At 44.8% G+C, this 118,288-nt stretch overlaps 5 protein-coding genes and 1 pseudogene across 5 annotated transcripts; all 6 read right to left on the bottom strand.

Annotated features, from left to right (window-relative positions):
* Positions 1-4,530: 4,530 nt before the first annotated feature.
* Positions 4,531-5,601, bottom strand: LOC148542273 (lysophosphatidic acid receptor 6-like). The gene has a single exon (XM_088469407.1). The coding sequence runs from the start codon at positions 5,599-5,601 to the stop codon at positions 4,531-4,533; it is 1,071 nt and encodes a 356-aa protein (XP_088325533.1).
* Positions 5,602-22,413: 16,812 nt separating this feature from the next.
* Positions 22,414-55,214, bottom strand: LOC148542272 (lysophosphatidic acid receptor 6-like). The gene is made up of 2 exons (XM_088469049.1): positions 55,132-55,214; positions 22,414-23,882 (listed from the first exon to the last, which is right to left on the bottom strand). The coding sequence occupies exon 2, from the start codon at positions 23,863-23,865 to the stop codon at positions 22,753-22,755; it is 1,113 nt and encodes a 370-aa protein (XP_088325175.1). The 5' UTR covers positions 23,866-23,882; positions 55,132-55,214; the 3' UTR covers positions 22,414-22,752.
* Positions 55,215-58,521: 3,307 nt separating this feature from the next.
* Positions 58,522-59,562, bottom strand: LOC148542271 (P2Y purinoceptor 4-like). The gene has a single exon (XM_088469048.1). It carries the CDS (start codon positions 59,560-59,562, stop codon positions 58,522-58,524), a length of 1,041 nt encoding a protein of 346 aa, XP_088325174.1.
* Positions 59,563-72,467: 12,905 nt separating this feature from the next.
* On the bottom strand, positions 72,468-73,533 carry LOC148542270 (P2Y purinoceptor 4-like; annotated as a pseudogene).
* A 9,948-nt stretch (positions 73,534-83,481) lies between these two features.
* Positions 83,482-84,552, bottom strand: LOC148542269 (P2Y purinoceptor 4-like). Its single transcript, XM_088469047.1, has one exon. The coding sequence runs from the start codon at positions 84,550-84,552 to the stop codon at positions 83,482-83,484; it is 1,071 nt and encodes a 356-aa protein (XP_088325173.1).
* Positions 84,553-98,142: 13,590 nt separating this feature from the next.
* Positions 98,143-99,207, bottom strand: LOC148542268 (P2Y purinoceptor 4-like). The gene has a single exon (XM_088469392.1). The coding sequence runs from the start codon at positions 99,205-99,207 to the stop codon at positions 98,143-98,145; it is 1,065 nt and encodes a 354-aa protein (XP_088325518.1).
* Between the last annotated feature and the right edge of the window lie 19,081 nt (positions 99,208-118,288).

Below are 118,288 nucleotides of genomic sequence, written 5' to 3'. Positions count from 1 at the left end.
TTTCTCAGGACTTCTGGGACGCTCCCACATTTGGGTAGAGTCTCCCCGAAAAATGGGCAACTCTTTCACAACCAGTCGGCCACCACCACTTCTTAGGTGACGTGGCAGTACAAGAGGCACGATGATATTATTTGCTATGACGCAATGCCAGGAATCCCAGGGTCGAGCCACAACTGCACTATTTGCAGTGCCTGCACCCATCCCTCTCACCCAGGGGTGTATCTAGGGGTCCAAGCGCCCCTAGCAAAGTAATGGACTGGCGCCCCCCCACATTTTCTGAATAATTACTCTGTACTTATAATGTCTCTACAGCCAGCCCTCCTACTGTATCCCTAGCAACCCCCATGTTTTATCAGCCAGCACCCCTTTCTGTTTTTTCAGGCAGCCCCCTTTTTGTCTCCCTAGCCCCACCATCCCACTTCTGTCTTCCAAGCCATCATCCTTCTGTCTCCCCAACCATTAGCCTGCCTGTAATAAAGGGCTCCAGTCCCTGGCCCCCCTGGATCCAGGCCCCTGCTCCAGTCCCTGGCCCCGCAGATCCAGCCCCCTGCTCCAGTCCCTGACCCTCCGCAGATCCAGCCCCTGACCTCCCGCATCCAGCCCCCAGCTCCAGTCCCTAGTCCCCACCAGGGGGTTCAGAGCTTCTGTTGCGTTTTATAATGTACTTTACTGTTGTACTGTGTAATGGCCAATTCATGTTGAATTGCAAATAGATTTCATAATACAATGTATCACATGTTGTCTATATTAGTGGTGGTCAGACTTGAATGAGCCATTGAAATTAACAGAGGATATGCTGGTAACCCCAAAACATATGAGGACCCTTTAGTTTGTCTGATATGAAAGCATGGTCAAATTGCCCTGTGCCATCACACAATAATTAACCAAGCAAGATTATATTGTATATTATTGTGCAGTTATGGTACAAAAAGTGTGTAAATATATATTATTGTATCTCTACAGTTGAATGTCTACATTGTGATAAGTTTTAGGAGCAAACGCCACTAGGCTTTCTGTAATTTGAAAAAGATTTTAAAAAATAATACATATGATATATGTATTATATATATATATATATATATATATAATACATCTATGCAAAATAGAGCCATCGGTCCCCCACGTGCCCACAAATACTTACCGACTTCAGCCTGTGGCTCGGCGGCTCCTCAGTGCATCAGCAACAGAGATGAGGCGCACATGACGTCACGCGCGCCTTGTTAAAAAAAAAAGCTTTATTTATTCTATGTACCTACCAGGCAGCCGCTGGCAAGCGATGGCGGCTGCCGTAACCTTGACATTTAGGAAGTTCCTCGATGTGAAGGTCCGGGCAGCTGCCATCGCTTGCCAGCGGCTGCTTGGTAAATAGAGTAAATAAAGCTTTTTTATTTAAACAAGGCGCGCGTGACGTCATGTGCGCCTCATCTCTGTTGCTGATGCACTGAGGAGCCGCCGAGCCACAGGCGGCCCTGTCTTGATTCTACCCACTGGCCACAGGTGGCAGCCCCGGATGGCACCCCCCATTGGCCTGCGCCCCTGGCAAGTGCCATCCTGGCCAATGGGTAGATACGCCCCTGCTCTCACCTAAACCTCCCTCTCCATGATCCTCCCAATGAGAGACTTGCTGAAGTCTGTATGGTCTGTCTGTGTGTCTACTGCAGATAAGCTCATTCTGGCTACAAGATAAGTAAGATGGGCTGTGAGAGGGCATGCTGCCGCGGCCACTCCTCCCATGGTCTTTGCGAAGTTGAATTGTGAGACAACTCATAGCTCTGCCTCCACCTCCATTAGCCGCCACCACCCAGCGCCCATTCAGGCAAGAGAAGGCACTGGCACTGCAGCAGGGACAGTCCCGACTCCCACTCCTAGGCATAGAGATGTTGGCAATTCTCTGGATGCCATCTCATCCCTCATTTGCTCTGACAGACCTTGCATTAATGCAGCAAGCAAGGCTTCTTTGTTCCACCTTAACTCTGAGACAAGGGTTCGAAATTGCACAGCATATTGGGGGTCATTCAGAGTCGGTCGCAAGCGCTGAGCGCTCGCAACCGACTCGATGTTGCCCCACTGGGCATGCGCACGGTGGAGCCGGCTCCGTCGTGCGCATGCGCGAGACCTGGCTAGCGACGGACGCTCCTTCGCTAGGGGTCTCGCAGCAGACGGGGCGAGCGGTCGATGGTGAGTGACAGCTCGCCCCATTTGGGAGGCGGGCAGGGGGCGTGCCTGCCCAAACGGAGGTGTTCCCGCCGGAACGCTTGCCGTTTGGGGGCGGCCCCACTGACATCATTGCTGATGTCAGTGGGGAGCTTCCTGCTCGATCAGAGCAGGAAGCTCCCTGGGGCTTACGAGTGTCCAGACCCAACCTTAGGGTCTGGTCGTAAGCCCCAATGGTCGCGATGGTCTTGACCATCGCGACCATCACCCATGTCGGTCGCTAGAGCTGTGGGTGTTAACCCACAGCTTAGCGATCGACAAGGAGGCGGTCGTTCAGGATGCAAGCGGCCGCCCTGATTCAGTGTGACTGCTTGCAGCTAACGACCGCCTCTGAATGAGGTCCATTGTCCCACAGATTGGTTACCTTGCTTCAAACTGCAGAATGCAGAGAATACTTGCCCGGGCTCATCAAAAGGGAAATTTGCCGCCTGGTCCTCCAACTGAATCGAACACTTATTCAGGAATCCTGGACAGCCTCTCCATTATACTTCGCGGGATACGGAATCTGTAACGGTGAGGAAGCACCTGCAGCTTGAACGGCCACCACAGGAGGTGAAGCTGGTTGTACCAGAGGTGGCTGAGCGACACCAACTTGTTGCCTTAGCATTTGTAAGCGCTGCATGTGATAGGGAACATAGATTGTAAGCTCCACTGGGGCAGGGACTGATGTGAATGGCCAAATATTCTCTGAATTTCCTCAGCTTTGTATATTTGGCACCAGACTGGGGTCTGTTTTGTGTACTGCACCCCAGAATGGGCTCTGTGTTGTAGCCTCTGGAGTGAGAGGGGGAAGCAGGCTGAGGTACATGGTCAGGTGGGATAAAATTTGGATGGTGGCCCTTTGGGCAACTACATGTCTGTGGTTTTGTGGCCTGATGTAACGCAATAACATAAACCATCACCTAGTGCAATAAACAAGTATGTATTTATTTATTTGTCACACATATACAGTATATCAAACACATTATGGAGATTAGAACAAGGATAACAGATACCAGAAGCAGATATAACAGATTGCAGAAGTGGGACGATGCCTAGAGTAGAATACAATTATCACACGTCTTCATATTAAACAGCGCTGAACCCCTCTCAGAAATCTTCCATATCAGGGAAATAAATAATGACCATAGCGAAGGAATATGGGGTCTATTCACGTAAGATGGGATCACACTAGGTCGACAGTCATTCTTTTGGCCGACCTGCCGACCTATCTGACGATTGGTAAGTACATACACACTTACCAACCGTCTGCCTGATGTGCTGGGCTTGACAGCTCAACTCAGCTGGAATTTAAATTTGCAGCAAGTGTACGGGCAATTGGCGGGTCGACCGTACACATCAGCAGATCGGATATGTCTGTAAACAATGTCGTTCACAGACATATCCGCTGTATACACCCGGCAATGCACTATAGCTATATCGCCCGTTTAATGGAACAGGCGATATATCTATCGGGGGAGATGTACTAAGCCTTGAAAAGTGATAAAGTGGGGAGTGATAAAATACCAGCCAATCAGCTCCTAACTGTCACTTTACAGACTGTGTTTACGAAATAATAGTTAGGAGCTGATTGGTTGCTGCATTATCTCTCGCCAAGGCTTAGTGAATAGACCCATCTCTTGTACTTACTGTAATCTCACATGGGGTCTGATTGAGAGATGGACGCTATTGTAGAGTCGCACACAATCCTGGGATCACCATCAGAAACAATCGTGATTGTTGTCCCTGGCCAGGTCCTGGGTAGGCCAGGAAGACTGTGTCCATGGATGGAGATCCTGGCCTCAGCACTCCCAGAGAGCGAGGGCAACACTCCTCCGTTTGTGAGAGCGCAGGCCGTCCCCACCCTCTCACTGCCCTCCAAACGCTTCTGCCTGTGTAGCTCACCGTGTGGTATCACACAACCCATTCTGCACATGCGCTCACACACCACTTACCATCCGAGATGTGCGCTAACCATAGGATTAGCATACATCTTGGAATCAGGCTCTTAGCTCTCAAAGATCCCATATTCACTTTGCTTAGCTTCTCTTCCTGCAGGAAATTTTCACATTGCATTGACCATCATGAGAAGACAAGAGCTGGAGGTTCCAATTCTTTGTTATAATATAATGAGCCAGATCATTATCGTGAATGTAATCTACTTATTATAGTTATATAATTACTTGTGATTTGTGTACACAAAAAAAAGTAAAGCTACCTGACCACTTCTGAGTAGACCCTGGGATCTCACTGACTTTACTGAGCAGTAAGTATGACAGATAAACCTTTTGGGAATGTCGTTCTCTTCTGCTACATGTTACTTATTGCCACTGATAATCAGTTTTCACACCTATCTGACACTACTATCCCCATCTCTGTCGTGCTGTCAGTCGGTAGAGGACTACGGAAACGATTTTCCGAAGCTGACTCTATTTGGTCACCGAGAGCTTCATCTGTTGGACATCTCTGATCATTACCACGGCTGTACAGGAAGCCGCACCAGCCGGTGAATATGTGCCTAAATCTGTCTGAGGCAAAACAGTATAATATGGGATCTATTATGCAATTTGTTTGTGATAAAATCCATGTAATATAGATGGCAATCTCAACTCTGTCAATTAAAGAGCACAAGGCTGGAAAAAATAATTTGAGTGTGATGCCCACCGCTCTGGTGATATGTGGGGGAATATAACAGATGACAAATATGATTAAAGAGATAAATATGGTCTGTACGGATTTGGACACCATGACTTTGCTGAGAGCGTTCATAGGTTTCACCGTGAGAATATATCGACTCAGGAGAGTGTAGCAGACCAATGTTATGGAGAAAGGAATGAGGACACCAGAGAAGAGTATGACCATGTTCCACACAAAGTATAAAAGTGCTTGTTCACTTTGATGAAAACTGAGACATTTTCTAACTCCGTGAACTACAGAAGTTTTTAGAACAAAGAAAAAGGGAATTCCTTGCACAAAGAGACAACCCCAGACAGCGAGGCAAAGATTTGTGATGAACGGCTTCTTGGTCCAGACGGTTCTTTTAACTTTGCAGGCAACAGTAAAATATCTGTGGATGCTGATTAATGTGAGGAAATAGATACTTCCATACATGTGAGTGCTGAGCAGGAAGACCTTACACTGGCAGAGGAATGTCCCGAAAATCCAGTTGTCTGTCAAGAAGTCTCCAATGATCAGAGGAATTGCCGGAGTGATGATGGCATCGGAGATGGCCAAGTTGAACTGGAGAACCACAGTTGAGTTCCATTGTTTTACCCGAAACCAGAAAATCCATAGACTGATACAGTTCAACACAAAGCCAGCTAAGATGATGATGCTCATGAAGATGGGGTATAAGAGGTGAATACTTTGAGGCCGATAGCCACTGCAATTCCCCGACATGTTCTGCATAGCGATAGGCCACCGAGCTGAAAATCAAATAACAGGGTGTTATACCCCTACTGTAAGAAGTGAGGCTGTTGCCATGACAACCAGTGATGGAATTAAGAGAAAAGTCTTCAAAGTTCTGGAGAGATCAAAGGACACAAGAAGTGAGGGGACGGGGGGAAATGCTGAGAAGCTGAGGGCGGCTTGTGAGAATAATGAGCTGCAGACAGACTGGAGTGATGGAAAGAAACTATTGGTGGAAAGCAAAGTGTGCTCCATAGAGAGAGAGAGGGAGAGAGACAGGCTGAGGGTCTGACAGACTGGACTGTAAGAAATGGAAAAGTATAAAGGAAGAGATTTATCAAACCTTTAGTGGAGATCAGTGGAAGTTACCTTGTGAAAACGCGTTGGAGAAACACACCGACTTCAACCTACACAAATATATAAATCATTTCTGACTATAGCTAACTCAGGACTTTACAATGCACCTGGTCCCATACAGCCACCTGAGCACACATGAACCCTTCCAATAAATATCTCACATCCACAGCCCACACCCCTGCTTTGACCCAAAGGGGACCTCTGAATATTAAGGGGGCGTAGGGCACAAGCTGCAGACACAAAGATCCACATTACAACATCGACCACCCTAAGTACAGTGGCACCGTATATTTCCAGCCGGGGCACTGGAAGGCTTCCCAGGGTAATTACCACCACAAAACACGGAGTCCACGGCCAGACTTCTACAGCCAGACACATAAACACCAGAATGGCTCGCGGTAATCAGTAGCCATGACACAACCCTGGGGTAAGACTTCTAACATGAGATGCATGACACCGCACCCCCATAGTATACGCGGTATACTTGGATCTATTAGGAATGGATCTCCTTTGCCCCATAGGCACCAGTTTTTATTTTCCTTCACTTTACTTATGTTTATCGGACCATATTAGGTATTCTAATAAATGTATTACAGGCTTTAGTGAACTTAGTTTGACCCTGCTCTCCTCAGTCCCTTCTGGGCATTTGCAACCCAGGAGAAGACTTATTCCTTCAGCCAGCAACCCCTTAGTCTGGGAAAATCCCTGGGGACCCTTTGGTGGAGCTGGTTGTAGGGCAGAGAGCCCAGCGGGTGGGCTGTAGCTGGGGTCCCTGAGCCAGTTGGGGAGCTGGGAGCTGAGGTGGGCCAGCCAGGAAATGTTATAAAGGAGGGCAGTGTGAGGGAGAAGGGAAGACACTGATGGGAACATGCCAGCGAAACAACTCTAGCATGTAACAACAAGCAGTTCGTCACCTACAGTGGGAGATGGGGAAGGAGCTGCACAGCGGAACTGCCATGTAGCCAGAGGAGAGTTGAGTGTACCTGCAGAAAGGGAGCGGCTGAGGGCACAGGGAGCTGCCTCAGTGAAGTGAATCCCGGCTGCGGTAAGACGTCGCAAGACCCCACTGCAAGGACCCTGACCCGCGGAATGCTGCTGATACTACTGCTGTGCCTGCTGCTAGGAGAGCTTGCTCTTGGAGGAAGGCTGCTGCTGCTCCCAGCCCCAGAGGAAGACCAGCAGGGAAAACTGCCACTAACAGAAAGGCATCACAGGCTGCTACCTGGACTGCTGCCGGAGCGCTGGAGGAGGAGCCTGAACTGCCACTGCGGGGACCTGCCGGATGTGAGGTGTGAAATCGGAGGACCGCTGGAGTGCCTGCTCCGTGAGGGCTGCCGTGCTGCCTATCTGTAGGTACCCTGTACCACTGTAAGCTTCTTAGGTGAGATGGGGGCTTTGGTTGGTTCCCCCCCCTCTCAGCCTAATATTTGTAGAGGGGGGTCAGGGCCTTATTTCACTTTTGGACAGAGGGGTCCAGCTAGGCAAAAATCTAGAGGGATACGTGAGCTGCCCAATAATGATTCTTTAATAATGGTTGATGAAATCTGTGTGTGCAGGAAGCATTTGGTGTAAAGCTACTGTACCTATATGGGTTGTAATTCTGACTAGAGCCATTGCTATAGTTGCCTTCAGTAGTTGGCATATCGTAGTAAGCTAGAGGGGACACCCTAGGGTCAGATTAGGAGCAAGTGCTGAGCTTGATTCATATTTATCTGCAATTGTTTTTTTCATTAGACATTCGTAAATGCAGCTCAGGTCTATCTGTTAGCAATGTTGTCTTATGTGGGGTTTCCCACCTGCTAATTTAATTAAATGTGAAAGAAAAATGTTTAGAGACTGGTGTCATGCCGATGTATTTCATGCTCTTGTGATGGGAAATATGTAATCGCTGTTATCTATACATGTATCACATATCCATTTACAGTTCTCACTCAAATGCTTGTTAGTTAGCAATGAACCACTTTACTGTGCTAATGTGTGAAGACTCTCAGGGCCTGATTCAGAGCCGGACACTCTGAATCAGGGCGTTTTTGTTTTTTTTTAATGTTGAGGCGTCTTGGACGCTCGCATAGCTGAGGGTTACCACCCACAGCTTATGCGAGCGTCCATGATGATGGTCGCGATGGTCAAGACCATCGCGACCATCGGGCTTGCGACGAGACCCTTGCGGTAGGGTCTCGTTGCCACAAGCCCAAGAGTGCTTTTGGCTCTATCAGAACCAAAAGCACTCGTGATGTCAGTGGGGCCGGCCCCAGAAGGTAGGCGTTCCCATGGGAACGCCTCCGTCTGGGCAGACACGCCCCCGGCCCGCCCACCAAAGGGGGCGTGCTGTCACTCAACATCGACAGCACGCCCCCTTTGTAGCGAGACCCGGAGCGACGGCTTCCCCGTCGCTATCCGGGTCTCGCGCATGCGCACGACGGAGCCGGCTCCATCGTGCGCTTGCGCACTGGGCAACCATCTACCCGCTTGCGAGCGAATAGCGCTCGCAAGCGGGCCTGAATCAGGCCCTCAGTGAGCTACTTAATAAGGTTAAATGTTGTTTATAGTGAAATGTATAACATTTAGGTGCTGGGGGCTGTGTGGCAATTGAGCTATTATATACTGCCTGACGAATGTTAAAGAAAATGATACTATGTCAAATTGCTATTGTTCATCTGTAATCCGCATTTATGCATTATCCTGCTGGAGAAATGTTGGAATCTAATATTGCTACATGTGCAGAAGTTTATTGTTATACTGGTTCTACTGGCCAGTGTAAAAGTGAATAGTGAATAGGACCTGTTATGCTTAAAACCCGTCTAGTAGCTTATTAGAAGTCCGAACTTGATATTTCTTACATGCAAAGTTGTGGTTTCTAACAATCTGTGCTTGTGCAAAAAGGGTATTGTAAGGAAATGTACGTTATGACAAGTGCTGTTGGTTGCTTGCAAAGGACTGTACTTCCTTATGCTTACCACTGTAAAGGACTGTACTTATGCTTACCACTGTAAAGGACTGTACTTGCTTATGCTTACCACTGTAAAGGACTGTACTTATGCTTATCACTGCAAAGGACTGTACTTGCTTATGCTTACCACTGTAAAGGACTGTACTTATGCTTACCACTGGTAAAGGACTGTACTTGCTTATGCTTACCACTGTAAAGGACTGTACTTATGCTTACCACTGCAAAGGACTGTACTTATGCTTACCACTATAAAGGACAGTACTTACCACTGCAAAGGACTGTACTTGATTATGCTTACCACTGTAAAGGACTGTACTTATGCTTACCACTGCAAAGGACTGTACTTGCTTATGCTTACCACTGTAAAGGACTGTACTTGCTTATGCTTATCACTGTAAAGGACTGTAATTATGCTTACCACTGCAAAGGACTATACTTGCTTATGCTTACCACTGCAAAGGACTGTACTTATGCTTACCACTGCAAAGGACTGTACTTGCTTATGCTTACCACTGTAAAGGACTGTACTTATGCTTACCACTGCAAAGGACTGTACTTGCTTATGCTTACCACTGTAAAGGACTGTACTTATGCTTACCACTGTAAAGGACTGTACTTGCTTATGCTTATTACCACTGTAAAGGACTGTACTTATGCTTACCACTGCAAAGGACTGTACTTGCTTATGCTTACCACTGTAAAGGACTGTACTTATGCTTACCATTGCAAAGGACTGTACTTATGCTTACCACTGTAAAGGACTGTACTTGCTTATGCTTACCACTGCAAAGGACTGTACTTATGCTTACCACTGTAAAGGACTGTACTTGCTTATGCTTATCACTGTAAAGGACTGTACTTATGTTTACCACTGCAAAGGACAGTACTTGCTTATGCTTACCACTGTAAAGGACTGTGCTTATGCTTACCACTGTAAAGGACTGTGCTTATGCTTACCACTGTAAAGGACTGTACTTATGCTTACCACTGCAAAGGACTGTACTTGCTTATGCTTACCACTATAAAGGACTGTACTTATGCTTACACTGTAAAGGACTGTACTTGCTTGTAAATTTCCATTGCAAAGGACTGTACTTCCTTATGCTTACCACTGTAAATGACTGTACTTATGCTTACCACTGTAAAGGATTGTACTTGCTTATGCTTACCACTGTAAAGGACTGTACTTATGTTTACCACTGCAAAGGACTGTACTTGCTTATGCTTACCACTGTAAAGGACTGTACTTATGCTTACCATTGCAAAGGACTGTACTTATGCTTACCATTGTAAAGGATTGTACTTGCTTATGCTTACCACTGTAAAGGACTGTACCGCAAGGCCCGGAGTGATTTTGGCTCTATCAGAGCCAAAATCACTCCCACTGACATCACTAGTGATGTCAGTGGGCCGGCTTCTGATGGTAGGCGTTCCCTTGGGAACGCCCCCGTCAGGGAGGTACGCCCCCGGCACGCCCACCAAAGGGGACGTGCTGTCAATCAACATCGACAGCACGCCCCCTTTGATCAGACACAATGAGCGAAGGAAAGTCCTTCGCTCATCGCGTCTGGCGCATGCGCACGACGGAGCTCCCGCCGTCGTGCGCATGCGCAGTGCACAACATCGACCCACTTGCGAGCGGACAGCCGCTCGCGAGTGGGTCTGAATCAGGCCCATAGTTCAAACCGTTTGCAAAATCGTTCAAATCATTGGTCAAATCGTTCAATAGTTCAATCGTTAATCTGACACATCTGACCGTGTGTATGATCCATAATACCGTTGAACTGCAGGCAAATCCTTGTTTTCACTGTTAATGCTGTAATGTGTTTTTCTTTTTTAAATATATAACACGAAGTGTAATTGTGTTCTGAAACAAGTTGTTTTAGGAAATGTTTATTGTGGTGCAGGAGTTGTTGTAACACAGCTCTTTTAAGGGAAGCTGAGATAATGTACTAAATGTACCATTGTTATCTGTCAATTGTCTCTTGCATAATAAAATTGCGTTGTACCATTATAATGTTTGTCATGGTGTCTGTTGATAGATAAGGAAACACATATCACCCAGGTTGCCTGTCTGATGATATTCAAACCTGGGGCCTGATTCAGAGCCGTTCGTAAGCGGCCGCTCGTTCGCTCCGAGCGATGTTTGCCCAACTGCGCATGCGTACGGATCGTTATACACATGCGCGAACCAGTCAGTGCGGTCGAAATTCATGTGCTCGCAAAATAGCGAATGCCGGATAATTTGAGTGACAGAAAGAGGCGTATGTGGGTGGTAACAGGGGAAGGTGCTTGAAAATGGGGAGTGGAGATCCGATCGCAGGCGTGCTTAAAGGACAAAACGGGCGTTTTATGGGTGTGCATAATTAAAACAGCAGCGTCATTGAGCACGTCACTGGGTTATTTTATAGCCAGAACTGCTCGCAAAATTGTGGTAGCAAAAACCAACCACAAGAATAGCGAGCAGTTCATACCCTGTTCGATGTACTCGATTAATCTAATAAATAGCGGACATGACGTAGGATGCGAGCGGCCAGGGGACGTAGTTTCCCAAAAAACGACTGCAAGTTTTGTTCGCTCATTCAGACCTAGAGGTGTGAACAGACCGCAAAGAGCGAACGGTTCATTTGAATAGCCACCCCTTTTTTTTGAACGAACGACTGCAAATAGCGACCGGCTCTGAATCAGGCCCCTGGTCCCTAGTAAAAATGGGACACTATACAAGTGCCACTGTTACAGACTATATATCTATCCATAGGAAGAATCCCTTGTACCTTACACACCGTTTGCCTTTAGGATATTCCAATACTGACCACGCTGATATTTCCTAGACAGTCGGTCACCTTGGCAACCTTTGTATTATATATCACTATTGTTTATTCCTTAATTTTGAATATATTATGCGACTATCAGGTTATGTATGCGATATTAGTAAAGTGATTTATTTTATTAGACAACATGACCTGTTGGGAGAAGCTGAGCAACACCGGGAACTGGGAGACATTGCTATAGAACAATTACACTTTCCCCACACATATACGCAGAAAAGGTTTTTCATTAAACTAAATATTTTCTTTGATATAATTTCCCATTGACATCAAGATTTCTCACTGATGATGAGTCGATGGTCTACAGGAAAATGGCGGATGAAGGAGAAAGTATTATATAGAGGAGAGTGTAATTAGTAATAATTACAGAGCAGAGCACTCACCTCACTCACGTCGCAGATGCAGGATTCTGAATAGCCTCCAATAATTAATTGTGAAAAAAGCGACTTGAAGAAGTTGTAATTAAACTTCCTGTCAGTGCTTTTGTCACCTTATTTTTTTCTTTCGAGAAATGGAATATCAGATTCTAAATTATATTTAATCTCTGTAAGGGAAGTGAGAGCTGCCATCCTGTCACCATCTATATTAAACATATAAATAGAGCATGGTGGATACACTAATGCACTAAGTTGTAGTGGGGGGTAATGTGAGTATGGCCTAAAAACAGTGGGCCTGAGGCAGCAGTGCTCTGCTGAATGCAGATTCCCAATGTTCGGGAATCTGCGCAGGTGCATGTGCAGAGCAGGTATGTGATCCCGCTCGCAGACTGTCAGCTGACTGTCAGTGATTGTCAGTCTGCTCCCATTTGGGGACGGGGAGCGGGCGGCTGTGAGGTTCTGGTTTTGTTGTGGGCCCGGGGTGGTAATAGGAGCAGACACTGAAGCAGATTTAAAAATAAACGTTGAGTTTTTAATGAGTGGCTTAACAGACATGAATGTGGCAAAACAGAAAGTCCGGGTTTAGTACTAAAGTGCACTTGGGAACTGTAGTGATGCAATGGGAAAAAGTCCAGGTAGTGATAACAGAAGGCAGTCCAGTATTCCAGGCTTTGTGAGGCTGAAAGGAATTGCAGACTGAAGTGAATTATAATGTCCAGAGGATTTGCAAGTGGAGGCAGGGTGCAGGGTAGCAGCTGACACAGGTACTCAGGCAAGGGAGAGGCAATAGGAGGAGGCAGGGGATTCCAGCAGGGTATGGAGCAGGTCAGGTAAGCAGGCTAAGGCAAAGATCCAACAGGCAGGCAGACAAGCTCAGGAACTCTTTCTCAGCTTGGGCTGAGAAACACGTTGCACTGGCAATGAGAGGAAGCTCGGCACTCCCTTAAATACCCAGTGCCGCACTGTGAGAGGCTAGAGAGAGCATGTGACACACCAGGATAGGGCAACTGAGTCACATGTCCGGAGGCAAGATGGCGGCGCCCATGCCAGAACGGAACGGAAGCACCACCAGGCCTAACCAGACCAGAATGACAGTATGCCCACACAGGACTACGCGCAGCCAATGCACCCCGCCAGACACCAGCGCCACCGCCAGACGCCCCTCGCCATAGCATCCTCACAGGTATTACCCGTTGACCACCATGCCAAGAAAACCTGGTCGTGACAGCGGCGATGTCCTCCGTTTCCTGAAACTGAGGCCAGGATCTCCGTCTCGGCTCTCCACATTCCTATAATCACAACACTGAAGGATACAGCTCATTGTGCTGATAAAACTGTCAATCTTGAATTCCCAATTACCGATTAGTCAATTAAAACTCTGACAGGCACTGCTTATTGGCTAATACTAGTGTCAATCATGGCTATCGCAGGACCATCAGACTTTCTCCTGTTTAGGCTCTCCGTATTCCTATAATCCCAACACTGCAGGATGCTGTTCATTGGCTGATTAAATTGTCAATCACGAATCCGCAACGCTGATTGGTGAAGAGCCAGGTTACAGTCAGATGCAACCGGGAGGACAGGTTGCTCCTATGATTAAGTTGACATCGCGAAACGCGCGACAGGATAGCACGCAGCGTGCACCATTAGCATGCCTCGTGTGTTTTAATTATCTGTTTCCACTGAATCCACAATGTACTCTTGATGTTGCGATAACAGATGCATAACTGAATGTGACAAGCGCTACACCCTACTTGAGTGTATACTATATGTTGAGTGATTTATGGTGTAACTAATAAGAGTGTGACAGTGTCACAGACAACCTTATTGTATATGCCTGAGAGGAGATTACATCTGTGATAACATCGCAAATGCTCTATTGGTGAGGGGATATAATTACCTATACTTACCGCATCCCAGCAGAATAACCAGGGATTGAAATATGTTACAGATGTAACTAAATTAATTGATACAAGTAAAATGTATCAAATCTGAATGCTACTCTAAGATACACATGTACATGAGAATCATGCGGCCTACACACGGTATGACCTTGCAGGAGGATATGAACGACAATGATATTGTTCATATCGTTATCGTTCATATCGTCCTGTTTTGGGAGCCCTTCCAACCCTCCAACGATGGACGATGCGCAGGCACGGATGGTCGATATCGATATCAACCATCGCCCGTGCATGCAGTCCAACCTGGTTGATATCGACCAGGTTAGCCTAGTTACTATAGGGTCCCACGATCATTAATCACGGGTTGTTATAGTCGTTCGGGGGTTGATGCATGTGCTGGATGTTTGATAGCGAACATCTAGCACATGCAGGACGATCAGACACTGATCAGTTGTGATTCACTAGCATTTAAGGACACATAATATACTGGACCCAGGGCCTGATTCAGACCCGCTCGCTAAGGCGATTTCCCCCCATCTGTGCATGCGTGTAATTCGCAGTGCGCAAGTCATTCATTGCGATCTGATTTTGGTAGCTCGTAAGCCACTATCAGGTCGCTGCTTTGAGTGACAGATAGCGCCGTTTGTGGGTGGTAACAGGGGAAGGTGCATGTGAACGGGGGAGTGGTGTTGCGAACGCAGGTGTGTCTGCCCACCAAAATGGCGTTTAAAGGGCGTGCATAATTAGCAAAGTAGCGTCATTGTACAAGTCATCTGCATGTATTTCAGCCCGCACTGATCGCTGTGCTTGCGGAAGGTTAAGGCAACCCCAAGGGCTGCGAGCAGCTCCGAAGGCTCACGATGGTCCCGATTAATCCTTCATTTCCCGGAGATGACGTCTGTTGCGAGAGGTAAGGGGGCGTCTTTAGACACTTGCGATCACACTTTGCTGTAGCTTGCTAAAACGTAGTGGGCGTCCTTATGCAACGCAGTGCAAGCACTTCATTTAAATAACCGGCCCCTTTTTGCAAGCGAGCGACCGCAACTTGCAAGCGGGTCTGAATCAGGCCCCCAGTGTATAAGAATAACAGGATTATACAGTAATTATCAATCAATGAGTACACCACAATACACTAGAGTATGATATACAGTATATTGTTGAGATTATTGAAAGTGTGGAGAAATAATTGTGGATGACAGAGTTTTAAATCACGTATACAATTTTTAGTATATAAAAAAAACAAAATAAAAATATTTAGCAATTTTATTCTTTATGATTTAATAAAAGTTATGTTTTAAATTCACCTAGGGTCACTATATAATAAATGACGGAATATGTTTAGTCTTTTTGATTTAATTGTGATTCTTATTCCAGGGTGCACCTCCCCCTATAACAATTATGTACTGAACTAGCAACTAGACCTGTGCGTACATTGCTCTCTCTCTTGAATATTATGCATTACCATATCTGCAAGGATTGCATTTACAAAGCTGCCTGTGTACATACATCATATATCTATAGCTTGCGTGTATACATCATATATCTATAGCCTGCGTGCAGCTTTGCAATTGCGATCCTTGCTGAATCAGGCCCTCCGTTTCCTCTACCATGTAAATCTACAAACATGAAATTTCTCTTTTCCTCTTCATTAAGTGATATGTGGAGAAGCCTTGATGTCCTGTAGGGTGATGTGTGGAGATGCCTTGATGTCCTGTGGAGTGATGTGTGAAGTTGTCTTGATGTCATGTAGGGTGCTGTGTGGAGATGCCTTGATGTCCTGTATGGAGATGTGTGGAGATGCCATGATGTCCTGTAGGGTGATGTGTGAAGTTTCCTTGATGTCCTGTAGGGTGATGTGTGAAAATGCCATGATGTCCTGTAGGGAGATGTGTGGAGATGCCATGATGTCCTGTAGGGTGATGTGTGAAGTTGCCTTGATGTCCTGTAGGGTGATGTGTGAAGTTGCCTTGATGTCCTGTAGGGTGATGTGTGAAGTTGCCTTGATGTCCTGTAGGGTGCTGTGTGGAGATACCATGATGTCCTGTAGGGAGATGTGTGGAGATGCCATGATGTACTGTAGGGTGATGTGTGAAGTTGCCTTGATGTCCTGTAGGGTGATGTGTGAAGTTGCCTTGATGTCCTGTAGGGTGATGTGTGAAGTTGCCTTGATGTCCTGTAGGGTGATGTGTGGAGATGCCATGATGTCCTGTAGGGAGATGTGTGGAGATGCCATGATGTCCTGTAGGGTGATGTGTGAAGTTTCCTTGATGTCCTGTGGGTGATGTGTGAAGTTGCCTTGATGTCCTGTAGGGTGATGTGTGGAGATGCCTATGCTGTAAGGTGATGTGTGGAGATGCCTTGATGTCCTGTAGGTTGCTGTGTGGAGACACCTAGATGTTCTGTAGGGTGACGTGTCTTGATTTTTTGTTCTCTTGTAGGGTGCTGTGTGGAGATGCCTTGATGCTCTTTAGGGTGATGTGTAGAGAGGCTTTTATGTTATGTAGGGTGCTGTTTGGAGATGCCTATCCCGTAAGGTGATGTGTAGATATGCTTTTATGTTCGGTAGGATGCTGTGTGGCGATGCCTATGCTGTAGGGTGATGTGTAGAGACTCCTTTATGTTCTCTAAGGTGATGTGTGGAGATGCCTTGACGTCCTGTAGGGTGCTGTGTGAAGATGCTTTGATGTTCTGTAGGGTGATGTGTAGAGATACCTTTATGTTCTGTAGGGTGATGTGTGGAGATGCTTTGATGTTCTGTAGGGTAATGTGTGGAGGGATGATAGCCAAGGGTTGATGTCCAGTAAGAAGAGCAGGTGATGGCTGTTGGTAGGAGGCATAAGAAATAAACCTATAAAGCTGTAGAACCAGTTGTGTATCTTTATAGGAGGTTGGGTAAGGAAAGAAGAAACTAAGAGATAAAGAAGGGCCAAGATAATATAAATGAAAGGAAAGGGAGAAGTACTAATGAAAGGTGAGACAGAAGAGAAGAGTGCGAGGAGAGAGAAAAGTGTGGTGGAAAGAAGGAATATAACCCTGTCCCCTGTAGCCCACTAAGCCCTGCCTCCTTCTCTGATTGGCTAGCTGTGTAGTACAAGCGAGGATGGTTTCCTGTCAATGATTTCCATACCTCCCAACTTACTTGAAGTTTGCGACTGGAACCTTTGCGTGCTCCTGGAGAAACAGCCAGGCTTTGTCGGATATGCCATGCCTGTGAGCCACGCGAACCATGTTTAGCACTCTGGGGGCATGCCCAATGCTGCAGGAAATGCTGAGCAAGCCTCTAATTCCTTTCTGCAGTGAATAGACGCCACGTGTATGTGCATGCCATCTATTCACCGCTTGCTCTGTTAAGCAGGCAGCGTGTGAAAGGGGGACTCCCAACCAACCTCCGTGGGACACTGCAGCCCTAGAGTGAGATAGCTGGATGGTGCTCGATAAGCGGACTGTCCTGCCAATTTAGGACAGATGAGTGGTATGGATTTCATGCCATCCATGCTAAGCACAGATGTCACCACCAATGGAGGCAATCAATGGTTAACCCTCCCATGGCCATCCCTACCTCTCCTCCAGTAAGTCCAAGTGATAAATGGGGAGAGGAGGTCCAAGTGGCAGGTACTGGGGAGACGGTGATAATCTTTGTGGGTCCATGAGACAGATCCGGGAGGGTGATCTACCCATTGGTATCTGTGTGTACCATGTGTTGTGCGTGTCTGTCCCATGTGTGTCTGTGTGGTGTGTGTCCTATATATTGACTTTATGTGTCTGTCTTTCTGTCTCATACCCGCTGACTCTCTCAGGACTTCTGGGAGGCTCCCACATTTGGGTAGAATCTCCTTGAGAAATGGGCAACTCTCTCACAACCAGTTGGCCACCGCCACCTCTTAGGCGAAGTGGGAAGTACAAGGGGCATGTTGATATGATTTGCTATGATGCAAAGCCGGGAATCTATTTGCAGTGCCTGCACCCATCCCTCTCACCTAAACCTCCCTCTCCACGAACCTCCCGATGAGAGACTTGCTGACGTCAGTAAGTTTGGTCTGTCTGTGTGTCTTCTGCACATAAACTCATTTTGGCTACAAGACAAGTAAGATGGCCACGAGAGGGCATGCTGTCGTGGCCACTTCTCCTATGGGCCTTTGCGGAGCTGAGTTGTGAGACAACTCACGGCTCTATCTCCACCTCCATTAGCCACCACCAGCCAGCACCCATCGAGGCAAGAGAAGGCACTGGCACCGCAGCAGGGACGGTCCTGACTCCCACTCCTAGACATGGCTGAAGAGGCAGATGGTCAGATCACCACCAGACAAGAATGAGTCTGTTTTAGCTCAGGCTGGTAGAGGGGCAGGCACTGGGCATTAGGGTGCTGCTGCCTGCTGTTTCTGACTCGGGGCCTTTATTAACGAATTATTAACGAAGCATAACCCCTGTAGCGCTTGCTAAAGGGGTAATGTCATCCTTTCTGGATTTAACAAACAGCGGTAATCTGTAATCTAAGATTACTTCTGTTTATTACAGCATCGTTCTTGCCATTTTTAGATGGCGAGAGCGATGCAGTCTCCATTGATGGCAATGGGGACCTGGCACTTCAGCAAAGCCCGGACCACGTGTCATGCACATGCGCAGACGAACCGTCGCACATACGCATTACACAAGACCCCATCGCTGGCAGCGTTAGGCTGCCTGCAGCCTAGCAGAGGACCTCTCAGACGAGGAGGACTTTGCCGGAGGGGTAAGAATTGGTAAATACCAGTGGCGGTTTTTTGTTTGCATCACAGTGATACTAAACGAAAAATGCAGCTGGTGTTTACCTTCGTTAATAAATGGGGCCTTCAGGGCCTAATTTATGAAGGAGTTTTATCATTCACTACGAGTGATAAAACTCGTTGCGTATGATAAATGGTGCTCCAGCCAATCAGCTCCCAACTGTCATGTTTCAATCATATGACAATTAGGAGCTGATTGACTGGAGCACCATTATCATACGCAATGAGCTTTACCACTCACTGAAGCACCGAGACTGTTCCCTCTCACGTGCTTTCTCTCTATGTGGCGAAGATCTACCCAGATACTCAAGGAAATCAGGGCCTGATTCAGAGCCGGACGCTCTGAACGAGCGCCCACTCTGAATCAGGGCGTTTTTTGTTTTTTTTTGTAGCGGCCTCTTGGACGCTCGCATAGCTGTGGGTTACCGCCCACAGCTTATGCGAGCATCCATGATGATGGTCGCGATGGTCAAGACCATCGCAACCATCGGGCTTGCGACGAGACCTTTGCGGTAGGGTCTCATTGCCGCAAGCACTGGAGTGCTTTTGGCTCTATCAGAGCCAAAAGCACTCCCACTGACATCACTTGTGATGTCAGTGGGGCCGGCCCCAGATGGTAGGCGCTCCCATGAGAACGCCTCCGTCTGGGCAGCAACGCCCCCGGCACGCCCACCAAAGGGGGCGTGCTGTCACTCACCATCGACAGCACACCCCCTTTGGTGCGAGACCCATAACGACGGCTAGGCCGTCGTTATTCGGGTCTCGGGCATGCGCACGACGGAGCCGACTCCATCGTGCGCATGCCCACTTGGCCAACATCGACCCGCTTGCGAGCACTCAGCGCTCGCGAGCGGGTCTGTATTAGGCCCTCAGATCATCCAGAGATGTTGGCAATTCTCTGGACGCTAGTTCATCCCTCATTTGCTCTGACAGACCTTGCTTAAACCAAGGCTTAGTTGTTCCATCTTAATTCTGAGGCGAGGGTTCGGAAATTGCACAGCATGTTGTCCCGCAGATTGGTTGCCTTGCTTCAAACTGCAGTATAGCCGACCCTGCGGAGGATACTTGCCCAGGCTCATCGAAGACCTTCCGGAAGGCTGCTGGGAAATCAGCATTGTTATTAACCAGAGGGTAATTTCTTTCCTATAACGGAGAAACTCAAGTCAACGCCTACCGAGACAGCAGCGAGATAACATAAGCCACTTTTGTCCTCCCGGAAGGGAAGTTTGTTGCCTGGATCTCGAACTGAATCGAAAACGGATTCAGGAAACCTCAACAGCCTCCCCGTCATACTTAGAGGGATTCGGAATCCGTAACGGTGCGGAAGCACCTGCAGTTGAACGGCCATCACAGGAGGTGGAGCTGGTTGTACCAGAGGTGGCTGAGTGACACCAACTTGTTGCCTTAGCATTTGTAAGCACTGCATGTGATAGGGAACATAGGGCCTGATTCAGACCCACTCGCAAGCGGCTGTCCGCTCGCAAGTGGGCCGATGGTGTGCACTGCGCATGCGCATGACGGCGGGAGCTCCGTCGTGCGCATGCGCCAGACGCGACGAGCGAAGGACTTTCCTTCGCTCGTTGAGTCTGATCAAAGGGGGCGTGCTGTCAATGTTGATTGACAGCACGCCCCCTTTGGTGGGCGTGCCTCCCTGACGGGGGCGTTCCCAAGGGAACGCCTACCGTCAGAAGCCGGCCCACTGACATCACTAGTGATGTCAGTGGGAGTGATTTTGGCTCTGATAGAGCCAAAATCACTCCGGGCCTTGCGGTTGAAAAACTCAACCGCAGGCTCCGGCTCGCAGTGGCGATGGTCGCGATGGTCAAGACCATCGCGGCCATCAAACTGCACGCTCGTATAGGCTGTGGGTGGTGACCCACAGCTATACGCGCGTCCAGGAGTACGCTCCATAATTATGGAGGGCGGCCCTCATTCAGAGCGTGCGCTCTGCTCAGAGCGTACTGCTCTGAATGAGGGCCATAGATTGTAAGCTCCACTGGGGCAGGGACTGATGTGAATGGCCAAATATTTTCTGAATTTCCTCAGTTTTGTATATTTGGCACCAGACTGGGGTCTGTTTTGTGTACTGCACCCCAGAATGGGCTCTGCGTTGTAGCCTCTGGAGTGAGAGGGGGGAAGCAGGCTGAGGTACATGGTCAGGTGGAATAACATTTTTGATGGTGGCCCTTTGGGCAACTAGATGTCTGTGGTTTTGTGGCTTGATGTAACGCAATAACATAAACCATCACCTAGTGCAATAAACAAATATGTATTTATTTGTCACACATATACAGTACATCAAACACATTATGGAGATTAGAACAAGGATAACAGATACCAGAAGCAGATATAACAGATTGCAGAAGGGGGACGATGCCTGGAATAGAATGCAATTATCACACGTCTTCCTATTAAACAGCGCTGAGCCCCTCTCAGAAATCTTCCATATCAGGGAAATAAATAAATAATGACGGTAGCGAAGGAATATGGGGTCTATTCACTTAAGCTGGGAACACACTAGGTCGACGGTCATCCGACCCACGACCTGACGATTGGTGAGTACATACACACTTACCAACCATCTACCTGATGTGCCGGGCTTGACAGCTCAACTCGGCTGGCATTTAAATTTGAACTGTCTCAGCGACAGGTCCCTGCAGCAAGAGTACGGGCAATCGGCGGGTCGCCAGTACGCATCAGCAGATCGGATATTTCTGTGAAAAACGTCGCTCACAGACATATCCGCTGTACACACCCGGGAATGCACTATAGATATATCACCCTTGCAATGGAATCTATTCGGGGGAGATGTACTAAGCCTTGAATAGTGATAAGGTTAAGAGAGATAAAGTACCAACCAATCAGCTCCTAACTGTCATTTCACATACACAGCCTGTAAACTAACAGTTAGGAGCTGATTGGTTGCTGTTTATCTCTCTCCCCTTTCTCTCTCTCCAAGGCTTAGTGAATAGACCCATCTCTTGTACTTACTCTAATCTCACATGGGGTCTGACTGAGAAATGTACGTTATTGTTGAGCCGCACAAAAGCGGCTGCGCAGTTCCATCCATCGCAAATGGGAATGCAGCAGGAGGTGTCAGACATCTCCCTGTTGCATGGACTGAGGTCGCAGCCTGGGATCACCGTCAGAAACAATCGTGATTGCTGTCCCTGGCCAGGCTGCGGTGGCTGAAGCTTGCCGCAGCCTGACCGGGTCCTGGCGGCTTGCGAGGCCAGGAAATCTGCGCCCATGGATGGAGATCCTGGCCTCAGCACTCCCAGAGAGCGAGGGTGACACCCCTCCGTTTGTGGGAACGCAGGCCGTCCCTGTCCCCGCACTGCCCCCCAAACGCTTCTGCCTGTCAAGCTCACCGTGTGGTATCGCACGATGCTTTCTGCACATGCGCATAGCGAGCCCTGCGCATACCACTTACCATCGGAGATGTGCGCTTACTATCGGGTTAGCATGCTGTACATCTTGGAATCACGGGTCTATTTACAAAGCTGTGTTAGGAGACAAAGTGAATGGAGATGAGGTACCCGCCAATCAGCTCCCAACTGTCATGTCACAGGCTGTGTTTGAAAAATGACAGTTGGGAGCTGATTGCCCTATCTCCTTTCACTTTGTCTCCTAACACTACTTAGTAAATAGACCCCTCAGACTCTTAGCTCTCAAAGATCCCATATTCACTTTCCTTAGCTTCTCTTCCTGCAGGAAATATTCACATTTCATTGACCAGCATGAGAAGACAAGAGCTGGATGCTCCAATTATTTGTTATAATATAATGAGCCAGATCATCTTCATGCATGCAAACTAATTATTATAGTTATATAATTACTTGTGATTTTTGTACACAAAATAAGCAAAGCTACCTGACGCCTCCTGAGTACTCCTTGGCATCTCATTGACTTTCCTGAGCAGTAAGTATTACAGATAAACCTTATGGGAATGTTGTTCTCTTCTGCTGCATGTTACTTATTACAATTTTCTCCCCTATCTGACATACTATCCCCATATTGTGCTCTAACACCACTATCCCCATATTGTGATCTGACACTACTATCCCCATATTGAGGACCACGGCGACGACTTTCTGAAGTTGACTCTACTTGGTTATAGAGAGCTTCATCTGTTGCACAACTCTGATCATTACCACGGCTGTACAGGAAGCCGCACCAGCTCGTCAATATGTACCTAAATCTGTCTGAGGCAAAACAGTATAACATGGGATCTATTAAGCAATTTGTTTGTGATAACATCCATGTGATATAGTTGGCGACCTCAACTCTCTCAATTAAAGAGCACATGGGTGGAAAGAATAATTTGAGTGTGCTGCCCATGACTCTGGTGATATGTTGGGGAATATAACAGATGAGAAATATGATTAAGGAGATAAATATGGTCTGTATGGATTTGGACACCATGACTTTGCTGAGAGTGTTCATAGGATTCACCATGAGAAGATATCGCCTCAAGAGAGTGTAGCAGACCAACATTATGGAGAAAGGAATGAGGGCACCGGAGAAGAGTATGACCAGGTTCCAGACAAAGTATAATACCGCTTGTTCACTTTTATAAAAATTGAGACATTTAGTAACTCCGTGAACTTCAGAAGGTTTTAGGAAAATGAAAGCTGGCATTCCTTGTACACAGAGATAACCCCAGACAGCGAGGCAAAGTTTTGTGATGAACGGCTTCTTGGTCCAGGCGGTTCTTTTAACATTTCGAGCAATAGAAAAATATCTGTGGATGCTGATTAATGTGAGGAAATAGATACTTCCATATGTGTGAGTGCTGAGCAGGAAGACCTTACCCTGGCAGAGGAATGTCCCGAAAGTCCAGTTGTTTTTCAAGGAGTAGACAATGATCAGAGGAATTGCCGGAGTGAAGATGGCATCGGAGATGGCCAAGTTGAACTGGAGAACCACAGTTGAGTTCCAACGTTTTACCCGAAACCAAAATATCCATAGACTGATACAGTTCAGCACAAAGCCAGCAAACATGATGATGCTCAGAATGATGGGGCAGATGGGGATAATTATTTGAGGCCGACAGATGGTATCATTGACCGACGTGTTCTGCATAGCGATAGGCCACCAAGCTGAAAATCAAATAACAGGGTGTTATACCCCCACTTTAAGAAGTGAGGCTGTTGCCATGACAACCAGTGATGGAATTAAGAGAAAATTCAAAAAAGTTCTAGAGAGATCAGAGGACACAAGAGTGAGGGGACGGGGGTGAGCTGAGAAATGCTGAGGAGCTGAGGGCGGCTTGTGAGAATAATGAGCTGCAGACAGACTGGAGCGATGGAAAAATACTGTTGGTCGAAAACAAGTATGGTCCATAGAGAGAGGGGGAGGGAGACAGGCTGAGGGTCTGACAGACTGGACTGTACAAAGTATAAGTAACAGTGAAAAGTATAAAGGAAGAAATTATAAAACCTTTAGTGGAGATCAGTGGAAGTTACCTTGTGAAAATGCATTGGAGAAACACACCAACTTCAACCTACCTGTACACAAATATAGCAATCATTTTTTGGCTATAGCTAACACAGAACTTTACAATCCACCTGGTCCCGTACAGCCACCTGAGCACACGTGAGCCCTTCCAATAAACCTCAACCCACACACCTGCTGTAACCAGGGCCGGATTAAGGACCTCATTCAGAGCCGGACGCTATTTGCGGTCGTTCGTTCAGAATAAAGGGGGTGGCTATTCAAATGAACCGTTCGCTCTTTGCGGTCTGTTCATGCCTCTATGTCTGAACGAGCGAACAAAACTTGCGGTCGTTTTTTGAATAACTAAGCCCCCTGGCCGCTCGCATCCTACGTCATGTCCGCTATTTATTAGATTAATCGAGTACATAGACCAGCGTATGAACTGCTCGCTATTCTTGTGGTTGTTTTTTCCTACCACAATCTTGCGAGCAGTTCTGATTATAAAATAACCCAGTGACGTGGTCAATGACGCTGCTGTATTAATTATGCACACCCATAAAACGCCCATTTTGACCTTTAAGCACGCCTGCGTTCGGATCTCCACTCCCCGTTTTCAAGCACCTTCCCCTGTTACCACCCACACACGCCTCCTCCTGTCACTCAAAATAGCAGGCATTCGCTATTTAGCGAACAAACGATTTTCGGCCGCACTGACTGGTTCGCGCATGCGTATTACGATCCGTACGCATTGGCAGTTGGGCAAACATCGCTCGGAACGAACGAGCGGCCGCTTATGAGCGGCTCTGAATCAGGCCCTAAGTCTTGTGGGGGCCCCAGGGCAACTAAATTGTGGGGGCTCCCTTCAATCCACACGGAGCCTCCCCCTTCCCCCAAAGCCTACCGCCTTCCTACCCTCAAAGCCTATTGCTCCGCCGCTGACTTACCTGAGGGACAGCGTGCGGGTGTGACCTCCCGGCAGAGCTGCTCCCTGGTCTTTTCATCGATGTCGTGGACACAATGTGTTACATGGCGCCGGTGAGAGGACTCGGGAGCTGCTCTGCGCTGTATGAAGTGGCACTGACTGTGCCGCTGCATACAGTAACACTGGATCTCGGCAGTGAGCCTCAATCCGGGAACAGGTGTAACTGGACACCTGTTCTTGGCAGGATCACACCGACCCTGTGTGGGGGCCCCTCTGTGTGTGGGGGCCCAGGGACGACCGCCCCTGTTGCCCCCCCCCTTAATCCAGCCCTGGCTGTAACCTAAATGGGACCTCTGAATATTAAGGGGGCATAGAGAAAACAGCAAACAACATTCAAGATACCATTATTGAGAATCTAGACTCACAAAACTTCAACACCACCGAGAATACATGGAGAACCCATTTTTTAGAGCTGGACGCAGTTGTACAAGCCTGCGAACAGTCATGCAACATTCAAAACAAAAGGAAAAGAGGAACTAGGAGAGGCTGTAGAGGAGAGGCAAGCAAAACACCCAAAAAACATTGTATTTACAAATCCTCCGACAAAAGAGGAACAAGGATCTTTAATTTAAGTACAGTTCAACTTGACCAAGCACACATTTCTCTCCTTAACCAAGGTCTTAAGTTCGCACCAAAAAAAGGCCTTAATAAATTTGAAACCTATTTAGACATCCACTGGTTCACAAGGAAATTAGCTTTGGCCAAGTATTTTACTAAAAATCTGTGTTTACGACAGTCTTCAGATTATAACAACTCCCAATTCAAACATATGAACCTTAGACCACCTTCTATCCATCACATATGAAAGGTCCGCTGATTGAGACATTTGAGAAATTAGTTTCCAAGCACATAGAAGATATAAAAACCAAGATACCATTAAAAAAACTTGAAATTGACGTTAAAATAGAAACAAGCATTGACAGAACTCACTCAAAACACCAAACCTGTCATAAAACCAGCGGATAAGGGAGGTGGGGTAGTCCTTCTAGATGAGAAGGACTATATAGCTGAATGCACCAGAATCGTGAGTGACAAAAGTACATACACAGTACTCCCAAATGACCCCACCACACAGTATCAGACCCTTTTGAGGAAACTACTACAAGAGAGTCTAACAAAAGGGATACTAACAGAACATGAACATAAATTCATCGACAACCCCCATCCGGTAATTTATTATTTACCAAAGATTCATAAGAATACCACACAACCCCCAGGACATACCATAATATCTGGAATTAACTCACTCACATCCAACCTCTCACAGAATATCGACACTTTTCTCTAGTCGTACGTCCAAATTCAGAAATCATATATCCATGACACTACAGATATTCTCCAAATATTGCAACAACTAGACTGGTCCAAAGCTTACTGGCTTTGCACCAGTGATGTTACTTCATTGTACACAGTGATAAATCACCAACAAGGGACAGAATCAATAAAACACTTTTTTTTTTTTAACTCAAATAATTTTTATTAGTAGAACAAGAAAATCCAATATACATCAGATAAGACAATAGTAAACAGTAATTTACAATCATCATAATATAAACTTTATATTTTTGAAATTTTATACAAATAAAATAAAATAAAAAAAATAAAAAAATATAATACAGAAAAACATATAAACTAGACAAATTATATAATATAAAAAAAAGAAAATAAAAATATAGCAAGTATTACATAGAAAAACCAAGTAATACAAAACATTACTATAAATTATAATAGACAAAACAGAACAGTACAATACATACAACCATTAATTGTGGGAAAACATGTGTGGTCTGTCATATTAACCTTTTCCATATCGAGTTGGGGCAGTGTTAAAGCTAGCCAATTATGGATGTCGTGTGAGAAGATGATTCAATAAAGGCCGACCAGGGTCGCCATTTTAGTAGTGGGGACGAGGATGATGAAGAATATTTAAATCCAGAGGTTTCCATTTCAAAACTTCTCTGAATTTTGGATATTATTATCGAGAGAGATGGGGGGTCAGGTCTCTTCCAATATTGTGCTAGAGCTGCCCTTGTAGCTATCAAAATGTGTCCAACAACATACTTATTATGTGATTGTATTGTAGGAGGAAAATAATGTAGGAGTGCGATTTCTGGAGATTGGGGAAGAGACTCCATAGTGACCTGAGCTATTAATTGAAATACCTCTGACCATAAGGAAAATATATTAGGACAAGACCAAAAGATATGTATCAGAGTACCGTCTAACCCGTAATTCCTCCAACATAATTTAGAGGAGTCTGGCCAGATTCTATGCAACTTGACCGGGGTGTAATATAAGCCGTGAATTAGTTTATAAAGCATTTCAGAATGGTTCAAACATTTGGACATTTTGAAAATGTTCATAAATAGAATAGACCAATCTTCTTCAGTTAGAGATATATTAAGATCCGACTCCCAATTGAATTGTATAGAAAGTTTAGACTCCTCTATCGGAGTCATAAGCGTATTATACCACATAGAAATACCACTCTTATGGCCAGTAGTAGACAGTTTAGAAAGTATATAGGGAGGTGGGGTGGGAAGGAGATGATTTGGGCCAGAGTTAGAAAATACCCAGTGTCTCACCTGCAAAAATTTAAAAAAGTCAGTTTTGGGAATACCATATTGATCCTGTAATTGTTGAAAGGATTTAAATTGATGGTTAGTATAAAGATCTCTAACTGTTATAATACCTTTCTCATGCCAGGGTGTTAATACTAGATCCTGGATCAGTCGAGAAAGGGCTAATATAGAAATGTGAGACGAGGGAAGAGAAAATTCTCCATGTGTGGAAATCAATTTGTCCCAAGCTATAAGGGTATCAGAGACGCTCTTTGGAATAAGGGATTTATGGGGTCTATCAGCAGTTTTAGTCCACAAGATGTCCTGTAAGGGGAGAGTTTGAGATACAGAGATTTCAATAGATACCCATGGCTTAATCGGTAGAGGGGCTAACCAGTCTTTCATCTGATCCAAAAGACAAGCGTGTTGGTAGAATTCGAGATTAGGAGCCGCTAGTCCCCCTCTAGATTTGGACCGAAATAGTCGAGTCCTAGCTATACGAGGACGTTTACCCTTCCAAATATACGTAGATAGAACTGCATAGAATTTGTTTAGCAGGGTCAATGGAACTAAATATGGAATGGCTCTAAATAAGTACAGAATTTTTGGAAGAAGCATCATTTTTGCAGAAGAGAGACGGCCCATCCAGGAGATTTCATAATTAACCCATGCTTTGGTAAGTGCTGAGAATTGTTCTAACAAAGGCTGATAATTATATTTAATAATATTTTGAGGATTTAAAGGGATATTGATCCCCAGATATTTAAGAGATGATGTCTGCCAGGCATAAGGGTATTGATTCTGGAGACTATCTAGGGAAGCCTGGTCAATATTGAATGCTATTGCTTCTGATTTTAAGGTATTTAGTTTATAGTATGAAGATGCAGTATATTCTTGAAGTATATTGTGAAGAGCAGGTAAGGAAATGTCTGGTTTCGTGACGAATAGCAGGATGTCATCAGCAAAAAGACATATCCTATGCTGCTTATGGCCAATATTGAAGCCCACAAAGGAGGAGGAGGATCTAATTTTTTCTGCGAGGGGTTCCATAGCTAGTGCAAAAATTAAAGGTGAAAGGGGGCACCCCTGTCTAGTCCCGTTAGAGATATTAAAACCGTTGGACAAAAACCCATTACTGTATACTCTAGCCGAAGGGACAGTGTAGAGATTCAAGATAGCCTTCAAAAACAAGCCAGAAAAGCCAAACTTAACCAGGACCCGGGACATGAAAAGCCAGTGTAGCCTATCAAAGGCTTTTTCCGCGTCTAAGGACAATAAAACCATAGGCACGGAACAAGCTGCTTGGGCTTCCAGAAGGGAAAAAACTCTTCTGGTATTGTCTGGCGCTTGTCTCCCTAAGATAAAGCCCACCTGATCAAAAGAAACTAAATTAGGGAGAATAGGATTCAATCTATTAGTGATTATTTTTGCATATAATTTGATATCTGAATTTAATAGAGCTATTGGCCTATAGTTTGGGCAAAGTGTCGGGTCCTTGCCAGGCTTCAAAATAGTGATGATTTGGGCTTCTAACATTTCTTTAGGAAATGATTGAGTAGAGACATCGTTGAATAAATTTATTAAAATAGGGGTCAAAATGGTTTGAAAATGCGTATAGAAACTGTTAATGAATCCATCTGGGCCAGGTGCTTTATCTGTTTTAAGGGATTTAACCGCTCTTAATACATCGCTATCACTCCAAGGGACACATAGAGCTTCTGCTTCTAAAGGGGAAAGACATGGAAGATTAATAGAATCTAAGAATGAATTTATCACAGATTCAGAGGGCTGAGGTATATGGGTATCTTGAGAAAGGTTATAAAGCTTTTCATAGTATAAGGCGAATTGTTGAGCAATATCTTTAGGATTTGATATTGAGGATCCATTGGGGTTAGAGAGACTTTTAATTCTATTGATAGCATTTTTCCCTCTAAGCTTGCGGGCTAGCAGTTTATTGGCTCTATTTCCAAGAGAGTAAAACTTCTGATTTAATGTAGTGATAGCACGTTGAATTTGGGAGAGGTGTAGATTATTTAACTTCTTCCTGGCTTCTAATAGGGCAGAGAGGACAATAGAATCCTTTGGATTTTGTTTATGTTGTGTTTCTAATTTTAAAAGATCAGCTTGATATGCGAGATATATTTCTTGATTCGATTTCCGAATCTTAACTGCGGCTTGTATAGCAGCCCCCCTCATTACCGCCTTGAGTGCACACCAATGATTCGTGGCTGAAGTGTCTTTGGGAGAATTTAGTTCTACATATGCAGTCAATGTGTCAGTCATGACACGCGAGCCAACATCATCTAATAAAATATATTCTTGTAAACGCCAAGGTCTACAGGTGGGAGACGTGGGAAAGGGGGTCCAAGACCATAGTAAGGGAGCATGGTCGGACCAAGTAATTGGTAAAATATCAATCCGGGGAATGGACTGGAGAGACCATTTATCAGTCAAGAGAAGATCTATTCTAGAGTATGATTTGTGAACTGCTGAATAGAAGGTATAATCACGTGTTCTTGAGTGTTTGATTCTCCAAACATCATAGAGGTCATGTTCAGCCAACAAGTGCGAGAAGGAATGAGCTAGGGAGGAAGCCACATTCAATGATTGTTTATCGAGAGAAGAAGATTTGTCCAATTTAGGATCTGGTGCAAGATTAAAGTCGCCCATAATGAATAAAGCACCCTTTCTAGTCTCCTGTAATTTAAGTAAAAACTTTTTAAGAAAACTAGGTTGTCTTGTATTAGGGACATATATTGACACTAGAGTGATGTATTTAGTACCTATCTTCCCCACCAAGATAATATATCTACCACTGCAATCCACCCATTTACTTTCTATTTTAAATGGGCATGATCTGCTCAAAAGTATGGCTACTCCATTCCTCTTAAATGGGCCACAGGAGGTATAGCAAGTCGGATAGGCTTTATTAATAAACTGAGGAGTAGAATGTAATGGGAAATGCGATTCTTGGATTGCTACTATGTCAGCTCTTTGATCTAAGAAGTATTTTAATGCAAGACGTCGCTTGTGAGGTGAATTAAGGCCCTTAACATTTATGCTTAAAAAATTGACCATGGGGAGGAATCAGATAAATGTGGTGTGGATTTTTTACAAATAGACCTGCACAAAAATGACAAATACAGAGATTGTATGCATAAAAAATTAATAAATAAAATAACAAACATATAAAACAAAAAAACAAAACAAACCGAAATAGCATCCATAAAGGAGCTAGAGTTTCTGTCATTGAAACAGAACATGACAGAAAAATTGAAAGTATGGGGGGGGAGGCTCAAAGAGAAGACCACCTAATACCCCTCGTTTCAAATAATTCCTTCAATTGTAATATTAACAACATAGTTAGCATTCAAACACAGCCATATTTGATACAACCTATCAAATATCATTTATGTATATAAAGAAAGGAGAAAAAAGAAAAAAAAAAAAAAAAAGGAGAAATTAAATGCAATGTAACCACTACAAAAGACTGAAAAACTGTAGAAAGCAGTTCCCAAATTATATGGAAGACTCATATACTACCAGTTATCCATTAAGCTATCTATCGGTCCACCAATAACATTGAGTATATTCTTCATCAACCCAATCCACTAAATAACCACGCAAATATAATAAAAAACAGAAAGAGCATATTGAATAACAAAATACTAAATATAGCTTGGAATGGTAGAACTACAACCAGTAACTGTAAAGATACTTCACCCCAAGGGATCACCTCGGCACTGTGGACCATTCTTGGGGTATAGGTTTAGGAGGCATATTGGTAGGGTTAGTAAGAGCAACACCCCATTTTTGAAGAATAGCCGGCCCATCTTCTGGAGACTGTATGACTGTATACGAGCCATTTCTTGTTACAATCAGTTTCGTCGGGAATCCCCATCTGTACTGAATATTTTCTTTACGCAAGGCCAGTGTAATTGGGAGGAAAAGATGTCGTTTTGCCAGAGTCGCTGGGGAAATGTCAGGGAAAAGTTGGAGATTGTCCAGACATTCAACTGTGGAGGAGGAAGGGAGAGTAGCCTTAAGTATACGCTCCTTAATATGGAAGAAATGAACTCTAAGGAGGGTGTCTTTAGGTGCTTGGGCTGGAGCTTGTTTGGATTTTGGAAGTCTATGGATTCTGTCAATCAGAAGATCAGAGGGTAAGGCATCAGGAAGAAGTTTCTGGAATAATTCCGTGGCATGATCATATAACTCAGCATTTGTGACGGAGTCCGGAATACCTCTTATTTTAATGTTGTTGCGTCTGGAGCGGTCTTCCAGATCTGTTACCTTGTCTCGCACAGAGGTTAATTCCTCCTGCAGAGAGTCATGTGCTGAGATTAGGTCGTTATGTGATGCAACCAATTCTTCCATTTTAGATTCCAAATGGTCGGTACGATCTCCGATTTCACTAATATCAGCTCTCAGAGATTGAATGGTAGATTTTAATTCCGAGGTTATATCCACCTTAAATGACGTTAACATAGTATGAATGGAACGCAGGGTAACTGGACCATCTAAACTGTCCTCATTTTCCTGAGAAGGTATAGGAGGACCACTTGCTTGTCTAGGTGGGGATTTTGGAGACGTAGCAGACTCAGGTGGTGATTGTTGAAGACGACTTTTAGTAGAGGTAGAAGAGGATCCAAAAAAGTGAACAGGTGGGGCTGATTTGGCCGCTTTTATTCTTTTTGGAGCCATACCGATGTGATCCAATGAAGCGGCACCTCCAACTAGTGTCGAGCAGATACAGGTACTGGTGATGTTTAAATTTATGATCGGTGGTTACATTGAGAAGGAAAGATTAAATCTGCATGTTGATAAGTTTCAGAGAGGCATCAGGGTCAACGCGGAAAGCTGTTTCAGAGAGACATAGTGAGTCACAACTAGTAACAACACTTCAGTAATCCGCCCGGGCTCCTGGAGAACAAGTAGGCATAGAGAGCAATAACCATAGAGGTGACTGATTTTGGTATTATATGTTTGCACAGAAGATCCAAAATGGCGTCTGCTATAACTCGATTACTCTCTGAAGAGGGTACTGCAATATTAAGGAGACCAGAGTCAAAACTGCAACCCCGGGCCAGCCGACAGGTCACTCGTCACGGCCACCTATAGCTGCAGTATCTCAATGTGTACTCAGGGAGCAGATTTAAGGGAGCCAGGGATCAGGAGCCACAGTTCAACACAGGAATTAATTTGATATTATCATGTACCTGTGTATAGAGGTGGTTGGTCAAAGGGGCCCTGGTAAGGTGTCCTCTTTACTCCTGGTGTCAGGGTCTCCCAAGCGGCAGATGTTGAGGTAATGCAGGGGAAGTTATAAAGGAGCCAAAATGGCGCCCCCCCTGCGATTCGCGGCTCCGTTTACCGGACCTTCCTGGGTTCCCCCGACTCCACAGGCCACCTAGACCGCCACTCCAGTCAGGCAGAGTGGGGTCCAAGGTGACAGGACGGCCGCGGGAAAGTCCGGCCGCGATCGGCGGCAAGTGCGGCACCGGCGGGCCCGGCTTGAAAATCGAGGCCGGGGACTCTGGAGGCGGAGTAGGCCGCAAAGGCCCCGGAGGAGATAATCCTTCGCGACCTCCAGCCGGGGGATCAGCGGAGCCCAGAGGGGGTAAGTATGCAGGAGAGGTCTCCCCAAACAGCGAGGGGCAGGCGTAGCAGGGCACTCTATGAGGGTTTGTAGGGAGCTGAGGTGCAACACGTCTGCCCTGGTATCCAGTCAGGCCACGCCCCAATAAAACACTTTTTACAGCAAGACGAAAGCATGACAGACCTACAAACCAATTTTTTAGTTGACTGCATAATGTTCATTTTACAGCATAATTACTTCTGGTTCTAAGGTAATTACTATCGACAAGACAAGGACAGCGATGGGGACTAGGTTTGCCCCGAGCTATGCTAATCTCTTTATGAGCAGGTTGGAGGAGGTAACTATCTGGTCTGAGCATAGATTCGGGGCAAACCTAGTCCTCTGGAGATGCTTTATAGATTACATCATCTTTATCTGGCATGGAGACAAACAAGGGCTGTTACAATTCCTAGATTACATTAATCAAAATGACAATAATCTCATCTTCACAACAAACTACAGCAGAACACATGTAAACTTCTTGGACATAACCATTTACACTGAAGGAAATCAGATCTGCACCAAGACATACAATAAACCTAGGGCCAGTTTGGGGAGTCCTGCGCTCTGGATTTGAACCCTAGTATGTTAGAGACCTACCCTAAAGAGGTTACCTCGATATGGTGGGTAGGCCCATAACCTTGGCCATGATTATGCTAAAAACCTCAATTGATTGCAAAGTTTTATTGCATTCATATATTATCAATAATTTGGAGTTGTACCCGTCGATGTAAACAGTTATATCCTCTCAAATAGTGGACACCACCCCAACTGGTTAGGAAACATCCCGATTGGTCAATTCACGAGAATTAGAAGAAACTGTAGCAATTTGGCAGACTATGAATCACAAGGAAAAATACTAGAACAGCAGTTTGTTGAAAAAGAATACGATAAAGGAAAGTACATAATGCATTTGAAAAAACAGAAACAACAGACAGAGACACACTACTTACCTATATAAAAAAAAAAAAAACAAATAAAGCATCCTTTTCATAACACAGTATAATAACAACTATAAACAACTGAGTAAGATTCTTCGCAAGCATTGGCATATACTATTAAGGGATGAAACCCTTAACGATCTTCTCCCTGAAAAACCAAAAATTGTTTTTAGGAGAGCCACTTACCTCAAACAGAGATTAGTTCACAGCCACTTGCCAAAAAAAGAACAAATACAGACAACACTAACCAGTAACCCTACCACCCCGGGGTTCTTTTATTGTGTAAGGTGCCCCCCATGCAAACTCTCCAGGGGAACCACTACTAAAAAAAACAGGCAAATTCACCTCCAACCAAACTAGGACAGAATATAGGATACAAGACCATCTGACATGCGAACATGAGGGAGTGATCTATCTCATAACTTGCCCATGGGAGCAACAGTATGTTGGAAGAACCACTAGGAAACTCAAAGTGCGCATTTCAGAACACATAAGGAACATCAGAAAAGGTGTAGATACCATACACATAATTTATCCAACCATTTCAAACTTCTTCATAATCAGGATCCAACAGGCTTGGTTTTTCTGGGGTTTCAATAAGTCTAAAAAAATTGGAGGGGAGGTGACTTTATCAAAAAGATTAATAAAGAATAGCTTAAATGGATGATTAATTTAAAAAACATTAGCACAATATGGTTTAAATCTTGAAAATGAAGTAAAAGCAGTAATCACAGGGAGTAAAATGTGAAACTGCACCCGCAGAATTATCTACCAAACAATTATGTCACATTTTGACCTATAAAAACTGCCCACTTCAGGTTGACTCCCACCAGACTCCCTAAGGAAGGCCAGAAGGCTGACACACATTGGAGAACGAGGATTCCAGCAACTAACAGACCAAGACAGGACACCGTGACAGCTCCAAGTCTCTTTCCTACCCAGGGAAGTAGAGCGCGCAGACACCCACCAGCTCCGTTCGCGGCCGGACCTTGCTGTCTCCCGACTGCACTGTACTGGCCGACGGACGCTGGCTCCAGAGGACACTGCGGGGACCACGCCGCTGTGCAATTGAAGTGCACACACCGGGATACGGCACGTACGATCCCGGAGAAGCAAGAAGACATCGAACAGGTGAGGCCTCACCAGAGACGGTACATGCTGATCAGGCAACGGACTTGTTAATTGAGAACCATAGTGACGCTCTGCGGTGGGAGTGAGGGACCCCTTACCACCCACCGATCTCCATTCAGACACCTCATATTTTAGTTGGCCATTGTAAACTCTGCAGTAGCCATTTATTTTTAACATTATCACTTTAGTCTTATCCTTTTTCTTTAAACCCCCTCCCCCCCTATGTCCCCGCCCTATTTCATTAAACCACACAAGCAGATTAATTAGATTAAATCAAGCATGTGCATAATCTATATTCCCTGAGCAATGTGACTCAAATAAAAGGGATTTCGTTACTATTGTATTTGTTGGCATTATTTCACCTAGTTCTACACTCACTCACTCATATTTAACGTATCGTGTTTATTTATCAGGCGCAGACCTTCTGTACATGTTCACATGTACCAATACTAAACCTTTGTATTATATATCACTACGGTTTATTCCTTATTTTTTAATATCTTATGTGACTATCGGGTTATATATGCAATACTAGTAAAATTATTTATTTGGTTTGACAACATGACCTGTTGGGGAGCTGGGAGACATTGCTACAGAACAAAGTATTATATAGAGGAGAGTGTATTTAACAATAATTATAGAGCAGAGCACTCACCTCACTCACGTCGCAGATGAAGGATTCTGAATAGTGTCCAATAAGTATTGTGTAAAAAGTGACTTGAAGAAGTTGTCATTAGACTTCCTGTCAGTGCTTGTGTCACCTTATTTTTTTCTCGAGAATATCAGATTCTAAATTATTTTTAGTCTCTGTAAGGGAAGTGACAGCTGCCATCATGTTACCATCTATATTAAATATACAAATAGAGCATGGTGGATACACTAATGCACAGGTTCTCAAACTCGGTCATCAGGACCCCAAACAGTGCATGTTTTGCAGGTCTCCTCACATAACCACAAGTGAAATAATTAGCTTGACATGTGAATCTTTTAAAATGTCAGTGAGTAATGAATACACCTGTGCACCTGCTGGGCGACCTGGAAAACATGCACTGTGTGGGGTCCTGAGGACCGAGTTTGAGAACCACTGCACTAATGCACTAGGCTGTAGTGGGAGGTCATGTGAGTATGGCCTACAAACACTGTTTCCTCCACCAAGTAAATTTACAAATGTGAAATTTCTCTTTTTGTCTTTGTTAAGTTATATGTGGAGATGCCTTGATGTCCTGTAAGGTGATGTGTGGAGATGCCTTAATGTCCCGTAAGGTGATGTGTGGAGAAGCCTTGATGTCCTGTAGGGTGATGTGTAGAGATGCCCTGATGTCCTGTAGGGTGATGTGAGGAGATGCCCTGATGTCCTGTAGGGTGATGTGTGGAGATGCCCTGATGTCCTGTAGGGTGATGTGTGGAGATGTCTTGATGTCCCGTAAGGTGGTGTGTGGAGAAGCCTTGATGTCCTGTAGGGTGATGTGAGGAGATGCCCTGATGTCCTGTAGGGTGATGTGAGGAGATGCCCTGATGTCCTGTAGGGTGATGTGTGGAGTTGCCTTGATGTCCTGTAGGGTGATTGTGGAGATGCCTTGATGGGTGTTGTGTGGAGATGCCCTGATGTCCTGTAGGGTGATGTGTGGAGATGCCCTGATGTCCTGTAGGGTGATGTGTGGAGATGCCCAGATGTCCTGTAGGGTGATGTGTGGAGATACCCAGATGTCCTGTAGGGTGATGTGTGGAGATACCCTGATGTCCTGTAGGGTGATGTGTGGAGATGCCTTAATGTCCCGTAAGGTGATGTGTGGAGAAGCCTTGATGTCCTGTAGGGTGATGTGAGGAGATGCCCTGATGTCCTGTAGGGTGATGTGAGGAGATGCCCTGATGTCCTGTAGGGTGATGTGTGGAGTTGCCTTGATGTCCTGTAGGGTGATTGTGGAGATGCCTTGATGGGTGTTGTGTGGAGATGCCCTGATGTCCTGTAGGGTGATGTGTGGAGATGCCCTGATGTCCTGTAGGGTGATGTGTGGAGATGCCCAGATGTCCTGTAGGGTGATGTGTGGAGATGCCCTGATGTCCTGTAGGGTGATGTGTGGAGATGCCCTGATGTCCTGTAGGGTGATGTGTGGAGATGCCCTGATGTCCTGTAGGGTGATGTGTAGAGAAGCCTTGATGTCCTGTAGGGTGATGTGTAGAGATGCCCTGATGTCCTATAAGGTGATGTGTGGAGTTGACTTGATGTCCTGTAGGGTGATGTGTGGAGTTGCCTTGATGTCCTGCAGGGTGATTGTGGAGATGCCTTGATGGGTGTTGTGTGGAGATGCCTTGATGTCTTGTAGGATGGTGTGTGGAGATGCCTTGATGTACTGTAGGGTGATGTGTGGAGATGCCCTGATGTCCTGTAGGGTGATGTGTGGAGATGCCCTGATGTCCTGTAGGGTGATGTGTGGAGATGTCTTGATGTCCTGTAGGATGATGTGTGGAGATGCCTTGAAGTCCTGTAGGGTGTGTATGGAGATGCCTTAATGTCCTGTAGGGTGATGTGTGGAGATTCCCTGATGTCCTGTAGGGTGATGTGTGGAGATGCCCTGATGTCCTATAAGGTGATGTGTGGAGATGCCCTGATGTCCTATAAGGTGATGTGTGGAGATGCCCTGATGTCCTGTAGGGTGATTGTGGAGATGCCTTGATGGGTGTTGTGTGGAGATGCATTGATGTCTTGTAGGGTGATGTGTGGAGATGCCCTGATGTCCTGTAGGGTGATGTGTGGAGATACCCTGATGTCCTGTAGGGTGATGTGTGGAGATGTCTTGATGTCCTGTAGGATGATGTGTGGAGATGCCTTGAAGTCCTGTAGGGTGGTGTGTGGAGATGCCTTAATGTGGAGGTGCCTTGTTCTCTTGTAGGGTGATGCGTGGAGATGCCTTGATCTCCTATAGGGTGATGTGTGGAGTTGTCTCAATGTCCTATAGGGTGTTGTGTGGAGTTGCCTTGATGTCCTGTGGGGTGGTGTGTGGAGATGCCTTGATGTCTTATGGGTTAATGTGTGGAGATGCCTGGATGTTCTGTAGGGTAATACACATTAGCCAAAGGTTGATGGTCCAGTAAGAACAGCAGGTGATGGCGGTCAGTAGGAGACATAAGAAATATACTTAAAAATCTGTAGCAACAGGTGTGTAGCATTATGCGAGGTAGGGTAAGGATAAAGAAGGAACAAGATAATATAAATCAAATGAAAGGGAGAAAAAGAAAAGAAAGAAATAGTAGAGAACTTAGAAGAGGAGTAAAAGAGAAGAGTGCAAGGAGAGAGAAAAGAGTGGAGGAAAGAAAGAATACAGCCCTGTTCCCTTCTCTGATTGGCTCGCTGTGTAGCACAAGAGGGGAGGTTTCCTTTCAATGGTTCCCATACCTCCCAACATATTTAAAGTTGAGATTGGAAACTTTGCACGCATCTGGAAAAACAGGTGTGGCTTCATGGCTGTGAGCCATGCCAACCATTTTGAGATGCTGAGCAAGCGCCCAATCCCTCACTGCAGTGAATAGATGCCGTTCACACGTGCATGCAATATATTTACCACTTGTTTGGCTAAGCAGAAAAGGACTCCCAACCTTTCCCCCATGGGACACTGCGACCCATAATTGGGAAGGCAGGACAGTGCCCGAAGAGCGGGCCTGTCCAGCCAAATTCAGGACAGTTGTGAGCTATGGATTTCATGCCATCAATGCTAAGCACGGAAGGCAATAGGCCCCCTTAGCACAACATAGTCAGTTGAAAGTTAGAATATATTCCCTTTAATTGGGCACAGTTCCTCAATTGGTACACAGAATGTTCACGTTAATGTAAAAATGGTGAGTATATACTCACAGTGAGAAAGATGGAACTTAGATATTACCTACATCAGGCACAAACTTCAATAAGTATGTATATGGTCCCGTAGATAATGGAAAGGAAACAACTCACAGTTAGATGAATAAATCCTGGAGTGTAGGTATAGCTGTGTATCCCCGGTATACAGCACAGACTTGTAAATTCTGCGCTGTAGATGAAGCATGTGTAGTAGCAAACGACTGTAGAATGATGCACTAGATCTATCCGAGCGTCCTCGGAGATCAGTGAAGGTTGGATCAACCGTGCTGGAGTCCGGTGTAGGTCCAGAAGGGACAGATAGATGACGTGGTTCCAAGTGAACAGATGCGGTCTCCGCTCGCGGGACCAGAGGTCTCCCGCTAATCTCCACAGCACCGGTGTAGGACAGGAAAGCCGGCAATAGTAGCTGGAACAGCCGGACACTCCGGTCTCCCTGGATGTAGACAGGGTGGTCTCCGATAAGGGACCAAGGTTATCCGCTTGTCTCCACTGTACAGGTGCAATGAATAAAAGCTGGCAGAGGTAGCTGGAGCGGCCAGACACTCCGGTGTCTCTAAAGGTCAGAAGTCCAAGAAGCCCTTAACGCGTTTCGTCACGCTCACGTGACTTTCTCAAAAGGTGTGGCTTCAAACCTTAGATGCTTCCTATATATAGATCCCATTGAATAGTAGCAGGTGTGGGAATTAATCAAATCAAAGTAATCGTTCTTTTTAAAGGGACATGAGGTGATAATTGCATGTTAAGCACTCATAAACTATTATTATAATAAGAAAGTATATATATATATATATATATATATATATAGTTATTTAAATATATTGACCAGCAAAAAATCACTGAATTAAAAATAATTATTCTAAACACTAATCATATCAAAAATTATATACATATCTAGACAAATAAACATGTATAGATAATACAACAATATAATAATGTAAGGGGGTATCATAAATAAAGAATTAATAAAGATGCAGATGAGAAAAAAATATATAAAAAAAGGAGAAAATATATATATATATATATATATATATATATAAAAAAAGAAAATAGATAACAAGACCATAGTCTCAAATATCAAAAAAGAAGGAGATAAAGAATAAATAAGAAATCATAATGGATATCTATTGCATAGTATAGTGAGACCAGAAACTTATCTTAAAATCTAGCATCGTTAATTAAATTAGATCCTATTAATCCACAATAACTATGTAATAATTTCGTATCCCTGCAGTGATTACGATAGATAATAAACATAATGCAGTTATATTAAACCAGATATGTCGTATATGTCTCCAATAGAGAGAGCATCAAGTTCAATACAGATTAAAAAAATGTATTCAAATAACAACATATAAGAGAATAAATAAATAAGAAAGTCTGCATTCATATAAGAAAAAACCACAAGAAAGAACATTGCATAATTTCTCCTAGTGGAGTGATTGAAACAAATCCACAGATAACTTAAACAAATCTACATCGGCTTGACTCCATATTATGGGTCAAATTCTATACATTCATTTAGTCCCTCGGGAACGAGGGTCCTAAGTTTATGTATCCAGAAATTTTCCCTAGTACATAATAGTTTGAATCTATGACCTCCGCGGGAGGTGGGTTTGATCCATTCTATTCCTATCAAGGATAGTCCATGTGGATTATTGCCATGAAGGTCTACAAAATGTCTGGAGAGCCCATGAGTACAAAGACCCTTTATAATGTTCCTTCTATGCTCGAGGAATCTTGTTTTGAGGCAACGTGATGTTCTACCTACATACTTTAATTGGCATTTACAGATCAGCACATATATAACAATGTAGACTTGCAGTTAATATCTGACTGTATCTCAAATGATTCGTCGTCGTTTGAAGTTTTAAAAAAATGTGTTTTATTCTTAATAAAAGAACATGTTATACATTTTGTTGACCCACATTTATAGCAACCTTTTACATTGCTTGGTAACCAGGATAATTGTGAGGGCAAGGCAGTTATTGAAGGATTCCTTTGATCTATAAAGAAGCTTTGTGTTAATCGATCTTTAAGATTATCCGATTTTTTAAACACAACTGAGGGTTTATTTGAGAGACAAGAGTTGAGTATATTATCTGTTTGGAGTATACTATGATTCCTTGTTATTATATTCTTTATCTTGCTAGACGCAATATTGTACTTAGAAATAAATATAGGTTGGTCTACATTAAAAGTAGACTTTTTACTCTTATATTGTAATAAGTCGTCTCTATTAAGATCCCTGGTTTCCTTAAGTGCTGTATCCAAAAGGGATAGCGGATATCCTTTGGATCTAAGACCATCACAAAGCTCTCCTGTCTGTTCTTCAAAGATGTCATTATTAGTGCAATTTCTGCGGATGTGTCTTAATTGCCCCCGGGGTATGTTGTTAATCCAGGGTCTATGATGTGAGCTTTTAAAATGTAGAAAATTAAAGTTATCTACTTCTTTCCTGAAGGTTCTAGATATGATGGCATCACTTTCTATGGACAGTGAAATATCAAGAAACGAAATATTTTCTTTGTGTATACAGGTAGTAAATTTCAAATTAAAATCATTACTATTAAGTGTATCAGTGAACCGTGAACAAAAATCATGTGTATCACCAACAAAAATAAAAAATAAATCGTCTATATACCGGCCATAGAGGACGAGGTCCGCAACCAGGCTCCGCCGCCAAATGTGCGCGTCCTCGAACGCGCCCATATAAATGTTGGCGAAGCTGGGCGCGAACCTCGTCCCCATCACTGTGCCGAGTGTCTGCAAGTAATAAACGTGATTAAAAATGAAATAATTATGTGATAATATAAACTCAATAGAATCCAAAATAAATTCACGTAGTCTCTCCGTCACATCTAAAGAGCATTCCAAACGTTTTCTCACTGCCTCTATACCTTTATGGTGTGGAATATTAGAATAAAGTGCTTGTACATCACTAGTAACAAAAAAATATGATTTTTTTCCACTTAATTTTGGAAATAGGATTCAAAAAAGTAGTAGTGTCTCTAATATGTGACGGTTGGGAGATTGCGAGTGGTTGTAAAAAATAATCTATAAAATGTGATAAATTAGCAGTGAGGGACCCAACACCAGAGATGATAGGACGTCCAGGGGGTGCATTTGTTATATATGTGCTGATCTGTAAATGCCAATTAATGTATGTAGGTAGAACATCACGTTGCCTCAAAACAAGATTCCTCGAGCATAGAAGGAACATTATAAAGGGTCTTTGTACTCATGGGCTCTCCAGACATTTTGTAGACCTTCATGGCAATAATCCACATGGACTATCCTTGATAGGAATAGAATGGATCAAACCCACCTCCCGCGGAGGTCATAGATTCAAACTATTATGTACTAGGGAAAATTTCTGGATACATAAACTTAGGACCCTCGTTCCCGAGGGACTAAATGAATGTATAGAATTTGACCCATAATATGGAGTCAAGCCGATGTAGATTTGTTTAAGTTATCTGTGGATTTGTTTCAATCACTCCACTAGGAGAAATTATGCAATGTTCTTTCTTGTGGTTTTTTCTTATATGAATGCAGACTTTCTTATTTATTTATTCTCTTATATGTTGTTATTTGAATACATTTTTTTAATCTGTATTGAACTTGATGCTCTCTCTATTGGAGACATATACGACATATCTGGTTTAATATAACTGCATTATGTTTATTATCTATCGTAATCACTGCAGGGATACGAAATTATTACATAGTTATTGTGGATTAATAGGATCTAATTTAATTAACGATGCTAGATTTTAAGATAAGTTTCTGGTCTCACTATACTATGCAATAGATATCCATTATGATTTCTTATTTATTCTTTATCTCCTTCTTTTTTGATATTTGAGACTATGGTCTTGTTATCTATTTTCTTTTTTTTTATATATATATATATTTTCTCCTTTTTTTTATATATTTTTTTCTCATCTGCATCTTTATTAATTCTTTATTTATGATACCCCCTTACATTATTATATTGTTGTATTATCTATATATGTTTATTTGTCTAGATATATATATCATTTTTGATATGATTAGTGTTTAGAATAATTATTTTTACTTCAGTGATTTTTTGCTGGTCAATATATTTAAATAACTATATATATATATATACTTTCTTATTATAATAATAGTTTATGAGTGCTTAACATGCAATTATCACCTCATGTCCCTTTAAAAAGAACGATTACTTTGATTTGATTAATTCCCACACCTGCTACTATTCAATGGGATCTATATATAGGAAGCATCTAAGGTTTGAAGCCACACCTTTTGAGAAAGTCACGTGAGCATGACGAAACGCGTTAAGGGCTTCTTGGACTTCTGACCTTTAGAGACACCGGAGTGTCTGGCCGCTCCAGCTACCTCTGCCGGCTTTTATTCATTGCACCTGTACAGTGGAGACAAGCGGATAACCTTGGTCCCTTATCGGAGACCACCCTGTCTACATCCAGGGAGACCGGAGTGTCCGGCTGTTCCAGCTACTATTGCCGGCTTTCCTGTCCTACATCGGTGCTGTGGAGATTAGCGGGAGACCTCTGGTCCCGCGAGCGGAGACTGCATCTGTTCACTTGGAACCACGTCATCTATCTGTCCCTTCTGGACCTACACCGGACTCAAGCACGGTTGATCCAACCTTCACTGATCTCCGAGGACGCTCGGATAGATCTAGTGCATCATTCTACAGTCGTTTGCTACTACACGCGCTTCATCTACAGCGCAGAATTTACAAGTCCGTGCTGTATACCGGGGATACACAGCTATACCTACACTCCAGGACTTATTCATCTAACTGTGAGTTGTTTCCTGTCCATTATCTACGGGACCATATACATACTTATTGAAGTTTGTGCCTGATGTAGGTAATATCTAAGTTCCATCTTTCTCACTGTGAGTATATACTCACCATTTTTACATTAACGTGAACATTCTGTGTACCAATTGAGGAACTGTGCCCAATTAAAGGGAATATATTCTAACTTTCAACTGACTATGTTGTGCTAAGGGGGCCTATTACCTTCTAAAATATCCTCCATTATTTGCTTTTTTGTACTCATATACAGAGGTAAACTTACAGTGTGCATATTGAGGATTTGCACCCTTATTTAGGAATTATCTTCATATCCTAATAGACTCTGTTGTGCCAAGGAGGCCCATTTCTTAATTATAAGGAACTTCCATCATTTTTATTTTTATTTTTTAGTCACCAGCTGTTTTTTTCTTTTTTCTTTTTTAAAGAAACAATACATTGTTTCATGTCATGGTTTCATTTTGAATCTGTATATCTGTTTATTTTGATTCATTCTCAATACGTGTTCGTACTTATTTATTTTTATAGATCTTCTCTTACTTTATAACTAATTATTATCACATATAATTTATTGTGCATTTTATACTTTGATATTCCACTTTGGAATTTATTAATAAACAGTGATCTATTATACATCAGCAGCGCAAGTCTTCTTTGTATTCATTTTTTGCTTGTTACTTGGGAACCTTCACAGTAGGTTTCTCTGGACCTGCAGCGCTGAGGACATATATTTCACTGATTATTTATTGGACTCTCTTAAAGCGCCTTGTATTCTGTTGTTTGTTAAGCACGGAAGGCACCTAAAATGGAGGCCATCGATGGTTAACCCTCTGATGGCTATCCCTAGCTCTCTTCTAGGAAGTCCAAGGGAAAAATGAGGAGAGGAGGTCCAAGTGGCAAGTACAGGGCACATGGTGACATGATTTGTGGGTTCATGATGGGTCATCAAGACCCTTTCTGCTTGACTAGGGAAGCGGGCAGGATAGAGGAGGGTTATCTGCACTCCTGGAAGTCAGGGAGAACGGTGTGTGTGTGTATGTGCATTTGTCTGTCTGTCCCATTGGCACCTGTGTGTACCATGTGTCATGCATGTCTGTCCCATGTGTGTCTGTGTGGTGTGTGTCCCATGTATATGTTGTGTTTTTATGTGTGTCCCTTGTGTGTGACTTTATGTGTCTGTCTTTCTGTCTCATACCTGCTCATACTGTACTCTCTGAACTTCTGGGAGGTTCACGAAATTGGTGTGTCACGAACCATAGGGGAGAAGCCAGGAGGAAGAGTGGCTAGGGAATAAGCAGGTGAGTGACAGCTAGGTCTCCCTATTGCAGCCAAACCCAGGTTTGGCTAGACCTGCCCAGAGGCGCGGAGCCTAACCCACTTGGTGGCCTTCACCAGTGACCCCTCCAGTCAGGATTTGGGTTTCGCTGCACCAAGTGGGAAGTTCGCGGACCTCTGGACAGGTACCTGAGAGTGGCAGAAAGACCAGAGCTATATTAAATGAATAGTATGTAAGATAATACTTGAACACTGGAGATGAACTGAATACGGGAACACTGGATATGATCTGAATACTTGAATACTGGAGATGAACTGAATACTTAAATTCTGGAGATTAACTAAATACTAAAACACCGGAGATTTACTGAATACTTGAATACTGGAGATGTACAGAATACTTGAACACTGGTGATGAACTCAATCCTTGAATACTGGAAATGAACTTGAGAAAGTTAGAGATCCTAGTCGCATGCTTACTTAAGAACACAGGAAAATATACTGGGAATTGCTACAGATTCAGATGCTGATTTGCACAGAGAGACACAGAGAGAAGTGGACACAGGCATGTACTAGGAATTGCTAGAGGTTCAGCTGAGAGCTAATAAGTAATTAGCAAGAAATCTAACACCTCAGTAACACAGGGAACCTGCAATAGAGCTGAGCAGCACACTACAAGACACAGGAAAATAACATAAGACACTGGAGTTCTGAGAGAGAGCTAAAGTCTCAGACTGAGAATAGCATGGAAGCTAATACAGGAAACCTTGGAAAACTGTGAATATGCTGAAGCAACACTCTGAAGGGAATAACACAGAGCAGCACTGGTGAGTATCTTAGTCACTGGAACAGCAAAGTTGAACAGCAGTTTCCTGTTCCTGGAGTCAGACTTAAATACCCCTGGTTAGCTGGTCATTGGATCAGAGGATCAGCTGAGTGACCACATGAGTACCATTGGGAGAGACTAGTCAGGTGATATGGACCATGCCCGGCACCCCGGAAACCAGGACGCATGCACAGAAGCCCTAGCAGACCCCAGGGAGAATACTCAGTCACCACTCACCTCTACTCCCAGCAACTGAACACCTAAGCCCAAGGACGCTGGCGCGGAGATGAGTAGCGGCCGATCCCAGACCGCATCCTGACATGGGGAGAGTCTCCCCTCTCTCTGAAAAGGGGCAACTCTCACAACCAGTCGACCTCCACCACTTCTTAGGTGAAGTGGGCAGTACAAGGGGCATGATTTGCTATGACGCAAAGTCGGGACTCGCAGGGCGCGGACAAAATGGCATAATTTGCAGTGCCTGCACCCATGCCTCTCACCTTGACCTCCCTCTCCATGAACCTCCCAATTAGAGACTTGCTGAATTCAGTAAGTATGGTCTGTCTGTGTGTCTGTGACCTGGGAGAGGGCCTGATTCAGAAATAGATGCTATTTCGGCCGCAACTGTGTCTTTTTGCACAGCGCAATTCTTTCTTTATACTTATCCGCCACATAAAGACACACATCATTCGCACCATCAAACGTTGCATCATCTCTATGGAGGTGCTGAATGTCCATCAGAACTTGGTCGATGGTGCCAGTGCAACTGCAGCAAAAGCCACAGATGCTGGCGGCAACACGCCCGCGCCTGGCTAACCACCCCACCTTTTCCCTAAAAATGCCCATCAAAATTGTATAGATCTGCATGCAATTTTGATCTGCATTTTCTGCCATAAGCATAGGGATGTGTGCGCAGACTGAAAACATTGTCCGCTTTCGTCTGATGCCGCAACAGCGTCCACCTGAATCAGGCTCACAGAGAGGAGAATACTTATGGGCATATTTATTAACAAATATTTGCAGGATAACCTCTGAACACATCTATTTTTAGGGGGTAACCGCAAATACTAAGTATCCCCTAGATGTATCTAAGGGGGGACCGCAGCAAGTATCTGAGCAATAAGGGAGCAGATTGGAAGTCTCCTACCACAGCCACTAGATTAGTGATCTCCTATACACTAGCCACCAAATCTCACAAGGTAGCTCTAGTTTTGTACAGTACCCGAGGATGATGGACACCAGTGATTAGTGGCCACGTTCTGGAGATACCTGTATTAATAGTAGTAGGTGGAAACCACTGTACAATGGCTCTAAGATGCAGGTTGGCCACAAGCAGGTCCTGGATATAATAAGTCTGACATAGGATGTGTTTGAGACTTCTGTAGTAAACTGTAGCAGTCCCACGTATAGCAAAGGCAGCCAGGGTAAAAACCGGGATCTGATACGCAACATTGGAGTCATAGCCAGGTTCTGGTCCTTGGATAAACCCACCACATGAAGTTGGTAAACCATACTCTCCTGGCGGCCTAGAAGAATAGCCAAGTGTCACAGCTGCCCACTTCCCAAGTGAAGAGAGCAGTCCAGCAGTTTGATGAAGCGATTCGTACTGAATAACGTAATCATGGCTTTGTATAGCGGAAAGGTGGGTCCATGATGATGCTATTGCAGTGACACACCCCTGCACCACCCATTAGACTGTACCACTCCTCCTGCACTGCCCATCTAGTTTCCCCTGCTGGAGGTGGCAGACGTAAAGTTGGCAAGTACCAATTGATACAAAGCAGCGACGATCAGGTCTCCCCAGTCACGCTCTGTCCTGCAGGTTAAGAATATCTGGAATTGCCTGAGAGATCTGTTCAGCATACAAGCTGCAGTATGTGTCTGTGTTGCTGAGTTTGCAGTCCAGCTGGTAGTGCTGGATCTGAACTGCAGAGTTCATGTGGAAGTATTGTTTTTCAGTCCTTAGCACTTGCCATTCTCTCTGCATATCCACAATGTGCTCCACGCCAGAGTTCCCTCCAGAATCAGAGATGGGCGCAGCCATGACAGTTAGGATCAGGTGATTAGCCAAAAGCCAACCAGGCACCAGTCTGCATTCACATGATACTCTCAGCCAATACCTGGACAGCCTGGAGTATATAGGGAGCTTCCGAAACACTCCCGAGCTTCCAGTGCTTTGTTGTTGTATCCTGCTGCAAGCTGCTAGAGCAGTGATTCCCAACCTCGGTCCTCAAGGCACACTAACAGTCCTGGTGTTAGTGATATCCATGATTGTGCACAGATGGTTAAATCAATGTAACTGAGGTACTAATTAAGTCACTTGTGCTCATGTATGGCTATCCCTAAAACCTGGACTGTTAGTGTGCCTTGAGGACCGTGGTTGGGAACCCCTGTGCTAGAGTATTATCTCCAGTTCAATCCTGGTGTCCAGCATTCTGGTTCAATACCAGTGTCCAGCATTCCTATTCTATCCTAGTGTCCAGTATGCCAGTTCAATCCCGGTGTTCAGTTTTTACGGTTCAATCCCAGGTGTCCAGTACCAGGCTTTACTACGCCACTCTACTCCTCTCGACTGTATAAGGAAAAGTTATATCAGACCCAATATCTTCTGCCAAGGCCTCACTGACTCCATTCCAGCCAGAACCCTCAGTCCTGGTCCACAGCCAAACACATCCGTGACACCACCTTAATGGAGGAAGAGACTGGATGCATGGTCGAAGGAAACATAAAGAGGTACAGACACAAGTGACACGGTCACAACACGGTGACCACGTTGCCAGATATATAGTGGCTGAGGGCACCAATGATGATGTTGTACTTGGCTCAATACAAACCATTGTAGAATCTCCATGTGGTTAGTCCTGGCTGTTACGCTGAGTGGTCGCTGGAGAGAGCAGCTAAGGCTGCCTAACAAAAAAAGCTGTGCGGTGGTAATATCTTAAAGGTGCCCGGTGGTAAAGTGCTGTAGATGACAGCAAAAACACACACTTGCACATGTACTTATGTTTTTTCTCAGCAAAGATAAATCATCCACTACATTTGCACCCCACTCCCAGCAGAGGTGTATAATGGCAATATAAAATGCTGTGACTTTGAAGAGTGGGAAGAACCATAATAACGAAAAATCTCGTAGAATTGCAACATAGGGCCTGATTAAGAGATGGACGCCACCGCTTCTGCATCCTCTGGCGGAGTCGCGGCTGTGATAATATGCAAATTCTTGTGTCAGCCCTTCCCCTGGTGTAGTCATATGCGTCTGAATGAGCATGCCCAGAGATGCCCACTTTCCGTAAATCTGGCCGCTGTAATACCGCCGGTGATTATTTTAGACGCCACCATTGCTCGCACTATTGACACTTACTTGCCCCAGCCCTACGGCCAGTGGCAAACACAGGATTTTGAAAGGGGGTTTCCGAATAGTTGGCTACAGAACCAATGACAAAAAAAGTCTAATCAGAATAGGTCTGCAACGTAAACTTTATTGTGTGTTTCTATGGTCACAAATAGCTGTCTCTGGTGTGTAAGTGTAATGGGAAGGCTTGTAAGCTTCATGACATCAACAGCTTAGCACTAGGTATGTGCGCTGGACCATTTTTGCCGGATTTGGATTTGGTTCTAATTCGTCGTCCGGCTTTGGATTTGGATTTGCCAAACTGCGGTGACTGGCTTTGGATTTGGATTTTTTTACAAAAATTGACAAAAAAAAGCTAAAATCACATAAATTGGTCTTTTTTTTTCTTTCTAGAGTATTATTAACCTCAATAACATTAATTTCCAGTCAATTTAGACCATATCACAGCTTATAATATTGTTTTCAACATTATTGGACAAAGGTTGCAGTGAGTTGACTGGTTACTAAGCGACAAAGCAGCGGCACAACGACACAGACACCACAGACACCACAGTATAAAGCACATCTATGACACATTGCCACACAGCAGTGGCAGAAATGAAAAGTAGTGCACCCACCCAGTGGGGTACGGCCAGCAGAATCACAGTACTTGTTTACATAGTGGGCTATGGCCCAAAGAGTCACAGTGCACAATCTTATTCACATTACACCGCACATAGGGCCTGATTCACATTACACCATAAAGTAGTGTCTCTTATTTATGTTACGACACACAGTAGTGCCCCTTTTACACAATGCCCACAGTAGTGACCCTTTTACACAATGCCCACAGTAGTGTCCCTTTTACACAATGCCCACAGTAGCGGTTCCCTTACACAATGCCCCCAGCAGTGGTGCCCCCTATGCAGTCCCCTTAGTAGTAGGGTCCCCTATGCAGTGCCCCCAGTAGTATGCCCCCCATTAGCATGCCACCCCAGTAGTCTGCCCCCCATTAGCATGCCACCCAGTAGTATGCCCTCCATTAGCAGCCCCCCCAGTAGTATGGCCCCTCCAGTAGTATGCCCCCCAGTAGTAGGCTGCCCCAGTAGCAGGCCCCCCCAGTAGCAGGCCCCCCCAGTAGCAGGCTGCCCCAGTAGCATGGCCCCCCCTGTAGTATCCCCCCCCCAGTAGTAGTAAGCCCCTCCCCAGTAGTATGCCCCCCCAGTAGTAGTAAGCCCCCCCAGTAGTATGCCCCCCCAGTAGTATGGCCCCCCCTAGTAGCAGGCCCCTCAGTAGTATGGCCCCCCCAGTAGCAGGCCCCCCCCAGTAGTATAGCCCCCCCCAGTAGCAGGCCCCTCTGTAGTATGGACCCCCAGTAGCAGACCCCTCCAGTAGTATAGCCCCCCCAGTAGCATAGCCCCCCCCGTAGTATGGCCCCCCCGCATCCCCAGTAGCGCCCCCGGCCCTTGCACAAGTAAAAAAAAAAAAAAAAACTTACCTGAATCCCCGCTCCCGCGCCGTCCGCTCTGCTGTCACACGCTGAGGAGGGAGCCGGAAGACGGAGCTCATGTGTGAGCTCCAGCCGGTTCCCTCCGTGCAGCAGCCAATGAGAGTCTGTGTGACTCTCATTGGCTGCTGTAACAAACACACAGCTGCCGTTGGCGGCTGTGTGTTTGTGTCTGTGTAGGGCAGACCGCTATCACAGCGCTCTGCCCTACACAATAGGAGCCCTGATGTCGGATTCTCTAGTGAGAATCCGACATCAGGCGGCCGCCGTTCGGCCCCAAATGGGGATCCGAGTCAGGCGGTGAACACCCGAACAGGGTTCGGGTGGACTCGGATCCCCAATGTTCGGAGCGGTTCGGATTCCACAGAATCCGAACCGCTCATCTCTACTTAGTACTAGTAAATATTCAATGATGTAATACAGTTTTCTATAAATAAATGTGAATGTATTTATTTATTATGAGGAAATGAGCTGTGAGAACATAATAACCCTGCAGTGAGCATGTGAGTCTCTTGGTAAACTTTACTTCTGTAATTCCTAGTTGTGTCTGCACTGTAAGAAAACACCATAAGATGTGTCGAGGCAGCGCTGGAGATACACCGGCCAGTGGCAGTACTGTTCCCATTGTGCAGCCGAGGCAGCGCTGGAGGTTCCCCCGGCCAGCAGGAAGAGGAAGAACCTCTCAGTAACCTGATCCTCCTGATGGAGAGGGGTGTACACATGCACACTGCTGGCAGCAGCAGCCTGCATTAACATCCGCACAGCCTGGGATCAGCGGTCAGGGCGGCCGGATGCAGCCCTCTACAGACACAAACAAAACACTGACACACACACACACACACACACACAGGGCTCTATTTATTAACATTATTTTTACTAAAATAAAGTAAAAAGGGTGTTTTTTTATTTTTCGTAATCAGATCGCATTTCCCATAATTGTAATGGGAAATGTGATCCGACCAGACTTACAAAAAATTAAATATGAAAAAAATACCTAGGGAGGCCCTGTGATAATAACGTGGCGTGGAGGTGGCGTTATCCAGGGTCTCCCCCGGTTACCGGATTCCTACTCTGCTCTAACGGGCAGAGCAGAGCCGGGAGTCGGTCCCAGTAACCAGCTGTGTGGTCTAAACAGACCACACGCTGATCACTGCTAAACAGACCACACGCTGATCACTGCTACACAGACCACACGCTGATCACTGCTAAACAGACCACACGCTGATCACTGCTACACAGACCACACGCTGATCACTGCTACACAGACCACACGCTGATCACTGCTACACAGACCACACGCTGATCACTGCTACACAGACCACACGCTGATCACTGCTACACAGACCACACGCTGATCACTGCTACACAGACCACACGCTGATCACTGCTACACAGACCACACGCTGATCACTGCTACACAGACCACACGCTGATATACTGCTAAACAGACCACACACTGATCACTGCAAAAAAAAAAAAATTAACTTACCTGACTCCAGGGACCGGTGATCGGGGCTCCGGGTGATGTCCACCCTCCGGTCAGCTGGTCTCCCATAGTACACTACGGCCCGGTCATCAGGTGATCGGATCCCAGAGCAGTATGGGATATCACCTGACCGGAGACCATGGAAGACATCACCGGAGGCCCGGATCATGCAGGTAAGTGTAATTAAGAGAGTGGGGGTGTCGCGGGGAATCCGCGATCATGGGGGTGGGGCTTAGCACCAGGGGCGGGGCTCAGCGCCGGGGGGGGGGTAGCAGCGACGGTCGATCGGCGCATGCGCGGGCACTTTGTCACTGTATTTTTTCCGAAAATACTGTGATAAGGCTGCAGAGGGGAATCGCAGGGACAGAGCTTTATCGCAAGCTCTGTCCCTGCAAGGGATTTGTAGTAAATCCCTGTGATATTGCCATTCGCAATGCAAATTCAGTCGGTAATATCACACTACAATCTGCATTCAGTATGCGGATAGTAAATAGAGCCCACAGTCACAAACACATCACTCACCTAAAAACAGGAACACAGCCCCCTGCTGCCGGGCCCCTCCGGCATGCAAGACATCGCCGCTGCAGAGTCAGTGGAGACAGTCACTAGCTCGCCCAGCCAGCTCGGTCTCAAAACCCGGGAGAAAATACTAAGAGGAGCTGCACGCTACTGCTGCAGCTCTCCCTACATGAGGCAGTGACAAGTTCCTGAGTGCTACTCTTTCAAAAAGTAAAAAAAAAAAAATAATCGGTCAGCAGGCCATGGATGGATCAGTGGACAGGGGGGTTTCTAGGTACTCAGAAACCCCCCTGTGTGCGCGCCTGCCTACGGCAAGCGCAGTGTCTCCGACTGAACATGGCTTCTGTGGTTGTGCAACTGAAAAGGCAGCCGCTTTCACTGACAAGCCCCCGACATTCCCATAACACACCCATAAGATGGACTTTTTTTGTGTTCACCTCTAACCACCTCCCAGGCACTGCCCAGGAATGTCCATCACTTTGCCGCCCCACTTCTGACACCGTCTGTCAGAAGTGAGGCGACGCCATCTTTGTGTGCACACGCATGCCTTGTCGGGGTTTTCAGCTATTTTTGTGTATGCGCAGTTGCTAAAAGTCGCTTCGCTACATGACCATGCGTGATTCAGAATCAGGGGCGTATTCATCAACACTAAAATAACGTTTTTAAGGAAATTTTCCTTAATTAACATTATTTTAGTATTCATGAAGAGACTTAACACAGATATCACTGATTGAGTTACTATCCGCCACTGTGAGGTGGTGAATAGCAGGTAACACTTACCTGTGTCAGTATGAACAGGTCCCCCGGTGTCTCCCTCTGGCGTTCTGGTGCATCCTCTGGCTCCGGAGGCTGGTCTGACAAGTGTTCTACCAGCAAAACACAATAAAGTTTAGAAAAAAAAAACTTTTTTTTTTTTCTAAACTACTGTGGTCAGCTGGGAGAACACATGACAGCACAGCCACCGGAGCCGGAGGTGCTGCAGCGGGCAGGGAAGTGCGGGGACGGGGGGGGGGAGGTGAGTGGAGGGGGGACAGGGGGTTGGGGGGGCACAAAATTACCGCAGCTGTAGGTAGTGCTGCGCATGCGCTGGTCTTATGAATGTTACAGCGCATGCGCAGCACAGATTACAGCTGCGGTAAGTTAGTGTAGTTAGGGATAACTATCTATTTCCTGAAAAGCTGTCATCGCAAAAATGACAGCTTTTCGGAATAGATAGTTATAGGGAGGAGGAATGATGAATTCCATGCGAGTTCTAAACCTAATTACCTCCAGGGAAAGTTTAGGTATGATGAATAGGCCCCATAGTGTGGGAGGCGGCACTGGTCACACACCCTTCCCCACAGGCCTGATTAGAGTTCTGCTATTGCATTAGCCTCCAGAATGGAATTCTGCTCACTGGATTTAGAGGCTTATTTACTAAAGGGCAAAAGCCCTGGTGCTAGTGAAAAAACGGGTGTGATACTGCTAATGTAAGCTCCCCTAGCTAACAAGCATTGTGACAGTAAATGAGCTGCTGTAATAATTGTTCAATGATAACAGAAGAAAATTAATGCAAAAATTGTTTATTTAAATAATTTTTTAACTAAATGTTTATTCCCTTAATATCTTCTATTTTTCATATACCAAGTGGAACTGAGAGTCTATGCCTGGGATTTCAGTTCCACTGTGCATGCACGAATCGGCTTGCTAGGTCACGCATGCATATACCACTAGGGATTGGTTCTAGTAAAGTGATACATTAACCCTTTAGCTATGGCCCATTATTGATGAGGCATTTGAGAATCACTCAGCTGCCCCGCTATATGATATATATATACTCTAACAGGATCGGGGAACTGGTACCTTCTCCTGAGGTAGATGGCAGTGCACAGCCGCTGAGGAATCATACAAAAGTCCTTTGGTCTGGTGCAACCGGCCTCAGCCAGTTTTATTTGCAGCAAAACAAAAAATAAACAGCAAACACCTTGCCGTCTGGCACTAACTAAACACAGGAATGATCCTAGCTCACTAATAAAACAAAGCACAAGAAGTTTTTACCAGGTGTAGTTCAGCTGGTCTCAGCAACCTGTTTCTCTCAGAGACACAACAAGATTCTCCTGTCCCCAGGCAGTGACTCCCTGTAATGATCAGCCTCACAGCCCTAAAAAACAGCCACACAACTGAAAGCCCTAATTAGCCTCCTGTGAAGCTAATAGCCCAAATGCTCCTTACACAAAACACCCTCCTGAGGTTTCAAAAGACATAGGTCAGGAATCTAGGGCAAATATACCTGCCTTCCACTATGATGCCAGTGACCTTGTCACAAAATATATATATATACTGTATAATATATAATTATTATTTTTTTAACAAACTGCATTGATCGGTGATTTTTTTTTTATTGCATGGTGAAATTTTTTTTTTATATATATATATACTTTTAATTTTCCAAAATATGCCCCTGCAGTAGCCGCCACTAAAGATCAGAAGCCCACCAGAACGAGACCTACATTGCACAACGGCGCCCGATTCCTGAACCGGACTCAAGTCAAATGCGAATGGATCCCGAGTGTATCTGCAAACTGTGCATGCGCCATAGAAGGCTTAGGCACAGGTACACAGACTGCGATTGAAAGTGCGGATGAATTCGCCCTTTAACGGACCACTCTTTCTGTGAGATGGGTATTTCTGGGAAGCGACTGGGCGGTTTACCATGTGATGTTCCAAACTGATCCATTTTTTATGGAATATAACGGGAGTGTCATAAGATTGTGGCAGAATGCCATTAGTGGTGTGGAAACCCAATATCTGGGTGGGTGGAAGTCCCAATACTAATGATGGCGGATGTGGTTTTGGAAGGAAAAACACTGGGAGACCCACCTGGTGTCCAGACACAGCATAAACCATAATCCTATAGCTGTCAAAGCTTCCATTGCTCAATTCTGGAAGAATACGAGTGTCCCTTACCTCACTGTGGTTGTGGACAAAATGTTGTTCTGTTATGGAAACATTAGATTGTCCATGTTCCTCATCCGCCTTTTCTACACTTATTAAATGGTTTAGTTTGATTGAATTCTATACTGAACGTTGAGCGGAGTTTATTGTTCGTCCCTCTCTTGCACCTCGATCTATTTGAGTTTCTCGATATCTATGTGCTTGTATTAGATCTATTACTGTCTCTATAACCATTGTGTGTGTGCTATAATGTATTTAGTGATACCTCCATGCAGGACTTTTTCCTTCTTTTCCTCTCCTTTTTGCTTCTTCTTTTCTCCCTCTTTTTTTTGCCTATATGGGCCGGATTCAATTAGAAGCGAAAAGCCGTAATTGGTTAAAAAGTTACGCCTATTGCCGCTTTTCACCTGTTTGCGTCTTATCTCCAAATTCAATTCCAAGATGTTTTCGCCTAAGCGGAAACTCAATGGACTGAAACACTGAAATCTCTTTGTTTTGGGTTGTAAATGTGGGGGATTTATTGAGAACCTTTTGTACACCCCCACCCCCCAAAGGACGAATCAGCCAAAGAAGACCAAACAATTATCTCAGAACATCCCAAAAAAGACATGTCATTTTTGGGGTGAAAAAGAAAAAAGTGGGAGGGGACAAGGATAAAAAGTAGCGAAATAGGTTTCTTGGGGGGCTGTATAAATGAAGCAGGTGTTTTTAGGATTGCAGGTGCATGCAGCAGGTGGATTTTTCACATTTTTTTAAAGTACACTTTACACAAAAATATGTTAGCACCCATTTTCAAGTACCCCAAATTTCACTGGACTATTTATTTTAATCAAAAAATACTGTTTTATATCATTCTTCACCACTTTTACAAAAATGCTTCTAATGCTTCTAGAAAGCTTTTAACATAACTTAAGGACAGAAAGTACATTTATTAGGGCTAATAGTGCACATCTGTAATGATTTCCAGTGTCAGAGCATCCTATTTTGGGGTACAAACTGATTCCCCCAATCTATTCAGTACTTTCCGCCTGTAATGCATTCGCCTATTTTTGTTTTCGCCTGTTCTGTAATTGAATAGGGTGAAACGCGGGGACGCGCATGCCACAAATTCAAGTCCCAAACAGGAGGAAAGTACAACAGGCGAAAAGTCTCTAAAAACGGGTCTTTGTTTGTATTGTATTTGTTTTTGTTACTACGATTTTTTGTATTTGTTTTCCAAAAATGTACTAAAAATTAATATATTGAAAAACAGTGGGCTGTGCAGCCTTCTGCATGAAAATGGAAGGATACTGGCAGACAAGATGTGTCCAACTCAGACCCAGCCCCAACATTGGCTCAGTTTTGTACATATTCCCCCAGATTAACCTCTGATTGTATACTAACCACCAGAATTGGCTCAGTTTTGTATATTTACCACCAGAATGAGCTCTGATTGTATGGCATCCGGTTGATAAATCAACAGTAAAAAGGTCGACAAAGTCTAGGTAGACAGCAGAAGTTAGTCAATAGGTCGACAGGGACAAACGGTTGACATAATAAATGTCGGTATTTAAGGTCAAAGGTCGACATGAAAATTATTGACACATTATTATTATTATTTTTAGGGTTAAGGTTAGGCACTTACCGGAGGGTTAGGATTAGGCACTAGAAGGAACGGTTAGAGTCAGGCACCTACCACGATGGTTAGGGTTAGGCACCAGGAGGGAGGATTAGGATTAGGCACCAATGGGAGAGTTAGGGTTAAGGTGAAGATTATGGTTAGGAAAAAAAAAATGTGTCGACCATTGTTGTGTAGACCATTTTCATGTCAACCTTTTGACCCTGTCGACCATTTGTACCTGGCGACCTTCTTACATGTCTACCTTTAGTGTGTCGACCTTTTGTCCCTGTCGACCAATTGACTGTCTAACATCTGGTGTCTACCTAGACATTGTCGACCTTTTTACTGTAGATCTATTCATCCACAACCGATTGTATACTACCCACCAGAATTGGCTCCGTTTTGTACATTTGCCACCAGATTAAGCTCTGATTGTATACTACCCAGCAGAATTGGCTTAGAGTTGTATATTTACCACCAGCAAGGACTCAGATGGAGGTTTTGCAAGATTTCTGATGGTGGCGTTTTGGTGACTTACATGGATGAAATGTGCCATATCTGGAAAATGAACATTGACTTTAGTGAAGAAATACTGTACATCTCTTAGTGATCTCACATAAGTCTATAAGACGCCTCTTTCCCCAAATTGTAGCTTCTCTTCTTGCAGGAAATTTCAACAGTTCATCGGTCGCATGAGAAGACAAAAGCTGGATTTTCCAGGTCTATGATATACAATATAATTAGTCATATAGTTGCCTTGTATACAAAACAAAGTATTTACTAATTACAGTAATAGAATTAGTTGTCAGAGTAGACCTTGATGTCTTACTGTCTTTATTGATTAATTAGTACCTCTTGCACTGCATGTAAATTATTTCCTACCTATCTGACTCTCATAGCCCGATCTCTGTCGTGCTCACAGTCGGGAGATTACCACGGAGATGATCTTCTGAAGCTGACTCTACTTGGTTACCGCGAGCTTCATCTGTTGAGTATCTCTGACCACAGCTGCACAGAAACCCGCACCAGCCAGTGAATGTGTACCTAAATCTGTCTGAGGCAAAACAGTATAATATGGGATCTATTAAGCAATTTGTTCCTGATAACATCCATGTGATATAATAGGCAACCTCAGCTCTTTCCAGTAAAGGACACAAGGCTGGGAAAAATAAGATGGTAGTGACTCCAATTGTTCTGGCGAGATGTGGGGGGATATAGCAGATAAGAAATATGATTAAAGAGATGAATATGGTCTGTATGGATTTGGACACCATGGCTTTGCTGAGAGTGTTCCTAGGATTCACCGTGAGAAGATATCGACTCAGGAGAGTGTAGCAGACCAGTGTTATGGAGAAAGGAATGAGGGCACCGGTGAAGAGGATGACCATGTTGTAGACAAAGTATAAAAGTGCATGTTCAGTTTGATGAATATTGAGACATTTTGTAACTCCATGAACTTTAGAAGTTTTTAGGAAAAAGAAAAATGGCATTCCTTGTAGTAGAAGACAACCCCAGACAGCGAGGCAAAGCTTTGAGATTAATGGCTTCTTGGTCCAGGCAGGTCTTTTAACATTTTGAGCAACAGTAAAATATCTGTGGATGCTGATTAATGTGAGGAAATAGATACTTCCATATGTGTGAGTGCTGAGCATGAAGACCCTAAACTGGCAGAGGAATGTCCCGAAAGTCCAGTGTTCGGTCAAGGCATAAATAATGATCAGAGGAGTTGCCGGAGTGATGATGGCATCGGAGATGGCCAAGTTGAACTGGAGAACCATAGTTGAGTTCCAGTGTTTTATCCGAAACCAGAAAATCCATAAACTGATACAGTTCAACACAAAACCAACTAAGATTGTGATGCTCATGAAGATGGGGAAGAAAATGTGAATTGATTGAGGCCGACAACCGGTGTAATTCCCTGATGTGTTTGGCATCCCGAGAGGCCACTGAGCTAAAGATGGAATAACAGAGTGTTACACATTAGAATAACTTTTAGAGTTCTTGGTATCAAAATAAACCTGTCCTTAAAACATTCAGAAACTGTTGCATATTAAGGCAGAACTAAGTATCATACCTATTTAACAAAGCTAGAAAGCATGATTATTGGAGATATCTGCTTTGAGATAAGCAGCACCCGTGGCAGCTATCTTCATAGTTTTATGTGGAGATGGTGTTACTGGAGCTAATTATCAAGCACAGAAAAGCTCAGCTGAAGTTGAAGATGGCGTTTGCCCATTTACTCCATGCTGGAGAGGGATCTTCTCATCCCTCCTTCGCTAGGCTGGAACCTAATGGCCATGGCAGGGTTTCTGTTTTGCCAGAGGGCCGAGCACTTTTTACTCAGGGTCCATGCCGCAGTGACTAACCCATGATAAATTGGCTTAAATAACATTTCACATTGCTGCAATATGCAGTTATGAGGAATGTTAGTTTTACAGGGTATTAATGGAAATTATGGTATATAGGTTGCTTATTGTCACTTATGACACATTTTCCTCAATTTTAAGCATTGTCTTCAAATACTTTCAAAATAGTTTATTTGCCCCCTCTCCTCTACCACCTGTGATCCTGCACTGAGCTAATGGTATGTGGTCAAATGTCAACATGGTCAGAAAGACTATGGGGCCTATTCATCATGGGAAGGAGGTTCGGGTTGAGATGAGGGATCCTTTTGGATCCCTCCTTCCCTATCCGGCTTCTTCCGCCAGACATCAGGGCTCTTGTGCGCATTCGGACCCCGATAATTAACATCATGAATAGGCCCCTATGGTCTATGGCCCTGATTCAGAGCCGGACGCTCTGACCAGAGTGCTCGCTCTGAATCAGGGCTGTCCTAGTTAAATTTGGAGTGGCCTTTTGGACGCTCGCATAGCTGTGGGTTACCACCCACAACTTATGCGAGCGTCCATGATGATGGTCGCGATGGTCAAGACCATCGGGCTTGCGACGAGACCCTGCGGTAGGGTCTCGTTGCCGCAAGCCCTGGAGTGATTTTGGCTCTATCAGCTTGGCTGTCGCTATCCGGGTCTCGCGCATGCGCACGACGGAGCTCCCTCCGTTGTGCGCATGCGCATTTGGGTACCATCGACCCGCTTGCGAGCGTCTTGCACTCGCGAGCGGGTCTGAATGAGACCCTATATTTACTAGATTGTGGGTTTTTAGAAGTGGAGTTGTTGCCCATAGCAACCAATCAGATTCTGCCTATCTTTTATCTAGTGCTTTCTAGAATATAATAGCTAGAATTTGACTGGTTGCTATGGGAAACACCTCCACTTATAGAAACCCACACTTTGTTTAAATGTACACCTAAAAGTGCAAGGGAATCCCCAATGTTGACATGCCGACTGAGGACATTCACAGTGACGACTTTCTGGCAATGTTGATATTATGACACCGTCGACATTGCGTCACGGTACATGTCGACATTCTGAATTTTTGACAAAACACATTACACCCATCAGATGTAATAGCCTTCCACTTGCAAACTCGTTGGTACTAAAAAACGCCAGAAAAACTAGCAGCATTAGGGTTAGTGTTAGGCTTAGGTGTTATGGTTAGGTTTAGGGGTTAGCATTAGGGTTGTTATTATTTTATTATTAACAGTTATTTATATAGTGCACACATAATTACAGAGGATATTCTGCCATTCACATCAGTCCCTTCACCAGTGGAGCTTACAATCTGCATAACCTACCCAGGGCCATTACTAGGGGTGTATGATCGCTGCCGTTGCACAGGGCGCAGGGCCCTTGAGGTGGAACCGTTGCCTAGAACAGCACCCTAGAACAGCACCCATCAGCCTCTAGAGCTTTTTTTGATATGTTACATTCAGGACTTATGTACTGCATGTTATATGGATTTGTTGGAAACCAGATAAATGACTAAGGGGTCTCTGTGTTAAGTCTTGGAGAGAAATAAAATAAACGGAGATAAAGTACCAACCAATCAGCTCCTAACTGTCTGTGACATGACATGACAGTTAGGAGCTAGTTGGTTGGTACTTTATCTCCATCAACTTTAACTCTCTGAAAGGCTTAGTACATAGACCCCTTATTTTGGCTCATACTCTCCAGGGACACTGATTTCATGGTGTATGCAGTTATGCAAGCAAAAACAATTTACTTTAAAGTGTTATATGTTCACTTGTGTGATATTTAGGAATTGCTCCTCTGTGACTTTCCTAATAATGTACCTAACCCTATATATATTTGCTTCAATTGAATAATGATTTCTTTGTATTAGGATATACAGTACTGTACATTCTTATGACACATAGTTTATATTTTCACATCATAAGCTTTGGATCAACTCCCCCTAGAGTACAGTTATTTTCAGTTCAATGATGCACCAACAATACCTTCCTCAATTTCTTAAAAATATTTTCATTGACCTACACTTAAAAATTGTTGTATAATATCACTTGAGAATGAAAAAAAACCCTCTCCTGTGCGGAATCAGACCTTCTGCTTCCTATATTAAACCAAACACCTACATAATGCTCAATTAAGAGGCTCCAAAAAAAAGCAATACATATTTTGACTGGCCAAAATGATTTAATTAATTTATTATTGGGGCAATAATGTACAGAAAATGTAAATTATGAAGACAATAATATTTTAAGGTTAATAGAGGTAATTTTAATGAATTAAAAAATTAATTCTTTAAATAATTAATGATAATAGTACATCCATGCTGACACTTATAGTGCCACAAGTTTGAAATATAATTGGTGCTTCTCATTAATAAATTTATATGGGCCTAATTAACATAAAAATATTATTAATAATTAATTATATTATTGTCTGTATATTTTTAAATTGTATTATTTTTAAACATTATTTCCCCAATAATAAAATATTTAAATAATTATAGCTCATCAATATATTTTTTCATTATTTTTGGGAGCCCTTAATTGAGTATTAATTAATGTCAAAGTAATACATATGTTTAATTTGGCCCTTATTATGATCTGCCTGCACAGATGGCTTAGAATGCATTTATAGGGGTATTCAATATGGGAGCGAAAAGTCCGTGCTGGACTTTTTCGCTCCACATCGGAGCTTTTCCTGGGACAAAGTATTGGGCACGCGCCCGCTTTATCCCAGTATTCAATTAAAAATCAGCTAAAACGGGACCTGGCGAATTGGGAGGAACGAAAAAAACAGGAATTTTTGGGATTTAATTGTAGGACCCCCCTAAAGCTGTCCAGACATGGAGGATCACTATGGGCACCCCTGTTTTTGGCTGCAAAAGAAAGTCGGGGTTTTAAATAGCCACGGCAGGTGTTTTTTTTTTCCTGACATTGAAGAAGTGATGCAGAAGAGCACTTGGGTAATTTTTTTTTTTTTTAAGTGGTCCCATCAAATTTGGGGTAAATGAATATGGGGGTAAGCATTTTTTGTCCCTAAAATGACTTTTAAAAATTCTGCAAAAATGCACCTGCCGCTAGCACCTGCATTCTAGAAAACACCTGCCGCATACATGGGGATCCCCCCTGAGGCTATTCCGCTAATTTAATAATTTTTTCAAACACTTTTTTTTTTAAACCCCAAAATTAAAGTTAATTTTTTGGGGTGTCCCGATTTTTATTTTTATTTTTTTTGATACAGTTCCTTTTTAAATGACATTAGCAGGGGTACAGACTAATTTTTTTAAGCCTACACCCCTAAACCCCAATTCTGCACTTTTTTTCCCCATGTAAAACATGGTGAAAACTTATCCCCATTTTTTTTACAAAGACTTTTCGAGCCGGCGAAAAGTCTTTGAAATTGAATACGGGGATAATTGAAACATGCCAAAATGATGATTCTGACTTTTCGCTCCAAATTCAATACCCCTATTAGTCTGTGCAATTTCTCTGACCAGAACCCTTTCTAATGAATTGTTCGGTGAGCTCGCCCATTCCTACCTGCCTAAAAAATAGCTGAAAGGCACTGACAATTTTAATGCTCTGCCTCCAAATGGCCTTTTGTCAACACCTGGCGATGAATGAGGCAGCATTATGCAGAGCAGGGAATAATAAGTAATAATTACAGAGCAGATCACTCACCTGTTTCCCTCACAGACACAGGACTAATTCTTTAGAAAGTGACTTGAAGTAGCCGACAGTACACTTCCTCTATCGCCACCTCTGAGGCTTTCTTTTGTAGAGAACTGACTGTTACACTATTTTGACTCTCTGTAAGGGAAGTGAGAGCTGTAACCTTCTTACTCTTTATTCAACATTTCCATACATGGAGCATACACTTAAGCTGGTAATACAGCGGTCGTTCACCGCATTGTCCCATGAAGCATGGAATGATATATTGCATGGTCATACACTGGATCATTCAGTGTATATGGCTGGTGCGATATATTGTGCCACTGCGTCATTCAGTCAGCAGGAAGGCTTGGAGTGGATAATGATTAGATAAAACCACAGTAGTAATTCATTTCCCTTCAGTGTGAAGGTTCATCAGAGGATAGACTTAAATAGGAGCATGGGTTTATTGCAGTGCACAGATTGTGCTCACAGTAACACCTGTAGGTAGAAGCGGAGCGTATAGCAGACCAGCCGATTGTGTATGGTTAGTGGCAATATGCAGGCTATTAAACCCCGAGCTGAGTACTACACACCTGTACTGAGATTGGTCAGGTACCGCCCTTGTGACTGTATTACTCCTCCTCCCGACTCCACTCCATCGATATCACCATTAGCTCCCATCTCCTTTATCTGTCCTCCAACACAGAAACCAGAAATTCCCAAACAAACCAGGATGATGGAAACTCTGGAAGAAACCAAAAAGATAACCACAGCAGGCCACTCCATTGCTGTAACAATGATCTACAAATTTCTCTAGCTCAGATATCTCACTACAACCTTTAACCCTCCCGGAACAGGCTCACAATTGACAGGTCCACGTTATCTGCCTCAACTCCGCCCTGTATCTCCACCGGTTGGTTGACCTTCCTGCAGTGAGTAGAATGGACCCAGGTATCTCTCTCAGCCACCTTCAAGGAAGTAGTACTCATCAGCAACACTTGGTACGGACCTTCCCACCGATCTATCAGACAACCTGAACGTAAGAAATTTCTGATCATAACAAATTCTCCAGGTTTGACATCATGACAGTTTGTTTCTGGCATATCATGTGAACTCCTCGAAAAAGGCCAACACAGGCTGAAACGCGTTGGAGACCGATAATATTCAGACTCTGCCAGAATAGGACTATTCCCACACAGAAAATTATTGCTTGTATCCACCATTGCCTGAACGTGATACCATCACATGTTACAACCCGGATCACAGACATACAGGACGGCAGGAGACCGGACGCAGGAGATCGCGGAGAGGGGGAAGAACCCGTGCCGTAGGACAGCACAGCCGGCTAGAGGAAGGAGTGGCTATCGGCAAGGCGCAGGAAGGTGAGGAGGGGGTGCACGGGGGGACGGCGTCAGCGAGCCCGAGCCTTTGACATCTCCTACCCGTCCACAGCAGCTTCCTCAGCGTGCACTGCGGGCAGACCTCCATCATGGGTGGGCTGCCGGCTAGAGCACCAGGTGTAGCAGTTTGTGTGGAGTTCCACCGTCCATTGCCGCATAACCAGTACTGCCTTCCTCGGGAAGATCACCCTGGGCCAGCAGCACTGTATGTATTTTGTACCCTAGCGGGACGCTGCTGTTCATCATCAATACAAGCCAGCTTTTTTCTTCACACTCATTTCTACTTGGTGGAACATTTTTGTGTACTAGACTCAGTAGAGCATTCAGGAGTCTATGATACATTGGATTATCAGTTTTTGATTGCTAGCATCTATTCTGTGTTGGGGGTTCCCCTGGCAGACCCAATTATTACTATGCCATTTTGATATTGCATTTGCTGCATGCATGTGTTTATGTTCTTTCTAACACTGCTTTCATATATGTGTTTTGCGTTTTTCATATCAGTAAAGTGATTTTTCTTCTTTTTTCTTTTATCATAATCTATTCATTTGTATACATCTCATCCTGTCATTCAGAAGCACACTTAGACTATTGATTATATCCATTAGTTCCTAATAGACATTCCGCATTTTAAGCATGGTGAACTATAGCTGAGCGCATATATTCCTTTTCTTCATATCATGTGACAACAATTTCAGTTTCTGCTGTTGCTGCTTCAACTGTTTACTCATTGTTATAATGCTTCTGGCCATCCTAGTCCAGTCTTTGCCATGATCTTACTTAATTTATTCTTAATAGTACCATTCACCCTCTCCACCTTTGCACTGGTCTGTGGTTGATAGGGGGTGTGAAGTTTACTATTAATACCCATCAACTTACACATACTCTGGAAGACATCACCTGTGAAATGAGTACCCTTATCACTTTCAATAATTCTATGGATACCATATCTGCATACAAACTCCTGTACAATCTTTTTAGCAGCGAACACAGCAGTATTAGTGGCAGCTGGATAGACCTCTACCCCATTAGAAATTACATCGGTACAAACTAATACATAGTTAAGATTCCTGAAGGGTGGTAATTGGATGAAATCAATTTGTATTGAAAAGGTACGTCGGTCGGAGAATGTGGGATGGTTCGGTAGCGATCATTTTCCCAATGTTTTTCCTCAAACAGGTCAGACAGGACATTGCTTTCTTTTCTGCTTGAGAAGAAAAACCTGGTGCACACCAGTATGCTCTCACCAATTTGCACATACCTTGCTTTCCCAAATGAGTCAGACCGTGCGCTGCCTCAGCCAGGCTTGGGTAGTACGCCTTGGGAGCAACTGGCTAACCTTGTCCATCTCTCAGTCCAGAGGACTCTTGCCCACATCCCTTGGACTTCAAGACTGTCTTTTCCTGAATGGAACACAAATTTTGCATCTCAATTAATTTCAGCATGTCAATCGTTTGAAACATCATTTGGTTAATTGGCACATTCACTTTTAACCCTGCCGCCCATTTGGCAGCTTTGTCTGCCCTGTTGTTGCCCAGTGACACCAGATCACCCTCACATGTATGGGCTTTACACTTAATGACCGCCACTGTCTTAGGCAATTGGATCGCTGTCAGTAGTCCTTTTATATGTCTGGAATGTGCGACTGGGGTGCCTGTTGCTGTCATAAATTTTCTCAGACGCCATAGAGCGCCGAAATCATGTACCACCCCGAAGGCGTACCTAGAGTCAGTGTAGATATTAGCAGATTTACCTTCCGCTAATTCACACACCCTTTTTAGTGCCACCAGTTCCGCCACTTGGGCCGAGTGTGGTGGGCCTAAAGGTTCGGCCTCTATAACGACCTCGTCATTTACCACAGCATAACCTGTACATAACTCTTCAGTGTCAGCTTGTCTATGACAACTCCCATCCGTGTAAAATGTCACATCTACAAGGTGTACATATGTCTGTCATCACTGAATATATGAAGTCTTTAAATATATTTATATGTGTATTCGTGCGTATGGGGTATGATAGGATTTTAAACAGTATGCGGTGGCAATGCGATCGCACGATGCTAATAATAGCATATTAACATCACACCCAATGGTTTCATTCATGTCGTCAGGGGCAACCTAAAATGGCGTCTTCAGATATTAATTTTACAATTTAGGTCTTAGCCAACCATCTGGCTTCGACACTAATTATCACATATTTTTAATAAGCAGATCGCATTTCCCATAATTGTAATGGGAACTGTGATCTGCCCAGATTTATTCAAAATAAAATGTAAACAAATACCAGGGAAGCCCTGTGATAATAATGCCAGAAGAGGGGGGTGGCGAGAGGGGGCTGTGGTAGCTGACGGCAACGCATGCGCAAACACTTACAGGTAGAAGTGTGCAGACGGGATTCGCAGAGACAGAACTTTATCACAAGCTCTGTCCCTGCAAGGGATTTTAGATAAACTCCTGTGATATTTCCTAAATTTGCAATGCGAATTTAGTGCCTGATTCAGAGCCGGATGCGCTCGCTCTGAATCAGGGCCCTCCTCCATTAAAATGGAGCGTCCTCCTGGATGCTCGTATAGCTGTGGGTGACCAAGGGAACGCCTCCGTCTGGCAGGCATGCCCCCGGCACGCCCATCAAAGGGGGCGTGCTGTCAGTCACCATCGACAGCACGCCCCCTTTGGTGCGAGACCCGGAGCGACAGCTTGGCTGTCGCAGTCCGGATCTCGCGCATGCACAGTGGGGAACATCGACCCACTTGCGAGCGTACTGCCGCTTGCGAGTGGGTCTGAGTGACCCCCTTAGTTAGAAATTTTAAATGCTGATTGTAGTAAATAGAACCCATAGTAATTTCCCTGTTTTTATATTTATTTGCGTTTTTAAATAGCGTGTAATTTCTCAGTGAGTTCAGTCACAATGGGAGTAATGATGCCAACCCGGATATATCAGAGATACAACGCATGTTCTCAACATATTAAAGGACATCACCTGGGAAGAAGATTTGATCCTAGCCACATGTGACATCAAGGTCCTATATACGTCTATTGAACACAAGATGGGCTGCGCCAATGTAAAGAAGAGGTTAGAGAAGGACTCGGGTTTACAACAACTACAAATCAATTTTATTATAGAAGCTATCGACTTTATATTGCATCACAACTTCTTCTGGTACGGTGACACGTTCTATGTCCAACGCAGAGGAACAGCAATGGGGACCAAATTTGCGCCATCGTATGCCAACTTGTTCCTGTCTCAGTGGGAGGAAGAGAATATATGGAACAATGAGTATTACGGAGCAGAATTGAAATTGTGGGCAAGATACATAGACAACGTTATCATTATATGGAAAGGACCAAGAGAAATCTGGAACACTTTATACAAACCCTTAATGACAATAAAGCCAATCTGGAGTTTACCAGCACAATTAGTGCTCATACGGTGAATTATTTGGATCTTACCATATACATTGAAGAAGGACTTATTCACACTAAGACCTTTATCAAAGCTACAGATTGCAATAGCTATTTGGAAGCCACTAGTAACCACCACAAAAAATGGTTATCTAATATCCCAGGGGGGCAATTGAGAAGATTACGACGCAATTGTTCGAAGGTAAAAGATATTGTAACACAATCACAAGAAATGCTTACCAATTTTAGAGATAAAATGTACAATCCGCAACTCCTCAAGAAAGAAGAACAGAAGATTTATAATATAAATAGAGAAGATCTCTTGAAGTACAAAGAAATATCTGAAGACAAACCAGGAAAACTTTTATTTATTTCCAATTACTCAGCGCAGAGCACGTTATTGGAAAATAGTATTAAGAAACACTGGCATATCCTTCAGGCGGACAAAGACCTTAGAGCATTCCTACCGGAACACCCGAGGATGGTATATAGAAGAGCCCCCACTATCAGAACCACACTGGTGAGTAGCCATCTGAAGGAAGAACAAAGTGAGAAAACATCAAAAACCACTGGCTTCTCCAGATGTGGGATATGTACAGCTTGCAGAAAAACTAAGGGGAATTGCACACAAATCGTTAAACAGGTTACTTCGTTCAGTAACAATAAAGAATTTACCATCAGAGACCGCATTAATTGTCAAACGATAGGGGTGATTTACATGCTTACATGCCCTTGCGGGCTACAGTATGTAGGAAAAACAAAGAGGAAACTACATGTCCGCATACAAGAACATCTCTGTAATAAACGGAATAAGAAAGAAAATCACAGTATTCCAATTCATTTCACAGAAAAACACAACAGCAATACTAAAGATTTACAGTTTATTGGCCTTAAGAAGATAAAGCCACCATGGAGAGGAGGAAATATCGACGATCTGCTGAGCAAGGAAGAGACTAAAATAATATATAGAATGGGAACCCTAAACCCTAAGGGTCTAAATATAGATATAGAGATTGCGCCATTTCTCTAATAACTGTCTCCGATAATTTTTACTAAAATAGTGTACTTGCCCATGTCTATGTACCCCTAATGCACCTATTTACCCCTAATATACCTATGATTATGAGGTATAGATAAAGGGCATCCTTTGTATAAAGTAATTTTCAATATAAGTAAATTTAGGTTTTTCTAGGGAAGTTTATATTCTATTTTAATTAAATATTATTACAATTTTTATACACATACTTATTAGTATGGTGCTATTTCCAATCCAGTTTTTTCCAATCCAGTTTTTATTATCATTTATTATTACTTTTTATTTATTATTTAATTAATTATTATATATATTTTTCCAAGAATATTACCCTAATTGGGACGATTATGTAATATTGTTATTTAACGTTGTATGTTTTTGTGTCTATGTGAGTATGTCTTATAATCAATATGGACTATGTACAGCTAAAAATATAATCCTGGCAAAGTTTCCCATCATCAAAATGGCCGTCAGGTCACGAATAAGGAGTATACTAGAAGAATGGGCAGATATACCACACCTAAAATGGACGCCACTGCCTATAAATAGAGTCCCAGTTGGGCAGGAGATCATCTGCTATCCTGAGGAAGCCTGAAGGCGAAACGCGTAGATCGCAGATTCACTGATCCTGACAGGAGCCGCACGAGCCGCACAGTGCTCACCGCGGCTATCTTGGAAAGTCTGCCGGCAGACGAACCTACTTCAGAGAACTCTGAGAAACCGTTTCTGATCATCAAGAAGAGGAAGGTAATCATATACCCCGCGATAAGGAAACAAGAGGCGGCCACAGCCCGCACTGGTCTGGGGTGACATCATTATCACTCCTAGATACTAGAACGCAGTATTGACTTTAAGAAGTACAGTCATACTGTGCTGAGTGTAACCAGGACTAGCTCTACATTGCAGAGCAAGTAAAACGCTATTTAGCGTATTGCTTAAGGCAAACACACTATACATGTTGTTTGTAACATCCTATGTTATTTGTTGTATACCGGTATTAGTTCCAATAATTGTGTTGCCACCATTACATATGACATGCTGCCCGTTTTTATACAGTTATTACCATATATATAGGCACACAAGGTGCCTCAATTTGTGACAATAGACAGTATTTATATAATTTTATTATTCATTCTATTAGTACTGTTTAAAATTTCAGTCTTCATTAACTTTCAATATCTTAAATAAAATAAATCTATTTTTATATATTTATCTTGTATGTATTTATTTCTTTGGGAATATCCTTAATTATTTTTACGATATCTATTGATTATATTGCAGAAGACACCCTTTGTGGGGCTGCAATACATATGTATATTGACTGATTGAATAATTAACTAGCACCACTCATTTATCTATTATCTGATTAACTAGGGTGTTATATGTGCTAGGTGTTCTCTCTCCTTCGCTTCAGCACAATGGGAGTAATATCTCCCAACCTTATTTTCGGAAAATGGATTAAAGAAATTGTTTTAAGATATTATGTAAAATACATTTTTTTTATTATTTTTTTTTCCTGAAAGTGCCCTCAAACAAAATGTTTTCTTCTTTTTGTATACTGCAAAAAATCCCTTTATTCTGTGTACTGTACTTTGTATACCAAAAAGTCAGGGGTGTACCACCAACCCTTCTGATTTTCAGGAATACTTTTATAAATATAACATGATTTGTTGGCCTGTGATATTGTCTTATTTCAGACTCATATTATAATTATTTGAGAGTCATAAGAGTCACAAGATTGCTGCAGTGAGCCTCAATCCGGGAACAGATGCCACTGGACACCTGTTCTCGGCAGGGTCACACCGACCCTGTGTGGGGTCCCCTCCGTGTGTGGGGGCCCAGGGACAACCGCCCCTGTCGTCTCCCCTTAATCCGGTCCTGGGTACACATAGGTCTCTGTTCATTCCTTTCACCATCCCCTCTCCAAGCCCAACGAGTCCCATCATTGCCTGTGACCCGCACCATCAGGTTTGCCAAGCACCTCACATCATGAGGTCCTTTCCCATGAGTGGGATATAGTGATTACCTGTAGAGAAAACCCCCGGAAGGACAGTCAGCAGAGGCGACAGGAGCATGGAGAGACAGCTGGCCGGCTGATCTGATTGTATACTACCCACCAGAATTGGCTTAAGGCCCCCATACACAGGACTATTTTTTACATGATATGGCCAGTTATGACAGGTTGGACAGACCAGTCGTGTGAAAATAGGTGTATTTTATGTGTTCTGCGACCCCGATGCGCGTCCCCGCCGTCGTCTAGTTGGATCACAGATCAAGTGGTTTTGCAGAGAGATCTACGATCTTTTGAGTTCAACCTGATTCACTTCTATGCATATTATCCTATGATCGTAATGATCAATCGTACGCCATTTGACCAGATCTTATGAAAAATTTCAAGGGCAATCGTAGAACTCATCTTACCAACTTTGAATCGCACCGTGTATGGGGGCCTTTAGGGTTGTATACTTACCCCCAGCATGGGGTTTATTTTCCAGTCACTGAAATTAGATGGGGTAGCAGATGGAGGTTGTGCAGGATTTCTGATGGTGGCTTTTTGGTAATTTGCATGGATGAAATGTGCCCTAACGGGAAATGATCATTGACTTTATTAAAGAAATACATCTCTTAATAGCAATCTCACATAAGTCTATAAGATACCACTTTCCCCAAGTTGTAGCTTCTCTTCCTGCAGGAAATATTCACAGGTCATCAGTCGCATGGGAAGACAAGAGCTGGATGTTCAAGGAATTTGATATACAATATAATTAGCCATATCATTTCCTTGTATACAAAACAAAGTATTTACCAATTACATTTATAGAATTAGTTGTCTTTTGAATCAAATAAACTGCCTGAGTATTTCTGCGTAGACCTTGAGGTCTCACAGTCTCTATTGATTAATGAGTTTTGACAAATACGGAATGGATAGAAATACTGGCGGCTGTCTCTTCCAGTGCATGTTACTTAATAATTCCATTAAAATTCACTTTTCACACCTATCTGACACTAATATCCCCATCTCTGTCGTGCTTACAGTTGGGAGAGGCCCATGGAGACAACTCTACTTGGTTACCGAGAGCTTCATCTGTTGAGTATCTCTGACTGTTTCCACGGCTGTACAGAAAGCCGCACCAGTCGGTGAATGTGTATTTAAATCTGTCTGAGGCAAAACAGTATAATATGGGATCTATTAAGCAATTTGTTCCTGATAACATCCATGTGATATAATAGGCAACCTCAACTCTTTCCAGTAGAGGACACATGGCTGGGAAAAATAATTTGATTGTGACTCCAATTGTTTTGGTGAGATGTGGGGGGATATAGCAGATGAGAAATATAATTGAGGAGATGAATATGGTCTGTATGGATTTGGACACCATGACTTTGCTGATAGTGTTTCTAGGATTCACCATGAGAAGATATCGACTCATGAGACTGTAGCAGACCAACGTTATGGAGAAAGGAATAAGGGCACCGGTGAACAGGATGACCCAGCTCCAGATGAAGTATAATTTTTCATGTACAGTTTCATGAATACTGAGACATTTTGTAACTCCGTCAACTTCAGAAGTTTTTAGCAAAAAGAAAAGTAACATTCCTTGTAGAAGGAGAAAACTCCAGACAGTGAGGCAAAGTTTTGTGATGAACGGCTTCTTGGTCCAGGCAGTTTTTGTAACATTTTGAGCAACAGTAAAATATCTGTGGATGCTAATTAATGTGAGGAAATAGATACTTCCATACATGTGAGTGCTGAGCAGGAAGATCCTAAACTGGCAGAGGACTGTCCCAAAACTCCAGTTGTCTGTCAAGGAGTGGATAATGATCAGAGGAATTGCCGGAGTGATGATGGCATCGGAGATGGCCAAGTTGAACTGAAGAACCACAGTTGAGTTCCATTGTTTTACCCGAAACCAGAAAATCCATAGACTGATAGAGTTCAACACGAAACCAACTAAAATGATGATGCTCAGGAAGATGGGGAATAAAATGTGAACTGATTGAGGCCGACAGCCGGTGTAATTCCCTGATGTGTTTGGCATCCTGAGAGGCCACTGAGCTGAAAATGAAATAGCAGCATGTTACAACTTAGAAGAACTTTTAGGGTTCTATTAAAAGAATTTTGCCCTTAAAACGTAGAAACTGCTGCCTGTTTAAGGCAGAACTAAGTATCACACCTATTTAACAAATCTGGAAAGCAGGAGTTATTGGAGATATCTGCTTTGAGAGAAGCAGCACCCGCGGCAGCCATCTTCATAGTTTTATAGATGGACCATATCACTGGAGCTAAAGAAAACCTTAGCTGAAGTTGTAGATGGCGTTTGCCCATTTACTCTAGTCTGGAGAGGGATCTTCTCATCCTTCCCAAGCTAGGCTAGAACTTTTCCTGATGGCCGTGGCAGGGTATCCATTTTGCCGGGTGGCGAGACACTTTTAAGTCAGAGTCCATGCCGCAGTGACTAACCCAATTGCCCGAAATAACATTCCACATTGCTGCAATTTGTAGTTATATTTTTTCTAATCATGTTGACATTCAAAATGTTGACATCAGAACGTTGACATGATCAGAAAGACTTTTTTGGGCCATACATCAATGCCGCAATTCCCCCTATGCTGGTCTCGTTCATCGACAATCTGTCGGAAAGTCTGGGAAATTCTGCATGATTAAAAGGGATGCAGTAAGGAAGCCGACGGTCGAAATGCGCACTGTCCAATCCCGCCAAGGTACTAATGACAGGCGTTGAATTCCCAACGCCCATACCGATCGAAGGTAAGCCGGGCGCCGGGCGTGGACTGCCACGGGGGGGAGGGTTAGGTTAGGGGTTCCCAGGGGGGACTTAGGGTTAGGCACCCCCTGGGAGGGTTAGGCTAGGGGAAGGGGGGTTAGGGTTAGGCATCCCCCTGGAAGACTTAGGTTTAGGCTGCGGGGAAGGGGGGGTTAGGTTTAGGCACAGAGGGGGGAGGTTAGGGTTAGGCACCCCTAAAGGAGGTTTAGGATGGGGTTAGGTTAGTTAGTACTTACCTTTACAGCTGTCGGGATCTTCATTGGTGCCGGTCTTCCGGCGACGGGCTTTGAACCGCATAGGTCCGGTGGTATTTCATACCGATCCCGTTTAAAAACACCCGACTTGCCTATCCTGATCATTTTTTGGTCGAGATCAGCAAATCTTGCGTCGGGGGATAGGGGAATAGGGGAATTGCAATGTATGGGGCCCTTTCAAGCTAAAAGTGCAATGGGAATTCCCACCATTGACATGCCGACTGGTAACATTCACAATGATGACCTTCTGACAATGTCAACAATATTATCAGTGTCAGCATTGTGAATGTCAATACTGTACATGTCAACATAATATACCAAACCCTCTGCTTAATGCTCAATTAAGATGCTGCAAAAAGTAAGAAATATATTGATGGGCCATACTTAATCTTAACATTTTAAATAATAAAGGAAATAATGTTATTATATTTACATATTATTTCCCCAATAATAAAATCTTCAAATTATGGTTCATCAATCATTTTTTTATTATTTTTGGGAGCCCTTAATTGAGTATTAAGCTATTAATTAGTGTCGAAGTAATACATCTGTTTAATGCCGCTCTTTATTATGTTCTGCCTGGAAAGATAGCTTAGAATACATGTACGAGTCTGAGCAAACTCTCAGGCCAGAGGCATTGTCTGATGAGGTTCTGGCGAGTTTTCCGGCGTTCTTAAGTGCCGCAAATCACTTCATCGAGCTTTAAATTTTAATGCTCCGCCCCCAAATCGCCCTCTGTTACATCTGGTGATGAATGAGACAGTGTTATGCAGATCAGAGAATAGTAATAAATAGAGATTATCGGCTCGGTTTTGCTGAAAACCGAACACACCCGAACTTTGGGCTTCCGAGTAGAACAGAGCACCGGCTCGCGTCTGCTGTAAGTTCGGAACTCGGACTTAATAACCGAATCCCTGGGTTTTGGATTGGCTGTAAACAGGTCCAAGTGACATGAATTTAGCTTTTTTGATCCATTTTAAAGAAAATCAAAACCAAAAACAGAAAAGAGAAGAACCAAAACGTTTGAGGGTGGTTTTGCCAAAACCGAAACACAGGGGTCTGCGCACATCTCCAATAATAAGTAATAATTACAGAGCAGATCACTCACCTGTTTACCTTGCAGATTAATTCTGTAGAAAGTGACTTGAATTAGATGTCAGTAGATTTCCTGTGCCAGCACCTCTGAGGCTGTATATTATAGAGATCTCACTGTTAAACTATCTTAAATCACTGGAAGGGAAGTGGGAGATGCAATCAACATTTCCTTACACAGAGCACGGCTGATACACTAAGATGCTAAGTTGTAGTGGAAAGTACAGTAGTGTGTGTCCACACTATATATTATATATATATATACCGTATATACTCGAGTATAAGTCGACCCGAATATAAGCCGAGGTACCTACTTTTACCCAAACAAACTGGGAAAACTTACTGACTCGAGTATAAGCCTAGTGTGGGAAATGGCAGCAGCTGGTAGTGCCCCCAGTAGTAATTCCCCCTGGTTGTGCCCCCAGTAGTAATCCCTCCTGGTAGTGCCCCCAGTGGTAATCCCCCCTTTCAGTGCCTCCAGTAGTAATCCCCCCCTGGTAGTACCCCCAGTAGTAATCCCCCCTTTTAGTGCCCCCTGTAGTAATCCCCCACTGGTAGTGCCCCCTGTAGTAATCCTCCCCTGGTAGTTCCCCCAGTGGTAATCCCCCCTTTTAGTGCCCCCTGTAGTAATCCCCCCTTTTAGTGCCCCCTGTAGTAATCCCCCCCTGTAGTAATCCCCCCCTGGTAGTGCCCCCTGTAGTAATCCCCCCCTTGTAGTTCCCCCAGTGGTAATCCCCCCTTTTAGTGCCCCCTGTAGTAATCGCCCCCTGATAATGCCCCTTGGTAGTGCCCCCTGTAGTAATCGCCCCCTGGTAGTGCCCCCTGATAATGCCCCCTGGTAGTGCCCCCTGTAGTCATCGCCCCCTGGTAGTGCCCCCTGTAGCCCCCCCCCTAGTAGAGAGAGACGTGAAAAGAATAAAAAAAAATAAACACTTACCTGAACTCCCGCTCCTGGTCCCGCCGCTGTCCGCTCCTCCGGCCGCTTTGCATGGGAGAGACGTCGTCATGAAAACTCAGCTTATACTCGAGTATATACGGTATATTATATATATATATATATATATGGAAAAGGGGAGGGTAAAAGACGTGCGCCTAATAGTGTAGTCAATTAAATAGTGGGGTGTACGTGCTCCAAAGTAAATGTGCGTACCAAATAGAAATTCTTTAATGCTTATCTGAAATTCCACTCAGGGAGGTCAGGGGATGAGATGGACCCGGGGCTCTTGGTACTTCGGAAACCTTATGCGGAGGGGCTCAAATAGAGCAAGATGGAAAAGGACATATAGTACAGTACTTCCTGTAATGGATGTATGACGCTATTTAAATACATTATGCGTACCAGATAGTACTTGAATAACAGCATATAATTGAGAGTTCCTGATCACTCCTCCAGTATCCCTTAGCAACCCCAGCAATTTCTCATATGGGTATGTTGTAAGCTTTAAACCAAGCAGAAATGACCCAGTATCAGTAGTGATTTTCCAAAGGGGGAATTTATTACAGCATAACAAGGGATATGGATTGTAGGAACAAAATACAATAATTAAAACAAAGTAAAAAAAAATTTGCTTATCTACATATATCCAAGGTTCTAGGGGAGGCTGATATAGTCGTCCCAACGCGTTTCATCCTGCTGGACTTCCTCAGGGGTAGTATAGAGTCTTTGTTGGTGCCCCTTATATAGTGTATCAACATTAGTAATTGACTGGATCTAATTTCGCACTAATCTCCGCAGTATCCCGGTGGCCATGTTTGTGACTTCATCTATGACATCTATGGTGTCCCATAGTGTCTCGCGGCTATTTTTTTTTTTTTTAATCCAGATTCAAAACCCAAACACTTGATGATTAATTAAAACCAAAACACAGATTATGTGCTCATCTCTAGTCTATAGTACTATATGATATGGGTAGGTAGGAGTCAGAGTCTCTAGATACAAAATATGATATAAATACAAAGACCCAAATAACTGCGGCTGAGAAGAATTATTAACTATTGATATATTTTGTGATGCTCACAGGTGATAAATAGTAGACTTACACAGAGAGGACCAGCCAGTCATGTATGGTTATCAGCAATATGCAGGCTATTGTAGGTTCACCCTACATCTGTGTAGTACTGTGGCACTCAAACACAGTGCCAAGATGGCGCAGAGTCTGAACAGAAGACTTCACGGCTGCCATCTTGGTAAAGGGCAGATGCTTCACTAAGGTAGCATCATGGAGATAGCACACTCCATACACCCCCCTTTCGCTGCAAGCTACCAGTTACACAAACATATAGCTTTCTTGCAGCTAATACCTCAACTCTATTTTTAGGTGAGTTGTGTGATTACCTCAACTTTTGTGGCTGTGGTACTTTGCCTCCTATTCTTTTGACTGTTATAGGAGTATATATGCTTATTGTAGTGAACCATTCTTGATCGCAACTGAAATGTCTTGTGATACCTAAGTCAATGTACTGCCAATCCCTTCTGACACTTAGGCCTGACTCATCTTTACTATTACACTTCTTTTTCTGTACAGCATTCACATTTTTCAGTTTAAATTCATTGCTCTGTGCCCTGTGTTATGACATACATAGAACTTGTGTTCAGATATTCTAGGCTTTTCATCTTTAGTGTGTAATGCAGTATTATCAGCATTTAATTCAACTGGTACATGTTCTTGAAACTGCAGCAGTTTTGTGTTGAACAACCTCTATTACTATCTTGGCTGTATTAGCTTCTAAAGTTACCAATAAAAAAATCAGAATTCAGGTGTTACGTTCTGTAGCACCACCATAGCAATCTCCTAGTCATCAACTTGGACTTCTACAGACATTAATTGCTGAGGTATGGACATCCTCTTATCGATATAGTCACTCATACTTTTGCATTAACTCAATTTAGTAGTATGCAGTATTCACCTCAGATTAATTTTTCTCATGAGACCCTTATCCTCGTATGTAGCCTGTAAGGCTGTCCACATGTCACTTGCTGACATCTTCCCATGTATGATAGAATAAATGTGTTGTTAAACACTTAAATCTATGATTCCCATGGCTGTAACTAAATCATCTAGATGTAGACTGTCACCTGAGTTAATTGTAATTTTCTACAGTTTCTCACACTTAACTTGCATTTCCATTGTTATCTTCTATGTGGCATAGTTCTCTAAACCTCTAAGTTTAACGAAGCTCATTGTGGTTGCAGCTACTGTGTGGGTGTTATGTGCTGAGTCACTCTGCCGCCTTACTGTTTGCCTCTTGTCTCATATGCATAGCACTCTATGGCATCTGGGGTGTCTTGACTACCTGTGCCTATAACCTGTTGATATGTGCGTACTATTTTGTGATGTACAAAGGTGACAAATAATAGACACCATCAGAGAGCGCTAATGTGCTGGAGGTAGTCACGGGCCTCTGATCCTGAAGGAGGTCATATTGAATGACGCGCGTTTCGCCTATCCAACCGCAGGCATGGTCACATTAAAGCCTGAATATATACATAATCATTTTTCTATTTATATACTTTTAGTGTCTTTATATCATGTGTAATTTCTCAGTGAGTTCACTCACAAAGGGAATATTATCTCACAACCTTCTGTTAAGTAAATTAATTAAATATATAAATAGTTGAATATATTATCCATTATACATTTATTTAAATTTTTTCTTAAGAGTGCCCCCAAACAGAGTTTTTTTTCTTTTGCAAAAAATCCCTGTGTTCTATGTATGGTACTTTGTTTAACATAAACTGAGGGGTGTACCGCCAACGCTATTAAATTTCAGGAATACTTTTTATAAACATGATTTGTTGGCCTGTGATATGGTCTTTTTCAGACTCCTATTATAATTATTTGAGATCATAAGTCCTTCTAAGGTCCTCTGTGGAATATACTCCTTCCCCCCTCCCATCTTCCACATCAGTGTGCGCAGAAGACCTTATGGCTGCCATCTTGATAAAGGACAGATGCTTTACCAAGGTAGCATCCTGGAGATAGTGTAATAGCACACTACATATACCAACATTAACCACATTGGATCATTTTAAGTAATGATTAAGTATAATGCCTCATCTATAATATGGGTAGGTAGGAGCAGTGGTGTATAAAGAGAGCAGAGGGCCACATTAGATCACTTGCAGAGTTAGGGCCTCATTTTTCAACGAGTTTTATCACTCACAACGAGTGATGAAACTTGTATATGATAAATGATGCTCCAGCCAATCAGCTCCCAGCTGTCATTTTTCAAACCGATGACACTTGGGAGCTGACTGGCTGGAGCACCATTATCATACACAGCGAGTTTTATCACTCGTTGTGAATGATAAAACTCATTGATAAATGAGGCCTTTAGGCGCTTAACCTTTCATATCCCTACTATATATAAAACAACACACATATTAATGGTGGACTTTGGTTGTCAGTGTAAATTTATATATCTATGTCTACCTGAGGGCCAGTCCAGATAATTCTCTCATTCCTGGTGCCAATCTTCTGTGCTGGCAGAACTTCAGAGACCTGCTGTTTGATGTGAGCACTGCAGCCAGGATGTTGAAGAGCAGGATACAGTGCCTCTCTCCTGGGGTCAAACGCAGAGCCTCTACACAGCACAGCCGCATAGGTCTCTGTCCATTCCTTCTTCCATCCCTTCTCCAAGACAGTGCTACCATTGACTGTGACCCCACCCCCTTGGGCTTGAGTTCGCCGTACACTGACATCATGAGGCCCATTCCAGCGAAGGGAGTCTAGTGACTAGTAGAGATACCCCCAGGAGGACAGTCAGCAGGGGGGGTGGGAACATGGAGTGCCAGCTGGGCAACCAATCTGATTGTATACTACCCACTAGAATTGGCTCAGTTTTGTACACTTGCCAGCAGAATGGACTCCCATTGTATACTACCCACCAGACTGAGCTCTGATTGTATACTACCCACCAGAATTGGCTTAGAGTTGTATATTTACCACCAGCATGTGGTCTGTTCCACAGTCACTGAAATGCAGTGGCATAACTATGGGGGGGTCGAGCAGGGCGTGTGCCCTGGGCGCTGTAGGACCAGCGGCGCGGGGGAGGGGCGCCGCCGGCCACGGTACCGACCCACCCTAGTTAGGCAGTGTAGCGCCGACCGCAGTGTGTGTGGTCAGAGCTACACATTTACAAAGGACTGGCGCTAGGCTTCCTTGCGCCCAGCGACGGTCCTTTGCTGCACAGCCGAGACCTTCCCTCCCCGTGAGGTCTTACCCAATAGCGCCAGGAGGAGGGCGGGAGGTGGGCGGTCTCAGGCTGTGCAGTAACACACACATCACCGCCAGTGCGGCAGCGATGTGTGTGTTAACCAGCAGCCAATGAGAGTCAGGCAGACTCTCATTGACTGCTGAGCTCCCACTGCAAGAGCCGGCTCCCTTCCGGCTCCTGCAATGGGTAATGGGAGAGATGTCACGATGTCATGACGTCTCTCCTATAATGCAGAGCGCGCCAGCCCGGGAGGATGGATGTGCAGCGCCGGGAACAGTGGCTGGAGCCAGAGCGTGGATTCAGGTAAGTGTAATTTTTTTATTTTTTTTTTACTTGTGTTGTGTGTCTGCACATCGGGGGGGACACCATTACAGGGGGGGACCACTACTGGGGGCACCACTACTGGGGGCACCATTACAGGGGGAAACCACTACTGGGGGCACCATTACAAGGGGGAGCACTACTGGGGGCACCATTACTGGGGGGGCCACTACTGGGGGTGGAGCATTACTGGGGGCTACAACTGGGGGGACGACTACTATTGGGGGCACTGCATCGGGAGGGGGGCACTATATACAGGGCTTACTACTAGGGGACTACTACTGGGGGCACTAAATAGGGAGGAAAACTACAGGGGGCACTGTATAAGGGGCACTGGATAGGGGGGATCACTGCTGGGTGCCTGCATAAGGGGGACCACTACTGGGGGCACTGCATAAGGGGGGGTACTACTGCTGGGGGCACTATATAAGGGGCTTACTACTAGGGGCACTGCATTGGGGGACCACTAGGAGCACTAAATAGGGAAGAAAACTACAGGGGGCACTGTATAAGGAGCACTTGATAGGGGGGATCAATGCTGGGGACCTGCATAAGGGGGACCACTACTGGGGGCACTGCATGGGGGGGACTACTGCTGGGGGCACTATATAAAGGAGCACTGCATAAGGGGGACCACTACTGGGGGCACTTCATAGGGGGGGGGGGCACTGCATAAGGGAGACCACTACTGGGGTACTGAATAAGGAGAACTAATGAGGGGCTGCATGAGGGGGACCACTACTGGGGGCATTGCATACTGGGGGTACTGTATAAGGGAAACTAATTGGGGGCTGCATAAGGGGGACCACTACTGGGGGTACTGTATAAGGGGCACTACTATGGGCCTGCATAAGAGGGACCACAACTGCATACTGGGGGTACTGTATAAGGGACACTACTGGGGTTAAGGTGCACACGGAAAGGAATGTTCAGAGTGACGATGAAGGGGTGTGTCATGTTGACACGCCCCATTTTAAAGTGGCCACGCCCATTTTTTGACACGCGCGGCACATAGGGCAGAGGGGGCTCCATTTTTGCATTTGCCCTGGGCTCCAAATACCCTATTTACGTCACTGCTGAAATGACATGGGGTAGCAGATGGAGGTTGTGCAGGATTTCTGATGGTAGCCTTTTGGTAATTTACATGGATGAAATGTGCCATATCAGGGTAATGATCATTGACTTTAGTAAAGAAATACATCTCTTAGGGCTCTGTTTACTACAATCCGCATTGGGAATTCAGCCAATATCACAGGGATTTACTAAAAATCTCTTGCAGGGACAGAGCTTGTTATAAAGCTCTGTCCCTGCGAATCCCCTTATCATGGTATTTTCGGAAAAAATACAGTGACAAGTGTCCGCGCATGCGCCAACCGACTGCCGCTAAGCCCCGTCCCCACGATCGTGACCCCCCCTCCCTTAATAACACTTACCTCCGATGATCGGGGCTCCGGTGATGTCCTCCATTACTCCGGTCACCTGATCTCCCATCCTGCACTGGGACCCGGTCAGCTGATGTCGGGTCCCAGTGCAGGATGGGAGACCAGCTGACCGGACGGAGGACATCACCGGAGCCCCGATCTCCGGTCCATGGACAGAGGTAAGATTTTTTTTTTTTTTTTTTAGCGTGTGGTCTGTGCTCTGCTCTGCCTGTTAGAGCAGAGCAGGAGTCCAGTAACCGGGGGAGACCCTGGATAATGCCACCTCCAGGTGACGTTATTATCACAGGGCCTTCCCTGGTATTTTTTTCACAATTCATTTTTAGTAAAACCCAGGCAGATCGCATTTCCCATTACAATTATGGGAAATGCGATCTGTTTACTAAAAATAAGTGATACTTACGGGTTGGAGTAGAATTTTACGAGTTCTACTCCAATTACCCTTTAGTAACTTTAAGTGATACTAAAATAATGTGAAATGGGTGTGAAAATACCCTTTTCACTTTATTTTAGTAAAAATAATATTAATAAATAGAGCCCTTAGTGAATTGACATAACTCTACAAGATACCACATTCCTCAAATCGTATGTTTTTTCTTCCTGCAGGAAATATTCACAGGTCATCGGTCAAATGAGAAGACAAGAGCTGGATGTTCAAGGAATTTGATATACAATATAATTAGCCATAACATTTCCTCATATACAAAACAAAGTATTTATTTACCAATTACATTTAAAGAATTAGTTGTCTTTTGCTTAAAAAAAACTACCTCAATACTTCTGAGTAGAGCTTGAGGTCTCACCATCTCTATTGATTAATTAGTATTGACAAATACACCTTATAGAAGCATTGTTCTCTTCTAGTGCATGTTACTTATTTCCACTGAAATTTACTTTTCACACCTATCTGTTACTGCTATCCCCATCTCTGTTCTGTTCTCAGTTGATAGAGAACGACAGTGATGATCTTCTGAAGCGGACTCTACTTGGTTACCAAGAACTTCATCTGTTGAGTATCTCTGACCGATACTACGGACGTACAGAAAGCCACACCAGACGGTGAATGCTTTCCTAAATTTGTCTGAGGCAAAACAGTATAATATGGGATCTATTAAGCAATTTGTTCCTGATATCATCCATGTGGTATAATAGGCAACCTCAACTCTTTCCAGTAGAGGACACATGGCTGGGAAATATAATTTGATTGTGATTGCAATTGTTTTGGTGAGATGTGGGGGGATATAGCAAATGAGAAATATGATTAAGGAGATAAATATGGTCTGTATGGATTTGGACACCATGACTTTGCTGAGAGTGTTCCTAGGATTCACCATGAGAAGATATCGACTCAGGAGAGTGTAGCAGACCAACGTTATGGAGAAAGGAATGAGGGCACCAGAGATGTGGATGACCATGTTCCAGACAAAGTATAAAAGCGCATATTCAGTTTGATGAATATTGAGACATTTTGTAACTCCGTTAACTTTAGAAGTTTTTAGGACAAAGAAAAATGGCATTCCTTGTAGAAGGAGACAACCCCAGACAGCGAGACAAAGTTTTGTGATGAATGGCTTCTTGGTCCAGACGGTTTTTTTAACATTGCGGGCAACAGTAAAATATCTGTGGATGCTGATTAATGTGAGGAAATAGATACTTCCATACGTGTGAATGCAGAGCAGGAAGACCCTAAACTGGCAGAGGAATGTCCCGAAAATCCAGTTGTCTGTCAAGGAGTGGATAATGATCAGAGGAGCTGCCAGAGTGATGATGGCATCGGAGATGGCCAAGTTGAACTGGAGAACCACAGCTGAGTTCCATTGTTTTACTCGAAACCAGAAAATCCAGAGACTGATAGAGTTCAACACAAAACCAACAAAGATGATGAGGCTCAGGAAGATGGGGAAGAAAATGTGAATTGATTGAGGCCGACAGCCGGTGTAATTCCCAGATGTGTTCGGCATCTCGAGAGGCCACTGAGCTGAGTATGAAATAACAGCGTGTTACACATTAGAGGAGCTTTTAGGGTTCTATTGTCTGTATAAGGCAGAATTAAGTATCACACCTATTTAACAAAGCTAGAAAGCAGGAGTTATTGGAGATATCTGCTTTGAGAGAAGCAGCACCCGCAGCAGCCATCTTCATAGTTTTCTATGGGGACGGTATTACTGGAATTGGTGTTTGCCCATTTTCTCTAGGCTGGAGAGGGATCTTCTCATCCCTCCCCTTCTAGGCTGGAACTTTCCTGATGTCATGGCAGGGTTTCCATTTTGCCGAACGGCCGAGCACTTTTTACTCATAATCCGCGTCCCAGTGACCAACCCTTGATAAATTGACCGAAATAACATTCCACATTGCTGCGTAATGCAATTATAAGTCTTTCTGATCATGTCAACATTCTGATATCGACATTTTGTGGGACATACATCAGCATCTAAATTCCCCTGATGCCAATCCACTGATCAAAACCACCAATTGGCAGACATCAATGATTGGCTATCTTTCAGAAAATCTGGGAACTTCTGCATGTTAAAAACACCCGACTCGCCATTCCCGATCATTTTTTGGTCGGGATCAGCAAATCAGGCGTCAGGGGAATAGGGTAATTGCGAGGTATGGGGCCCTTTCAGGCTAAAAATGAATGGGAATTCTCATCGTTGACATGCCGCCTGGCAACATTCATAATGAAAACCACTGACACTGTCACTGCCGACATAACCATGTCGACATCATCATATCAACAGTATGAATGTCATAAACATAATCTACCAAACCCCTGCTTAATGCTCAATTAAGATGCTGCAAAAAGTAATAAATATCTTGATTCACCATAATTATTTCATTTATCTTAACAAATTTAAAACAATGAAGATAATAATGTAATTTTTTTTTACACATTATTTCCCCAATAATAAAATCTTAAATTATTATGGCTCATCAAAATTTTTTTTATTATTTTTGGGAGCCCTTAATTGAGTATTAATTAGTGTCAAAGTAATACATCTGTTTAACGCCGCTCTGTATTATATTCTGTCTGGAAAGATAGCTTAGAATATACGAGTCTGATCAATCTCTCTGGTCAGAGCCATTTTCTGGCGAGGTTCTCCAGCGTTCTTACGTGCCGCAAATCACTAAATCGCTCTGTCAATTTTATGCTCTGCCCCCAAATCCCCCCCTGTTACATCTGGTGATGAATGAGACCGTATTATGCAGATCAGGGAATAATAATAAGTAGAGATGAACGACTTTAGTTTTGCTGAAAACCAAACACATCTGAACTTTGGGGGAACCGAATACCGGCTCGCGTCTGCTGTAAGTTCGTAACTCGGACTTAATAACCAAATCCAATAACCGAATCTCTGGGTTTTGGAATGTCTGTAAACAGGTCCAAGTGACATGATTTTAGCTGTTTTTATCCTTTTTAGAGAAAATCAAAACCAAAAGCAGAACTGAAAAGAACAAAAAAGTGTGGTTTTGCCAAAACCGAAACACAGGGGTCTGCGCACATCTCCAATAATAAGTAATAATTACAGAGCAGATCACTCACCTGTTTACCTTGCAGATTAATTCTGTAGAAAGTGACTTGAATTAGATGTCAGTAGATTTCCTGTGCCAGCACCTCTGAGGCTGTATATTATAGAGATCTCACTGTTAAACTATCTTAAATCACTGGAGGGAAGTGGGAGATGCAATCAACATTTCCTTACACAGAGCACGGCTGATACACTAAGATGCTATGTTGTAGTGGAAAGTACAGTAGTGTGTGTATGCGCTATATTATATAAATATACTTATAGATAAATATATATATATTTATCTATGTATACTAGCAGTACACAGCGATGCCTGGGTTTAAATATTAAAATGATCAAGTTTTATTATGTTACGTCGTCCAAATCCATCCACCAATGGGAGGTTCAACCAGGACCTCAACCCCCGAGTATGTCTTCTGGGATCCAATGCTACCACTTTGAAGTTTTCATCCAAATTATGTGATGCTGTCCAAATCCATCCAGTGGAAGGCCCAGAACAGGCTCCCTGGGTCAAAGTTCTAACCGGCGCACTCCACCGTAAGGACTGACCAGGACCCCAAACACTCCATTAGGCATCCCAGACCAATTGTCACCCCTCTGTGAAGATTTCATCCAAATCCATCCAGTGGAAGGCCCAGAAATGGCTCCCTGGGTCAAAGTTCTGCCCAGCGTCCCGGCAGGGGTGTATCTATAATGGGTGCAGGGTGTGGAGGGCACACCGCACACCCTTCACCCATAGGCAATTATACTTACCTCTCCGCCAATGCCCGAAGTGCTGCTCCGCAGTGCCGGACCGGTGCTGTAGAGCAGCAAACACTCACTAGGAAAATGGTGGCGGCCATTTTCCCAGTGATCTGCGCACACGCAGAAAGGATGTCCCCGGGAAAGCAGGCGCTGGCGCCATTATCCCGGAGACCCGCACATGCGCTGTAGATTCTGGCATGAAGCCAGAATCTACAGCGCTCAGTGCCGCTGAGCGCCGTCAGAGAGGAGGGGCACAAACGGAGGCTGCACATGGGCCCCCTCCTCTCTTAAAACGCCCCTGATCCCCGGGTCAATGTTCTGTCCAGCGTACACCAACAGGAGGTCCGACCGGGACCTCAACTCCTTATGGTGCGTACACACTGGGCGATTAAAGTGGACGACTGAACGATAACGATATCGTTATCGTTCAGTCGTCCACTTTATCGTCCATTTTTAACACAAAAAAGATGAACGATGACGACGACGCGCGTTCCCGCGGGTCGTTCGTCATCCTCGTTCATCGGGCTGACATGCAGGCCAACCTGACGACCTCGTCAGGTTGCTGCATGTCAGGGAATGGGTGAGAGAGCCCGGCGCTGAACGATATCGCTAATGATATCGTTCAGTGGCTGTGCTCAATGTCATGAACGACATTGAGCACAGCCTGCCGGGGACACACTAGATGATATCGCTCAGGGAGCATATCGTCTAGTGTGTATGCACCTATAGTATGTCTTCTGGAACCCAATGTTACCACTCTGTGAATTTTCATCCAAATCCATCTAGTGGAAGGATCCCCGGGTCAAAGTTCTGCCCAGCATAAACCAATGGGAGGTTCCATCTGGACCCTTGCCCTCATAAAACCTGGCCAGGATCCAACTGGACCACCACGCATTAGTGTCATCCCAATTGGTGCAGGGCTGACCGAATGCATGGACAAACAAACAGACCAATTAATTTTAGATTTAAGATATATATATATCTTTTCCTCTCTGTAAAGCGCTGAGTGGAAATGCTTTGATGTCCTGCCCCAGGTCTACTAGCATCCATTGACACACATTGACACGCACAGGGAAAAAGAGCACACACATTGCCCCTCACAATAAACTAGTCTATAGCGCTGTATGATATGGGTAGATGCAAAACGAGATATAAATAGCCCTTTTCTTCCCATGGAGCAAGCAGGGCCGGTAGTAGACCATATGGAGCCCAGGGTGTACCCCAAGTCCCTATACCACCATCGCTATAGTAGAGAAGCATATTGCTACTATCCACTGGCGCATTTATCATCCTATCGCCCTGTGCACCACAATGCCCAGCAATCCTCTCAGACTCCAGGCTGACTGTTATTACACCTGTTATATCTCTGTGTCTCTCTGCTACCTGTTGTTCTACCTAAATAAATAAACCTAAAACCTGGATAATTTGTACCAAGTGTGGACTAAACGCCACCAGCATCAAACAACTGCGCAACACTTAACACACCGCACACTCTGGCCGAGTGTATTGTCTTCCTGCTGGACATATACATTCTTCACCAAGGGGGAGATGTATCAAACCTTAGAGAGAGATAAGGTACCAACCAATCAGCTTCTAACTGTCCAGTGATGGCCTCCTCATTGGCAGGGTCTTCCACTCAGCTGCTGGCAGCCTATCACTGCCAGCGATGGGCTTCTATGTCATGCGCGACGGCCCGTCTGCGCAAACGCATGACTATATTTCTCTCGGCGGGGACCCGGCAGTGCCTGGAAGGCTTCGCCGAAGTCGGAAGAGGGATGCCGGGTCCTCATTGCCGGCAATGGGTACCACATTGCTCTTGCCATCTAAAGATGGTGAGAGTGATACAGTGACAGATAGCGGAAATCTTAGACTGAAAGCGTGAAGGGGAGTGCTAAAGGGGTCATGTCCCGTTGTAAAAATGGGGCCCCTTGTTTGAAAACTGACAGTTAGAAACTGATACAGTGCGGTCCTTGTACTACTAAGCCTTGGAAAGTAATAAAGTGGACGAAGATAACGTATCAACCCAGTGGCGTCACAAGGCGGGTGCGGGGGGTGCGGCCCGCACCCGGGTGTCACCCGCCGAGGGGTGACACCAAGGTGCAGGATCCCCCTCAGTGACAGGAGCCGGGTGCTGCACTATAGCATTAAGTGCAGCACTCGGCTCCTGTCAGTGAGGGAGCCGGCACTGCCCATGCCCGCACCTCCTGCACCCCCCGCCGGCACCACCCCATTGATACCTAATATATCATTTTGTTAACCACGGCCACGGGCCGGGTTCGCGCCGCGAGGCCACGCCCCTCCCGAAGGACCGATATGCGAGGCCATGCCCCGAAACACCCCCTCCGAAGACCACGCCCCCATTTCGGCAGGTGCCGCGCGCATGGCGTCCCTCCCCGCACCGGGTGTCACCGTGGGGAGGGACGCCACTGTATCAACCAATCAGCTCCTAACTGCCATTTTTCAAATACAGCCTGTAAAGTGACAGTTAGGAGCTGATTGGTTGGTACTTTCTCTCTGTCCACTTTATCTCTCTCCAAAGCTTAGTGTGTAGACCCTTTTATCTCTCTCCAAGAATTGATAGATCTCTACCCCCCTCCACCCAACCCCCCAGTGTTCTTCACAGGCACATTCCACTGCATTCTTCTAAAAGGTTACGGGCTGGAGACCTGGGACCTGATTCAGAGCCATTCGCTCTGACAGAGCACTCGCTCTGAATCAGGGCCGGGCTTTTCTTTTATTGGAGCGGCCTCTTGGCCGCTCGCATAGCTGTGTGGGACCACCCACTGCTATTGCGAGCGGCCATGATGATGGTCGCGATGGTCAAGACCATCGCGACCATCGGGCTTGCGACGAGACCCTTGTGGTAGGGTCTCCTGGCCGCAAGCCCCAGAGAGATTACGGCTCTAACAGAGCCGGAATCTCTCCACTGACATCACTCGTGATGTCAGTGGGGCCGCCCCCAAACGGCAGGCGTTCTCATGGGAACGCCTCCGTTTGGGCAGCCACCCCCCCCCGGCCCGCCCACTAAAGGGGGCGAGCTGTCACTCAACATCGACAGCTCACCCCCTTTGGTGTGAGACCCGGAGCGATGGATTGCCCATCGCTAGCCGGGTCTCGCGCATGAGCACGACGTGCGCTGTGGGCCACAATCGACCCGGTTGCGAGTGCTCAGCGCTTGCGACCGGGTCTGAATCAGGCCCCTGGTTCAGCAGGCTTAAGTTAAAGGATTACGGACTCCAGTGTCCTCCCTGCTCTGCTAATACATATAACATACTGGAGGAAGCTTGAAAGATCATAATAAAGCAATTTATCCATATCAGTGGCCAATTGGCATGTTGTTTGAATTTCCTGGCTTAAGTGATCCGATCGCAGTGGCTAACTTATGCGGCATTTAAACGGACAGATGGCGTTTTTTTTCTGATCACACCCCCATCACCACCCAGCAAACGCTGACAGCCTGTCACTCACTCTGCGATGGATTTCTCTGTGTGCGTCCGTAACCGCCATGAGAATGCTGCGTACGCGCAGTGCGTCTTATACACGAGCGATGGCAAACATTTGCTTGATGTGCGTCCTTAATCGCAATTGCGTTCACTGCTGAATCAGGCCCAGTGTCAAAAGCCTTGGTAAAGTCACTCAGCTCCGTAAACATCGGCGCTGCACGCGACTCCGTCGTGTTCAGATGCCTCCCTGCTTCTGACTGAGTAACGTTTTTCTCTGCCAACGCAAAGTACAGTCTTAACCAGCTCAATAGCACCCTCTCCTGGCTGGTTTGCCACATTTTTTGGTACCTTAAAATGTATTGAGACTTGAATTGGCTTGAGATTTGAATGGGATCTTTGAAGCTTTATTTATTTTGAGGCACCGACAGAGTATAACAGGCGATTAAATCAGCATGCAGACCCCGTACACACTGGTTGATGGAATAAACTGCAAATTACACACTGCGGGCCTGAATCAGGGATGGATGCAGTAAGTACAGCAACCGCGTCTATGTACCGTGGCAGGTGGGGAGTGTGACTGGGGCGGTACACTTGTCAAACCGTAACGCAGGTGTCCTAAGTTGAGCTCAGGGAGGACAGAAACCTCCGTAGAGCAGAAGTCTGTGCTAAAATAAGCTAATGCCGGCAGGAGGCGTGTTGTGTTGATTGACACCTCCTGCAGGTTTCTGTGATCTGTAGCCACGACCGATGATGCAGCATTGGATCTCTAGGCGCAATGACCGGTCATCTGAGTCCTGGTGTCGCCTCTGATCGTCTATAACTATATACTAGCTGCCATACTGAAACTCTCTTATTCCATTATCCCCCCGATTACGATGCTGCTCTACAACTCACCACTAGATGGCGCTACACATTATCGGCATGATTAGAAGGCTGCTGCAATTGAGAAGTCTGTTTTATGTATCAGCCAACAGAATTGGCTCAGTTTTCTATGTATGATGCCAGAATGAGCTTTGCTTAGTAGACCACTTGCCGAAATGGGCTCTGTAGGGGAGATGTATCAAGGCTTGGGGCTCTATTTACTACAATCCGCATATTGAATGCAGATTGTAGTGTGATATTAACAACTGAATTCGCATTGCGAATTCAGGCAATATCACAGATATTTACTACAAATCCCTTGCAGGGACAGAGCTTGCGATAAAGCTCTGTCCCTGCGAATCCCCTTCGGAGCCTTATCACAGTTTTTTCGCAAAAAATCCCGTGACTAAGTGCCCGCGCATGCGCCGACCGGCCGCCGCTGCTACGCCCCCTGGTGCTAAGCCCCGCCCCTGGTGCCATGCCCCGCCCCCCACGATCGCAGACCCCCCGCGACCCCCCTCTCCCTTAATTACACTTACCTGCATGATCCGGGCCTCCGGTGATGTTCTCCATGCCTCCGGTCAGGTGATCTCCCATACTGCACTGGGGCCCGATCACGTGATGACCGGGCAGCAGTGCACTATGGGAGACCAGCTGACCCGAGGGGAGTCATCACCGGAGGCCCGATCACCGGTCCCTGGAGTCAGGCAAGTACATTTTTTATTTTACTATTTTTTTTCTTTTTTTTACAGTAATCAGCTTGTGGTCTGTTTAGACCACACAGCTAATTACTGGGACCGACTCCCGACTCTGCTCTCCCAATTAGAGCAGGGCAGGAGGCTGGTAACCGGGGGAGACCCTGGATAACGCCACCTCCAGGTGGCGTTATTATCACAGGGCTTTCCCCGATATTTTTTCACATTTTATTTTTAGTAACTCTGGTCAGATCACATTTCCCATTACAGTTATGGGAAATGCGATCTGCTTTACTAAAAATAAGTGATACTTAGGGGTTGGAGTCGAATTTTACGAATTCTACTCCAATTGCCCTGTAATAACTATAGGTGATACTAAAATAATGTGAAAAAGGTGTGAAAACACAAAACACCCTTTTTCACTTTATTTTAGTCAAAATAATGTTAATAAATAGAGCCCCTGGAGAGAAATAAAGGGCCAGGTGCAGCAAAGGTAAAAATGCGGTAAAACCTGTAAAAACTGCAGTTTTCGGTGGTTTACCGCAATACATGTGACTCGCCATATGCATGAATAAGGGTCCGCAGCAGATATCAGAGACCCGCAGCACAGCAGTCTCCATAGAATTCTATGGGGCTGCGATGTGGCCATGTGCAGCGAGCTCCATAGCGTTTAACTTTCCAGAGCTTCTGCATGGTAGGTAACGCCATCTATAGAAGGTGTTGTCTATAGAAGTCAGGGCCGAATTAAGGTCTGTGGGGGCCCCTGGGCAACAAACATGTAGAGCCCCCATTAAATGTGACAAACTGGGGGTATGCGCAATGGGGACCTTATGCAGTGCCCCCAGTAGTGTCAGTGCCCACAGTGGTAGTGCCCCGCATGCAGAGCCCACAGTAGTGGTGCCCTTTATGCAGTGCTCCCAGGAGTGGTGCCCTTTATGCAGTGCCCTCTATGCAATACTCCCATTAGTAGTGTCCCCGGTAGTCATGCCCCCTGTAATTATGCCCCCAGTAGTAATGCCCCCTGTAGACAGTAAATGCCCCCAGTAGTAATACCCCTGTAGTTGTGCCCCCAAAATTAATGCCCCCCAGTAGTAATGGCCCCAGTAGTCATGCCCCGTGTGCCCAATAGTAATGCCCTAGTAGTAATGCCCCCTGTATAAATGCCCCCAGTAGTAATACCCCTGTAGTTGTGACCCCAGTAGTAATGCCCCCTGTGGTATTGGCCCCAGTACTAATGCCCCCTGTAGTAGTATCCTCTGTATAAATAGCCCCAATAGTAATGCTCCCTCTGTAGTAGTGCCCCCGAGTAATCCCCACAGTAGTAATGCCCACCCTGAGTAATGCCCCCAGTAGTAATGCCCACCCCCCCGAGTAATACCCCTAGTAGAAAAGCTGCTTGCACAAAAAAAAAGATAATACTTACCTTAAGCCCCGCTCCCGCGTTCGCTGCTGTCCACGTCCAGTCCGCTTGGCTGCTCCTCTGCACCATGGGAGAGACATGATGACTTCTGTCCCATAGTGCACTGGGTGAGCCGGAAGCCGGAGCTCACAAATTAACTCCAGCCTACGGCTGTCGCTGCAGGGACGGAGCCGGGTGCCCGCTGTTTACAATCTCAACGGGTGCCTGGCAAATGGAGCCTCCCTGCGGCGACGGGGTTAGGTTGCCGGACGAGGCAGAACTGGTTCCATCTCCTCCATCCCACTTTAACCCCGCCCATGTCACCCCCCCCCCCTGTTAATCCTGCCCTGGTAGAAGCCTACGGGATTCTTTATGTGAAAATCCCCGGAGAGGGATCCGAAGGTCGCACATGCGCAATCGGACTCCCGGAACCTGAAGTATTCTCACTGCAAGGGACAGCTCTTATCAGGAGAGCTGTCCCAGCAGACATGGTTGCCATCGGAGGGAGGGGGGTAAAGGTGGTATTTGAGGCCTTGGCAGACTGGAGGGGCCCAGAGGCTCAATGACCTTGGTGAGATCATCAGTGCTTGCAGGCTGCAGCAAGGACAGATTATGATGTAGGACCCTGCCCTGGAGCCTCTCTCTCTCAGGCAGGTTACCCCCTCAGGCCCTCTCTCCGGATCAGCTTTCATTCCTTCTTTCTCGGCATCTGCAGTAGCCCCACCCCCATCTCTCCTACTCCCTGCTACCATTGGCTGGACAGCAGCGCAGTGTGCACCGCACAGAAGAAGGCTATGTATTAGACTGTAAGCTCTCACGGGCAGGGCCCTCTTCCCTCATGTGCTTCTCCTTCCCTCACTGTTACCATCATCTCCTCCTCACTGCCTACAATGGCACCGAACCACTCTGGGTTCCGCCACTCTGCTGCTTATTTGGGTATTATGACTGCTGCTGCAGCTTTGTTTTATTTATTGACTGCTAGGAAGCTGTACTCACTGTTATGTACACTCAGTATCTGGATGGAGCAGAGCTTGAGTGGAAATATACAGCGCACCAGCCAGTGATGTATGTGTGTACTGTGTAGTGGTACATATACAAGCGGTGATGGCAGGTAAACTGTGGATATATCACAGAGTATCAGTGGAACATGTCTGTATCCCACGGTGGCGCCTCTAACACAGTGACAAGACAAAATGGCAGCCATTTTGGTAAGGTACTGATGCCATCCTAAAAGAGCATCATGGAGGCTGTGCAGTAACCCACTCCATACTTCAACAAAAGACAGATGAGCCGCGGCACAAAGAGGAGCAGCTAGAAGACACAGAAGACGGTATGTGACCTTGGGCTGGAGCCAGAGGAATACAGTGGACTGGAGCTGGAGAAACAGAAGGAGGCCAGAGTTTAGAGACACAGGAAGGGGAGGGGGGCTGGAGAAAAACAAGGAGGCTGGGAGAGTCCCTGAAGGGTTGGAGAGACAGAAGGAGGCTGTAGGTGGGGAGATACTGGAGGGCTGGAGAGACAGAATGGGGCTGAAGCTGAAGAGACACTGAGCGGCTGGAGAAACAGAAGGGGCTGAAGCTGGAGAGACACTGGGGGCTGGAGAAACAGAAGGGGAAAGAGCTGGAGAGACACTGGGGCTGGAGATACAGAAAGATGTTGGAGTTGGAAAGACACTATCTTGTGGACATATTGAGAGGTCTGAGGGAATGGAGCTTCGATGCATGCACCTACCAGGCCTCAATACCACACTTCCGAGTCGACTGATCTTTGGCGGTAGAGTGTCGATTAGGTGGGGGCCCTGCCTTTTTCATATGTACTGTACTCCACAATTTCCTATTACAGCCCTGATGGCAGGTAAGTGTACCTGCATACCGGCGATTACATATGCCATTATGTAGGGGAGGTGTATCACAATTGTCATCTGAAAATTGATCCATCCCGCCCAAAGTGTCAAAGTGTAGAAGTTGCCCAGAGCAACCAATAAGCCTCTAAGGGCCGTATTCAATTTGGCTGCGAAAAGTCGGAATCGGCAATAAATTAGGACGCCGATGATGTCATTTCTCCATGTTTCAATTATCCCCATATTCAATTACAAAGACTTTTTGCCTGTGGGAAAACTCTTTGTAAAAAAAGGGGATAACTTTTCACCATGTTTTACATGGCGAAAAAAAAGTGCAGAATAGAGGTTTAGGGGTGCAGGCTTAAAAAAATAGCCTGCACCCCTGGGAATGACCAATAAAAAAGATCTGTGTAAAAAAAAAAAATCGGTCACCCGATTTCTAATTGAATACGGGGAAAAAGCGGGCACGCGCCCGATACTTTACCCCCGGAAAACCTCCGATGTGGAGCGAAAAGTCCAGCACGGACTTTTCGCTCCGAATTGAATACCCCCCTAAGTGTAATTTCAAAGACAGTGCTAGATAAATAAATGAGGTTGTGAGAACCTGCACTCACTTTAGTTATGATAAGCTGCCGGTATCCAGGGATCTATCCCAGTTCCCCTAATTTTACAATATGGATAATATATCACGAATACCTGCGCTAGATAACAATCACCCACATGTGCCTCTTACCCCACACAGGGGGGAGATGTACTCTAGTTTCCCAAAGCAACCGATCAGCTTCTAACTGTCATTTATCTAGCACTATGGATAATATATCACGAATACCTGCGCTAGATGTATTAATCAGAGGTGACTGTCTCAAATCCATGTGAAGATCTCTAAAGAGTGTATGATTGAACAAATACCTTTGCCCATAATGAAATATACACTAGTACCAAGGTGATACAAAAGGTATTTATTGTAAATATAGATCGGGTATATGTTATGGAGCAGATAAAAATAGGTTCTCAGGATAGTCACAGTGCTAACCTTATCCCTAATGTACCTGCAGAGGTGTGGGGTATTGCGAAAGAGAATGAGGGGGGAGGAAAAAAAAAGTATGGAAATATATGGGATTAAGCTTTGACTTCCTGAACGGAAGGTGATGAAATTGTCCAGGGGTAGTGCGTTGAGGCACTAATGATATACGTTAATACAATGGAAATAGCTGTCAATCACTGTATGTGCACCAATTCCTAATCAGAGGTGACTGTCTCAAATCGATGTGAAGATCTCGTAAAGTACAAATACAAATGTTCCGGGTGCTGTGCTCTGAAGGGGCGGCATCCCGTGCCCTCCGGTCCGGCAACTTACCCTATCCTCCTGATGCTTGCTTCTCCCTCTGTTGCGTGGCTCCCATTTGATGGGCGAGGTGCTCTCTGCTGCTGGCCGGAATCACACCCAGCGGCGGGACAGCTCGAGTCCCACGCTTCCGTGAGGTCACGTGGTTCTCCGCCGTCCACCGCCGCTGTTAGGCGACTCTACTCACTCTGGAGGAGACTGGTCTGTGTATAGATGGTTGTAAGGTGCTACCTAGTTACGCCCTCTGTGTGGACGTTCAGTATGCGGAAGTCAGGGGTATGCTGGGCCATGTGGTTTGATTAATTGAGTCCAACGCGTAGCGGCTCCAGAAGGAGGCTATCAAACTACATGACCCAGTATACCTCTGACTTCCGCATCCGCTCTCATCACACACTCCCGGCTCATACTGAGCGTCCACACAGAGGGCGTAACTAGGTACGCACCTTACAACCATCTAGACACGGACCAGTCTCCTCCAGAGTGAGTAGAGCCGCCTAACAGCGGCGGCTGGCGGCGGAGGACCACGTGACCTCACGGAAGCGTGGGACTCGAGCTGTCCCGCCGCTGAGTGTGATTCCGGCCAGTAGCAGAGAGCACCTCGTCCATCAATCCCCCCTCATTCCCCTTCGCAATACCCCACACCACTGCAGGTACATTAGGGATAAGGTTAGCACTGTGACTATCCTGAGAACCTATATTTATCTGCTCCATAACATATACCCGATCTATATTTACAATAAATACCTTTTGTATAACTTTGGTACTAGTGTATATTTCGTTATGGGCAAAGGTATTTGTTCAATCATACACTCTTTAGATTAATTAATACATCTAGCGCAGATATTCGTGATCTATTATCCATAGTGCTAGATAAATGACACTTAGAAGCTGATCGGTTGCTTTGGGAAACTTGAGTACATCTCCCCCTGTGTGGGGTAAGAGGTACATGCGGGTGATTCTCAGCTTATACGAGGTACCAAGTATTCTTAAGGGGGCACTTTGGAAAGAGAAATGATTGGGTGGATTGACGCATGACTGTAACATTACATAAGCCATAAGCTAATGCATTAAACATATTGTCCATTTGTCCCAAGTATACAATATATTATACAAAATAGGTTACAAATAATGGTGCAATACAGGGATAATTACAACGTTTGGACATTGTGGAGCTTAGAATAAAATGATCACATTGCTTCATATAAAAATGTTCTGTCTCTTCTCGGAAGTGTTTCAAGATCACGGAAGTGAACCTGCCTCAGTGAAGAAATACTCTACGTCTCTTATTTCGGTTCCTATCTGCAGAGCACTCTAGGATCCCGTAATCCGTTCCTGACAGATCTCTATTTTATTCCCTAAATTAAATATTCACATTTCTCTGGTCAACTTGAGAAGACTAGAGCTGGATGTCTCGGTTCTTTTCAATACAATATAATCCATCATATAATTTCAGTGCTATAACTAGGGGTGTAGGAGCAGTGCTGCCACTGAGGGTGTAGTTTATATTTCATTTTGCAGCATACAAAACATACAGAAAAAGTATTTTAGTTATATAATTGTCTGCCAATTGTGCAGATAAATATCTGACCACTTTGAGTGGACATTTATATCGTATTATCCCGGTTGAGCAGTAGGTATTGACAGATACACCATACCGAAATGCTGTTCTCTACTGATGATGAAACTTATTTGAGCTAGAAATCACTTTTCCTCTCAACAAAGGCTGATAACCCAGTCTCTGTCGTGCTGATGGTTGGTAGAGGTCTACGGTTACGATCTTCTGACACTAACTCGACTTGGTTGGTGTGAGCTTCGTCTGGTCTGTTTCCCCGGCTGTACAGAAAGCTGCACCAGCCTGTGAACGTGTACCTAAATCTGTCAGAGGCAAAACAGTATAATATGGGATCCAAACAGCAGTTTGTTGCAGACATCATCCATGTGATATAGTAGGCCACCTCAACTCTTTCCAGTAAAGAGCACAAGGTTTCGAAAAATAAGGTGATGGTGACGCCTGCTGTCCTGGTGATATGTACGGGAATATAGCAAATCATAAATATGATTAAGGATACAAATATGGTCTGTAAGGATTTGGACACCATGACTTTGCTGAGAGTGTTCATAGGATTCACCTTGAGAATATATCGACTCAGGAGAGTGTAGCAGACCAGTGTTATGGAGAAAGGAATGAGGGCACCGGAGAAGAGGATGATCCAGTTCCAGACAAAAAATAAAACTGCCTGTTCTGTTTGATGAATACTGAGACATTTTGTAACTCCGTGAACTTCAGAAGTCTTTAGAACAAAGAAAAATGGAATTCCTTGCACAAAGAGACAACCCCAGACACCGAGACAAAGTTTTGTGATGAACGGCTTCTTGGTCCAGGCGGTTCTTTTAACATTGCGGGCAACAGTAACATATCTGTGGATGCTGATTAATGTGAGGAAATAGATACTTCCATACATGTGAGTGCTGATCAGGAAGACCTTAAACTGGCAGAAGAATGTCCCAAAAGTCCAGTGGTCGGTCAAGGAGTAGATAATGATCAGTGGAGCTGCTGGAGTGATGATGGCATCGGAGATGGCCAAGTTGAACTGGAGAACCACAGTTGAGTTCCATTGTTTTACCCGAAACCAGAAAATCCAAAGACTGATACAGTTCAACACAAAGCCAGCAAAGAAGATGAAGCTCAGGAAGATGGGGATGAAGGGGTTAATTGTTTGAGGCTGACAGCCGGTGTAGTTCACCGATTTGTTTAGCATCCCGAGACTTTGCTGAGCTGTAAATCAAATAACAGCATGTTAGAAAAATTCTTTACTTCTTTCAGATGCACAAATGACATTAAGTCCCCTTAATTACAAGCATTATCTTTACCCACAATTTTAAGGACCAATTACAGTATAAGAACATAACCACTACTCTTCTGTGGTTTCTTTATTTTTACTGATAGGGGCATATCCAATTGGACGCAAGGTTTTGCCTGCAAAAAATTATGCGTACCTGACAAACAAATTTAGATTACCACAGGTATTTGCACTCCCGATATTGGCGGTATACAATTTAAAAATATATATATAGTTAAAAAGGGGGATTTTTAGGACAATAAAAATTATATAAAAATATTATAAAAGAGTAATTCTTTTTCCATTTACATTCAAATGAAAAAAAATTAAAAATACAAAATAAAAGTTGAAAAAAGGTGATTTTGGGGTAATGTTAGGCCAATTAAAAAAAAAATTTGGAAAAAAAAATAAAGCAATAATTTTTTGTTTTAAATAACTGCTTTTACATCATCATGTCAACAGTATGAATGTCATAAACATAATATACCAAACCCCTGCTCAATGCGCAATTAAGATACTGCAAAAAGTAATAAATGTCTTGATTCCCCATAATTATTTAATTAATCTTAACAAATGATGTAAATAATGTAATTTTTACACATTATTTCCCCAATAATAAAATCTTTAAATAATTATGGCTCATCAATTATTTTTTTTATATTTTTATATTTTTAGGACCCCTTAATTGAGTATTAAATTAGTGTCAAATTAGTACATCTGTTTAATGCTGCTCTGTATTATGTTCTGTCTGGACTGATAACTTAGAATACATGTACGAGTCTCAGCAATCTCTCTGGCCAGAGTCATTTTCTGGTGAGATTCTGGCGAGTTCCCCGGCACTCTTATCTGCGCAAATCACTGAAACGCGCTGTCAGTTTTAATGCTCTGCCCCCAAATCGCCCTCTGTTACATCTGGTGATGAATGAGACGGTATTATGCAGTTCAGGGAATAATAATAAATAGAGATGAATGGCTCGGTTTTGCTGAAAACCGAACACACTCAAACTTTGGGGTTTCGAGTAGAACAAAGTACTGGCACGGGTCTGCTGTAAGTTTGGAACTTGTACTTAATAACTGAATCTCTGGGTTTGGATTGGATGTAAACAGGTCCAAATGACATGATTTTAGCTGTTTTTATCCATTTTAAAGAAATCAAACCCAAAAGCAGAACAGAAAAGAAACAAAACGTTTGAGGGTGGTTTTGCCAAAACCAAAATACAGGGGTCTGCGCACATCTCCAATAATAATAATTACAGAGCAGATCACTCACCTGTTTACCTTGCAGATTAATTCTGTAGAAAGTGACTTGAATTAGATGTCAGTAGAAATCCTGTGCTAGCACCTCTGAGGCTGTATATTATAGAGATCTCGCTGTTAAACTATCTTAAATCACTGGAACGGAAGCAGGAGATGCCATCAACATTTCCTTACACAGAGCACGGCTGATACACTAGGTTGTAGTGTGAAGCACAGTAGTGTGTGTATGCGCTATATTATATATATATATATATATATATATATAAATATATATATATATATATATATATATAAATAAATACATATAAATAGATAATATACTAGCAGTACACAACATTGCCTGGGTTTAGTTATCAAGTTTTATTATGTGATGTCATCCAAACAGGGCCAGCAACAGAAATAATGGGGCCCAGAACACACATCCCCGTTTCCCTGCAGCCAGCCCCCTGTCAATGTCACTGCAGCCAGCCCCTTGTCAGTGCCCCTCTGGTGGCCAGCCCCTTGTCATTGTCATTGTCCCTGCAGTATCCAGCCCCCTGACAGTGTCCTTTCCGATGGCCAGCCCCTCCGCTTGCCAACCAGCTTCCACAGTGCAGCTCCAGTACTTACCTTGCCACGGATCCTCTGTCTAATAGCAGTGCCAGTACGACGCTGCGTAACTTCATGATGTCATGCGCTGCGCTGCAATAAACAGAGAAAACTTCATTGCACCGACGGTGGTCGGTGCAATAAAGTTTATTTTGTTTATTGCGGCGCATGACGTCATGCAGCACTGCTCTGGCACTGCCATTAGACAGAGGAGCCGTGGCAAGGTAAGCTACAATAGTACCAGACTCCCCCTGAAGACCTGGCCTGTACTTGCCTTTTGGATTCTGCCTATCATGCAGCACCGCAGGTAATGATCAAGGTAAGTATTAACTGTGGGCCCCTCTGGGGCTCCCTAAAACCATGGGGCCCGGCACAGCTGTGCCCCTAGTCCCCCCCTGTCGCCGGGCCTCCGTCCAAATCCATCCACCAACGGGAGGTCCAACCGGGACCTCAACCCCCGAGTATGTCTTCTGGGATCCAATGCTACCACTTTGAAGTTTTCGTCCAAATTATGTGATGTTGTCCAAATCCATCCAGTGGAATGCCCAGAACAGGCTCCCTGGGTCAAAGTTCTAACCGGCGCACTCCACCGTTACGTCTGACCTACACCCCAACCACTCCAGTAGGCATCCCAGACCAATTGCCACCCCCCTGCGAAGTTTCAATCCAAATCCAACCAGTGGAAGGTCCAGAACATGCTCAAAGTTCTGCCCAGCATCCCCGGGTCAAAGTTCTGGCCAGCGTACCCCCACAGGAGGTCCGACCGGGACCACAACCCCCTAGTATGTCTTCTAGAACCCAATATTACCGCTCTGTGAAATTTTCATCTAAATCCATCCAATGGAAGGATCCCCAGGTCAAAGTTCTGCCCAGCATAAACCAACGGGAGGTCCGATCTGGACCCTTATCCCCAACCTGGCCACGATCCAACTGGACCACCTCGCATTAGTGTCATCCTAATTGGTGCAGGGGTGACCGAATGCATAACCGGACGGACAAACAACAAACAGACCAATGAATTTTATATAGAATATATATATATATATATATATATATATATATATATATATATATATAGTAGAAAGAAGGACTGGCACTCAGAGAAAAATAAAACAACTTTTCCGGGCGCCCCCACGGCATAGTACAGACAAAGTACCAGAAAGGTGCGGCACTCACGGACAGACCTCAGCAGTCATTAGTGTAGTTTTAACGTTTCAGTTTATGCAACTGTCTTCAGAATAATGACTACTACAAGTCACATACCTTTATACCCCCCATCACCAACCTCATGTGTGTATCCTCCGAGCGGCACACCCGACGATCACAAGTTCCGTAATCGGCTGCTGTTCCTGACGTCATCAGGCTGCCACAAGCGGCGCACACCACGTGACATCCCTAGCACACGTCACCAAGAAAAAGTAAACATAAATAAAAGCACTTTAAGCAGCGGTGTCAATAACAAAATGCATGGGGTCGTCGTGCAGCTGATTTGCTCCAAGCATTACCACATTGTTACCATAGCAACTGAAATATACAGCAATCAGCACTTTCATTATTAGTGTGAGCCCTCCAGATACTCCAAGAGGATCAATCAGCCTACATCAGCATTGAGCTAATCATATACCCATTAGTCATAACGACCCAAAGGGTATTATGTAATATATCCCCCTATCTACCACAGATCAGGGGTATTTTATAACATATCTACATAGTGACAAACGTCATCATGAGTTCAAAAATGATATCGATTACACATCAGACCAGGACATTAACCCACTCCAACACACATATTACTCCCCAGGATTGGTTAACTAGAGGCCTTGGACACATTGACACGTAACCCATAAAACTCACAAAGTACATCTAAAGGGAACTTCAGTATGAACAGCAAGAATTACGAGTATAAGCACCATTTCATCATGGGGAATAATAGTAATAATCATTTCACAGAATAATAATTTAATTTTTAACACGGGCCGGCCATAGAAATATACTCATTCAACCCATTCGGCTGTAAGACATCTAATTTAATGATCCACTGCGCCTCACGTCTCAATAACAATGTATCACGATCTCCACCCCGAACGGACGGCAAGGCGTGATCAATCATTCTGTATTTTAGTGACACCAGCGTGTGTTTTTGTTCATAAAAGTGTCTAGCAACAGGCTGCTCACTAGTATCGTTAAGAAGAGCCTCTTTAATCGCTGACCGATACCCGGCCATTCTCTCCTTAAACTTTCTTTTTGTTTTGCCTATATAAGAGAGGCCGCAGGGACACAAAATTTGATAAATCACATATGAACTATTACATGTCAGATGGTGCTGGATCATCATTTTTTTCCCAGTATGTGGGTGGCAGAAGATATTGCCCGGTATTAAAAATTTACACGTAACGCATGTACATCTAAAACAACCTAGTTGTTTAGTTCCAAGGAAGTGTGAGGGGGTCATCAAGGTTTTAGAATTAAAGTTAGTCTTGACCAATAGGTCCCTGAGATTTTTCCCTCTAGAATAACAAGGCATAAGGCTTATGTTACTTAAACCAAGTTCAGGATCCGATGTTAAAATGGGCCATAGCCTCCTTGTAGTTTCATTAATAATTGGGGAATAAGTATTGTATCTAGTTACCCAGGGTAGCCGATTTGCCTGACTAACTTTAACTTTTTTGGAAAGTAATTCCTCCCTGTTCAAAAGTAGGACCTTCTGTTTAGTTACTAATAACTGATGTTTGTTGTAACCTGCAAATTTATCCACCATATTATCCAGTAGCTCAGATGCCTATTCCTTTTTACTATTGGTAAGAAGCACCCTCATCATTTGCAAATATGGCAAACCTGCCTTAAGCTTTTTTTGGATGGCAGCTCTGATAATGTAGTAGCGTATTTCTGTCAGTGGATTTTGAGAACAAAGTTGTTACTAATTTATTTCCATCTCTAATTACTCTGACGTCTAGGAAGTCAATTGACTCCTGACTCATATTAACAGTAAATTTTACATCATTTGAGGTGAGATTGTGTGCCTCGATACAGTTTACAAACTTATCATTAGACCCCTTCAACAAGATGAATACGTCATCTATAAAACCTGTATAGAATAGTAGGTCAGGTCTGATGTCCTTATTCTGAAAAAATACTTTCTCAATCATGAACATATATGAATTAGCGTATGCCGGGGCCACCGAAGAGCCCATAGCACAGCCCGTTATCTGTTGGTAATATGTATTATCAAACATGAAGTAATTTTTTTGTCAAAATCAACTCAAGTAATAATGTGTAAATATTAATCTGATTGCGATTAAAGCATTGACTACCACATAACAATTGCCGCACCCCGTGTACACCGTCATGATGTGGGATGACAGTGTACAGGCTGGAAACATCCGCAGTTATAAACCACAAATTCTCAGGTAAAACATCATACATTTGCAACTTGTTCAGGAACAAAGTGCTATCAAGTAAAAAATTAGAATGGTCCTGTACCAATGGCTGCAAGATTGAATCCAGCCACATAGATGATGGCTGAAACAGTGACCCTCGGGCCGATATAATTGGTCTACCTGGGGGGGGGGGGGTAGGATCCCCTTATGAATTTTGGGGAGTGTGTAAATCACAGGGGTAATCGGTAATTCAGGAAGCAATATGTTCATTAGTTCATCATCGATGACAGAGGCATCTTTAGCAAATAGTAAAATTTCAGTCAGTTCCTTTTTAAATGACAATGTGGGATCACCAGTCAATTTACAATACACTTTGTGGTCACTAAGTTGTTTTAAGATTTCTTGGACATAGGTTGAAGTGTCCTGTAAAACAATGGAGCCACCCTTATCAGCCGGTCGTATAGTTAGATTGGTATTTTCCGATAAAGATTTCAAAGCGTGTCTCTCTAACTTGGAGAGATTTGGGTGTACTGGAGGGCTAGCACTGATACTGGATGACACATTATGCTCCAAAGTACGCATAAAGGTTTTTATTGAGGAGTTGTATGATAAGGGATCAAAAATAGATTTTTATTTTATTTTTTTCAAATTGGTTGGTAAATCAACACCATTAGCAGCAGAATTAATTTTCTTGGGATTTTTAAAAAATAATTCTTTCAGTTTTAATTGTCTATTTAATTGGTATTTTTCAACCTGCCAATCAAATTCATGTAGCTGGTTGGTTGGAATAAATGAGAAACCCTTCTTTAACAAGCTGGTTTCACTGCTAGGTAAAGTATGTGAGGATAAGTTGAAGATTACTTCCTCTGGGGCATTAAGGGGGTTTTTTTGCCACGGCTGCCCCCTTTGGTTCTGTCCGCCACGTCTAGTGTAGCGCCTGGTATGAGAAGTCTTTGTGTGCGTGGAGTCACCCCTAAAGGGCCGGAGGGTTGCCTTTTAGAAGAGGATTTAGGCATCTCAGTTTCACTAGCAGTGCTGTAAAACTCCTGAGATGAGTCAGTGTCAAATGCTGCTTTCTGGAACTTATGTCTCCTAAAAAAAGGCTTCCGCTTATCATAATTCTGTTGACCCCCAGATAGCCAACGATTCTATACAGGTTTTATAGATGACGTATTCATCTTGTGGAAGGGGTCTAAGGATAAGTTTGTAAACTGTATCGAGGCACACAATCTCACCTCAAATCCTGTAAAATTTACTGTTAATATGAGTCAGGAGTCAATTGACTTCCTAGACGTCAGAGTAATTAGAGATGGAAATAAATTAGTAACAACTTTGTTCTCAAAATCCACTGACAGAAATACGCTACTACATTATCAGAGCTGCCATCCAAAAAAGCTTAAGGCAGGTTTGCCATATTTGCAAATGATCAGGCTGCTTCGCACCAATAGTGATAAGGAGAAGGCATCTGAGCTACTGGATAATATGGTGGATAAATTTACAGCTAGAGGTTACAACAAACATCAGTTATTATTATATTACTCCCATCACGGCCCAATTCAAGCAAAGGGTATATGTATGGAAATAGCTCCCCCTTTAATGGTTGCATTAAAGCCCTAATATTTATATGTCCTTCAGCACTCATCTGTGCATATCCCTAAATAGATTTATTAGCTATTGAATGTATCCTCTACTTTATTTGGGGCGAGACGAGGCCTAGAATTGTGTCACAGCCACTGTGTCAATCCCGTTCCCGATTTTAGGCTCTACTATATAGCATTGCAGCTTGCCCACCTAGGAGGCAGGAAGATCCCTATTCTTCTGACACTGTCCTTGAGAAACTGTGGCAGCCACAAATCTGGGAAAGCTATACCAGGCCAGGGGGCCAGTGTCCAGTGCTGCATGTGGCAGGGAGGACCACCAATCTCCAAGAGACTTTCATGCAAGTTAGCTGCTTTTATAAAGAGAGCTCAAGAAGTGAGCTAGTGCCCTGAGTGAGGGCTAGGTTTGTTTATTATGTTCTGTTCATTTTGTTTCAGCAGTAGAACTGAGATGGTGCCAGCAGATGCCCTAAACCACCCTGTTCCGGGTGTGATGACTCCTCAGCACTAACCTGTCATTTCCCACTGATTCCCCACATGTGTCACTGTGTAATATCAGAGGGAAGGTGATAATGTGGGGTATAGGGCAGAGAGCTGATGTGCCACACGGCCATCACCAACTGCCGCCCGCATGCCACGTTCATATGTACACAGCATTCTCCCTAGTCACCCTGGTCAGGTGCCCGCTGCATGAGCCGGGTATAAAGCCCCAGCGCACGGCCATATCACTGGCATTTCTTCAGTTGACAGTTGCTGGCACTAGAGAAAGGCCTCAAAAGCGACAACTGGTTTGTACACTATTGTATACTACCAGCAAGTTACCACTGACCGGAGCCGAGCGCACAATCCCATCTGTGCTGTTATTATTGGAGCATCTACCCTCTTACCTCGCTTTAGCCATCATCACCAGCTGCCATGAGCCAGAGGGAGTTGGCCCAGCTCATTGGAAATGAGGGTAAGTACAATGTTAGTCTCAGTCTTTAGCAGCTGTATTAGGCAGTGGGAGGAATGATGATGGAGGTGTTAGGTCAGAGTACTGTGTTACTGGGGGCATCTCCCATGCTGTTACTCACTGATCAGGAAACGCTCAGTCCTCAGATTGTTTTCTAATACAAGAAGGGGATTATGGGTAATATGTTAAGTGAATTCACAGTAAATCTACGTTCAGCAAATATGAGGGGAGATTGGCGTCTGCTCCAATGGCCGACAGGAGGCTGAGCCCCAGGTTATTACACTGATTACCCCTCCTAGATAGGCTCTGGAGATGACCTGTGTCCTCCTTCCCCATGTTATAGCCTGATGAGCTCTCACAGCCTAAATATAGTGTTGTGGCTACATTTCTCTTCTTTATAGATTTACATTATATGTTTGATAAAACACAACTATCATACTAAAAGGATTTCTCTGTTACCATTCCAGCTGGCAGCCTCTTTTCTATAGATAACTATATCAAAATATTTTCAGTTGTGCTTAGAGGATAAACATTCGGGGCCTCTATCTACACACTTATGGGGCTCTATTTACTACAATCCACATATTGAATGCGGATTGTAGTGTGATATTACCGAGTGAATTCGCATTGCGAATTCAGGCAATATCACAGGGATTTACTATAAATCCCTTGCAGGGACAGAGCTTGCGATAAAGCTCTGTCCCTGCGGATCCTATCCGCACTCTAGTCACGGTATTTTCAGAAAAAATCCGCGACTAAGAACCCGCGCATGCGCCGACCGACCACCGCTACTACCCCCCCACCGACGCTAAGCCCCGCCCCCGGTGTGAAGCCCCGCCCCCCGCGATCGCGGACCCCCGCAACCCCCCCTCCCTTCATTACACTTACCTGCATCCTCCTGGCCTCCGGTGATCTTTTCCTGGCTTCCCGATCAGGTGATCTCCCATACTGCACTGGGGCCCGATCACCTGATGACCGGGCCCCAGTGTACTATGGGAGACCAGCTGACTGGAGAGGAACCATCACCGGAGGCCCGATCACCGGTCCCTGGATTCAGGTAAGTAAAAAAAAAATGTTTAATTTTTTTTTTCTTTTTTTACAGCAATCAGCTTGCGGTCTGCTTAGACCACATAGCTGATTACTGGTACCGGCTCCCGCCTCTGCTCTCCCCGTTAGAGCAGAGTGGGAGCCCGGTAACCGGGGGAGACCCTGGATAACGCCACCTCCAGGTGGCGTTATTATCACAGGGCTTCCCCCGGTATTTTTTTACATTTTATTTTTAGTAAGTTAGGTTGGATCACATTTCCCATTACAGTTATGGGAAATGCGATCTGCTTTACTAAAAATAAGTGATACTGGGGGTTGGAGTAGAATTTTACTAATTCTACTCCAATTGCCCTGTACTAACTACAGGTGAAACTAAAATAATGTGAAAAGGGTGTGAAAACAAACTTTTTCACTTTATTTTAGTAAAAATAATGTTAATAAATAGAGCCCATGGAGAGATGTATCAAGCCTTGGAGAGAGATAGGGGGAGATGGACTAAGCCTTGGAGAATGAAAAAGAGAGAAAGTACCAGCAAATCAGCTCCTAACTGCCATGGTACAGGCTGTGTTTGAAAAATGACATTTAGCAGCTGATTGGTTGGTACTTTCTATTTTTCCACTTTATCTCTCTCCAAGACTTAGTACATCTCCCCCATACAGTGGGAAAGTTGCCCAAAGCAACAAACCAGCTCATAACTGGTATTTATCTAGCACAGTCTTTGAAATGACAGAAGCTGATTGGTTTCTTAGGGCAAATTCTCCACTTTATCTCACTTGGCTTCTTACCTTTCCCCCTTATACTTTTGCAAAATGTTTGAGTTAGAAATATATTTGATTTTTACATGTTACCTATGGCTATCTATTATATCTGCAATATATGATATATCTTTTCAGCTGGACCAAACCAGATCACTGGAACATGGCTGAGATCAGGGCGCCTGAGGCCATCAGCAGGAAGGACACCATCAGGAAGGCCATCAGAAGCACCATACTCACGCCGACCATCCCCAGGAGTACCATCGTCAGGAAGTGCAGGAGATAGACCTAGTGAAAGCCATTATGCAGCAATTGCACAAAGAGTAGAGATCATTGCACTGAACACTGAGCTGAGAGTCGTTCGTCCTCTTTTTCCAACCTACAAAAGATGCACTGCTGGGGAAAGAGAAGCAGGAAACTCCTGTACCATCTGCCTCTCACAGTTTCAACTTGGAGAGGACATTGCCGTGCCATACTGCCGCCACGTCTTCCATTTAACATGCTTGAGAGAATGGCTTCAGATTAACAACATTTGCCCCCTGTGCCGCACACGGTGCTTCGACTTCAACAGCTTCACCCAGCATCATCTGTAAGAGTGAAAGAGACAAATCAGCAATCCAGACATCTACTGCTCTACAACCACGGCAGCATGAGGACAACATCACTGGTGACAGCTGAGATTGTTGGACAGGGAAGTACAGAGCTCTTTGAATGTATCCTTTGAATACTAGTGTGGTTTGCTTTTCTCTTTCTATTTTTTTCATACTTCTTCTCTACCCTTAATTTTTTTTGTCCTGCTTTGTCTATGCCCTCTTGGTCTTTCCCCTCCTTTCTTGTTTTTGTGATTATTTCCTGCTCCAGGTGCTTTGCTGGGTTGCCAACCTGGTATCTGACCTACATGAGGGTTCCCCCAGTCTAGGGCACACCCTCCTGTGGCCGCCTGATGCTGAGGTAATTGGTCTGGGACCGGTCCAGCTCTCACCTCTGTGTGTGCCTCAGGAAGCCCACTGCCAGAGGCCAGGATGGATGCACACTGTACTCACGGGTTGGTGTGGTGGTGACAACCAATGGCCCAACTGTGTTGCGAAAGGGACTTATTTTTCTAATAGTCCTTATGGTGTTTTGATGCCCAGGAACAGAGGTCTGTAGAGGAGATGTTCCTGGGTGTAATGTGCCTCTTGGGCCCAGGGATAGGGATCCGGCTACCCAGTGCTTTTGGGTGTTGCATTGGCTTTGCGCACATAAGGGGATTTTGTGGCAGACCCCCTAGTCACTACTATGGTGGTGGCTTTAAATAGCTCGACGGCAAATGCTGCCCCTGGGGAGATTTAACAGGGGTATTCGGCGGTTCTGCTTCTCTGCCCTCTCCTGCTCTTGCTCCTGCACAGGGTCTTGAACTTGGTTGAAGTTCTGTCTGTTTGTGCTTAATGTCTGTATTGTGGTCCTGTTTGTCTGTCTGCATGTTTGTCTTGTCCATGTTTGTCTCCCCTGTCCATCCTACTCGGGTAATACTCGCCACTTTCCACAGTGGGGGTCTTGAGGGATTTTTTTTTTATCTGACTAGACGGACTTAATTCGGCCCAACCATACAGTCCCTCAGCAGGTTTTTGTTTTTACCTCTTGCCAAGTTATTGTGTTTTTTCCTGAACTACCCTCCCCCCTCCCCCCTTTTTTATCCCCACCCTGTCCCTCTCCTTCCTCCCCTTTTACCCCTCATCTTCCCCCTTTTTGTTCTCTACTGTTGTCAGGTTTCAAATTAAAATTAAAATTACTAATTAAAAGTTTGTTGTTTTTTAATGGTTCATTTGGAACACCGTTTTTCTGCTTGACTAAATATAAAAAGTTTTTTATTTTTATATAGTTTTGAATTTAATATATCCTACCTAATACCAGTCTTTCATATAACCTACCTAACACCAGTCTTTAATATAATCTAGCTAATACCAGTCTTTAATATAACCTACCTAATACCAGTCTTTAATATAACCTAGCTAATAGGCTTTTATATTACCTATCTAATAATAGTCTTTAATATAACCAGTTGGTGTTGGTTTTTGCATCCACTGAGCGGACACCGCCTGCAATGAAGTATTTGGTTGTTTGGTTTGCATTGTTGGACTGCTTAAATTAAAATTAAATTCTTCAAATAAATAGCTGACCTGTTTTTAAATCCATTTACTGTCCGCGTGTGTTTATTTTAGATAAGCTTTGGTTATGTATGATGATCACACACCCACGACACACTTCAGCTGTTACTAGGTTTAGAATAACGGAGGGCTTGAATGAGCCAGGAGTGGGTTAAACCAGAAGGGCGGGGGCTGGCTTGGGTAATGATCACATGCAGTTGGTTAACCTATTACACAGTTTAGGGGTGTGGCTGTTGTAGAGTTTATTTAAGTGTTAGGTTGCAGGCTTTATATTAGATTATTATTGTTTTACTTGTGTATAAATGTGCGCTTTGTAATAAGTTGAAACTTTGTCAACACTGTGGGCCCGATTCAGAGCCGCTCACAAGTGCTGTTCGATCGCAAGCAGCCTGATGGTTGCCCACTGTGCACGTGCCGCGGCTGGCATGCGCGAGCCCCGCTGAGCGACTGATGTTCAGTCGCTACAGGGCTCGCAACAAGATGGGGCGGCTGTCGATGTTGATTGACAGCTCGCCCCATTTTGTGGGCGGGTAGGGGGGTGGCCGGACAATCTCAGGCATTACCTTAGGAACGCCTGGTGTTTGTAGGAGGGCTGACTGACATCACTACTGATGTCAGTAGTGGACTTCCTGCTCTATTAGAGCAGGAAGTCCACTCGGGCTTGCGGCAGCTAGACCCTACCCCAGGGTCTCATCGCAAACCCGATGGTCTCGATAATCGTGACGGTCTCCAGCCCGCTCGCCCAAGCTGTGGGTGGTCACCCACAGCTTAGCGAGCGCCCGGAGACTAAAAAAAAAAAAAAAACCCGCCCAGATTCAGAGCGAGTGCCCTTCAGCAGCGAGCAGCTCTGAATCAGGGCCAGTGTTCCTACCTTCTATCATAGAAAATGGGTCATAATTGAGTAAAGACACAAAATCAGGTTTATAAGATTATATAAATGAACAGTTTATTGATAAACTATATATATAAATATATATATATATATAATATATATATATATAAACAGACAAGGTATATAGTCAGAAATATATACTTAGGTAAGATTTATATTCAATGCATCGATCCCTGGGGAACCCACTTTGTCTTAATAAGACACCCAGATTGAAGAACGTGGATAGTAGACAACATCCATCCATATTGGCTCCAGTCACAAAGGTCTAACATGTGTTGCATGAATATTCCTTTTATCCCCTTGAAATTAGGGAACACACACATTAATACCCCACTTTAATTAGCAATAGGGGGCAGTGCTGCCTCAATCATAAATAATAAATATTAATTGGGGTGTGTACCTTACTGAACTAGGCCAAGGCTATGGTGTCTTGTGAACCACCTGATTGAAGTGTATACCCCCAATAACCACCTGTCTGCGCACGTCACTAAATGTCCTACGCAGATTTGAACAACAACGCCTTAGAGCAAGATCGCCTTGTTCTAGCAACAGAAGCATCTGCACAGCTTACATCAGCAGATGCATGTGGGACAAGGGTCACAAAACAACTACCATTAACCCTACTGGTTACAGGCTGACAGCAGCCCATAGAGAGTTTAATATAAACATTGTATCATTGTATTGAGCTTCAAAAAATTAATAATGGAACCTGACATTGATCATTCTCAATTTGTAATATATATTAGCCACTGAGAGTTCCTGCTCCTCCTCTCACCTGATATATGGCCGTTACTGGTGGTCAATGACAAGGTGAATATCTCACCACCACAGGTCCATAGCACTCACGGGCACAGTAAGAATGCCAAACCCCGTATGTCCATGGCCTGAGGATAATATACCATAGAAGATCAGGCCTGTGATACATTATTCATGATTAAGACGTGTATGATTGGTCCACACTGCACATGTGACCACAGGTCTTTGTTTATGCAGCTCACCAGGTCAAAGGCCCTGAGGGGGAGATGTATCAAACCTTTTAAAGAGGACAAGTGGCGGCATTGCCCATAGCAACCAATCAGCTACTAGCAGAGCTCTTATTTATGAGCAATCTAAAAACTGTTAGCTGCAATCTGATTGGTTGCTATGGGCAACACTTCCATACTCTCTCCCTAAGTGAATTATGTCAGTAGTGCATAATTTGGGGCCAATGTATCAATTACCAGCAACGAGCCCCAATAACCTTCATATGTTTATCGCCACTTATTGCGATAAGAAATAAAATGTAAATATGTACTAATGCTGCATAGCCAGGAAAAGCTCTTCTGGAAAGAAAAGGCTGCGCCGGTGAGGAAACCGCTGAGAAGAGCGTCAGTGTTTGTGATAATCTCCTTCCATGCAGAGTAATGTGCGCAGGCACCGGACCAGGCTCTGGCAATGCACCAGCAGCCATCTTACATGTGTCCACCTGCACCTGCAAAGAAGCTGCCATAGCTACATCCTGGATGCGTCTGGATATAATTTAAAAAACAAATAAATAAATATATATATACAGTATATACTGATGCTGGTTACAATCACCGGGATGCTGAAGGTAAGTATCGGGGTTGGGGGGAGGATTAGGGTCAGGTTTAGGTCATACTTACCTACCTTTCAGAATCTCTTCCCGGGAAGGGTAAGAGAAGCAGCAGGGGGCCGATGGGGGCGGGGCCTAACGAATCGCGTCATTAAGCCCCGCCCCTCGTGGCAAAACTGCCACGATTGGGTGAAATTTACATAGGGGCGGGGCCAAATGCTGTGATTCATGCAGAATCACATCTTAAGCTCCGCCCCCTTCACGAGACCCGCGATCGCCGCGGGTATTCTCCTCCTTCTGACCACTTCACTAGGAAGTGGGCAGAATGCGTAGAAATGCCTACCCTTCCGGGGGTGCGGGGGGTTACCCGAAAAATCAGGAGCCTCCCACGAAAACCGGGAGGGTAGGCATGTATGGTTTAGGTTCAGGCACTAGGGGGGAGGTTAGGGTTAGGCAGGGCAGTTTCTAGCCAATCTGGCTCCCAGTATGAGCATTCAAAATGTACCCCCCCTCCCCCGTTATAATATTTTCACTAAGATTTACCATATTTTATGACAATTTGGCCTCTTCTAAATTGCAGTGTTCTATAAGCTTCCTGTGGATTGGGACTCGAGGTGGGGGGCTCAGAAAACACATACTGTACATACTGAATCTTGCCCCCTTTCATTTTTCTATCTGAGGAACTGGAAGCCTCTCTCTGCTGCCTGCATGACGTGCTCCGTTCTCTGGTGTCTGTCATCACCACTACAGTCCACTCAGGGGCGTTTCTAGAGAGGAGGGGTCCCGTGTGCAGTCTCCGACATAGGCCCCCTTCTCTCCGCCCGGCAGCCGGCAGCGCACTGAACTGTGTGCGGCCAGCACCGGAGTTATAGACTCTGGGCACTAGAGTGTGCCCAGAGTCTATAGTGTATGCACAGGTAACCGGGAAAATGGCTGTGGCGGCCATTTTCCCTGTACTGCGCATGTGCAAACGATGGGAAATGGCTGCCGGGGCCATTTTTCAGTCGTTTTAGAGCGCCGGACCCCCGCGCCGACGTGGGACTCCGGAGAGGTAAGTAAGATTATGGGTGCAGGGTGTGCGGTGCGGGGCCCCCCTGGACCCAGGGGCCCGTGTTCCCCGCACACCCTGCACCCATTATAGATACGCCCCTGAGTCCACTCCAGGCAGTCGCACACACTGTCCTGGTCGGGCCTGCGTCCCCTCACAAAATGGTGCCCGCCCGGGCTCCTCGTTGTCTGGGCATGGCTTTCATGTCATGACGCAGCTGCGTCATGGGTGGGCTGGGACTCGACGAACAGGGAGAGAATGGACTCCAGTATGGGAAGGGGCTCCAGCGAGCGCTGGGCAATGGTTGCTGCCACTGACACTCACGGCTGCTTGCGTGTTTCAGTGAGTCAGACTGCCTGAAGGAGTCAGGGCCGAGCGCCCCGTCGCCTTCCCCTAGAAACGACCCTGGGGTTAGGCACCAAAGAGGGAGGGCTAGGGTTTGGGTAGGGGGTGGGTTAGCACACTGTCCAACAAGTGTTGGTATGCTAACCTTGTCGGGATCCCAGCGTCACCCATGAGCTCCAGCTTCCGGCTCTGCTCCCCCCACGGGCACTATGGGAGAGACGTCGGAAGACTAGGCAAAGCACAGGTGCCTTGGTAAGGTTTACATAGAGCACTCTGCACCAAGATTGGACACTGGACTAGAGTCATGTGAGAAGTGAGTCTCTGTGAGTTGCTACGATGGTGTCAGCTAGGGATGGACATCGGAAGCCCGGCATCGAATGGTTTCCAACATCAAATCCAGTGATGTGATTGCAACTAGCCATCACATCGCAACCATTAAATAGGATAACCATCGCAATGGTTATACTAACAGCCGAAAAGGGGGCGCAACCATAAAAAAATGGGGCGGAGCCTCATGGCACCATCGTCCATGTCACTATGGGGGCGTGCTGGGCTGTATCCAGGCTCCCCCCACACCACTGAGAATAGATGGCGGTATCTATTCTCCTGCTGCACACCCAGAGCAGCGGTATGTGCTCCCCCACCACAGCCAGCCATCGGATGGGCATCGGAAAGCTGCATCCGATGACTGGCAACCATCAAATTCTTGTTATTCGATTGAAAAAGTACTTCCATTGAATCGGAACCATCGATGGTTGTAACGGCTTTCGATGTCCATCCCTAGTTTCAGCTGACCTCAGGCGAGATGGCTGCCCCCATGCAGCAGGAACATATTTCTGAAGTGGAATAGACAGGAACATCCTGAGATGACTGGTCTGTGGGGAGAGACAGTCAGTGAAACAACAATGGTGGCTGAGGTAAGAGGGTCTAAAATCCTGGAGCGTGACAGAGTAGTTTTAGTGGAATATTGATATTTTATTGGCACATATATCAATATCGGTATAATGTGTTATATTATGTTGGGTTCTAATGCCTCATGATTATACACATACATGGTAATGATGGTATAACCAGAGGGTGTGATTATGGGCGTGCAGGCGGTACGGGGCCCTGGCGAGGGTGGGGAGTGGAGGACCCCAGCAAATAAGAATTGTCTGACCAGCAAATGATTCTACAATGTAAATGATAATGTTATAATTCAGCATATACTGTAACGGTATGCAATCGGGAAGCTGGTGGGCGTAATCCCGACAGCCGGCTTTCCGACTGCTTTATCCCGGCGAGGGTGATGCCGGGCGCCGCTGGGGACAGCCACGGGGGGGGGGTTAGGTTTAGGGCTTCTGGGGGGGACTTAGGGTTAGGCATCCCCCTGGGAGGTTAGGGTTAGCCTAGGGGGAGTGAGGGTTAGGCACCCCCAGGGGGGGATTTAGTGTTAGGCACCCCCCCGGGGGACTTAGGTTTAGGAGGCGGGGAAGGGGGGGTCAGGTTTAGGCACTTAGAGGGGGAAGGTTAGGGTTAGGCTAGGAGGAGGGAGGGTTAGTGTTAGGCACCCCCCCGGGGGACTTAGGTTTAGGAGGCGGGGAAGGGGGGGTTAGGTTTAGGCACTTAGAGGGGGGATTAGGGTTAGGCACTGGGGGGAAGGTTAGGGTTAGGCACCCCTAAGGAGGGTTAGGTTTAGGGGGGTTAGGTTAGTTCATACTTGCCTGCGGACGATCGGGATTTTCAGCCGTGTCGGCCTGCCGCTGTCGGGATTTGAACCGCCGGACTTGTGTCCAGCGGTAATTTGTATGTATTCCACTGTAATAGGCTACAGAGCATTAGAACAGATAGTAACTTTGGTGCCCCATGAGTTTGTAGAGGAGCCGGATGCCCCATATAACATGCCAGCAGGACGGAATGGTGATGAGACCATGCGCCTAATTTAAAGATGGACACAACGTCGCTGTTTCCATAGTTTGAATGATTATCGTAATCTATGCATGCGTCTGAGTGGCGCTGCGCGTGTGTCATTTTCGTTTTCAGTCACAGCGAGGATCTATTTGCAAAGTGATTGACAGACAGGGACCGTTTGTAGGCGGCAACAGGGTAGGGGGCAACTCAAACGCAGGCGTGTCGCGACCACTTTCGGAGCTTATCTGCCTATGACTGCGATTCCGTACTGTCTCCAGCGTCTCAGTTCAGCATCAGCGTGCATCTATGAATCAGGCCCTATCCGTGGGGTGTGCAGGTGGTAATGCTCACTGACATACAGCACATACTTTCCTGCTCTCCTGAAACCTGCCGGAGGTTTCTGAATTTTCGGGTAGCCCTCCGCACCCCCAGAAGAGCAGGCAGAATGAGGAGAATATTCCCTGGTATTGGCGATCCGTGAGCAGGGGGCGGAGTTTAATGATGTGATTCTATAACAAATGAATTGCTTCAGTTGGGCCCCGCCATCTATTTGAATATCTGGTATGTGCGGCGAATTACCGCAAGGGGTGGAGCTAATGATGCAAAATGTCCGTCCCTGTCCCCATCACCACCCACCTGCTTCTCCTCGCCGGGCTTCTCATAGGGAGGAAAAACAAGAAGTAGGTAAATATGATACAGCATTCCGTGTTGTATAATTCACGTTTCTGCTATACAGAGTAATGTATACAGCGTAATGTATAGAGCGTAATGTATACAGAGTAATGTATACAGCGTAATGTATAGAGCGTAATGTATAGAGCGTAATGAGTGGACGGTTTTTCTCATATGCATTAAAGGAATAATTGAGTCAGTCAGGTTTCCCTTACACAGAGGTAGGAAAATATATTATTTTATTAATTGCCTATACCTCACACACATATTCTGCAGCACTTTACTGATGTTATGCTGACTTTAGGACCCAGCAGGTGATGTTGCTGAGATAAGGAGGACCCAGCAGATGATGTTGCTTTTGCGGAAGACCCTGCAGGTGATGTTGCTGAGATGAGGAGGACCCAGCAGGTGATGTTGGTGAGATGAGGAGGACCCAACAGGTGATGTTGGTGAGATGAGGAGGACCCAGCAGGTGATGTTGCTGAGATGAGGAGGACCCAGCATGTGATGTTTTTGAGATGAGGAGGACCCAGCAGGTGATGATGCTGAGATGAGGAGGACCCAGTAGGTGATGTTGCTGAGATGAGGGGGACACAGCAGACGGTGATGTTGCTGAGGTGAGGAGGACCCAGCAGGTGATGTTGCTGAGATGAGGAGGACCCAGCAGGTGATGTTGCTGAGATGAGGAGGACCCAGCAGGTGATGTTGCTGAGATGAGGAGGACCCAGCAGGTGATGTTGCTGAGATGAGGAGGACCCAGCATGTGATGTTTTTGAGATGAGGATGACCCAGCAGGTGATGTTGCTGAGATGAGGAGGACCCAGTAGGTGATGTTGCTGAGATGAGGGGGACACAGCAG

This window comes from Taudactylus pleione, unplaced genomic scaffold, assembly GCF_031769625.1.
Source record: "Taudactylus pleione unplaced genomic scaffold, aTauple2 ptg000013l, whole genome shotgun sequence".
Lineage (NCBI taxonomy): Eukaryota > Metazoa > Chordata > Amphibia > Anura > Myobatrachidae > Taudactylus > Taudactylus pleione.
The sequence above is the reverse complement of the archived record's forward strand: the minus strand, read 5'-3'. Positions and strand labels throughout refer to the sequence as shown.

Bases quoted from the DNA above. Each gene is read 5' to 3' on its own strand.
- LOC148542273 (XM_088469407.1), bottom strand. From the start codon at position 5,601: ATGCAGAACATGTCGGGGAATTGCAGTGGCTATCGGCCTCAAAGTATT.
- LOC148542271 (XM_088469048.1), bottom strand. From the start codon at position 59,562: ATGCCAAACACATCAGGGAATTACACCGGTTGTCGGCCTCAATCAATT.
- LOC148542272 (XM_088469049.1), bottom strand. From the start codon at position 23,865: ATGCAGAACACGTCGGTCAATGATACCATCTGTCGGCCTCAAATAATT.
- LOC148542268 (XM_088469392.1), bottom strand. From the start codon at position 99,207: ATGCTAAACAAATCGGTGAACTACACCGGCTGTCAGCCTCAAACAATT.
- LOC148542269 (XM_088469047.1), bottom strand. From the start codon at position 84,552: ATGCCGAACACATCTGGGAATTACACCGGCTGTCGGCCTCAATCAATT.